A 138,045-nucleotide genomic window follows, 5' to 3' on the forward strand; every position below is an offset into this window, starting at 1 on the left:
GCAGAACATATTAATGTAGACGTTCTGTGAATATGAACGTCCTATCTCTAGTTGTTCAAGGTATTCTGTTTTCTTTTTATTTTTTTTCTGAACATGATTGTAGATGAATGCCAGTCGAGCACTTATTATCATTTGTCGCGTCAAAGGCCCATTCACCATTTACAATGTTTTAACAAAATAAATTAACTCGTGTTTTTAGCTTTTGCACCAGGTAACGTTAAGTATGAGAGAGCCTTAGAAACAGAACTACTCACCTGATTCTAACAGAATTGGTACCCACTGCGTTCTGCACGACCCTGTTAGCGCTACCGTTCTGTTGATAAGCAAATTTCTCGGAATATTATCTCACACCTCTTCGCTGCCAGCATACGAAGCAGAAGTCTGTATGTTCGTTATAATGTCCAGACTACTATCCGTCACTGTTACTAACAGCTAAGAAAAGAACTGGTTGGTTTGGCCGTTAATAGGTACAGTAGATGATATACTGATGTATGAACGTGAAGGAAACGCATTGGATGTAGTGAAAACAGCTAGAATGCAGGGAGTTTGCATTTTTCTGGCAAAAACTTTGCAGCAAGTATTAAATTCATGCTCTGCTATCCTATTTTGAATTGATTTTATCTATAAAGGGTGGTCCGTTGATAGTGACCGGGCCAAATTTCTCACGAAACAAGCATCAAACGAAAAAACTACAAAGAACGAAACTCGTCTAGCTTGAAGGGGCAAACCAGATGGCGCTATGGTTGGCTCGCTAATGGCGCTGCCATAGGTCGAACGGATATAAACAGCTTTTTTAAAAATAGGAACCCCCATTTTTATTACATATTCGTGTAGTACGTAAAGAAATCGGAATGTTTTAGTAGGACCACTTTTTTCGCTTTGTTATAGATGGCGCTGTAATAGTCACAAACGTATAAGTACGTGGTGTCACGTAACATTCCGCCAGTGCGGGCGGTATTTGCTTCGTGATGCATTACTCGTGTTAAAATGGACCGTTTACCAATGGCGGAGAAGGTCGATATCGATGTATGGCTATTGTGATCAAAATGCCCAACGGGTGTGTGCTATGTATGCTGCTCGGTATCCTGGACGACATCATCCAAGTGTCCGGACCGTTCGCCGGATATTTACGTTATTTAAGGAAAAGGGAAGTGTTCAGCCACATGTGAAACGTCAACCACGACCTGCAACAAACGATGATGCCCAAGTAGGTGTTTTAGCTGCTGTCGTGGCTAATCCGCACATCAGTAGCAGATAAATTGCGCAAGAATCGGTAATCTCCAAAACGTCGGTGTTGAGAATGCTACATCAACATCGATTGCACCCGTACCGTATCTCTGGGCGCCAGGAATTGCATGGCGAAGACTATGAACGTCGCGTACAGTTCTGCCACTGGGGACAAGAGAAATTACGGGACGATGTCAGATTTTTTGCACGCGTTCTGTTTAGCGACGAAGCGTCATTCACCAACAGCGGTAACATAAACCCGCATCATATGCACTATTGGGCAACGGAAAATCCACGATGGCTGCGACAAGTGGAACGTCAACGACCTTAGCGGGTTAATGTATGGTGTGGTATTATGGGAGGAAGGATAATTGGTCCCCATTTTATCGATGGCAATCTAAATGGTGCAATGTATGCTGATTTCCTACGTAATGTTATACCGATGTTACTACAAGATGTTTCACTGCATGACAGATGGCGATGTACTTCCAACATGATGGACGTCCGGCACATAGCTCGCGTGCGGTTGAAGCGGTATTGAAAAGCATATTTCATGACAGGTGGATTGGTCGTCGAAGCACCATACGATGGCCCGCACGTTCACCGGACCGAATCTGACGTCCCCGGATTTCTTTCTGTGGCGAAATTTGAAGGATATTTGCTAGCGTGATCCACCGACAACGCCTGACAACATGCGTCAGCGCATTGTCAATGCATGTGATAACGGAAGGCAAACTACTCACTGTTGACAGGAATGTCGTTACACGTATTGCCAAATGTATTGAGGTTGACGGACATCATTTTGAGCATTTATTGCATTAATGTGGTATTTACAGGTAATCACGCTGTAACAGCATGCGTTCTCAGTAATGATAAGTTCACAAAGGTACATGTATCACATTGGAACAACCGAAATAAAATGTTCAAACGTACCTACGTTCTGTATTTTAATTTAAAATACCTACCTGTTACCAACTGTTCGGCTAACGTTGTGAGCCATATGTTGGTAACTATTACAGCACCATCTATCACAAAGCGAAAAAAGTGGTCCAACTAAAACATTCGTATTTCTTTACGTAATACAGGAATATGTAATAAAAAGTGGGGATTCCTATTTAAAAAAACCGCAGTCGATATCTGTTTGACCTATGGCAGCGCCATCTAGCGGACCAACCAGACGCTTCAAGCTAGACAAGTTTCGTTCTTTGTAGTTTTTTTGGTTTGACGCTTATTTCGTGAAATATTTGGCTTGGCCACGATCAATGGACCACCCTGTATAGACTAATGCGGTGAGTACCAAGGCCGGAAATCGAACCCGGGTCTCCTGCTTGGTAGGCAGGTGCGTTAGCCACTAATCCTCCCTGGCACAGCGGTTCACATCGCTGCACGGACTACCCTGGCCCGCCTCCGTCCTTGATCCAAATCCTGGCTCTCACCCCAGTCTACTTTAAATTCACCCTTACACGCCAACAAAATTACCGGGGCTCTCCATATTCTGGAATAGCACCTCAGCATCGAATCTAACTGGGGGATCCAGAACGAAACCCAAGTGCAGGTGTTTATGCAAATGAAATGACACAGTTTCAGAGACTTTACTGACAGCGAGAATTTGGATCGAGTAGGGAGGCGTGCCAGGGTAATCCATGCAGTTGTCTGAACAGTTCTACCAAGGTGGTTCAATGGCTAAGGCACCTGCATAGTAAGCAGGAGAACCGGATTCGATTCCAGAACTTGGTAAAAATTTTCACTCGGCGCCTCAGTCTACATACAAAACATCATAACTTTATGAGAGCGGTAAAGTCTCTGAAATTGTGTCGTTCTATTTCGAGTTGTAGAAGAGTAAATCAATACAACACGAACGTTAACGGACATAAAGTAAGTAGAACCCTTATTCAGTGACGTTGGCTAATTACTCGATTTATTGCTTCAACTTGCTAAATGCCTATACAGGGATGATATGGTTTGAATCTTGGTTGATGACCCAGTTATTATAGAAGGAACATAAGCTTCGACCGAGATAGAATGGGTTTCGTCTTTCCAAAAATGCCATTTCAGCACTTGCGCTGAGCGGTTTGGAGAAACCACGGAAAACCCAAATCTTGAGGAACATGTGGTCAGATCTGAACCCCCTCCCTCCCGAAGATGTGACCACTGTCCACCGCGCCAGCTCGTCCTGTTACTTTCGGTACAGTCATCCAATGTCGTCTTCAGTCCATGTTACTTAGGGACCTTTCGCGGAACATTCCTGTGGGCGGTAGAATACAAGCAAATTATAGCTTCTATTCCCCACAAACTAGCTAGAAAATGCCAACGCCTAAGTAAGCACTCTTGATGTACTCACAAACAAATGGGTTACTCCCAGCTTCATTTGACATTTTTATTTTTTTCTGTATTGAATTACAAATTGGGAACTCAAGATTTTAAGTAAATAATATACTATCATTTTTTGTAGGTTACTCCAAAAAACGTGGAGTAACAAGCTTCGAGAATTCTGGACTGCCGCCAAAGAAAGCTAAACTGTACATTCAAAGACAAAATACGCCTAGTAGTAATGTCTCGTTTCGAATATACATCTTACAGGATATCGGCTAGAAAGAAAGCACCATACAAACGTAGAATAACGGTAGAGACATCTATCATTAAAACGGACAGAAAGCTCTTATTCGGGAATGATGGGGAAAGATATCGGCCGTTCCATTTCAAAGGAACCATCCCGGCGTTCGCTGTAGGTGATTCAGGTAAGACATGGAAAACCTAAATCTGTATGACAGGAACGGCATTTGAACAGCCATCCTCCAGAATAGCATTGCGCCCTTAGCTCGGCAGCTACCTACCATTTTCGCTTTGATAAAGGCTGAATATGGCTGGTTCAAATGGCTCTGAGCACTATGCGACTTAACTTCTGAGGTCATCAGTCGCCTAGAACTAATTAAACCTAACTAACCTAAGGACATCACACACATCCATGCCCGAGGCAGGATTCGAACCTGCGACCGTAGCGGTCGCTCGGTTCCAGACTGAAGCGCCTAGAACCGCACGGCCATTCCGGCCGGCGGCTGAGTATGGCACTGGACGATGTGTGATGGTCTAAATGGTAGAGCGGAAGTAGTAGAAACAAAAATAAGGAAAATGGTATTATAGGCACCGAAAACTTAGTTGAGTATTTAGAATACAACGTAATTTTATATATATCTGTTTCAAAACAAAATTATAATAAATAAGGGCATGGATGTGTGTGATGTCCTTAGGTTAGTTAGGTTTAACTAGTTCTAAGTTCTAGGGGACTAATGACCTCAGAAGTTGAGTCCCATAGTGCTCAGAGCCATTTGAACCATTTTTTATAAAAAATAATGTATGGAGCAGATGTAAACATAAAAATATCCGAAGGAAAAGTATGGTATGTTTTATACGAAGCTCTAGCTAATAGAAATATATGCATAATACTTTGACTATTTACGAAAATTAAATGTGAAAACGAATGTGAGGACCATTTTAAAAGGAATTCGATTGATTTTATGAGTTTTGTTACTTTGTGTGGTCGACAAACCACATCAGAAAGAAACACTAATAAAGACGAGGAGTAGAGTCTAAAGGCTCTGCAGTAAAGGAAAGGCGAAATCATGTTCACCTCTCAGAAGGTTTATGACCAGTACGTCCTGGGATGCAAAGGGATTCTTTTTATTTGTAACGCAGCAAAAGATAAAAGGACAACTGGTGAATGCTACATAAGTCTTCTAGACCCACTGAATGAAAAAAGATCCAGAGAATACTCCTGCATTCCAAAGGGAAAAAGTAATATTTAGTTTTTTATGGTCATCAGCCTTCTGGCTGGTTTGATGTGGCCCGCCACCGAATTCCTCTTCTGTGCCAACCTTTTCGTTTCATAGTAGAAAATGCTCCTACGGTCTCATTTATTTGCTGGATGTATTCAAATCTCGGTCGTCCTCTATAGGTTTTACGCCCTACAGCACCTGCTAGTGTCGTGGAAGATATCTCATGATGCTTTAACAGATGTTCTATCATTCTCTCCCTTATTCTTGTCAGTGTTTTCCTTTCCTAGCCGATTCTGCGGAGAAACTCCTCGTTCCTTGTTCTGTAGCACCACATCTCAAAGGCTTACATTCTTTATTGTTCTGGTTTTCCCAAAGTTTATGTCTCATTACCGCATAATGATGTGCTTCTTCCTCAAGTTAAGACGTATGATACTGGCAGACTTCTCTTGGTCAGGAATGTCTTTTTCCTAAGTACTAGTCTGCTTTTTATGTCCTCCTTGCTCCGTCCGTAATATCTTATTCTGCTACCTAGGTAGCAGAATTCCTTAACCTCGTCTAGTTAGTGATCATCAGCTGTTCACATTATAATTACTTCTCATCACTTTCGTCTCTCTTCGATTTACTGTCAATTCATATTATGTACTCATTAGACTGTTCCTTCCACTTGACACATTCTGCAAATCTTCTTCACTTTTACTGCGAATAACAATGTCATCAGCGAATCTTATCATTGATAACCTTATATCCTGAATTTTAATCAATCTCACTCTTGTACCTTTATTTCCCTCATTGCTTCTTCGATGTATAGATTGAACGTTAGGGGCGAAAGACTACATCCCTGTCTTACATCCCTTTTAATGGTTCAAATGGTTCAAAGGGCTCTGAGCACTATGCGACTTAACTTCTGAGGTCATCAGTCGCCTAGAACTTAGAACTAATTAAACCTAACTAACCTAAGGACATCACACATATCCATGTCCGAGGCAGGATTCGAACCTGCGACCGTAGCGGTCGCTCGGTTCCAGACTGTAGCGCCTAGAACCGCACGGCCACTCCGGCCGGCTCCCTTTTAATCTGAACACTTCGTTCCAAGTCTTCCCGTCTTATTCTTCCCTCTTGGTTATTGGTCATATTGTATATTACTCTACTTTCCCTATAGCTTACTCATATTTTTCTCAGAATTTCGACCATCTTTCACCATTTTACGTTGTCCAACGCTTTCTTCAGGTCGACATATGCTATGAACGCTTCTCGATTTTTCTTAAGTCTTGCTTTCACTATGAACCGCAACGTCAGAACTGCCTCTCTCGTCCCTTCATCTTTCCTAAAGCCAAACTGATCGTCAAGTAACAAAAAAATGGTGCAAATGTCTCTGAACACTATGGGACTTAACATCTGAGGTGATCAGTCCCCTAGAACTTAGAACTACTTAGACATAACTAACCTAAGGACATCACACACATCCATGCTTGAGGCAGGATTCGAACCTGTGACCGTAGCGGTCGCGCGGTCCCAACTAACAGATCCTCAATTTTCTTTTCCGTTCTTAATATTTCGTTATGACTGTGGAAGTACAAATTGTTAGAATTTAAGCACCCACCACTTCCGGCATTATCTGACATTTTGAAACGAGAAAATTGAAAGTAACATATCATTGCTGCAGGACAAGAAGCGTCATATCTCAGAAGCTAATGTATTCTTATGTTAACGTACACATCCACAAATTCTGGTGTCATCAATTACAGCAAAGTCTCCCTTCCTTTGAATAGGTTATGCGTAATATTTTGCCACAAATCAAATGGAACTGTTACCATTGTCATGGGACTATTTTTCATAACATATTAGTGAATTAACTGAGAGGCATGACCAGGAATTGTTAGCTATATAAGCGTCCTGGCACTCCGCCAAAGGTGAGAGGGGGAGGGGGGGAGGCGGGGAGTAAGGGGTGGGTTAATGTGCGGAGTATCTACACAGCTTCACGAGAAAAATCATGCAGAAAATTTTTGGTGATCTGGATGTCATTCAATGCAGCATGCAATCTCGGTACTCTATTAGGACGTTACTCTGTCAGCAACCGTTGTATGAGTGACATATATGATCAAGATAATGCACAGCAACATGAAGTGACGAATGTACCAGCGTTTTTCAAGGAACATTCGCTGACGTGTTTCTCGTCGATGATGGCGCAAAGTGGGCAGTTTGCCCACACTGTCCTCCAGTAATCAGCACTGTCGTTGTATGGTTGGACTTCGCGTAGTTAATGTCATCTTTGAACCATGCAATAATTTGATTGCAGCACATGCCGCCTTTCCTCAACACTGAATTCTCAAAGTAAGTGATCACATGGAATTTTATTAGCGTGATCAATTGTGTATACCAGGAGCGGCCAAGAACTCAGCTCGTGAGCTGTGCCCTGGCACGAGTGACATGGCGTTGAGTCTCGCTGCAACCCTCCTCCCCCCCCCCCCCGTCCCTCTCCCCCCATTGCCGCGGCGTCGCGACGCCACACTGTCTCGGCGCGAGGAGGGAGAAGAGGGGGAGAAACTGTGAATGAGCCACATTTAAACGGCAGTGCAGTCACAATGCATACAACCTGGTATTACATTTCATATTTCTCAACAACATAGATCACAAACAAACCAAATTTTCATTGGTATTTAATTACACTCATATTCAGAAAAAAATAGAACACCTAGGACGATTAAAGATAGCTCGTTCGTATTCACGGGACACGTACATTAGTACGTTCTGCAGAAATGAAAAGTATTTCAGTCACCTCGGTTCAGCATGTGTCCTGTTGCCTAGTGGACACAAGGTCCGCCATGGGCCCTGATAACTTGTTCCATGCGAGATGGCAGCGACGCGTATAAGGCGCGAATGGCGTCCTGATATATAGCCATCCATGCTACATTCACTTGGTTCGAATGTTCATCTGTGGTCGTCGACACTGGGTCACAACAATCCACCCACTGTTTTATCTTATCCCACACATCATCGATGGGCGACAAGTCTGGTGATCTGTGACACCAAGAAGCCACGTGTTCATGCAGAAACATATGGTCTTGCATTGCCTTGCTGAAAAATTGCGTCTGGGGCTTTCAGCAGAAAGGGTATGGCTACGAGTTGCAGGATGTCATTCGCATAGGTCACACTGGTTATATTGTCCTGGACACACACGAACTGTACCCAATAGAAGCCTACACCATAAGGTCTTGACTTGGCGTTGTATGTCTTGTGTGAATGCAGTCATTGTGATGCCGCTCCCCCTGTCTGCGGAGAACGAAATTCCAGCCATCATTTTCAAACAAATGGAACCTGGATTCGTCCTAAAACACTATCTGATGATATTCCTGTCCCCAGTGACGTCGTTCGATGCACCACTGCCGTCTAGCACGTTTCTGCACATTCGTCAAAGGTATGCGGAGATGTGGGCGATGCGCAGGTAATCCATGCCGAATCAAACGGCGACGGACTGTCACACCAGCCCGTGTACGATGTGTAACATTGTTCCACTGTGGCGTCAGAGCCGAGGAGGACGCAGATCTGTCCTGCAAAGCCATTCGGATAAGGTGTCGATCTTCTGGTGGGAGGGGGGGGGGGGGGTACGTCCTGGCTCTGGCCTATCTGGTCGTGTTCTACGGCTTTCCGTGAACTTCTGTGCTCACACGCATCGCACTGCCGAAACACTTCGTCCCACACGGAAAGCAATTTCCTACATGGATACATGACATTCTCTCACGACAATAATGCGCCCTCTTTCAAACTCATTGATTCGACTGTACGGTTCGTGCATACCTCTGCCAGGCATCCTGCACGTGTCCTCAAGTCACACTGATTTATTACCTTCGATTTATAGCGACAACGAGAGCCGCAGTTATGCCGTGATATCGTCGTTGACCTTGCACCCATGAGCCTTCATGGTTCAAATGCTAATCATTTCTGCAGAACATAAGAATGTAGATATTCTGTGAAAATGAACATCGTATCTCTAGCCGTTCGGGGTGTTCTGTTTCTTCCTGAACGTGAGTGTATCTTTGTTGCACTGGAGAGACAATATAATTTTTTGCTTCGGGCAAACTATCACATACAGGCGGATGCAGAGTGTTTCACTGACGTTGCCACATAATCATGACTAATTTAATTTCATAGCGAAAAAAGATCTTCCACGCAAATAAGTCGATCGAAATATTTTAGCACCTTTGCAACCTCGTTATGGTGAAATAGAAACGAGGAAAGCACTGTAGGCGTCCTGCACAGTTTTAACATAAAACGATTTGTCATTAAAACTGGAATTATCTTGCAGGTCAATGTTATATCTACAAATGCAAAGGTTTACTTTCAACTGGAACGAAACGGTCTCGGAAACACTCTAAAAGAGATGTGGCATTTGCACTATCCTTAAACAGTTTTACAAACGATCCTCTTAATTCTTTCAAGGCCACTATGAATTCTTCAAACCTTTCATTTTCTTTAAGAGCATTGAGTTTAGAGAACTGATCTGTGTTTGTCAGAATGTGTCTCTTCTATAACGTGACTTTCTTTTTATATGCATCCAAATCAAACCTCAAATAAATTGTTTCTCACCTTGCAATGTCTTACTATGGGCAGTGTGCAATCAAGTCTAGTTAAAATGCGATATCTGCGGACCACTCCGGATGTTATAATTTTCGATCCTGCATTCCTGTTTCCTTCATAAATCAATAACAGCAAGTTTTAAATTGAAGAATCGTTCCAGATATGTCCCTTCATTTAAACAACCTGCAGTGGAATAATTTATAAATTCTCCATACCCTTTGTTCAGTTCCAAGGATCTGACACTGGAATAACGCGTGCGACTTTAGAAGTTTTACTCTTCACACCACCAATTTCTTCGTGTGCTCCATGTTGCAAATTTGGCACAAAGTGCTTCTTGATGTGTAGAGCAATGAATCCCCTCTGTCGATTGTAGTAATTTTTTGCTTTTCCATTGTCAACTAAATCCTTAAATTCTTTGTGCATGGTGGTTTAACATCGTTTTCTACGGAATTTACACTACGCGCTTCTGTGGCTGCGTAATATATACTGAGAATTCTCATCCTTCTGTTCTTTCATACCCAATCATTTTTAAAGGCTTGTGATCATTGATTGTTAGACTTGAGAGTTGGCAATACTCTCTTAGGATTTAAAGGTTGGCTACAGCGAGCATACACAAACTCTCGAATCTAAGACATTGTTGTCGCACTTCGCAGCGCACGGATTAATTAGTGGCAGTTTGGAAGCCAGTGTAGGAGCCCGCCTGCTGTGGTGCGCACGTGTGTTGGGCGAGGGATCGTCGCCGAGCTGCCGTACTGCCGTGTCCGCCAACAGCGACACAGGATTTGGTATTGAGTTGATATGTTTTATAATTTGCAGCGCGCTTATTAATTTAAAGAAAAGGGTTTGTGTATGTGCGTAGCAGCAGACGGTAATTTTGATAATGACAGGAGTTGAATTCTTAAGGGAAACCATTGTTAGGCGAATAGATTAAATATTGATTTTTGTCATTGATTTCTTTTGTAATTGTCAGGGAATTGTTTCACTATGTATTTAATTGAGAAGTATTTCAGTCTGTCTCAAGAGTTTGATTAATTTGTAATATTGCTTTAATGCCACTGGAGGCAGATTTACATAAGAAGCGATTGTTCAAAGAGCTTCTAGCGTTCTGTTAATTGAATGAGAAAGAATCGCTTTCAGAATATAGTTTTTGAAAAGGGAATCTCTTGTTTGGGTTATCATTTATCGAGTTTAGATTTGACCAAACCCTTTCTCTTGAATTATATGTAGTTGTAGTAAGCAGCAGCAACTGCAGCAACAGCAGGAGCCGCCATACAGAACATGCATTGCACTCAGCATGAATAATAGTTTTTTTATGTTTTTGTTAAATAATGGAATGCAGCAGATCAAGCAGTGGCAGCAGAAAGACCAAGTTAGTTATTTGTTGCGCACAGGACCAATTAAAAAAAATAAAAAGTTTAGGCGATCTCTGTAATAGTAAAGTTAACAAGAGTACAAGCAGGAGATTTTCAGTAGAAAACTCGAGATAAGAAGAAAGAGCTCGCAACTTTCAGACTACCTCTTTTTTTTCCAAAAAGCCACTGGGCCTTGAACGTCCTTCATACCAGGACCAGATGCTGAAGCGTAAACAGTGCTGACAGCGAGATTCTGTCGAACTGAAGAGTGTTCTGCCGACTGAAAGATGCCACAGCGCAATACTAAACGAAATGTCGCCCTGTACCTAATACTTCCGGGAAGGAGCGAATAAAGACGTGACAAGCCGAGCCTTGGTCCGCACGCGGTCTGCACACCGTGAAATGTGGCACGCCGTTGCCGGCGCTTGTGTATAATTACTTACCTGATCTCTAGAACAGGGTGGGGCAAACGAAAGTAGCCCGAACGAGTGGACACGGTTGGACGTGAATGTGTGCATATAACCACTCCCCGTCACGATGACACCACGTGTATGTCCTCCACCTGATCCACACTGATTCAGAACTTAGTGGCGGCTGCGTCAATCTATGGGGGAGCAGTGCAAAAGGAACGTTGGTATTCAATAGTGGAGCAGCTGGTGTTCGTTTTGAAAAGTTACGTGACAACAAAGTCGTGGAAACGGTGTGGTCAGCTGTCTGCTGAGAAGTTTAATGGTGTCAAAGTGCCATGCAACGCTTAGTCTAAAAATGGCGACAGATGGGATCTGTTTCGAACAAGTCAAAAAACATTCTGAAACGTGTCCGCAAACCAGAAAAAGGGGCTGAAGTTCACCAGAAAATGCTTCGAGTCCTACTAAATCAATCTGACACCTGTTGCAAGAGCCCGGAATTTCAAGTCGATCATGTATCATGGAAGTATTTCTGCTGTGCCATTTTTATTTGCCCCACCGTGTATAAACCTCTTTGAAGACAGTTTTATCCATCTTGGTGTCACATTTTCTACAAAAGTTAGTGCAGTGTGGTGAATTTACCCTGTGTGGGCGCATTCTCAAGGGAAATATTTGTCATTCATTCATTATTGTATCCTTCTCGCACATAATGTAACTTATTATTGACTAGTTTTCTTTCTAAATCATCCGTACATGTATGGGAGGAGACATCTTGCAAAATCGATGTTATTTGGGTCTAAAAAAAAAAGATTATGACACTTTTAATTCATACGTACTTTCGAACTGTTTTTAACTAATGAAGAAATTATTTACGATGTTATTATAGAGCAACAGACATTCGCCATCTTCTCCTATCTCTTGTTACTAAATGATAAGTGTAGGTGACCAATTTCCTTGTAGCAGGCAGATTATCAGCATTTATTAAGTAAATTGTACTCTATTTGCTAATTGTACTCTATTTGCGCCAGCTTGAGAAACAGGAAGATAGGGGAGTTTCGGTTCCATAGGATGTTTGAATACAGTTGGTCAGATACTCTGGTCGGTGCATACGTGATTTTCAGTGGCTTTCTGTCATCAGTTTACGCTAATACCATGTTCTTCCCACTCTTACATCTCAGAAATACAACAGGAAAACCACTGTACTGTGTGGACAAGCTCGAAACAGAATTTACACATTCGCAGACCGTTACACATCATATTGTACGGTGGTGTTGTTGCATCAGGGAGGGTATTAGGCAGCATAAGGTGCAGTCAAATGAAACGGGACAAATGGAAAAATGTAAGTGAACTGTTTACTATTTCAAAAGTAATCGCCTAACTGGTAATACATTTATCTCCCACTGTGAGACATGGCAGTCAATGCATTCATGGGGGAAAAAAAAGTTGGCAGTTGCCTAAGGATCCAAGATCGTAGCCAGACCAACAGGATAGCGATTTCTGTATTTTTGGAGCCCTGAAGAAAGACATTCGTGGCTGTCAATTTGCTTTGCACGCAGAAATGCACGCCTGGATACAATCATGGTTCCGTAGGCGACCCCAAACATTTTCCTGTGAATACACTAATCACCTTGTCTCACAGTGGGATAAATTTGTTAACTGTTATGCCAATTACGTTGGAAATAATAAACAGAATCAAAAGCCAGAAACACCATGAGCAGTTGCAGACCCACGAAAGAAAGGGGGCTAACTGAAGGAAAAACAAAATGTGGTACTTCTTCGTTGGTAACCTGTTGTCTGTGACTCCTTACAGCAAATGTGTAATGTGAAGCTTAAAAATATTGATAATTCGTGCAGATTAAAACTGTATACTGAAACGTTTTCGAGTCCCTCTGCAGCACACAGTTTTAATCTGTCAGGAAGTTTCAAAACTGTACGCAGTCCACTGCAGAGTGAAAAATCCATTTTGGAGATTAAGAACAATAAATTTCCATGCAGTTTTCCTTTATTCAGGACAAATATCTCTCAAAGAAACGTAATCAGTGTACGTCTCCATCTACATAAGGGAATCTTCATCCAAAGTTTTCACTGACGTACTGGCCAAAGACCCGTATTGCTTCGAAGAATGGCGTCACGATGCCGATGATTTCAGACGCTGGAGGGTCGAAACCTTGGCTGCCACCGCCGGGCAGTTCGATGGTGTAGGCGAGGTCCACTCCGCCGACGGCTTTCGTCCAATCGTCGCTGCTGCCGGCTGACGCATCTGTTCAAACAGCACGTCGGCCTCTTAGTTAGATCAGACATTTTCTAGCCATCGAATCATGGAAACAATTGTATGCCAATAGAGAGAAAAAGGTAAATTAAGTTAAATAAAATGGATGACTAGCCATCTATCTGTAGTGATTTGCTCCAACGACGAAGCAATCATTTCAAACTGTATGAGTTTGGTTTGGTTTGTGGGGCGCTCAACTGCGCGGTCATCAGAGTCAAATTGTATGAGTTGTTTATTCAAGTCCGTATTTTATTAGTTTATATTTTTTCAACCGGACTTCGTATAGCCGGCCGAAGTGGCCGTGCGGTTAAAGGCGCTGCAGTCTGGAACCGCAAGACCGCTACGGTCGCAGGTTCGAATCCTGCCTCGGGCATGGATGTTTGTGATGTCCTTAGGTTAGTTAGGTTTAACTAGTTCTAAGTTCTAGGGGACTAATGACCTCAGCAGTTGAGTCCCATAGTGCTCAGAGCCATTTGAACCATTTTTTTTGGACTTCGTATGAAACTTTCTCATATAACACATCGTTAAATATCCTGAACATTTTTTAATAAATAAAATCAGAAATACCAAAATGTCGAGCTTCAAATTACCGAAATGAAAGTAGTAGCAATAAAAAGTAGATGATCAATCCATTAATTTAGAGCATTTTAAAATGCGAGATGAAGTAAAGAATAGGGGGGGGGGGGGGGCTTCAGTTATAGTCTCTCACTAGCTGTAAAATGGAGTGATTTCAGGAGAGCATGAAAAATCCAAATCAGGATTACTGGGAGATGTACACCAGGCAAACAGCTGTCGTAATTACTGTCTGACAAACCGGCACAGTTCTCTTAAACTGACTAAAAATGGACGTAATGGCTCTGAGCAGTATGGGACTCAACTTCTGAGGTCATTAGTCCCCTAGAACTTAGAACTGGTTAAACCTAACTAACCTAAGGACATCACACACATCCATGCCCGAGACAGGATTCGAACCTGCGACCATAGCAGCCGCGCGGTTCCGGACTGAGCGCCTAGAACCGCTAGACCACCGCGGCCGGCGAAAAATGAACGTAATTTGCGTAGCAGAAACCGGGACACTTCTTCAAGCTAGAGATAAAGTGAATTAATTAATGGAAATATTTTCTAGGTGGTGTGATTACTAGAGGCTATAGCTACACCAAAATAACGGACCTCTGAAAAATCTTTGGGTATTTGTTTGACAGTATCGCGTGCTAACAATGATCTCACAATTGCTGTTGATTTTGTTCTGTCCAGCGTCGCATTTTTGAGGCTCCAGAATCATTAAAAAGTGCGGAGCTTAGCGTACAAGTACAGTCCACTAATTTCAAAGACATATGATATTTAACTGTATGATAACACTTTGATAATTCTGCTTCACAAATTACACGTTCTACCTCATCCCCAGTTCTCTTTCGTTTTATGAAGAACCATTTTTCAGATTTTTTTAAATATTTTTTTTAATTAATACTACTCCGTTGGCATCTGAGGTTTGGTTATTTAGATTGAGAGCGGGAGCTGATATATAGATCCACGCAAGACTTTGGACAAAAATTTGTAGTATAAGAATACTACTCTGAAATTAAAAAATCCGGGCCACCTGCCGTCCCTAAAGGAATGCTGCCGAACAATGCACCAGGAAAAAATTTAAAAAATGAAAAAATAAAAAACGAGGGTGGTTTGATAAGTCTGGTAAATTTCCCTGAAAAAATGGAACACTTTCGTTGCGCCTTCATAATTGGCTATAGTTTCGTATAAAGAATTTCAACAATATGTAGCGTACAGTTTATTGTTGTCAGCCTTCTGCATCTGTGTGTCGGCTACGATTGAAAATGGAAAGAACCGCATTTCGTGCTGTTATTAAACATTTTCATTTGAAGGGTTCGACAGCTGAACAAAACAAAACAGATTTGGACGAAGTTCAGGAGGGCTCTGCACCATCATTAAAGACTATTTATTTTAGATTAATTAATTTAAGCACCCAAGACGACACGCGTTTCTGCCGTTCAATTGAGGTCACTACAAAGGAAGCCAATGACAAAAATCAATCATATTGTAATGCAAGGCCGCCAAAAAAAAAAATTCGTGAGATTGCTGAGACCGTAGGCATCTCAACTGAGGCAGTGCATAATATCGTGCACGTAGAATTGGCTGTGAAGCAACTACGTGTGACGTGGAATTAAAAGACCATTTTTGTCACCTGGTAAGATGATGGCCACAGGTTTTTGGGATTCCCTAAGAATAATCGTCGTCGTATACTTGGAGAAAGGTAGAACCATAACTGGATCCTATTATGTTTCATTGTTAGATCGTATGAAACTTGCATTGGCTCAAACTGGTGCGCCATTCCACACATCAGCGATAACAGTAGCGAAAGTGCATGAATTGGTCTTTGGATTGGTCCCTGAACCACTCTATTCAACAGACTTAGCGCCAAGTGACTTTATTCTGTTCCCTAACTCGAAACTTTGGATTACTGGGAAGAAATTTTCAAGAAATGAGCATATGTTAGTTGCAGTCAAGAGTATTTTGCAGAGTTTGAAAGAAACTATTTTTCCGATAGGATGAAAAAGTTGGAGGATTGGTGGACGAAGTGTATATCCCTCAAAGGAGACTATGTCGAGAAATAATGTGAGTTAAAAAAGGAAAATTTGCAGTCTTATAACATCCACATACTTGAAAAATTCTATGTCGTATTGCGGCACTGAAACGGGTTATTTCAACCTGCTTATGATTAACACAAGCTTACGCAGAGTGTTATTCGAGTCAGTAATAACATGTGTTGACTTTGTTATTATCAACGGCGGACACAATCCAAGAAGTGCGTTGTTATTTTTTACATTTATATTTAATAACAAAGTTGTACGCCTAAAGGTATACCAACGAATGGTGTCCAATAAGAATGACAATCAGCGCATGCGAAAAAAAATTGTAGTTGGGAGGCTACTGAAATACTGCTCAAAGGATAAGGAGCAAGCATGCAACGAGATGTTGTGGCAGGTGTTGCTCATAATCCACATGTTAGCTCCAGAGAAATTACGTGTGCTTTTGGAATAGGTCAGCCTGAGTGCTTCACATTTTACGTGGAAACAGTTTCAATCCGTAACAGGTTTTATTTCACCAGCGCGTCAAGCAGCGTAGTTGCAGAATGGAATTTTATCCCTGGATTCTGTTGCGACATATAGACAACGGACTATCCTCAGAGAACTCTCTTTTCCGAATCACAGAGAGCCGAATGTAAGAAGTATGCATTACTGGCCCGCTGAGAACCAGTACTTGCTGAGGCAGTGGAATGCGAACGTTTAGTGCGGGACTATTGGAGATTATGTGGTGGTTGGTCTTTGGTTCATTCAAGAAACCTTATCAGGTAAAAGATACACAAAATTTCTTTCCGAAGTGTTACCGGCGTACCTGGAGGAAGTACCATTCGAAATACGTAGCTGTATGTGAAACCCGTACGATAGGAAAACGGCTCGCTACACGTGTGTGCCTAGGAAAGCGCTCAACTATCCTTTCCCGGTCGAAGACAGGGCTTCTCTGGGGTAAACTACGTTCTTTCGTGATATCATTTTGTTGCTATTGCTGATGTAATTTTGCAATGAACATGTGTATCTTGACATTAAACTCAGTGCACAAATGTTATTACAAGAAGCAATGAAAAAGTTTCCGTTTGAGGGCGTTGCTGCGGCGTGTATGCAATATAGTGTGAATATTGTCAACATTTCGCGGCCCTGTCATCAACTGCAAAAATATTAATATTAATTTTAATAACAAAGAGCCTCAGTTGCAATGTTTACCTAGATTTAGCTAGGTATCAGTCGGGATAACCCAACCGTCTTGAGAATAAAAGTAACTACCGTTTGTCCATAGTGGACATCGTCAAGCTAAAACTACAAATCCATAAATTATCGTCAGTCTGTAAAAACTTATCTGAAACTACGTCGGCCCCACTTCGCGACCGCGATGCGGCAGCCACGAGTGCTGTACTGGAACTGACCGTAGCGCCGTGAGGCCCGCCTAGGCGGACACAATACCTTGCGCCTGCGCATGAACTGTGTGATAAGTTACTTGTTGGGACAAGACGCGAACCTAACTTCTAACCTTGAATTTACTAGTAAAGTGAAACAAAAGGGCGTATATGTTATCCTGTGCAGAACGTGCTTAGATCGACTGTCTTAACTTTTATGAAGTATTCGTTGGTCATGATATGAGGAAGATATCACGTGCTTACAACGTATGGCCTGTCTAGGAAACTTTTGTGCTTAAGCACGAAGTTTAATCACCTAAAAAGAACTTAGGAGTGGGAAGGATAATATAAAGCCAACCTCGTCATTATTATGACTAGGTCTAAAAATTTTTTTTGAGACGTAAATGTTTAGCACTTGCTTAGCTATGGTTACAACGTATGGACATCCTATTGACTTAGCGCACAAATGGTCATGATTGAACTTATGACGCTACGGTCAGTTCCAGTACAGCACTCGTGGCTGCCGCATCGCAGTCGCAAAGTGGGGCCGAGGCAGTTTCAGATAAGTTTTTACAGTCTGATGATAATTTATGGATTTGTAGTTTTAGCTTGACGATCTCCACTATGGACAAACGGTAGTTACTTTTATTCTGAAGAAGGTTGGGTTATCCCGACTAAAACCTAGCTAAATCTAGGTAAACATTGCAACTGAGACTGTTGGTAATTAAAATTAATATAGTGTGACTTCGACACGGGTATATAGAAGGGCAAGGGATCATTGCGGCATTTGTGTCTCTCCGACGTGCGTGCGTCAAATATGGAAACGTGAACTATGGCGCCATGATTATCAAGTGGATCCAAACAGGACCAACGTGGTGTTACTCTTTTCTCGGCTACCGAAATACCGGTAGACATCCATTGGAGAATGAAGAAAGTGTATGGAGCAGCTTATCTGTCTAAAACTAACGTTGTGGAATGGTTCGCAAATTCATGATAACGCTCGTCCCCATATCGCAATTGTAAGGCAGAAGTCATACCAATTCAAGTGGGAGACACGCGAGACCTCGCCCTATAGTCTTGATCCCGTCCCATGGGATTATCACGCCTTCGGGATGCCAAAAAAGGGCAATGAAGGGTCGGCGATTCCTGTCGGACGAGGACGCGTAGCAGGCAGTTACGGACTTCTTCACGCAGCGTGAAACCATGTTGTAATGTTGTACCAAATGGATATCTCCTACCTGGTTGCCTCAATCCTCGCGTAGATTTTGCTCATTGGCATATCGACTCCGGTCTGTACAGCCTTCGAACAAAAGCTTTTTGATCGCCTCTTATATTTAACTCTTTATACCTGCTACATTTCTTAAAAATACATTCCATTTTTGACGCGCAGTTTATTTCTAGTCTCTGGTAGAAGCAAGAACAATTACCGTCGTTAACTTGTGAAACGCTGCAACTGTGCAATGGACAACCGGTGCTTTATCTTCTGAAGAAAACTAACCAATTACAGTGGATCAGTTGATTTATAGCAACATAGTGAAATGAAATTAATTATCAAGTGGATTACTTTGCTGCTACCTAACAACCGGTGGGCAAGCACTCAATCATTTAATAAATTTATTTTCCCTTCTGCCAAAATATGGGTCTGGTTGTGCGCTGCTGCATTGTGCTCTTAAAAAATTCTTTAAAAAAGTAGTGTGCCAGCCTAAGGAACAGTTAATGAATATAAAACCCAGACATTAAATAAATGAGAGGATAGTAATCTGTTAGGACAAAGTTGTTCAAATTATATTGAATGTTGCATTTATTCAGGTCAAAGAAAGAAGTTACAGAAATGATGGTCTACTGATCCTGAAAATAAGCACAATAATTAAATATGATTTGAAATAGCATTGCAGTGAGCAGAGCGTACACGGGCAAAGTTTACTTTGTGCCGTCGACATTATCCAGTGCACTCATTTGCTAATCTTAGCAAATTTGGTCATTTAACCACTTCACTGGAGTCTGATAAATAATACTGATTCTGAACTCAAAGTTCAATATAACAGTTGATTTTAAAGCAATGTGGGATACATTTCCATAATCGTTAAGTGTTGCACTGAAATAACTGAGTCCAACATTCTACACTTCAAACGAAATTTCCTGGCAGATCAAAACTGTGTGCCGGACGGAGACTCGAACTCGGGACCTTTGCCTTTCGCGGGCAAGTGGTCTACCAACTGAGCTACCCAAGCACCACTCACGGCCCCTCCTCACAGCTTTACTTCTGCCAGTACCTCGCCCCCTACCTTCCACACTTTACAGAAGCTCTCCATTCTACACTCCATCTTATAGTAAGCGGTTCGTAGAGACTGCACAAAATTTTACCCACCACTCTAAGGACAGCAAACGAAAGGCCCCTAAACGTGCTCTCCCTCAACTGTGCTACGTGTCTGTTACTGTAGACACGTCATTGTGGCTATTTACAAGATTTAAACATACCGTATTTCATATTAAACATACAACATACAATATGGTAATTTGTATACATTAATGCACAGATTAAATTTATAAATAGTTACAGTTACGTCTTTTAGATAACTCTTTTACGCTACAAATCTGAACTACAAGAACCTAGCCAAATACATGACTTTCTCCTCTATCACGCTGCCCTGCTGTTCTAGTCAACTACTGCTCCTACAAACTTATCGTAATAAATTATCATGTTAATACACACAAACAGTAAAGCGCAATGGTATCAATAGTTGACGCTTAGGGTACCCTTGCTTTGCAACTGTGGGGATTATCTGTTCTGGTATTCGTTAACAGTAATATGGGATTTTATTTACAACCGATTCCTCTTTTGCATTCTCTTTTATATGAGAAATTTTCAGTAATCGTGAATACTTTTGCTATAATCAGTTTTTACGTATAATTATTAATTACATTGCTAATATCGGTCCTAGAAAAGAAGTGACAATTGTACTGGAACCGCTCTTTTATGACGAGTTCAATGATGTATTCAGAATTGCTGTAGCTAGTCTGGAACTAACGTCACGCTTTTTGGCGAATATTTCAAGTATTCGCATTTTTATATTGCAGATAACATTGTAAAAACACAGCCACTGCAATACAGTATTTCACACCAAGACAAGACCGTGACAGTTATCACAAGTCTCTTCCTGTGCGGCAATCACAGCAAGTGGGCGAGAACCGGACACTGGCTGGCGGTGACACGTGGAAGTTCTCGACGGTCCGGGAGGCGTGCTAGGATGGCCGAGGCGCCGGCACGGTAGCTAAACGTGTTCAGTCAGCGGGTTTAGCTTCCCTCTGTAATAATAAAACTGAGTGAACGGATCAATGAACAACATGAACGAGTGTCACCGGATGTCCGCCACGAAGACATTAAAAAAAAAGTTGGGTCCGAGTCCCTGTTAGATACAAATTTTCATTGTCACCAACAGAGTGTGTAGCTTGAGTCTGATCGTATTCGCAATTGTTAATACATTTCTCGCTTTCACATATCAGCGCTGACATTCTCTCTCCATGCTGGTGTCCCTTGCGAGAAGGCATGCAGACCCCATACTTATTCGTATTTGCCTTCCAGTTCACGTGTCTGTCTCTCTCTGTTTCACTTGCGTCTAGCTGGAGCGCCCATCAGCCTGGCGTGACAGCTATGTGTAACAGCACGAGGTTCATCATTAGACAGCAATCGGTTTCACGTTCAAAGCAGATAAACCTGAAGTCCTAAATGTTGGAGTTATGCCGTTGAACGCGTCTCTCTTAGAACTACGAGAGCTCTACCTGAAAAAGCGGAGCTAATATCAATATCTCTGTAATTACTACAGCTATGAAAAGAGGCTTTACGTCATTTAGTGGGCACTTTTTCACATTTCATTCGAGGGTGAAAGAGAATTATTTTGCTTTAAACGTTCCGTAAATATTTGAGAACAACTTAGCTGAAGCATCCTGTTTATCAATACGATGTAGAAATGGTAGAAATGTATTTATGCTTTAAAAGAAAATGAAGAAGACCTGGTCATTATCGCTTCTTTAAGAGTATGTGGAAGCCCACATTATCGTAGGCTCCGACAGTATCAATAAAAATGGATCCTACGTACTTTTTCCTAATAAAGGCCTCTCTGATTTCAATAGAACCATGCTATTTTGTGCTGTCACTTTTCCTAAACCCGTATTGAAGTTTAGATACTTTATTATTAAATTCGGACTCAAACGTATAACTGATTTTCGCTATTCTGAGGTACTGCTTATACATGAAGTTAAAGGAGCTGGACGCAACGCAGAGACCAACTATAAGTCTTATCCTGGCCTCAGAAGATGTATTACAATTTGGATGGTGCAACTCGGAGGCAAAACTTAGCACTATAGTAGGTGAGTCAGGAGAAAAGGAACATGCGTTGAGGGGTGATAGAGTTGGTGATCCTCAAACAAAAACGTCTTATGGACATATGCCCTATGCCGAATGGTTTCCGAGATAGAATACCTTTAATGTCAGTTTTGTACGTTTTCCTTGAATACTTCGAAAACCACGGCCTGTAGCGTAAACGTGTCCCAGTACAAAATTAAATACGTTAATTCCTACAAATAAGGCCCTATTCATTTTTTTCTCTAGGGCTAATAATTTGTGCGAAGGGAGCAGAGAATATTGAAAATATCGTGCGACGCGCATGCCCTGTAACTTCGTTAGTTTTTGTAGGACAGTTTGCGGTAATTTCTTGACTTGACGGACAAAAAATGTCCCGTATCCATTGTTCGTCTCTAGTCCCTCAACACTACTGCGGCACGTTGTAAACAATGAAAATGTACTGAATAATACAAAAAAATTAACAATGTACATAAAATGTGTTTTGTCTCGGAAACCATTCGGAATAGGGCATATGCCCCAGTCAAGTGTTTTGTTCAGGATCACCGATACTATCTCCTCCCAAAGTGTGTACCTTTCCTCCGGACTAACCTTGTGAACTTTTCAGCACCAGCGTTTTAGCTGGGTTAGGGAGCTTGTGAAAAATACGTAGAATAATTCGTAAGGACTCTCCGTGTAAATATACTGGAGTTTATACCTAAGGTATCTGCTAAGAACAACACACACACACATGCCCGAGGGAGGACTCGAACCTACGACGGGGGGAGCCGCGCGGACCGTGACAAGGCGCACGAGACCGCGCGGCTACCCCGCGCAGCTTTCTGCAACGGAACTCGACCCTACAGTCATTCATTTTCTTTTTGAAGAAATCAGTCTCTTCATCTGTTCTTTTGGATTCTAAATAAGGAGGTTCTGATTGAGAGTTGCGTCAAGACATTTCCTGTTCTGAAGCATTCACTGTCCCGCCGTACAGTCTCTCTCCTTCCAAAGAAATTCATCGGCTCTTTCTCTGGGATACATTTTCCATTTCCTTCCTTCATGGGTGTCGTCAGACAAATCGATACCTTTGCTTATTTACCAAGCCGTTTGACTCTGTGGACACTAATTCGCTGAATAAATTCCGTCGAGGCTTCTAAAAGTTCTCTTCGCCAAACTAATGTCACGTCTGTAGGTGTATGCGAGAACCCGGCGAAATTTCAATGCAAAAGTGATCTGATCCGGTGGGTCGCGATGAAAATTCCAAGTGGATATCAGCGAAAAATCAGGAGCGGACAGCTTTAAGCCCGAAATCTAGAGCCGGCGGAACGGAGTGGGGACTAATGTTGGTATTTAGTACAACTAAACCCAACCAAGAAGGACTTCACTTTAGATCACTTGCTCAAAATCAAGTGCGCAAATGGATGCGAACGTGTCATCCTCGCAAGTATACGACATGTATGGCTTATGATATTTATTATGCACTTATGAGTTGATGAGTCCACATCCATTTGAGCACACATGGAACTAGCTAGCTGTCCTTAATAAATTATTCTGTTAAACGAACAGCCTGATGCAAATAATGTTGCTCATTAAAATATCTAGCAAGATGAGAATTACTCGACAATTCTTCAAAGAGTACGCTTGTTTGATTACTCACTGATCGCATACGCGTTCCGTTTCTTGAAGGAAACTAAAAGCAAGATGAGTACTCACACAGGACGACCGTCGACTCTCCAACCGTGTAGGTGGGACCACCCGCTGCTTCTTGGGCAGCATTGGCCGCGTCACCCAACGCTTGCTGCGAGGATAAAAAAAAAGGAGTGTTGTTTGGTAATAAAATACAAAGATGAATGACGTTGCTGTGAATTTATTTATTTTTATTTACATCTGACATATGATTTAAAATGAATTATGAACGTAGGAAAAATTGCTCACCAGTGTTTCCCAGTTATCAGGCATGTCAGCAGTGTAGCTCCACGGGTAGAGTATATACTGCAAAGAGAACAAAAAATTATTCATCATTTGGGGAAGTGCACGCAGAATGTGATAATATTGAAAATGCTACATCTATGCTTACTCCCACAGGATGTTTGTTTTAACTTCAGTCAACTAAATATCTCGAAAAGGACGCATCGCACAAAAAAAAAAAAAGTTCTAGATGAAAAATTAATGTCAGTAAAGGGAACATCTGTGTGGGCTCCACCTGGCCGCCACCTAATCACCCCTCCTGCGTGCGTTGGGTCAATTTTACATCTTCATATGTGAGTTCCCCGTTTTTACTGCATATTTTAATCTTACGCCAAAAAATACGTACAGTGCACTCAATACCATCGTTTTCCATTCGTGGTAGATGGCGCTATAGTGCGCATATACAAAGTGTGCCAGGTTTTGCTATTAGGAATCGATGTATTTGGTTCTACGCATCATTTATAATGTAAATGTGAACCTTTGGGCTCTAACGGTTGATACTCATATTTGTATTCGATATGTACTTTAATGTTGCAAATTTGGTTGTACAGTATGATATAGTTAGCCGTATCAATGTCTGGTTAAAAACTGCGTTTTGTGTGATCTAGGAACAACGTGGATGTAACAGTTTTCTGTTTCCATCGGGATGCTTGATGTCTGAGAGTCCCCTAGCGTCTCGCCATCTGGATGCTTGATTGCAGTGAGTATCTAGGGCAGGTGCGCCTGTCATTATCACTTCAAGGACATTTCACGTAATTACAATGGTTATGGTTTGTATTCAGCCGGTAGCCGCGTAGCGGTCACCTCCATGGCGGTGTTCGAGGGCATCCACATAAATCAAGCATACCGATGGTTAGGGAACTCGCCACAATCAACCCAGTAAAATCATGAAACTACATTACCATACAAGCAGCTTATTTGCAAGAAATTTCAATGTCAAGCCATATTATTTGTACTGTACAATAACATTTGCAACACTCAAGTAACGTTTGAACAGCAATGTAAATCGTTAGAATACAAAGGTGTACATTTACATCGTAAATAAAATGTGGAATGAAATGCCTATGATCTTAATTGTAAAAACAAGCACATTTGATATTTGTTGATTATAGAGCCGTCTACCACGATTGGGAAACAATGGTATGAGTAGACAGTAGGATAATTTCTACTGCTTGTCTGCATCTCGCCTGATCTCTCCCCATTTGAGAACGTTCGGAGCATTATGAGAAGGGTTCTTCAACCATCTCGGGATTTTAACGATCTAACGGGCCAGTTGGTTGAATTTTGTCCTACGTCCCTCAGAAGGACATCCAACAATCCTGTGCCAAGCCGAGTAACTGCTTGCATAAGGGCCAGAACGTAACCAACGCGTTATTGTTTTGCTGAATTTGTGAAGCTCTTTATCTTGAATAAATCATCTACTTTACCTGAAAATTTAATCGTTTGTCACTACATGTACGTTATATCTACCGATTTACGTCTTATTCGGATAACACCTCCGTGGTGCGTCGTTTGTTTTGTCTTAGAGTGTACGAGGGTTATTCATTAATTAACCTTCGATTGGCTATTAAGAATAAAATGCTCGTTTTCTGATGGCGCTTGCGTGGTTGGAAAGGGAGACTTTCATGGTTAACTAACGTCTGTCAACCATCTGCGTTCGTCAGTGTGTAAGCCTCAAGCGATTGTAATGGGCCGTGTTATTGGGTCTCTCGCCATTTGCGACGTGCGTTCTGTTATTCGCTTCCTGCTCGGAGAAGGAGTCAACGACGCCAAGGTTTATCGTCTATTGTGGCGTGTGTATGGGGATGGTACTGTATATGACAGTGTTGTGAAGGAACGGTTCAAAAAATTCAAGGCTGGTCGCACAGAGTACATGCTGAAAGTGGTCGAGGACGACATTCAGAATTGAATCATGAACTTGTACAAGATGTTCACGAAATGATGCGTGCGTTTATTGTTTCCGATCTTTCTGATGATGAACCTTAGACTTCAAGGAAAACCCTCTTTAAAATTGTCTCAGGGAGATTAGGTAACCATATGTTTTGTGTGCTGTGAGTACAAAAATGTCTTAATTGATGTTCCATAAAGCTAAAAGAACGTGTTCGGCCTTGACGCTCCTTCAGCGCTACTACGAAGGAAAAGAGGAATTTCGCAACAGAATCGTGTGGGAGAAAGCGGAGGGTGCAGTATTTCAATTCTGACACTAAGCAATAGTCCAAAAAGTGGGTGCACAATCATTGTCCAATTAGCCCTAAAAATTCGAACAGATTGCAAAATGATGGTTACAGTTTTCCTTGTGATCGCCAAGGACTTTTGACTACAGTTTTCATGAGAGTAACGCGTGAGAATATTGTGATATCACAGATTCATTGTGAGATTCTTACGAAACTCGGTAGGTCAATTCAAAACAATCGGTTCTGGATGATTACCGAAGGAATCGTTCTCCTTCACGGTAGTCCCCAACACTATGTTGCGAATCGAACAAAGGAAAAACTCGAGCTTTTTGGCAGGGAGATTTTTCAACACCGCTCTTATACGAGTAGCTCGGACTTCGCACCAAACGACCTTTATCTTTTCTTCAATAGGAAAGACTGGCTGACTTCACAGCACGACCAACAGTGATCTCAAGGACGCTGTCAACAATTGGCTGAAGCACCAGGAGGAACCATTCTTTAATCAAAGCATAAGCTGGTGTCACGGTACGGCAAATGTTTGAATAAACAAGTCAAACGAAGTCGAAATTAGTGTAAGCAGGGCTAAGCGCGAAGCGTCCGACGAATACGAAAGTAAAACTCTAGCTACTAACTTGATGGAAAATCATAAGAAGTTCTGTCTTCTGTTAAATTAGTAAACCAATCGAAGGTTATGTCCAGTCACTCAACAATGACATTGAAACAAAGAATAACACAGCAAAAGCGTCTTTTTTTCAAAATTGTTTCAGCGACAAGATCACACTGTGTTCCCTCTTTAATTCGTCACACAAACGACAAAAATGACAGATATCGAAATAAGTGAGAGAAAAGTAACTGAAATCGCTCATCAGAGGAAAGGCCACTGGACCTGACGGGATACCAATACGATTTTACGCAGAGTATGTGAAAGAACTTTTCCCTTTTCTAGTAGCAATGTATCGGAGATCTCTTGAGGAGCGAAGCGTTCTTAATGATTAGTAAACAGCGCAGTTCACTCGCGTTTTCAAGAAACTTCGTCGAAGAGGCACAAAAAACTATACGCCTACACCTCTGACGTCCGACTGTTGTAGGATTTTGGAACATGACTTATACTAGCGTGTCATGCCATTTCTGGAGACCGTGAAGCTCCTCGAAGACAACGAGGCCCTATTCATCCACGAGACACAGAAAGCATCAGACACAGGCGCGTAGGTTCCTTGATTTCCGCGGTCGATACAGTTCTCCACTGTCACCTAACGAACAGAACACGAATGTACGGAATATCAGACCAATTTTGTGATTGAACTGAATAATTAGTAGCAAACACAACACAGCACCTCATTCTGAATGGAGAAAAATCTTGAGACGTAAAAGTAACTTCGAGCGTGCACCACGTGAATGTTATATGACCGTTACTTTTCAGAATATATCTAAATGATTTAGTAGATAATGTCGGAAGTTCCATTAGTATTTTCGCGGATGATGCGGTTATGTACAGAGAACTTGAAACACTGGAAAATTGAAGCGAAATTCAGACTGGACTGCACAGAGGTTCGACACTTGATGCAGCATGAACAGATGTAACGTACTGTGAATATGTAGACAAAAGGCCCCTTTTTGTATGATTACAAAATTGCGAAACACTCACTGCAAGCACTTACTTCCATTAAATATCTAGGAATATGCGTATGGACCAATCTGAAGTGGAACAACCACATAAAATTAATTGTGAGCGGAAGAATCTTCAGAAATTGTAGTCCATCAACAAAGGAAATAGCTCACAAAACACTCGTTCAGCCAGTACTTCAATATTAAACTTCCCGGCAGATTAAAACTGTGTGCGAGACTCGAACTCGGGACCCTGCCTTTCGCGGGCAAGTGCTCTGCCAACTGAGCTACCCAAGCACGACTCACGCCCCGTCCTCACAGATTTAATTCCGCCAGTAGCACTTGCCCGCGAAAGGCAAAGGTCCCGAGTTCGAGTCTCGGTCCGGCACACAGTTTCATATCACCGCACACTCCGCTGTAGAGTGAAAATTTCATTCTAGTACTTCAATATTGTTCATCATTATGGGATCCGTACCAAATGGGGCCGATAGGGGAAATAGAGGATATTCAGAGAAGAGGAGCATGTTTTGTTACAGATTCATTTAGCAAGCGCGAAAGTGCACAGAACGCTCAGCAAACTCCGGTGGCAGACGCTGCAACAGTCATTCTGCATCACGTTACGGTCCACTGTTAAAGTTCTGCGAGTGTACATTCCTCGAAAACTCAACCAATATATTGCTCCTTACTACGTCTATCTCGCGAAAAGATCATTAAGGCAAAATTAGAGAGACGCGAGCCCACAGGAGGCTTACCAGTGTTCATGGTAACGGCTAGCAATAATAAAAATTTTTGTTGTGTTCTGCTTCCATCATTTTGCCTTAGTCTCAGGCAGTGGCATGAGCAGTTACGTAAACTACTCCACAGTATGAGATTGTCACTTTGCAGCGGAGTGTGCGCTGATATGATACTTCCTGGCAGATTAAAACTGTGTGCCGGACCGAGAATCGAACTCGGGACCATTGCCTTTCGCGGGCAAGTGCTCTACCAACTGAGCTACCCAAGCACGACTCATGCCCCGTCCTCTCAGCTCTACTTCTGCCAGTACCTCGTCTCCTACCTTCCAAACTTAACAGGTTCGCGGGAGAGCTTCTGTAAAGTTTGGAAGGTAGGAGACGAGGTACTGGCAGAAGTGCCGGCCGCGGTGGTCTCGCGGTTCTAGGCGCGCAGTCCGGAACCGCGCGACTGCTACGGTCGCAGGTTCGACTCCTGCCTCGGGCATGGATGTGTGTGATGTCCTTAGGTTAGTTAGGTTTAAGTAGTTCTAAGTTCTAGGGGACTGATGACCACAGCTGTTAAGTCCCATAGTGCTCAGAGCCATTTGAACTGGCAGAAGTAGAGCTGTGAGGACGGGGCGTGAGTCGTGCTTGGGTAGCTCAGTTGGTAGAGCACTTGCCCGCGAAAGGCAATGGTCCCGAGTTCGAGTCTCGGTCCGACACACAGTTTTAATGTACCAGGAAGTATCTTACTCCACAGTACTTGTTGGCGGCTCGCACCCGCTATTACGCTGACGTAGGGACGCCACCACGGTGTTGCTGAGTGAGGGACGCCAAATTCCTGCCACAAACACGTCAATGGGAGGACTTGATGCCGTCACGTGAGGTACGCAAGAGTGTCGGCGAGGTAGCAGCCACAACAGCGGATCGCTCTCTTGCCTGCCAGCTTCCTTGCCCACCAGTCCTTCCTACTGAGGGTGAAATACTCTTCCCGAACCATGTGCGATTCACTCAGCAGCCGTAGCCAGTTTCCGTAAATACTGTACCCCTTAGCTGCAGTTCTTTGGAATAAAACTCATTTTTCTTTGAATCCCGGCATTTTCTTTGAATCCTAGCATTTTTTACGTGTAAGAAAACCCTCCCGGATACCCACATGAGCTCCTGATACTATCTTGACCATGTACAACAACAGCCTTCCTACCCGCGAACCTTAAGCGACGGAATGGAAAAAGGAGGAAATGACACTGATTCAAAAAGTACACTCCGCCACCCATCGTAAGGTTGCTTGCGAAGTGTAGACGTAGACGTGAATGTGGAGAAGTAATGTTAACATCTAAGTACATCTACATCTACATACATACTCCGCAATCCACCATACGGTGCGTGGCGGAGGGTACCTCGTACCACAACTAGCATCTTCTCTCCCTGTTACACTCCCAAACAGAACGAGGGAAAAATGACTGCCTATATGCCTCTGTACGAGCCCTAATCTCTCTTATCTTATCTTTGTGGTCTTTCCGCGAAATGTAAGTTGGCGGCAGTAAAACTGTACTGCAGTCAGCCTCAAATGCTAGCTCTCTAAATTTCCTCAGTAGCGATTCACGAAAAGAATGCCTCCTTTCCTCCAGAGACTCCCACCCGGGTTCCTGAAGCATTTCCGTAACACTCGCGTGATGATCAAACCTACCAGTAACAAATCTAGCAGCCCGCCTCTGAATTGCTTCTATGTCCTCCCTCAATCCGACCTGATAGGGATCCCAAACGCTCGAGCAGTACTCAAGAATAGGTCGTATTAGTGTTTTATAAGCGGTCTCCTTTACAGACGAACCACATCTTCCCAAAATTCTACCAATGAACCGAAGACGACTATCCGCCTTCCCCTCAACTGCCATTACATGCTTGTCCCACTTCATATCGCTCTGCAATGTTACGCCCAAATATTTAATCGACGTGACTGTGTCAAGCGCTACACTACTAATGGAGTATTCATACATTACAGGATTCTTTTTCCTATTCATCTGCATTAATTTACATTTGTCTATATTTAGAGTTAGCTGCCATTCCTTACACCAATCACAAATCCTGTCCAAGTCATCTTGTATCCTCCTACAGTCACTCAACGACGACACCTTCCCGTACACCACAGCATCATCAGCAAACAGCCGCACATTGGTATCCACCCTGTCCAAAAGATCATTTATGTAGATGGAAAACAACATCGGACCTACCACACTTCCCTGGGGCACTCCAGATGATACCCTCACCTCCGATGAACATTCACCATCGAGGACAACGTACTGGGTTCTATTACTTAAGTTTAGATATAAAAATTTGTCAACTTCTTCCTTTTTTACGAGTAATATCGGAGGTTAATTTACTAATAGCCCTTGTACAGTATTGTTAGATAAGGGTCTTTTGGTCACTTACGGGGCCGTAGCTGTGGAATGAAAGGTAAAGCTGGATGCGGCTGCTGTCTGCCAGGACATGATCCCTCAGAGCCCTGGTTTCAGACTCGGAAAACGCTTCAGGGCCAGCGTACGTCTCACTGCAGGGAAACGAACTGGCTCCAACCTCTGAAACACATGTGGCGGATGTCATGTGAAATTTCGCAACGTCGTTTATGTCTTGAAAAGGTTATTGTGTGCATCCACAACAATTTCATGTAAACGTAGATCATAAACTGTCTGCAGATCTCGAAAAATAATCTAATGAAGCTATATGCGATGAAATAGCAGGAACGGAACGTCTAAAGTTAAACTGTAGGATAACAATGAGGCGAGTAACCGCTCATCTACAATCTGTCTCCTCAGTGAAGCACTGGAAACTCGATTATAGGACCCCTGATTTTTCAGCAGCAATGAAAGAAATTTAAGTGAGAACTATATAAAATCTAAAACAAGCCTAAAATTTTAAACATAATTCTCTTCTTACCCATCCAATGGAAATCGTAATTTCTGTTGCCATCGACACCTACACATAGACTCGACTCTGTAGATCGCGTCTTCCTCCACATCCGTTCCTGTAACATTCAGAGCAGTTACGGAGATATATTACAATGACGTATAAATGGCTCTGAGCACTATGGGACTTAACTTCTGAGGTCATCAGTCCCCTAGAACTTAGAACTACTTAAATCTAACTAACCTAAGGACATCACAAACATCCATGCCCGTGGCAAGATTCGAATCTGCGACCGTAGCGGTCGCGCGGTTCCAGACTGTAGCGCCTAGAACCGCTCGGCCACTCCGGCCGGCACAATGACGTATACCTTGAGAACCAAAATGATAAAAATATACAGAGACGCTTTTTTTTCACAATGTGCTCTGTTCTGTTGTCCAGTTTCTGAAACGTTTGGATGTGTCAACTAAATTCTTCATATAATATAATCATTTAAAAAGAGATTTACCTTAGGTATTTGCGGAATTCCACTATGGAGGTTTCAACCTTTCTAACATGTTTACCGCAAACGGGGATAAAATGTGTTTTAGGTATGTAAACTGCATCGTTTGCAGGACTGCAATCAGATTTCAACCAAAATGGGTACCGAGTCACTAGTGCAACGCTTTCAACTGACATAGCTTGTGTCAAAATGTGCAAGCGTTGAAACTATGGAATATGGTTACAGTTCTGAATTAAATACAACATTAATTGAAGAATTTGCTGGACGCTATGAGGAATGAAATGAACTTAAAAAGAATGTTAAACTGTTGTTTGAGCTATGTTCCTTTACGTGAAGTATTTTCAGTGACTAAATAAAATTATTTTATATGTTATCAAAGCGTCTTCACCTTCATTTTCAAAGCATTCTAACTGTGCAATTTATTATCTGCTACCATTATGGAACATATTTTCCGTGTTAGTTAATTATCTGATTGAGATTTTAATTTGGAGAGGCGTAGTAAAGGAGTGAGAGACTGCTGCAGCAGAAGATAAACAGTAGAGACATGAAAAAGTGGTTTTTAAACAATTGTTTCACTTAGTTTTTGCGTCACGGTATGTTCAGATGTTTAAGAACTTAGGGCGCTGACGTTCTCCGCTTTGTCAAATATTGTCAGTTTCTCTTAAGACTTTCGCTATCAGTTATTACAACCGTGTTATGTCAGACCCTGAGATGTAGCAGTCTATGGCACCTCCTCGCGCGTAAACTCTTCATACGTTCATGTGACGCCTGTCCGTGTTTGAGAATTTTCTGTCTCTCTGTAGGCCGATAGTATTGCAGGTGTGTTTCAGTGCCACAATTTGGCATTCGTCTGTGATACGGCTGTTTTAGGCAAAAGAAGATATTGGATGGAGGGGGGTGTAATTGGAAGTAAACATGCAGAGGAGGAAAAAGGAGAGGAATTTATTTTTTTCGTGTTCTTCTGTATCTATTTGTAAGCTCGAAGATTATTAAGGGAAGGAAGGAGTTGTTGCAAGAGGAGTCTCATAAATGACATAGACCGTGAAGTTAGGATCAGGATGTTGCAATTTATTTCCATCTCTGTGTGTTGTTAATTTCTCACGTTGTTCTTATCCTTGCTTTGAGCGCTGATTGTTGATTCCCATTAATTTCGTCTTTTCTGATAAATGATGCTTGATACCATGCTAACACTTTTTTCGAATGCTACCTGTTTAATGATAGTGTTGTAATGAGTACTCATTGAAATTAAACGTAATTTTACACAGATTACCAATCTTCAGCAGCAGACAAGGGTCCTTACTAAGCTGCAATGGTTACAGAATGAACATTCACTCTAGAATAATCACTTCCTTAACAGAGTTTTCGTTGTTTCTATTAGCAGTTAGTTAATTACTAGTTGAGAAACCCGTCATTGCCCCGGTATTTATTTATTCCAGTCTTCTATTAGTTCATCTCCTCCATCCCCTTCACTCTGTATGTCTCCTTCCTCCTCTCTTCGTACATTTTCTCCTTTCCCCTTTCTCTGTACACTTGCTCCTTTGCCCCCTCTCTCCTTCTCCTCTTGCCACTTTCTTTGTCCATGTCCCCTTGCCCCCCCCCTCTCTGTCCTTCTCCTCCTGCCCCCTCTCTCTATCCATCTTCATCTTCCCCTCTCTTTTTATCCACCTTACCTTTCTCCTCTCTCTATCCTCCCCTCCCAGTTCCCTGTTCATCACCACTACCATTCCCTCTCTCTGTCCGTCTTCACCAACCCCTCTCTCCAACCACGTCCTTCCCTACACCCTATCTCCTCTTGTCCCCATCCCCCTCTCGTCCATTTCCTCTTGCCCCTTCTCGATACAATGCGTTGTAGTTCTTCTCCTCTTCGTTGCACAATTGTCACGGCTTGTTTCATTGCCCGTAATTACGATGTCGACGTCTTCTATCTTCTTCTATCTGAGTAGAATTAAATCGACGTTCGTGTTCTCCAGGTGGCCTTTTGTCAGCTCGAATTGTAGCTTTATAGTCATCAGAAACCATTCGGTCTAGTGCTGTTTTGAGTATGTGCATCAGTAGACTGTATTAGTGTAAGCTCTTCTGTCCATCTTGAATTACTTCTCCTCTCAGTACATTGATATTTGTGCATCGTTGACCAATTTGTGTATCTTCATTTCCGATTAAATATACTTGCAGAAATTTATTGTCTTCGTTGCGTAGTGGTAGTAATGATCCCTTAACTGTCACATATTTGTCCTTGGATGGAAAAAACGTAAGCGATTTCACTCTGTTAGTGTTAACCGAAGTGACAGAAATAAGTCGTTTGGAAAGAGGCGTAGTGCGCTTTTGTATTTAGAAGAAAGTGCTTTGATTCTGGAGGTTCCCCTCTGATGTAATGTGAAAATTCCGGTGGAGGTGCTTCCAGTGGCAGTAGTCGAATTTTTCCAGTCATGCAACGGAATCCTGGTGTTTCTCTACTGAAGTTTTTCGCGTTGCAAAATTTGCTGACGCTATCCATTTTTACAATTACGACGTGTTTGTGTTAGTTACCTTCTTTCGTCGGATCGTAGTGAAATGCTTCATTTATTAGGTTGTCCTGTTTACTTGTCCTCTTTTGCGCTTCTCGTAGGGTATTATTTTCATGGCTGGCTTGAGTTCGCAGTCTTCCATTATAAGATGGCCTCGCAATTCTTGATTCTTCAATCCGTCCATATCGTTGTTCTTCGGTTTCTCTGCTTCACAAGGTGCTCATTGTCGTTCATTGGGAACTTAAAAGTGCTTAGTGCTCTTCGTCTGTTTCGATAGCGATAACAAAGCAACAAAAGGTGTTTTACGATCTCTGTTTCAACTGGTAGAGTTAAATTACAATGGTACGCCACGATTTTCGACGGATCGTACGTAAGGAGGGCCGTGTTGCCCTCCAACGTCGCCAAGGGTTTCGTTAAAGACTCTGCTTAAGCGTCTACTGGTGCAACGACTTTGGGAGAATCGCGACTCAGCGTAGCGTGCGCACTGTATGCTCCCGACATGCTCGCAAGGTTATGCCACGAGGATAACTATCTAGAACGAATTTTTCACTCTGCAGTGGATTGGGCACTGATATTAAACTTCCTGCCAGATTAAAATTCTGTGCGGAACCGATACTCTAACTCGCGACCTTTGCTTTTCGCAGCCAAGTACTTTATCGACGGGTTACCCAAGCACGTCACAGGATCCTCCTCACAGCTTTACTTCCACCAGCACCTCATCTTCTACCTTCCGAATTCACCCTTCTCCTGCGAAGCTAGCAGTACTAGCACTCTTGGAATAAAAGATATTTCGGAGCCATGGCTTAGCCACAACGTGGAGAATGTTTCCAGAATGAATTTTCACTCTGCAGCGGAGTATGTGCTGATGTGAAACTTCCTGACAAATTAAAATTGTGGCAAGGCAAAGATCCCGAGTGCGAGTCTCGGACCGCACACAGTTTTAATTTGCCAGGAAGTTTCATATCGTTGGGAAGTTTGGCACGCAGCCGGCGGAGGGCACATTGAACATTTCTTAAAGGGCAATAAAAACTTTGACCTAAAGCGTAATTGTTAAAAGTTCCTCAAGATGGTGTGTGCATGCATGTAAAAGATATACTTCTTTAAAACTGGGTGGTTCTTCTGATAATAAAAACTCTGTAAGCCTAACTTAAACATAACTTAAAATTTACTAAAATGGTTCAAATGGCTCTGAGCACTATAGGACTTAACTTCTGAGGTCATCCGTCCCCTAGAACTTAGAACTACTCAAACCTAACTAACCTAAGCACATGACACACAGCCAAGCCCGAGGCAGGAATCGAACCTGCGACCGTAGCGGTCGCGCGGTTCCAGACTGTAGCGCCTAGAACCGGCCGGCACTAAAATTTACTCCAAGTTTCTTTTATTCATGTTGAAGACATAGTCTTGTGAAATCGGATGAATCTTTTTGAAACAGCGTTTATTTATATGGCCTCTGATTACTGGTGTGCCGGGTTTCTTACGCCCTATACACGTTGGCAGGTAGAAAGTCCACTGCCTGCACAACCACGGAGGGGGCTGCCCCTTGCATCGCGGATCCACGATCTGGTCGATGCGAAATTTACTGTTAATAAGAAGCTTGCCTACCCAACACTCACTTTCAAGGCGGAGCAGGCCTAACGACATCCCAGTCACGTGACACGGCAACAGTGCCATTCGTTGTGGCGACATCTCTCTGTCCTATGCAACAGCTATCTCAAACAGGGTGTGCAGCAATGGCATCTGTGCCTTAGTTAGGAGGAGGGGGGCATCAAAAATGGTTCAAATGGCTCTGAGCACTATGGGACAACATCTGAGGTCATCAGTCCCCTAGAACTTAGAACTACTTAAACCTAACTAAACTAAGGACATCACACACATCCATGCCCGAGGCAGGATTCGAACCTGCGACCGTAGCAGTCGTGCGGTTCCAAACTGAAGTGCCTAGAACAGCACGGCCACCGCGGCCGGCTAGGGGGGGGGGGGAGAAGCTACACTTCTACATTTGGAAGGGTGGATATGCAGTATTTTAATGTTTTGGGAGATGAATGGCGACTTGCAAGTAGCCATGAAAAGCTCCATTTTCGCAGCTGTTAAAAACCCGTGATATATCTACTTTTAAATCATTTTCTTGAAAGAAAAACATGTGAATACACTATATTTTTTCTTTCCCTGAGATCTAGGGGAGAGGTGCCGGCCACCCTTGCCCCCGGGTATAGGTGCCCTTGGTGTCCACCGATGGAGTCCCTGATTTAAACTTAAGCGTCTCGAAAAATAAGATCGATAGACGAGTGCAACAAAACATATTTTACAATGAAATGAAAACCCTTAGCTGCTTACATGCGTTGACATACGTCAACCGGGACAGATGAAGATGTGTGCCACGACCGGGACTCGAACCTGGGATCTCCTGCTTACATGGCAGACGCTCTATCCATCTGAGCCACCGAGGACACAGAAGACAGCGCGCCTGCAGGGATTTATTTGTGGCACGCCTCCCGCGAAACCCACATTCTCAACGTATTGTCCCGCACTACATTCGTAGTGCCCCTGCCCATTATACTCATTACAGATACCATCTTAGTATATCACCGGCCACTTGACCATCTTCTTCTTCTTCTGTACGAATGCACAAACAGTGCCCGAACTCTTACGGGAATCGGCAACGTGCCGCGAGTAATGAGTATAATGGGCAGAGGCACTACGAATGTAGTGCGGGACAATACGTTGAGAATGTGGGTTTCGCGGGAGGTGTACCAGAGATAAATCCCTGCAGTCGCGCTATCCTCTGTGTCCTCGGTGGCTCAGATGGATAAAGCGTCTGCCATGTAAGCAGCAGATCCAAGGTTCGAGTCTCGGTCGGGGCACACATTTTCATCTGTCCCGGTTGACGTATGTCAACGCCTGTAAGCAGCTAAGGGTTTTCATTTCATTGTAAAATATGTTTTGTTGTACTCGTCTATCGATCTTATTTTTCGAGACGCTTAAGTTTAAATCAGGGACTCCATCGGTGGACACCAAGGGCACCTATACCCGGGGGCAAGGGTGGCCGGCACCTCTCCCCTAGATCTCAGGGAAAGAAAAAATATAGTGTATTCACATGTTTTTCTTTCAAGAAAATGATTTAAAAGGTAGTCATAAGAATGCTGATAGGGCGAATATGGAGCTCAATCATCCCTCGCGCCAGTAAATTTTCAATAATTCAACGCTGTAACTCTATTCACAAAGTACCCATGAAGAAATCGAAACATCTGTTGAGTGCGATATGGTATGCATATATCACTAAGTGCCTGGTCTATCCTCCAAGGATAGTCGTGTGGCGAGGAACTGATTCAAAATTCTATCGTTCCGTTCACTCGTGATTGCTTCTCGGTTGAAAAAGGGCCAATAATGCCTGCTGCATACCGCAGCCAAAACAGTAACTTTGGAAGAATGCAGTGGTATCGCTACACACAAATGAGAATTTTCGGAACCCCAAAGCCGTCAAAATTTTGTTTATTCACGACTCCATTGATGTGGAAATGCAGTTGATCTGTGAACCAGTTGCAGCCAACATCATATCCTTCATTATCAAATCATTGTGAGAATGTGGTCGTAAAGTCATTCACCTGTCACATAGCTCGTACGGGTACGGACTGGTGGCTTTGGATTTTGAATGGAAACATAAGTAAGCTCTGTCTGAATATATAATCCATGCGGGAATGCTTCATGCCAGTCTATGCGGAAATTTTGTTGGATTTTGCTGAATAATTCAATAAACCACGGCGACATTTTCGGGAGTAACTGCAGTTTGTCTGGGGCCAATGTTACCCACTAGATCATCAGCCACGTTGCGTGTCCGTTGGAATATAGCGAAGAGACTACGAATGTTTTCCTTTTAGAACATTAAATCGTGTTTGAAAACTGCGTCTTGTAGTCATAGGACTGTGATCCAACCTGTAGTATTCCATTACCAGAAAAAGACGTTGTTGGATGGAATACATAATTTCAATCTCTTCCTTCGGTACGCTAATCTCCTTCCGCAGTTCAATGATGGATCTGATCCCTCTGAGCTGCGGGGCGATATTTGTAGGCACTGCGTATTGTGAGTACAGCGCCATCTGTTGGCAATGTACAACATTTTTACAGCCTTCACAATAAACATACCGTTTGTTGCACTCATATGTCGATCTTAGTCTTCGAGGTATTTCATTTTGAAATCAGGGACTCCTTCGCTGGACACCCTGCGCAACATTAATACTAAATGCTACAGTCAAAAGTAACAAGTGTTAACATTACCGATGTGAAGGTGTACTCGTAGCCATCGGGGTTGAGCACGGGGATGATGTGCCAGTCGACGCTGGCTGTGAGCGCGCTCTCGGCTGCATTCTCAACCAGCTGGTTGATGACGTAGAGGGCGGCAGCTGGAGCGATCCACTCCCTGGCGTGAATGCCTGCGTCGATTACGATTGCTGGACGGGTACCGTCGCCACCCGATGAAATCTTGATCATGTCTATGGGCCGACCCTCGAAGCTCTGCCCAATGGTCTCCACGGATACCAGGCTGGGGTAGCTTGAAGCCAGGTCTGACAGGTACTGCCGAATCTGTAAACCAGAGGTACAGCGTAGACATAATACATTGCTGTAGGCAATTTATTAATTTAATGAAGACACCTTGTAAGTTCCATAGCAGTATCTACCCCTAAGGTTCATCCAAATTTAAACATACGACTGTTTGAGTAGCAGGATGACCCACATCTATAGATTGCATCTCTTCTTAAGAATGTCTGTACGGCCCAACAAATGCAATCACATTTAGGTTTCCAATCAACATTATACAATATTAGCAAGAGCAAAATTTGACATAAGGACAGTTCCAAACTTAACTTGAATATTTATCTTCTTTTGAAAATACAAGGGCGTGTACCCGCCGTTCACCTAAAGGGATCGGCAATCAGACACTGAAGTATCACAGGGTTGCCTATGCGTTGATCACACCAAGGACGACAGTCGGCAGCACAAGCATCACCAGAGATCTTCCGCGCCAGGGACCTACCGGGTGATCAAAACTCAGTATAAATTTGAAAACTTAATACGCCACGGAATAATGTAGATAGAGAGGTAAAAATTGACACACATGCTTCGAATGACATAGGGTTTTATTAGAAAAAAAAAACAACAAAGTTCACAAAATGTCCGACAGATGGCGTTGGACAGCAAAACGTGAGTGACTGCGCAATACAATCGTGTATAAAAGGAGCTGTAATGAGAGAGAGAATGGTGGCTTCCACCAGCTCCCCCTCCCTGATGATGTCCTCCTCCCCTCCATCTACCCCTCCTATCAACTTTGACCCTGCCCCCCCACTTTCGGTGACTTTTCCTTTAGGCACCCTCCCTCCCTTCTCTTTCCTTTTCCCCCATCCCTCCCTCCACCCCTCTTCCCCCAGGCTTCCCCTCCCCCTTCCCCCTATCTCCCATGCTCCTGGCATCTCTGCTCTCCCCTCTCCCTCTCCCACTCCCCTTCCTCCTCCTCCCCTCTTGGCAGGTCCCCGGACTCGCACACGCTCAGTGAACATTCGCGCGCCGGAGATCATCGCCATCAGTGTCTCGTGTGTGTGCCTTTGTCTGCGTTTAGTGTTCTTTCGTCGTCACGCATCCACTGTTCACGTGTGCCGTCGCCGTCGTCCGTCTTCTGTGCACCGTGTCAACAAGTGTTAGTGTTTTTTTCGTCCAGCGTGAACGGCTTCATGTTTATTGTTTTTGTATCTACTTTTTTTGCCCGCCATTTTTTGTATTGTCTGTGTCACCTATATATCGTATTATTGTACCCCTTAAGGCTGAAGAGCAGCGTATTATGCTGCTGCCAGCCCACCTTGTATGAGGTGCTTAAAATTACAATAAAGAAAAAAAAAGGAGAGAGAATCAGATGCGCCAGCAGTCACAGCATGTTGACGTGACCTGAAAAGGCGCTTTTAGTGAAGCTGTATTATCAGAATGGGGAATGTGCTAGTTCAGCATTACGATCCTATCGCCATAAGAAGGGGATTCGAACGCGTAAAGGTCCGTTGACAAATGCAGCTGTGGCGAGAATGATTTCTTAGTTCGAAGCTACGGTTTGTTTAGAAAATAGACCCCGTAGTGGCGGACCGAGCACAAGGCGTAATGCTGCTGAGACAGTTCAGGAAGAAATAGAGAATGTAGCGGGTTCGTCTACGCACGGGGAAGTCAGCGCTCATGCAGTTGCACATCGCACCGGCATTCCATACACTACCGATGCAATCCGTACAAAATCCATCGGCATCATGAACTGTTACCTGGCGATTTAGTGAAGCGGAGGGCATTTGCGGTGTGGGCGTTTCAAAAGATGGCGGAAGATGACGATTGGTTGAGTAACGTTTTGTGGAACGACGAAGCTCATATCACGCTCCGAGGGTATGCCAACGCCCACAACTGCAGAATTTGGGCTACCGAAAATCCTAGAACTGTCGTGGAAACTCCATTGCACGACGAGAAAGTCACGGTATGGGATGGATTTACCATATCTACCGCTATCGGGCCTTTTTTCTTGGAGGAAATGTGTGATTCTGGTTTTGTAACTGCTACCGTGACAGGTGAGAGGTACGCCGATATGTTACAGAATCGCAGCCTGGCTGATAAACACCTGCTGGAACGTAGTATGTTTATGCAGGATGGCGCTCCACACCATATTGCTAGGCGCGTGAAAGATCTCTTGCGCGCGTCGTTAGGTGACGATCGTGTGCCCAGCCGCCACTTTCGTCATGCTTGGCCTCCCAGGTCCCCAGACCTCAGTCCGTGCGATTATTGGCTTTGGGGTTACCTGAAGTCGCAAGTGTATCGTGATCGACCGACATCTCTAGGGATGCTGAAAGACAACATCCGACGCCAATGCCTCACCATAACTCCGGACATGTTTTACAGTGCTGCTCACAACATTATTCCCCGACTACAGCTATAGTTGAGGAATGATGGTGGACATATTGAGCATATCTGTAAAGAACATCATCTTTGCTTTGTCTTACTTTGTTATGCTAATTATTGCTATTCTGATCAGATGATGCGCCATCTGTCTGACATTTTTTGAACTTTTGTATTTTTTTGGTTCTAATAAAACCCCTCGTCATTCCAAGCATGTGTGTCAATTTGTACCTCTCTATCTACATTATTCCGTGATTTATTAAGTTTTCAAATTTATACTGACTTTTTGATCACCCGGTACTTCCTCCGCCGTGTCACGTGTGCGGAGCTGAATCGCCACGAATTCTTCCTTGCCCCGGCTGTGTAGGGTGGCGCAGGCCAATTTGACGACAGTTCGCTCCACCGGAGCCCTGGACCAATCAATGCGCCCGTCCTTGGCAGCCCATTAGTCAGAGCGCGGTCGGAAGCCACCTCAGTGGGACTTAACGATCTTTCAGCGATATCCTGAGATGTATCTGTCGACCAACTACGCCGAACGCTCAGTCTCTGTCGTTAGGGATTATCAATGGCATAGTCTTACAACCATGAACCTTCAGCACAGATTATGGTCATGGCACAAGAAACACCAACACCACTGCACCTCCTGGCGCTGGATCCGGACCCCGATCTAACATTAGCTCCCCACTGACTATAATGAATTATCCTCATCCACACTAACTTGTATAATACACCAACCCTACAACATCCAACAAACATTTTGAATTCTGGTCTCCATAAGGTTCCCCTTCTGTGCGTAGTGTTCACCTATGATGTGTCACTGCATGATAGTAATCTGCCAATGAGAATACTTCTACTTATGGCATGTATCAGTTAGAAAATGCACCGATGATGACTGATGTCAGTCGAAATAGATTTGCAACAAGATAAATAAATTATGTTTCCGCGACTGGTTGCTACATTCTTTACAATTTTAAATTCAACAAACAGTTCCCAGTCTCCAAGATATTATATGCCAGAGTCTCAAAAGTCCAAGAAATTATTTAGGTTTAGGTTACGACTAACACAATTCATATCATCGACCTTTTTATAGTTTTTTTATACATTTTATATGATTTCAACTCGTACTTTCAGTACAAATTTTATCATTTACTTTCACTCTGCAAAGTATTAATATATTTATTCTGTAAACAAAGCCAAATACTTTCGTAAGCAAGATTGACCTATGTTCTTATATTTTTATTGTACTGTATATACCTTTACATTCACAAAAGTCATAATCACTGCACAACTATATATACCTATGTACATATATTTTAATTGTACTATATCAAACACTAAAACCTGAAAACAATGTCCTAAAATGCATATCAAGAATTGTAAAATATAAAGTAGATGTAAGTTGTAGTTGTAATGAAATTATCAATAAAGAAAATTAAAACCAATAAAATGTGTTATGTAAGGCCCAATAGAGGTAGACGCTCCCAAGTGCCTCTCCTATCACCTTTCAGGTGCGGGAATGAAAAGTTTATAAGTGTATATTAAGAAAAGTCCTCTTACATTTATTCACTGTGTTTTCCAGGCATATGCCTGTTAGTGTCTGAGAAGTTACATTATTTTTTATTGACAAGAGTTTTCCTTTATTATTAACTCTCTTTACAATGGTCGTAATAAACCCTAGTTCTTGTTTCCTTTGTCTTATTCTTTCTTGTCAAGCATATATATATATATATATATATATATATATATATATATATATATATATATATATAGCAAGAAGTTAATTGTTTTTGTATTGGTCAAAGTCACAGAGATTCACTTTAGAGATGACACTCCTCCCTCTTTTTGTCGGTAAGTCCGTTATCAGAAAAGTAAATTAATTAGATGTCTTGAACTAATTAGCAAGGGTTCGATACCCTGAAATAAATCACTCACAGTGACAAAATTTTGTAGGAATCTTTATTTATTGTCGTTATGGGAGCGGTCCTCGGCTAAAATCTTCATAAAATCCAACAAAATTTGATCTGACCATGGTAATTCACGGCACTACACACTTCTCAGACTTTCACCGTAGCCAGCCCTATAAAAGAAGATGTGTAGTAAAATCCTCGCTCCAGACGTTAAGATTTCGCAGTAGGGACCCGTTACATGAAAACACCACAACACACGTTCAGATTCCGACACTTGTGGCGCCACTGACTGGGGCGTTACGTACGTCATTCACCGATTACGTAATGTACCATGACCGCTACAGGTTAGTTTACATGTCATTCATTTTTCACGTGCAGCAGGATATCATCCGGACCAACGATTTGGGCAACAGTGGGTAGATCTCTGTGGTCCGAATGTTTGACCTGGGCGTTCTTCCGATTTGAGCCCGACAGATTACTACCTGCGGGGTTATTTACGGGGACCCTGTGGCACCCCAGAAGACCTGCCGGCGCCTGCTATGGCTTCGGTGGACGCTGGAGGACCAAGGATTGGTGACTGTGTGCACTGGAACACTGTACGGGCTACCGTATCTGTGTTGACCACGGTTGTCGTCGCATCGAGCCCTACTTGTAAGTGGACCGAGGCGACAAGCAACAGGTGCCCGAGAGCAACGTGTGTTTGTGATAATTTGTGCGTAACGGGAAAACGGTACGTTTCTGGCCACGAGTTCCCACGTTAAACTTAACTGTCTTGGTCCCCGTGAATGGAACCCCGTATTTTCTTAATCCATTTTTAAATGTAGGCATTCAGTTTTTATATGCTCCAGCCTTTTCCTAATATTGCAAAAAAGTTATTCCGGAAAATTAAGGTTTTTTTCAAATGTGAAAACGTGCTCCAAGATACGGTATGGTCATGTACTTCATCACGGCAATCAGTAAGTGAAATAAAATAAAGGGGAATTATTATCAAAAAACAGTTACAATAAAATACAGTTTCAAATTGAAGCTTTTGAAAACAAACACATATTTCCATATTCAAGACAGGTAAAATTATCAAGACGTTACCGAAGTTTGTTTCTTTCTCTCTCTCTCTCTCTCTCTCTTCCGTGCTATCTTTTTCTGACAGCTCTTTATTGCAAGCGGTTTCTTCACAATATATGTCCCAGCCGAAATGTTTTATCGTTTTTTATATTACTTTCAGACGCTCTCGCACGTAGCATCAATGTTTCACACAGACAGTATTTCGTTATGTCACAATTACTTAAGAAATTACAATAATTTTTATTATGATGAGTAGTTATTAAAAGGTATTAGCAAAACTAAAACTGATCTGAATGTATGTAAAGACAATATGGATAACAGTGCTGTCTATGAACTAACAAAGTTAATGTAGCGACGCTACTACCATTATAGTAAAACCACAACTCTAACTAAGCAAACACTAACAAACACCCTTACTAAAGTCAGTATTAGAGGTGAAATTCCTGGAAGTTTTGAGATCAAAACTTATCATACAGGAAGATGGTCTCTCACCGCCGTTTTTTGTGTTCTGTAAAAAGTCATAAGAGAATGTAGACTGCCAATGGGAGAAAGCCTAATCAGTGAGGGCGTCAGATTAGGTTACAAAAAGCACAACCTACAAATAGATTGTTTAGCGTTTGCAGACGACATAGCTATTTTTTCAGACTCATAGGACATAGCCACTAGACAAATAGAATTGCCGAAAAAACAAGCTGAAAAATCTGGCTTACAAATATCCTTTGAGAAAATCAAATTTATGACAAACATTAAGGCAGCCTCCGAGATAATGAAACTAAATACGAAAAATTTGAGAGGACTGACAAGTTCAAGTATCTAGGAGATGTAATTTTGATAAGACGTTTCGAAGAAAGAAGCCTTTAAAGCAACAGTTACGGAGATGAGAACAGCATAATGCCAAAGAACGTTTATAATAAGAAATCAATACCCTTGAATGCTAAATTTGAAAACAGCTCTACAGTAATTTGCTCACAAGCATAGTTTTTATCTGTAAACAAAATGGATGAAGAGAGCACTGGAAATCACAGAAATGAAAACTTTGGGAACAGTTAAAGAGCAATCACAATACAGAAGACGTTATGATTGCGAACGTTATAGAGAGTGAAAACATTGCAGACATTGTAGGAAAAGTAGAATAGCTTCTTATAACCACGTCAAAATGCAAAATTCCGACAGACTATCAGGAAAACTGTTCACTTATTTCCCTGAGTTAAAAATCGATAACACATGGTGGAAAGAAGTTTGAAGGAACGTGGACGAATTCCAAAGTACTTCATAATATTTTGAGGAGCGACTGTCACTCAGAAAGTACTACAAGATTCTTAAAGTTGGTATGAAAAACCCAAGAAGAAGACTGGAGGCACATTGACAGAATAAAAAAGAGAGAAACATCAGAAAGCCATGAGAGAAACGTGGAAAAAAAGAAAATAGAATCAGCTGAAATAACTGTAGTCCACAGTAGCTCATACGTAAAAGAATAACAACAATAGTAGTGACAGATATAAAATGTATTCCAAGAAGTACAAAATTGATATTTTCTTACACAGCGACTACTGAGGGAAAGAAATTTAGGGAGAATAGCACCAGTTAAGAACTTTGAGAATTAAGGAATATCCGAAGTTTCGGTTATCCGAAGCTTTGGTTAAGTGACAACCAACAGCGTAAGTACTTGAAAGAATGCGTTATTAACTATCAGCTGTTTATTATAAACCTATATGTCTAGGAGTTTCTGTCACAGAAACAGTGTCGCCCCTGGTGTTTTAAATGAGCCTAAGACGAACATGAAATGTGCTTTCATCTGATATGTTTTCACCTTAAATCATCAAATGATGTAAGGTGAAAACATACCAGATGAAAGAACATTTCATGTTCGTCTTATGCTCATTTAAAACACCAGGGGCGACACTGTTAAAGTCCACAATCATATGTCAAATGCAGCATCTATAGGAGCAACACATTATCAAGTAGGTCCGTTAGTATTAATCTCTGTGTTACTACTATAAGTGCTGCATTTGACTAATGACTGTGGACTTACACTATGGCAGCTTTGGTATTATGTGATCGTAAAAAGAACATGGAATATGTTGTCACTTGATCTGTTTTCAAATTACGTCGTGTGACGATAGTCTATGACCGAAACCTGTAGACACATAGGTTTCATAATAAACAGCTGATGGTTAATAATGCATTTTTTCGAATGATGAATATCTGGTTGGAAGGAAGGATACATAGTTAATAAGCTGTAATTGAGTGAAGAGTATGTACAGGAACAAAAGCAGACGATATTGTTGCTTTAATGCATACGCTGTTAAATGTCTTTTGAAGCTAAAGCAGTCGTTCAGTTCTCTAATATAATGAGGGAGCTCACTCCAGACTCAAATTCCTGCTACTGAAAAGGACTTCGAGAAAGCGGCTGAGTGATGGAGTTGAAATCTGAACAAGTTATAACCGTCAATTGGAAGTATACAGGTTTGTACAACTTTCTTTTCCAGGCCAAAAGAGAGGAACTATGTGTACTTTTGTACGGCATGGAGAGAGGCTGATATCTTCTTGCACAGCTTAGCTTTTCATCTATTATTGCTCCTAGAGGTGGTGGAGAGAACTGATATTTGTTTCACGTGAGAATAAAGATGGTCGAGATTCCCGATTTTTTAGGTTAATTAGCCTAGAATGACCAACCAGAACCGCTTGGGTCACGTCATCAGCATTGATGTGATATACACTTGTGATCAAAAGTATCCGGACACCTGGCTGGAAATGACTTACAAGTTCGCGGCGGCCTCCATCGGTAATGCTGGAATTCAATATGGTGTTGGCCCACCCTTGGCCTTGATGACAGCTTCCACTCTCACAGGCATACGTTCAATCAGGTGCTGGAAGATGTCTTGGGGAATGACAGCCCATTCTTCACGGAGTGCTACACTGAGGAGAGTATCGTTGTCGATCGGTGAGGCCTGGCAAGAAGTCGGCGTTCCAAAACATCCCAAAGGTGTTTTATAGGATTCAGGTCAGGACTCTGTGCAGGCCAGTCCATTACAGGGATGTTATTGTCGTGTAACCACTCCGCCACAGGCAGCGCTTTATGAACAGGTGCTCGATCGTGTTGAAAGATGCAATCGCCATCTCCGAATTGCTCTTCAACAGTGGGAAGCAAGAACGTGCTTAAAACATCAATGTGGGCCTGTGCTGTGATAGTGCCACGCACAACAACAAGAGGTGGAAGCCCCCTCCATGAAAAACACGACCATACCATGACACCACTGGTTCCGAATTTTACTGTTGGCACTACACACGCTGGCAGATGACGTTCACCGGGCATTTGCCATACCCACACCCTGCCATCGAATCACCACATTGTGTACCGTGATTCGTCACTCCACACCAAGTTTTTCACTGTTAATCGTCCAATGTTTACGCTCCTTACTCCAAGCGAGACGTAGTTTGGCATTTATCGGCGTGATGTGTGGCTTATGAGCAGCCGTCGACCATGAAATCCAAGTTCTCTCACCTCCCGCCTAACTGTCGTAGTACTTGCAGTGCATCCTGATGCAGTTTGGAATTCCTGTGTGATGGTCTGGATAGATGTCTGCCTATTACACATTACGACCCTCTTCAACTCTTCGCGGTCACTGTCAGTCAACAGACGCTTTTGTGCTATACGTGTCCCTTCACGTTTCCCCTTCAGTATCACATTGGATACAGTGGACCTAGGGATGTTTAGGAGTGTAGAAATCTATGGTACAGACGTATGACACAAGTGACATCCAATCACCTGACATCGTTCGAAGTCCGTGAGTTCCGCGGAGCGCCCCATTCCACCCTCTCACGATGTCTAATGACTACTGAGGTCGCTGATATAGGGTACCTGGCAGTAGGTGGCAGCACAACGCACCAAATATGAAACACGAATGTTTTTGGGGCTGTCCGGATACTTTGGATACATACTGTATACAGTAAGACAGAACTGATGACACGTCATTGACATACAATGGAAAGAATGTAGGAGCCAATACTGAACCCTGGTTATACCTGGTGCTGTCTGTCTTCATTTCTACTTTATAGTGCCGGACATGATACATTGTTGGCGAGGTGTGAGGTACTAGCGAAACTAATGCACTGCTCTTGGAGATAAAATTTGTCTGCCAAGTTTGGCAAGTAAAATCTCGTAGTCGACAGTTTCAAATGTTTTGTTAGAGTCTAAGAAGCACATAATAGTCGTATTTTGTCTACTTACTGCAAACTTCAGGTCGTCTGCTACTTTTATCAAAGCAGAAGTCGTGCTGCGATGTTTAGGAAAGCCTGATTGGTAGTTGTATAGTGGGTTGTCTGTAGACCTTTCCATTATGATCACAGTAAGCAACAAACAGAACAAGGAACTGGCAAAACGTAAACACTAAGTTTTTTTAAGGAGGTTGTTTCAATTTGGAACCGCTAGGACATAGAGTTTGCAACCACCTATTATTTCATTTAATATATTTGCAAGCAAATTCGAATTTTTCCTAGACGCAGTCCTACATCTTAAAATTCCCATTAACTCATTATGCCTAAATTTGGTCCTAAAATTTAATACATTTTTTATCTGAACCATGTACTGCCCCCACTGGTTTCATTTAGAAATTATTGAGAAAAGAAATGGTGCAAACTCAACTATACTTTGCAACAGCTTACGATATCCTTACTTCCACTACCAATGGTCTTCTCAGTATGGCCACTGGGAAAAAACACGCATGCCACAATCTCCTACAGTCATCTACCGCAATCTTTGTGCCGAATGTTGCTTTGAAAGCAGTAAATGACTGCTACAATGTACTACATTCGTAGACGTACCTCAGTGTACCATCAGATGTCCCTATCATCGGTGGTTTCATGCTAAACACGCTGGTACTTTAAAAAATTTGATAGAGTTGTGGTTCCAGGCAGAATCCACCGGTACGCAAAGGGTTAAATGGCAAGCTGGTCGTAGACTATGTATTGTAAGGCCTTGGAGAGCTGCAAGAAAGGGAATTGGTCGGTAATCAAATGGTACTGTGGCAATGTCATTCTTGGGTAGTGGCCCGACAAGTCCCTGTCTCCGTGCCTCAGGGAAGACACTTGTGGTTAAGGGGTGGTTGAAGACATGCGTTGCAATGGGCAGTATTGGGCCAACAGCAAGCTTCATCATTTGAACTGTGATGCCATCTTGTCCAGATGCTGGTCTAATAAACATAGTCCGCAGCTCGTGGTCGTGCGGTAGCGTTCTCGCTTCCCGCGCCCGGGTTCCCGGGTTCGATTCCCGGCGGGGTCAGGGATTTTCTCCGCCTCGTGATGACTGGGTGTTGTGTGATGTCCTTAGGTTAGTTAGGTTTAAGTAGTTCTAAGTTCCAGGGGACTGTTGACCATAGATGTTAAGTCCCATAGTGCTCAGAGCCATTTGAACCATTTTTTGATAAACATAATGTTTTTTGACGGTATTGCCTGTAAAATGCTTAAAACAGAACATTTTGAAGCTGCTGTTATTTATCGCTATGAAATATTCAGTGAGCCTCCGCTTCGTTTGTGATTCATTTGTGGTTCTAGGTAATGTGAAGTACCAGTTCAGCTCCTCGGCTGGAACAATGGGATTAGGTGTAGCTTTTACTTTGCCTACACTAAGATGCCAAAGGCTTTTCCATAGGACAGCTGGTCTGTGTGTGTTGTCAATTAATGTGTGGACCTGCCTGAGTATGGCAATTCTCACAGGTTGACTGATTCTGTTTCGCTTCTGCTTGTAAGCAGTATGATTTTCAGGAGTAGTTCGTAATTTGTACACCCGATATGCAGCGTCTCTACATCTATAGCTACATCTGAATGGTTTCGCTGCACATCATAATTAAATACCTGACAGAGGGCTCATCAAATCACCTTCAAGCTATTTCTCTACCGTTCCACAATCGAACAGGTCGCCGGAAAAGCGAACACCTAGATCGTTCTGTGGGAGCTCTGGTTTCTCTTATTTTATGATGACGACAGTTTCTCCCTTTGTAGGTGGACGCCATAAAAGTATTTTCACACTCTGAGAAGAAAGCTGTTGATTGAAATTTTACGAGAAGATCCTGCTCCAAGGAAAAATGGCTTTGTTTTAACGATTGACACCCCAGTTCGTGTATCATATCCGTGGCACTCTCTACCCTATTTTGCGATATTACAATTAGAACTGCCATTCTTTGAAGTTTTTCGATGTCCTCCGTCAATCCTGTGTGATACGAATCCCACATCTCATAGCAATACTCCAGAAGAGGGAGGACAAGCATAGTGGCAGCAGTTTCTTCAGTAGATCCGTTGCATTTTCTAAGTGTACTGCCAGTTAATTATAGTCTTTGACTTGCTTTTCCCACGACATTATCTATGTGATATTTCCAATTTAAGTCATTCGTAACAGTAATCCCTAAGTATTTAGTTGAATTTACAGCCTTTAGGTTTGTGTGATTTATCGTGTAACCGAAATTTAGCGGATTCCTTTCGTTATTCATGTAGATGACTTCACATTATTCATTATTTAGAGTGAAATATTAGAGAATGGTAGCAACTTCCGAGTAATTCTTACATGGCCCTTATCAGAAAGTGTGTTGGAAATATCTGCATGGTATTCCATTCAAAAAACACTTAACTTGGTTCCAGAGATAGCCAATGCATACACAATTCCCGCTGTTCCTATACAATAAAACAAAAAATAAAGTATCTTGATTAATTACCACTTTTTAATAGAGAGGGTGTACGCACGTAGAGTTCGAGGAATATGAAAACATACCGTATGTATCATCCGTTAAGGCTGATTGTACTCAATTGTGACTTGTCTAGTGTTTAAAAGAAATTAAAAACGGGCTATACAACACAGATATAGTGAAATTTAGAAGATAATTTGACAAAACGTGACGTAGAGATTTCGAAATTTTATCCGAGAAGCTAAAGGTTTATTCAGGATATCTTTGTTGTACCTATTCATAGTTCATAGACAACGGAAAAAGTGGCTTCGAAATCGTAAACGTGAAGCCATAAGTAACGATGTTTTGTGATCCCGTGCAAACGGAACAATCTGATCTGTCATTCTATTTTTAATAATTGGGCTAGGTTTGAACTGCAAATTTTGGATTTACATTACTTTTACTGCTGTCCCTCCCGTCTAGGCTCTATTCTGGTCAACGAAGGTGGAGTCGCCTTGGTATATCCATATCAGAAGTCTTCATCCAGAATGCTCGTGAAAGTTGTATGTTTCCTTTAAGTCATTGATCACATATGGTTTTTCCTTCCACACTATTTAAATAGCATTATCTGCAAATTGTTGAAGACACTCTTAGCAGTCTATAACAGCACGAGTTTTATATGTGAGGCGTTTGAACAGACTCAATTTTTGCTGTCGGATACGTCCCTATGTGAACGACGTAATCAAAGTCCACTTCATTACCAATGTGTTTTAAATATGGGAACCCTTCCACCGCCTGTTAAAAACATATATTTCGCAGCTGAATGTTATTGAGATTTTTTATTCATTAATAAATACAAGGTTTTTTATCTTATTCCACTGTAAAAGGACATTAACAAATTATTTCGGTTTTTAGCTTTACATTTTTCTCCCAAAGTCCTTCAGATAGGGGTATCTTAAACTAAATGGATGATTCGTTCTCCATAGAGTCAGTAACGTTATCCGCGCTATCAGATCGCTTAGCAACATATTGTGGACTTTTTGGAACTTTCTATGTGTACGCTAAACCCTCTGAGAATCGCATCAATTGCAATTGTCAATTTCGGGTCACGGCATTTGTGTAGTTATTTAAATCATGGGAGATACACACCTCGTCGTAAGTTTGGTACTCCGTGAACGATATGCGGGACTCGGGGCGCCGAGGCAGTGCCTTGTGTTGCGTCAAATTCCGCTCCTTCTGGACCACCCTGAAAACCAACCACATCATCATTACAGCACACACACTTGACATGGACGAAACTTTCCACTGCTCACACCACTATCATCATCAGTCATTTGACATTCACTGATGGATAAAGGCTTTGGAAAGAGTTTTCCATCCATTACGGGCATCCAAATAATATAGGTTGAACACCGTCTTTTGCGACTCTAATGCAATGTCTTATTTAAACCACGTGCGTTTCACTTTATGTCGATGAATTTCCAGTAGCCGGATGTTTGTTTCCTTCTGCACATTTAGAATGAAGCAGGAAACAAAATATCCAACCACTGAAGACGTTTTAAATAAAGTGAAATGCATACAGTAGCAAAGGATCGCCTGTGACCTACACTGAAGCGCAAAAAAAAAAAAAAAAAAAACAGGTATGGGCATGCGTATTCAAATACAGAGATACGTAAACAGGCAGAATACAGTCCTGCGGTCGGCAACGCCTGTATAAAACGACAAGTGTCTGCCGCAGTTGTTACATCAGGTACTGCTACTACAGTGGCGGGTTATCAAGATTTAAGTGAGTTTCACGGTGGCGTTATAGTCGGCGCACGATCTATGCGACACAGCATCTCCGAGGTAGCGATGAAGTAGAGATTTCTCGTACGACCATTTCACGAGTGTACCGTGAATATAAGGAATCCGGTAAAACATCAAACGTCCGACATCGCTGCGGCCGGAAAGAGAATCGTTCAACGTGACAGAAGTACAAACCTGCCGACTCAGATTGCTGCAGATTTCAATGCTGGGCCATCAACAAGTGTCAGCGCACGAAACATTCAACGAAACATAATCGATATGGGCTTTCGGAGCCGAAGGCCCGCCCGTGTAACCTTGATGACTTCACAACACTAAGCTTCACGCCTCTCGTGGGCCCGTCAACAAATACATTGGACTGTTGATGACTTGAAACATTTTGCCCGGTCGAACGAGTCTCGTTTCAAATTGTATCCAGTGGATGGACGTGTTCGGGTGTGGAGACAACCTCATGAATCCATGGACCCTGCATGTCAGCAGGCGGCTGTTCAGTATGGTGGAGGCTCTGTAATGGTGTGGAACGTGTGCAGTTGCAGTGATATTGGACCGCTGATATGCCTACATACGGCTCTGACCGGTGACACGTACGTAAGCATCCTGCCTGATCACCTGCATTCATTCATGTCCATTGTGCATTCCGACGGACTTAGTGAATTCCAGCGGGACAATGTGACACCTCACACGTTCATAATTGCTACAGAGTGGCTCCAGGAACACTCTTCTGAGTTGAAACAATTCCGCTGGCCACTAGACTCCACAGACATGAACATTATTGAGCATATCTGGAATGCCTTGCAACGTGCTCTTCAGAAGAGATATCCTCCCCCTAGTACTCTTGCGAATTTATGGACAGCCCTGCAGGATTCATGGTGTCAGTTCCCTCCAGCACTACTTCAGACGTTAATAGAGTCCACGGCATGTTGTGTTGCGGCACTTCTGCGTGACCGCAGGGGCCCTACACAATATTAGGCAGGTGTACCAATTTCTTTGGCTCTTAGTGTATATTACTTGTATAACTGCGACTGAGGAAAACAGGCCTAAAAACAAAAACAACATACACGCGCATCAATGTTCTCAGTGCATGTTTTATGAAGTAAACTACTCATCCGTCATCTCCGTCGTTTAAGACCTTCTCTCCAGCAAAGTACATCTTTCGTCCACCTACCGTCCATACGCTTGATTCGCTCACTTCCATTTTATTTTAGTTAATCATCCAGTCTTTTAGCATGACACATTTGTTTAAGAATTTAAATAATTTCCACGTTACATCGCTCAACTACTCGCTGAGGAACGTTTTGTTTATGAATAGTTTTTATGTTGAGATTCCATTTCTTACTTCCAAAGCCATTTTATGCTTTCCTTCACAGTCACACAGAAACCTTAGTTTGGAAAACCATTAATAATTTTATATATCTGTAAGATGGTATCTGTTCTTTCGGACATGTCCGAAAGAACAGATACCATCGGTGACCATGCAGCTCGTTAGAATGAAATTGCAATGAAATGAACACCCTTAGCTGCTTACAGGCGTTGACATACGACAACGGGGACAAATGAAAATGGGTGCCCCGACCGGGACTCCAACCCGGGATCTCCTGCTTACATGGCGGACGCTCTATCCATCTAGGCCACCAAGGACAGAGGATAGCGCGACTGCGGGGATTTATCTCTGGCACGCCTGCCGCGAAACTCACATACTCAACGTATTGTCCCGCACTACATTCGTAGTGCCCCCGCCACTTATACTCTTTGCTCGCGTCGCGTTGCCGATTCCCGTAAGAGTTCGGGCACTGTTTGTGTATTCGCGCAGAAGAAGAAGATGGTCAAGTGGCCGGTGAGCCTCTTAAAATTTTTTTTGTTTTTCCCCACTTGCAGACGAAAATACGAGGGCATGCTGAAAATTCTTATGGCCTTTTAAGTATAACAAACGTTATTAGCAATCTACATCTTTCTTGTTCACGTCTGAATATTTATTCCTCAACATAGTCACCCTGTCAACGAACACATTTCTGCCAATAAGAGAACAGTTTGTTGATACCATTGCTGTAGAATGTCTGACTTCGTTCCCGGAGCCACAACCTCACCTTTCCTTGCACCGCTTAATCACTGTCAAAGTGAAGTGGCCGAAGGCGTTCTTTAAGTTTTGAAAAACATGAACGTTGGATGGGGCCAAGTCGGGACTGTGTGGAGGATGATCGACGACAGTGGACCCAAGGCGTCGTATTGTTGCAGATGTCGCGACGCACGTCTGTGGCCTGACACTGTCACGCTGAAGGAGAGGGTGCTCCATGTGTGGCCGAACTCTTCGAATCCGAAACTCGATTACAGCACGCTCTCTCTCACTCACCGGCATAGTTGCTTTGCACATTGCCGTATTACACGCAACAGTTGGGAGCCCTCTAGCGACAAAGAACTGCAAATACGTAGACACGAAGAATAAAGACGTAGAATATTAATGTTGTTTGTTTTATTTAAAAAGTTGCAAGAGTTCTCACATAAAAAATAAGGGGCATTAATTTTCAGCACGCCGTCGTATATACTAGTACAAATACTTTTGCATATTGTTCCATGTAGCCTATCTATTGTAGTTTGCTAAAACCCCTAATCTTATATTTAATAGATACCTCGTTGCATTTGAGATTTTCTTTTATTTTGATTTTACCGTAACTGCAAAATTTTTGGCTGTTTTACATGAGTACCTTAGTTTAAGAATACAGGGTGCTTTTCTTACTCAATATTATGTAAAAACCAATACCTATTTCTTTCAGGCACTGTTTATAATGTATAGGTTTTGCAGATTTTTTGTTGATATCAGGTAATGCAGCACACTTTCTAAACAAATTAAAAGTATTTTGAATATTTTTGAAACTGCTTAGAGTTATTAAAAAATTACAAAGAAATTTACGCAATTTTTTTTAAAATGCTTCCTCAAATTGAGGTACCATTTAATCCAATGTTGTACTTTTGAAGGAGACCAAACATTTACCAGATATGCATGACATGATGGCTGAGATACTAGACCTATTTAATTCCACCTATCATGCATATAAAAATATCACATCTTACATTTTAATTTTTATAATTTTTTCCTAATAAAAATGTTATTTTTTCTATAATTTAGTTGATTCTGCAATAAAGCTTAGGTCTACTACATATACATACATGGACTATATACATACATGGACTATTGCAAGTTACAGAAAAAGATTACAGCTATGATTTATAAACTTTAGGAGATATTTGCACCTCGTTTCTGAAAAGTACAACTTGCGGGAAATTGCAAATGAAGATATGAGTCCAATTAAACTGTGCCTCAGCTGAAGCAAGTCTTCATACTGCAGCATTTCTTCACCTTCAGGCTTCCTCTTGGCACTTCTTTTGGCACTAATTGCTTCTATGGTAACCTGAAGAGCGAATCTTTCAGCTTCATCCACCCTTTGTCTGTCACACGCAAGCAATTGATCTTCTGTATTAGAGCCACATTTTATGCCTAAATTTCTCAGGACTTCCAACCTTCCTATCACACCAGCACTGAAACATATGATTCCATCTATCACATCATCTTTTAATGTATTTAGTCCTACAAAAACGTTCTTGGGTAATCTTTTCCATATGCAATGGTTGAAACTTTCAGGTGTATTCTGAGTGCCTTCATGAAGACATTTACGAAGCAAAACAGGGTCACTCAGGTGCCTAAGAATTGGTTTTATTTCATTCATAACAGGCTCAGGAAGAGAATTCTTATGATGGTGTATTTGATTACTTTCTTTGGTTTTTGGTAACCACACCAAGAATCTGCTCCTTTAGGGCAAAGACCGTGAACTGGGTGGTCATCTGTGGACAACTTATGAAAGTAGGTGTCCCACAGAGCTTTTCCCATTGCTGTGACATCATTCAGAGGTGCAGTACGTCTAATGGCCAGTCCATAATAACTCTGAAGAAGGTCTGTTTCAGTTTCTGTCAATCTGCCTCGGCCAGACAGAAATTTTTCATCACATAGCACCTTTCCTTTCTCTTCGTAGGTTCCTCGATCTAGCACCCACCCTCTTTTGCACATGTCCTCAATACTCCAGTTGTGTTACCAAGGTATCACCATAAACATTGAACTCATTAATTTTATTGAAAGCTTTAGAGTCCCCATCGCCTAGGTACTTCGTATATCTAACGACCTCTTAAATTTTTCTTAGAGGTCCCTCACTCTCCATAACTCCACTGTACCCATCATAATTCTTAGAACACTGCTGTTCAATATGTCCTTCAGTGTTACCATGTCAGGTGTGGCAGTACTTAGATAAGCACTCAACACCAACAACTTTTCCATTCTCCAGAGAAGTAGCACTTGCAACACCATTGAAGGGACGATCTCCTCGACGTGGCAATGTCCCATGAAGTGCAACAGGAATGTCCCTGGTTCCACTAATATTTACAGTTTATTCTACTGCACGTTTCATAGATGCTTTAGACTCAACCGTCAAGGCACCTAAAAGTATTTTTATCTACTTGCTGAACCTGTTGGGAGGAGGAGGAAGGTCCATCAAACCACAAAACGTTTGAGCAGCCTTTTTTTCCTTTTCCATTGCACGCTTTGCATACACTAACTTCAAATGAATTATGCACAATGTTCGAAGTCATTTTCTTATTGCAGTATCTATACAGAACAACTAATTTTGACGCTAAACCCTTCCTGCTACTTTGTTCAGTTACTTCCAGACAGCCTACACCATAACATTGTTTACATATCGCCACTTCCTTTATCAAAGAAGATAAGATGCCCACATCAACAACAACAAATCCACTACAAACAGCGTCATTGTTAACACAAAAATTTGAATCACTATGAGGGGAGTCATGTGGGAGTTTCTTCCCAGAAGAACTGATACATAGGTTACTTTCAACAGTGTGGCTTGCTTCGTTTGTGAACTGGTTACCACGGAATTTCCTTTTTTTTTAAATTTCTTGATGCGTGGCATAGTTCGCATTTATCGCACACTAAAAGATATGTACTTCGACAAATATATGTAGCATCTGGGCAACAAACATTCAGTAACACATGAAGAAACTGCTTCAGCAAAACAAAAGTATTAGTAGCAAAGATAATCATTTACAGACACTAGAAACCTGCACTGTTACCAACATACACAATGAATCATATGTAAAGTCACTGGAAACAGGAAGTTCACCGTGCTTTTCGAAATAATACTGGTTTCTGTAACAGAAATGAAGGGAGCGTGGCAGCATACATGGCCGTAACTTTAAAATCTGGTATATGTAGCTCATCTTTCATTTGAAACCCTATAATGTATATATCAATGTAATCAAGAAAGACTATAGAATTTAATAAAGTCATAAAAAATTTCCATTTTTCCACCATTTATAAGTTCTCTGTATCCTTACTAAGTTTTCATTTTGTCTATGTTTGTACGTTTATCTTCCAAGATTTCGTTACCTCTCTGTCTTTGGATAATTTTGGATTCTTTTGATTTATTTCCTGAAGAACCTGTTTCATTCTAGCTTTATACTTTTTTTAAAATGTGCATCTTACAAATTTATGATTACCTACAATCAGAAAGTAGTTTAGGTGTATCATAGCATATATATCATCGTTATTTAATAAAATGTGGTGAACTTAATTTGTTGTTCCATTTGGTCTTCACCAAGTTCATTTTCTATTTCTTTCTTTCTGAAAGAAAGCGTAAAGGACAAATTGTTTCAGCAAATTCTTCTAACTTAGATATCGTGCCCAAGGTTTTCCATTGAAGAATCGTCCTTTACATCCTCCTTTCCCAATTAAATTTACAATCAATATCCTGTACTTAGATTTTCTGTTTCTCCTCCGTTTCTGTAATTCTTCGTAGAGATTCAAATAACTGTGTAGCTGAAGCTTGCATCCCTGTTCAAATCCTTAATCTGATCGATCCTTATCTTTCACAAATAATACCTAACACTATAACGCATATGCCTTGCCTTTCCTTTCACATCCGATTACATTTCACACGCAAATCATTAAATATGCCATCGAATACATACAAACTATAAGAAAGCGAATTGTTTCGTTGTTTGTTCTGTACCAGCACATTCCTTCATCTCTTCGGCTCCACTCGCTCTTAAGCCTTTGCTAGTGCAACTTCTGAATAATGAAGTTCGTTACATCATATGTTGTTTCCTTTCAATGCTTTCCCCGACTTTCTGACAATGTTTTCTCCACGTAACACGGAGCTCCAAGCTCCATCCCTCCCGCTCTGTAACGCTCGTTTACCTTCGGACAACTATTCAAACTTCCTTCTCCAAACTACTTTTCTACGGAACGCGTCCTTGATCTGAGTGCAGTGTATCGTCATCGTCTTCATCGTACGTTAGCACTATGTAAGAGTGATATAATCAACATCGATGGTCACAGGCGTTTTTCAGTCTCTTCAACATCAATACTCAGTAACTGAAAATATAAATAATTTATTCTTTATAAACTGAATGGTAAACAGTGTTATTATCAAATGTGTCCAAGCGGATAAAGGAATTTATACTTGCGGCACACGCTCTTCCACAATGGTGAAGGAAATGAATGAAAATGGAGAAAATAAGTAGAAGCATATCTAGTGTGAGAAACGCACGAAAAAACGGTTTATTTGCCAGAAAAACCACGATTTAGCTACATCACAGGTGTATAAAGCGATAGTTAACTTCCTGAGAAATGAAATTAGTGTTACAAAGACAGCCATTTATGTAATTCACGTCTTCACAACCCTGACCGAGTTAGGTATGTATAAGTTTTCTGCTGTAGAGGCTATATATGGGGACTGTGAATGTCTTGAATTTGAAAATTAGAATGTATGTTGACATACAAGATGACTAAACCACCATTGTTATTGTTATCTTTGTATCAAGATGTAAAATTGTGCTAAATATACAAGCTTTCCTGGTGAGACCAAATTCTGTTACCTTGGATGCAGAGATAAACTAAAAGAAAATTTCCATATTTTTCAGATGATTGAAATTACATTGTTGAACTGTCTGTGTCGCCACTTAATGTTGTTTTCCGTTATCAGAATGACTTTCATCGGGAAAGATACGTCGCTATACATATACAACCAAACATTATACTGAGGAGACTGTTGAAGTTTCTGCTTCCATCCTTTGGAGACAGTCGAATGGATGCAGTTTCTCAGAGTTCAAAGGGTTACTAGAGCATTTTCCACAATGTTATTCGTGCATGCTACCTAAAACAATGTAAATAAAAAAACGACTAGTATACATGGAAAGCAAACAAATGAGGGTATTTATAATCTAGAAATTTATCCTTTATTTCCCACTTTTATTCTGTACCACCAAAAAACACTTACTATCTGTAGCACACTGAACTACGATAACAATAAGTCAATATTGCCAGAAGTGCAAGTATCTGTATCCTCTTGTGTTGCTCAGGAACGTGTGATAGGACTGTTAAGAGTCCACGATATTTATAAATGACATGGCAGGTAAGGACTACAGCTTTCTGTTCAAAATGGTTCAAATGGCTCTGAGCACTATGGAACTTAACTGCTGAGGTCATCAGTCCCCTAGAACTACTTAAACGTAACTAACCTAAGGACAACACACACATCCATGCCCGAGTCAGGATTCGAACCTGCGACCGTAGCGGTCGCGCAACTCCAGACTGTAGCGCCTAGAACCGCTCGGCCACTCCGGCCGGCGTACAGCTCTCTGTGTTTATTCGCAGACGACGATGTTCTGTAGGAAAGAGCCTACCACTGAAAAATTATTTGGTACTACAGGTGATCAGAACTTGGTGCGCAGCCAACGTTCAAAGAAAAAACAGGAATTATTGTTTTTAAGGAAGAATTTTATTTATTCGTCTACATCAATGTTGCCACCTTAAAAATAGTCCACTTTAGATATTCTACACATTTATAAGCGAAACACTTATGGATCTCGATCTGTAAGGTAACTTTTAACTCTCTCAGTGATGCATTTTTACCCTCATCTATGTTTTTAAAATGATGCCCCTTTAAGATTTTTTTTTTTATTTTTGCGTACAGACCAATGTGAAATGGTACCAAACTGGGCGACCAGGTGACTGGGGCGTCATTACGGTATTGTTTTTGGTGGTGCCAAAATCGCAAATTGCTTCAACACAAATCTCCTTGTTTCTTTCTAGTTGTTTCACGGCGTTGAACATGTAAGTAGAACTCCACACTGATGATTGGTACTTGTAACAACAACTCGTGGAACACTATGCTCTTAAAATCTAAGTGCACAGTGATCATAACCTTCAAGCTTGACCAAATTTATCGAGCTTTTTACGGTCTTGGCGATCCAAAATACTTAAATAGGGATGACTGAACGTTAGTTTCAAAGTTATATGTGTAAAACTATGTTTTGTCATGTGTTGCGACACATTTTAATTGTACCGGATCATCGCTGACTTCAACTAGAAGCTGAGCAGCTTACATTTTCCGCTGTTTTTGTTCGAAATTCAACAATTTTGAAACAAATTTTGCTCTCACACATTTAATGCCGAAAACAGCGAAAAACGAGAAGAGACAGTTGATACTCCAACATGATCAGCGATTTCTCTGATAGTGGTTCGCCGTCATTTCAAAACCATTTCTTCCATTTTTTCCGCGATTTCATCGGTTAATGATGTGCTTGGTCCTCCAGAGCGCTTATCAGCTTCTCCGAAACTCTTAGACTATTCGTAAGTCCTTGCTTTGCCCATGATAGACTCACCAAACGCAATATTTAATGTTTCTAAAACTCTGCTCACTTCACTCCCTTCTAATGGCAAAAGTTAATACAAATTCTCTCATCCACTTTTGCACAAAACACAAATAATCGTGATATTACCAAAAGCATATGATCATTTTGACAGCTGATGATAGACGTAATATCCAATATGGTGAACACTGTACACACACGTTTCAGACATGTTTACCAAAACACCTACGAAAATTCGCGCGTATTGGACTAATGCAAAACGCAAAATTACAAAATTTTCGCTCCGTTCTCAGGACATTACGTAATTGTAATTCATTGAGCGTAAATATGCGAAAGTATATGCTATCAGTTAGCTACAGATCGGCGAAATTATGGGAATTAGTTACGGAAGAGAAGCCAGGAGCAGTATACAGTGGCATGGCCACATATTTAGCTGTGTGGAAGGCGTTTGCCGTACCGGAGATTTAGTGGAAAAGATCCTTTCCAGCAACGTCGTTCGACCCGTTCGGGAGAGTTGTTTCCGTTTTGGGACTCTTACCAAATGCTATTAACGAAAGAGAATATGAGGGTCCAAAGCATAGCTGTCTCAGGTTTGTGTTGTCTGTGTGTCATAGCAGAAGGTTTTCTCAAAAAATTCAAATGGGCAAGATAAGAAGAAAGGCATTACTGCAGACAACATGCAACTCATGCACTAATAACGTTCGCAAAAAACTTAAAAATACAGATCAAATGTTTTGTGAAATGATTCGTATAAAAATAAGAAATTAAACAGATGAGAGAAACATTTTACCCTCCTTGGAATGGTACTGGATAACGTCTACACAAGCTTAGATGCTCAGGCGTTCGACTTAAGGAGACCACGGACAAGGAAACACTGAAAACTTGGTCGCATATTTTAAGGGGAAAAAGTTCACATGCAAGATCTCAGCCCCAGCAATCGGTCCCGCGCGAAAACTTGTGCCATAATTTTTATAGAACACAGTTTATGACCTTCTGAATGTATAGCTTTAAAACTTCCTTTGATTTGGCGAGTACAAATGTAAATACAAATCTTATAAAATAAGTTATATTTATGTTGTTCTCAAATTGACTGTGCTTTACTTAATAGCCTCATTACCCACGTTACTGCTTACAGCTCCTCCTCAGACAATAACTGACTAAACACGGTCATCCTATTTTCCAGGGTTTCTAAGCCGCTGTTTCTACATAACAGAATGCCAAATTGGTCGATACGAAATGGTAGCAAGAAATCTCACAACAAAAATGTATTTCGCCAGCAGTTGTAATGGCACAGCATAATGAGTAATAGATAGTTACTACTTTCGAGCACAGTCAGATTATTTGTACAAGCAGACACATGGTTGCTCCTTTGGTTTATCAGGGCATCAGTTATAATAATCATATAACAAAGGGGCGTTTGACCCATTTAGGTACGACAAAAGCTTGCGCTTGTTTATAGTAAACTTCTTCCCTCTCAAATGCTTCAACTGACCTGGAGAAACTGTGACCTCTGCTGTACAGTCGTGGGCAAAACGAGCGAGACGCCTCGCCTTTTCGTTATGCTGATCCGCATAGCTTTAAAGTCTCCTACACAGCATAACAGGCAAGGCGACGAAGTGCTACCAACATACTATGCACGTTCGCTCAGCTGATGTGCTGAGATAGCTAGCACTGGAGAAACTAGCGCTTCGAAGATGCCACAGCATCGGCTGCCACCACTTCGTGGGAAACGAAATACCTCAAGTATAAGCCAATGTGTTGTATTCGCATATCTGTTACCTCAAGTATAAGCCAATGTGTTGTATTCGCATATCTGTGACTATGACTTGGATCTAAAGTGTGGTTATGGATAGCATGTATGCTCAGATTGCGAATCTAACATCATGAATAAAGACAAGGGGAAATGAATTAGGCGTCCTTCCTCTTCCGTAACATCAAATATATTTTAGTTATTCTTTCTTAAATGGACTGCGGAGAAAATCATTCACCAGAAGTGAATAACTTTTTAGTAACACCAGATGATATTAACAGCTTGCTGGCGCGGGTTAGCCGTGCGCTCAACGGCGTCATGGATGTGTGTTAGGTTTGGTAGGTTGAAGTAGTTATAGATCTAGGGGACTGATGACCTAAGCAATTTGGTGGCATAGTACTTACAGTCATTTTTTGAACTTTCGCGTAAATTTTCTTTACATAAACGGTCGTATCTTTAGATTGCGTTGACATAGCTCACTTTTTTACTCCACCAAGGGACCGTATACCGCAAGAAGTGCGATAGATTTCCGCTTATTATGTCCACCCGTACTCGAGGTAAGCGGCTTTTAAGGGTTGAGTAGGCAGATAGACAGTCAAGAAAGTAAGACTAGTAGGGTTCCATTTTTACCGATTTACGTGACGAAATCCTAATAAAGAAAGTAGCTACCACTGTTACTGAAGATGAGGGCCGCATAATCATTTCCCCTACTCTTTATTCGAAATGTTCCAGTTGCAGTCGATACATCAGTATATTAATCATAGCTACGTTTTCGATCTAAATCACGTTTACAGGAATGCAAATAAAATCCATTTGCCTATACACTTGGTAATTCAGATGCCACTATTAATGCTACCGCGTTTTAGACGTGCGAGCATTTCCATTGCTAGCTACCTTAAGGAACACTTCGGCTAATGAACGTTTTCTGGCTGTGGCACGTCTAATGGAGAATTCAAAACATTGTAGAATACGTTTGGCACCTACTTCGCCATTTATTTCCTGGGGTGGTTCAGAATTATCCTTCTAAATTTGCTAGCTAATAACAGATTTTTGTTATTTCGATAAACATCGCGAATGATTGTCACATAAGCGGTGACATAAAGGTAGACAATTCATGTTTTTGAGTCCAGAAAGCTCTATGCAACAGAAACTGCAGATAATTTTGCCATTTTCATTGCGAATTTGCCGGATTATTCATGTCTGGGGTAATAATAGAGTGAAAGGTGTTTGCTAGTGCAAGGGAGGTCTGGTTTGTTTTCGGTTCTAATCTCGATGGAGGCAGATAGACAATCAGTAAAGGAATTTCAGGAAATTCTCGCTCCCCCAATACGTTTTATTGCTACCTTTATTCTGTACCGGCGCCCTGTGGATGTCGATATGAAACTCTTGTAGAATTTCATACTTGTTACTGCCTACTTTTTCCGCTTCTCTCAATAACTGAATTGACTTAAGTGTGGCACTGAATGACTTTTAACTGAATTTCGTTATGAATCTTCACGCATTGCTAAATTTGCACACTTTCATGGTAGGTCAGCAACGGTAATCCAGTATGACTGGTCTGAACTTTGACACAGACCATTTCGAGGCCGAATGCCCATAGTATTTTGCTAATTCGTAACGATCTGGGGTACTTTGTCTCACTAAAAAAGTTATGTTATCTCGATAAGCTGAAATTCGTTTTTATTAGTACAGTTAATAGTAATTAGCGTTTCTTCTTTCATTTATATCTTATATTTAGGTGTTGTGGTTAACGCACTAATCAGCATTAATATAGTCTTACACATGACCGAAAACACTCTGACAAATTTCGGAAAGTTTTTCAATTTCACGCCTGTGCATAGTATGTTGGTAGCACTTCGTCGCCTTGCCTGTTACGCTGTGTAGCAGACTTTAAATCTATGCGGATCAGCATAACGAAAAGGCGAGGGGTCTCGCTCGTTTTGTCCACGACTGTACATGTGTTGACTGAAGCGACGAATGAAAACTTGTACCAAAGGCGGAATTCGAACCCAAATCTCCTGCTCACTACGCATATTCCCCATCCACTGCGCCACCCTGGCGCACTGGCTTTGGACAGCTCAAGGATTACCCTAGACATCTCCCTGCTCAACCCCAACTGACATTCACGGCTCAGCCCACTTGGTAGCCCGCCTAAACTCGAACAGCATTGCTGAGACTCTCCAGGGGTTTTGGCACAGCACCTCAGCATCAAACGAAACGGGAGACCCCGCCTGAAACACAGGAATAGTGTCTCTGGTAGGGTTTCAGTCAGGATCCGCAATTTCGTTTGATGCTGAGGTGCTGTTCCAATACTCCTGGAGAGTCTCAGCAATGCTGTTCGATTTTAGGGGAATACCAAGTGGGCTGAGGCGTGATGTGCCAGGGTGACGTAGTGAATAGCGCATCAGCCTAATCAGCAGGGGAGCTGGGTTCGAATACTAATCTTGATACAAATTTTCATTTGTCGCTTCATTCTGCATATATACATAATAGATGTCTGAGGCTCTAAAAGGTGTCTGAAACCATATAGTTCAATGTGACATCTGATACCAGGTTCCATACTACTCAAAGTGCCGAAACGAGAAACAGCGGGAAGATTGGGTTCAGCCACCCTTCTAAGATGAAGAGACCACTGGAGCACAATCTAGGATTGGGGAAGAATGGGAAAGAAAATCAACCATGGGAATTTAAAGGAACCACCTTGGATTTTGCGTTAGCGATTTAGCAAATCAAGAAGAACCTATGCTGAAGTGTCGAAGCAATAAGATCACTACCTACCGAGAGATAGATTGTCACCTGGTGACATTTTGAGGAAGGTATATAATCGGAGCAGAGACGAATGGGAAATCATTCTGGCGACGATAAGGGCCACAATTGAGAAAACCACTGACATAAGCGACTTTGAGAACGGGCAGGTTGTTATTGCCTGGCGCATAGAGCGAACATCTCGCAAGAGGTGAAGCTGATCGGCTGTTCACGTGAGTATTGAGCAACTACCGGAAAAACCCCGAAGGGTGATGAAACCACGAGTAGGCAACGGAGTATTGGACATCGACGCCTCATCACAGAAGTGAAGGTCGGAAGCTTGCCCGCTCTGTAAACCAGGACAGCTGCAATCTGAAACAGATCAGAAGACAGAGTACGCGCTGAGGCAGGCACAAGTGTTCAGTATATTTTGTTGACCTCTGAGCACCGCAGCAGATGACTATCTGGACTTCCATGCGACTTGAGGCACTTTTTATTTATTCGTATGGCTAGGGCCCCCCGTCGGGCACGCCGTTCGCTGGGTGTCGGTCTTTCAATTTGACGCCACTTCGGCGACCTGAAGTCGATGAGGATGAAAGAATGATGATAAGGACAGCACAACACCCAGTCCCTGGACGAAGAAAATTCCCCGACCCAGCCGGTAATCGAACCCGGGCCCACAGGATTGACAATCCGTCATGTTGACCATTCGGCTACCGGGGGCGGACACTTGAGGCAGTAATCGGAAGAAACACTATAGGCGGGGGTACATTATTGCGGACCACCTTCATACTGGACGTCTTCCCCGAAGGTATTAGCATCATGCAGGCAGGATGACTTTCCATGTCATAAGGCCAGAACAGTGCTACAGTGAGTGGAGGAACACGATACTGAACTCACGTTGATATCCCGGCCACCAAATTTGCCTGACCTGAACCTGACGGAACACATCTGGGCTGCTACAGGGCATAATTTGCTGGAATTGCGTGACCTGTGCGTACTCATATGGTTGCACATACCCCTGTAAATCTGCAAATGACTTCGAATCCATGCTACGCATAATAACTGCTGTATTACGTTCCAAGTTGGTTCAATGGGCTATTAAGCAGGTGGTCAGAATGTTTTGGCTAACTGGTGTAAATCAGAATACGAGTACAGCGTCCACAGGGCCTGCTTGTTCCGTGCGAAACTGGAAATCTGAAGCACAGAATTTTCAGAAAATATGGACGACGTGACTTCTTAACTCACACAGTATGTCCATGTGCAGTTACACGCGTCGTCCTCTAGTAGCAAACGGGCTACCGAAAGTCATGTTCCCACTTTGTTCCAAATACACTACTGGCCATTAAAACTGCTACACCACGAAGATGTCGTGCTACAGACGTGAAATTTAACCGACAGAGAGAAGATGCTGTGGTATGCAAATGAATAGCTTTTCAGAGCATTCACACGAGGTTGGCGCCGGTGGCGACACCTACAACGTGCTGACATGAGGAAAGTTTCCAACCGATTTCTCATACACAAACAGCAGTTGACCGGCGTTGCCTAGTGAAACGTTGTTGTGACGCCTCGTGTAAGGAGGATAAATGCGTACCATCACGTTTCCGGCTTTGATAAAGGTCGGATTGTAGCCTATCGCGATTGCGGTTTATCGTATTGCGACATTGGTGCTCGCATTGGTCGAGATCCAATGACTGTTAGCAGAATATGGAATCGGTGGGTTCAGGAGGGTAATACGGAACGCCGTGCTGGATCCCAACGGCCTCGTATCACTAGCAGTCGAGATGACGGGCATCTTATCCGCATGGCTGTAACGGATCCTGCAGCCACGTCTCGATCCTTGAGTCAACAGATGGGGACGTTTGCAAGACAACAACCATCTGCACGAACAGTTCGACGACGTTTGCAGCAGAATGGACTATCAGCTCGGAGACCATGGCTGCGGTTACCCTTGACGCTGCATCACAGACAGGAGCGCCTGCGATGGTGTTGTCAATGACGGACCTAGGTGCACGCATGGCAAAACGTCATTTTTTCGGATGAATCCAGGTTCCGTTTACATCATCAGGATGGTCGCATCCGTGTTTGGTGACATCGCGGGGAACGCACATTGGAAGCGTGTATTCGTCATCGCCATACTGGCGTATCACCCGGCGTGAAGGTATGGAGTGCCACTGGTTACACGTCTCGGTCACCTCTTGTTCGCATTGACGGCACTTTGAACAGTGGTCGATCCGTGGCTCTACCATTCATTCGATCCCTGCGAAACCCCACATTTCAGCAGGATAATGCACGACGGCATGTTAGACTGCTGTCCTCGCCAGCACATTCTCCAATTGAAAACGTCTGGTCAATGGTGGCCGAGCAACTGGTTCGTCACAATACGCCAGTCACTACTCTTGATGAACTGCGGTACTTGGTTCAAATGGCTCTGAGCAGTATGGGACTTAACATCTGAGGTCATCAGTCCCCTAGAACTTGGAACTACTTAAACCTAACTAACCTAAGGACATCGCACACATCCATGCCCTAGGCAGGATTCGAACCTGCGACCGTAGTATTCGCGCGGTTCCAGACTGAAGCGCCTAGAACTGCTCGGCCACATCGGAAGGCCCAGTCACTACTCTTGATGAACTGTGGTATCGTGTTGAAGCTCCATGGCCAGATGTACCTGTACACGCCATACAAGCTCGGTTTGAACCAATGTCCAGGCGTATCAAGGCCGTTATTACGGCCAGAGGTGGTTGTTCTGCGTGCTGATTTCTCAGCCTCTATGCACCCATATTGCGTGAAAATGTAATCACATGTCAGTTCTACTATAATATATTTGTCCAATGAATACCCGTTCATCATCGGCATTTCTCCTTGGTGTAGCAATTTAATGGCCAGTAGTGTGGTTCATGGTGTGGGTTCCTGTAGTCATGTCCTAGTTCATGAACCACGGGCAACGTATGAGTGGCCAAGCAAGTGGTCCCGACAGTCGGGATACCAGTTACTTTGGAATAAGGCTGGGCATCTCGGAGATATTCTGAGGCGTGGTCACCTTTGTGCTCATACGGTAAAGACTACTAAATCCACCGGTTAGTCCCTCAACCGTTAGGGGTAAAACTCAATGGGACTCGGGGCAAGTAAGGGTAGCAACCTGCTTCTCTGGTACTTTAAATATGATGCTGGCAACAATCAGAGCAAAATGCCTCGGACCTTTGGAGGTGACGGAGTCCCACCTCTAACTGACAAACCAGGGACTCCTAAGATACGACTTGGCAAATAAATGGAAATGAGATGGGGAGCTATTAATATCAATGGGGGCTACTCTGGGAAGAAGGTAGAGTTGGCAGAGGCTGCAAGTAAGATAGGGCTGGACGTTTTAGCTGTTAGTGACATTCGGGTAAGGGGTGAGAAAGAAGAGGAAGTGGGAGAATACAAGGTCTGCCTGTCAGGAGTCAAAGCAGGAATAGCACAATGGGGTGTAGGGCTTTACATCAGGAAAGAAATGGAACCCAGCGTAGTTGCAATAAGGTATGTAAACGAACGACTGATGTGGATAGATTTGACAGTGTCTAACAAGAAAATTAGGATTGTGTCAGCATATTCGCACTGTGAAGGGACAGATCAAGATAAGATGGATAGTTTTTATGATGCACTCAGTGATGTAGTTGTTAGAATAAAGGACAAGGACAGTGTTCTGCTCATGGGTGATTTTAATGCCAGGATTGGAAATCGAACAGAAGGCAATGAAAAGGTTATGGGTAAATTTGGAGAGGATATGGAGGCCAACAGGAACGGGAAACAACTCTTGGATTTCTGTGCCAGTATGGGCTTAGTAATCACAAACTCCTTTTTTAAACATAAGAACATTCACCGGTATACTTGGGAAGGCAGGGGAACCAGATCTGTCATTGACTATATAATAACAGATCAGGAAGGCTGTGAGGGACACACGTGTATTCAGGGGATGCTTTGATGACACTGATCATTATTTAATCTGCAGTGAAATAGGGATTGTGAGGCCGAAAGTGCAGGAGGTCAGGTCCATATGTAGGAGGATAAGAGTGGAGAAACTTCAGGATAAGGAAATCAGGCACAAGTACATAACAATGATCTCAGAAAGGTACCAGTTAGTTGAATGTAGTCAATTACAGTCATTGGAAAAGGAATGGACAAGGTACAGGGACACAGTACTAGAAGTGGCTAAAGAATGTCTAGGAACAGTAGTGTGTAAAGGTAGGATGAAGCAAACAGCTTGGTGGAATGACATAGTCAAGGCAGCCTGTAAAAGGAAAAAGAAGGCGTATCAAAAATGGCTACATAATAGAACTCAGGTAGACAGAGAAAGTTATGTTGAAGAAAGAAACAAAGCCAAACAGATAATTGCAGCATCCAAGAAGAAATCTTGGGAAGACTTTGGAAACAGGTTGGAGACTTTGGGTCAAGCTGCTGGAAAACCATTCTGGAGTGTAATTAGCTGCTGGAAAACCATTCTGGAGTGTAATTAGCTTCCCCCATGAACCATGGACCTTGCCGTTGGTGGGGAGGCTTGCGTGCCTCAGCGATACAGATGGCCGTACCGTAGGTGCAACCACAACGGAGGGGTATCTGTTGAGAGGCCAGACAAACATGTGGTTCCTGAAGAGGGGCAGCAGCCTTTTCAGTAGTTGCAGGGGCAACAGTCTGGATGATTGACTGATCTGGCCTTGTAACATTAACCAAAACGGCCTTGCTGTGCTGGTACTGCGAACGGCTGAAAGCAAGGGGAAACTACAGCCGTAATTTTTCCCGAGGTCATGCAGCTTTACTGTATGATTAAATGATGATGGCGTCCTCTTGGGTAAAATATTCCGGAGGTAAAATAGTCCCCCATTCGGATCTCCGGGCGGGGACTACTCAAGAGGACGTCGTTATCAGGAGAAAGAAAACTGGCATTCTACGGATCGGAGCGTGGAATGTCAGATCCCTTAATCGGGCAGGTAGGTTAGAAAATTTAAAAAGGAAATGGATAGGTTAAAGTTAGATATAGTGGGAATTAGTGACGTTCGGTGGCAGGAGGAACAAGACTTTTGGTCAGGTGATTACAGGGTTATAAATACAAAATCAACTAGGGGTAATGCAGGAGTAGGTTTAATAATGAATAAAAAAAATAGGAGTGCGGGTTAGCTACTACAAACAGCATAGTGAACGCATTATTGTGGCCAAGATAGACACAAAGCCCATGCCTACTACAGTAGTACAAGTTTATATGCCAACTAGCTCTGCAGATGATGAAGAAATTGATGAAATGTATGACGAGATAAAAGAAATTATTCAGGTAGTGAAGGGAGACGAAAATTTAATAGTCATGGGTGACTGGAATTCGTCAGTAGGAAAAGGGAGAGAAGGAAACATAGTATGTGAATATGGATTGGGGGGAAGAAATGGAAGAGGAAGTCGCCTTGTAGAATTTTGCACAGAGCATAACTTAATCATACACTCCTGGAAATTGAAATAAGAACACCGTGAATTCATTGTCCCAGGAAGGGGAAACTTTATTGACACATTCCTGGGGTCAGATACATCACATGATCACACTGACAGAACCACAGGCACATAGACACAGGCAACAGAGCATGCACAATGTCGGCACTAGTACAGTGTATATCCACCTTTCGCAGCAATGCAGGCTGCTATTCTACCATGGAGACGATCGTAGAGATGCTGGATGTAGTCCTGTGGAACGGCTTGCCATGCCATTTCCACCTGGCGCCTCAGTTGGACCAGCGTTCGTGCTGGACGTGCAGACCGCGTGAGACGACGCTTCATCCAGTCCCAAACATGCTCAATGGGGGACAGATCCGGATGATCTTGCTGGCCAGGGTAGTTGACTTACACCTTCTAGAGCACGTTGGGTGGCACGGGATACATGCGGACGTGCATTGTCCTGTTGGAACAGCAAGTTCCCTTGCCGGTCTAGGAATGGTAGAACGATGGGTTCGATGACGGTTTGGATGTACCGTGCACTATTCAGTGTCCCCTCGACGATCACCAGTGGTGTACGGCCAGTGTAGGAGATCGCTCCCCACACCATGATGCCGGGTGTTGGCCCTGTGTGCCTCGGTCGTATACAGTCCTGATTGTGGCGCTCACCTGCGCGGCGCCAAACACGCATACGACCATCATTGGCACCAAGGCAGAAGCGACTCTCATCGCTGAAGTCGACACGTCTCCATTCGTCCCTCCATTCACGCCTGTCGCGACACCACTGGAGGCGGGCTGCACGATGTTGGGGCGTGAGCGGAAGACGGCCTAACGGTGTGCGGGACCGTAGCCCAGCTTCATGGGGACGGTTGCGAATGGTCCTCGCCGATACCCCAGGAGCAACAGTGTCCCTAATTTGCTGGGAAGTGGCGGTGCGGTCCCCTACGGCACTGCGTAGGATCCTACGGTCTTGGCGTGCATCCGTGCGTCGCTGCGGTCCGGTCCTAGGTCGACGGGCACGTGCACCTTCCGCCGACCACTGGCGACAACATCGATGTACTGTGGAGACCTCACGCCCCACGTGTTGAGCAATTCGGCGGTACGTCCACCCGGCCTCCCGCATGCCCACTATACGCCCTCGCTCAAAGTCCGTCAACTGCACATACGGTTCACGTCCACGCTGTCGCGGCATGCTACCAGTGTTAAAGACTGCGATGGAGCTCCGTATGCCACGGCAAACTGGCTGACACTGACGGCGGCGGTGCACAAATGCTGCGCAGCTAGCGCCATTCGACGGCCAACACCGCGGTTCCTGGTGTGTCCGCTGTGCCGTGCGTGTGATCATTGCTTGTACAGCCCTCTCGCAGTGTCCGGAGCAAGTATGGTCGGTCTGACACACCAGTGTCAATGTGTTCTTTTTTCCATTTCCAGGAGTGTAGCTAACACTTGGTTCAAGAATCATAAAAGAAGGTTGTATACCTGGAAGAATCCTGGAGATACTAAAAGGTATCAGATAGATTATATAATGGTAAGACAGAGATTTAGGAACCAGGTTTTAAATTGTAAGACATTTCCTGGGGCAGATGTGGATTCTGACCACAATCTATTGGTTATGAACTGCAGATTGAAACTGAAGAAACTGCAAAAAGGTGGGAATTTAAGGAGATGGGACCTGCATAAACTGAAAGAACCAGAGGTTGTACAGAGTTTCAGGGAGAGCATAAGGGAACAATTGACAGGAATGGGGGAAAGAAATACAGTAGAAGAAGAATGGGTAGCTCTGTGGGATGAAGTAGTGAAGGCAGCAGAGGATCAAGTAGGTAAAAAGAAGAGGGCTAATAGAAATCCTTGGGTAACAGAAGAAATATTGAATTTAATTGATGAAAGGAGAAAATATAGAAATGCAGTAAATGAAGCAGGCAAAAAGGAATACAAACGTCTCAAAAATGAGATCAACAGAAAGTGCTAAATGGCTAAGCAGGGATGGCTAGAGGACAAATGTAAGGATGTAGAGGCTTGTCTCACTAGGGGTAAGATAGATACTGCCTACAGGAAAATTAAAGAGACCTTTGGAGAGAAGAGAACCACTTGTATGAATATCAAGAGCTCAGATGGCAACCCAGTTCTAAGCAACGAAGGGAAAGCAGAAAGGTGGAAGGAGTATATAGAGGGTTTATACAAGGGCGATGTACTTGAGGACAATATTATGGAAATGGAAGAGGATGTAGATGAAGATGAAATGGGAGATAAGATACTGCGTGAAGAGTTTGACAGAGTACTGAAAGACCTGAGTCGAAACAAGGCCCCGGGAGTAGACAACATTCCATTAGAACTACTGATGGCCTTGGGAGAGCCAGTCATGACAAAACTCTACCATCTGGTGAGCAAGATGTATGATACAGGCGAAATACCCACAGACTTCAAGAAGAATATAATAATTCCAATACCAAAGAAAGCAGGTGTTGACAGATGTGAAAATTACCGAGCTATCAGTTTAATAAGGCACAGCTGCAAAATACTAACGCGAATTCTTTACAGACGAATGGAAAAACTGGTAGAAGCGGACCTCGGGGAAGATCAGTTTGGGTTCCGTAGAAATGTTGGAACACGTGAGGCAATACTAACCTTACGACTTATCTTAGAAGAAAGATTAAGAAAAGGCAAACCTACGTTTCTAGCATTTGTAGACTTAGAGAAAGCTTTTGACAACGTTAACTGGAATAATCTCTTTCAAATTCTGAAGGTGGCAGGGGTAAAATACAGGGAGCGAAAGGCTATTTACAATTTGTACAGAAACCAGATGGCAGTTATAAGAGTCGAGGGGCATGAAAGGGAAGCAGTGGTTGGGAAGGGAGTGAGACAGGGTTGTAGCCTCTCCCCGATGTTATTCAATCTGTTTATTGAGCAAGCAGTAAAGGAAACAAAAGAAAAATTCGGAGTAGGTATTAAAATTCATGGAGAAGAAGTAAAAACTTTGAGGTTCGCCGATGACATTGTAATTCTGTCAGAGACAGCAAAGGACTTGGAAGAGCAGTTGAACGGAATGGACAGTGTCTTGAAAGGAAGATATAAGATGAACATCAACAAAAGCAAAACGAGGATAATGGAATGTAGTCAAATTAAATCGGGTGATGCTGAGGGGATTAGATTAGGAAATGAGACACTTAAAGTAGTAAAGGAGTTTTGCTATTTAGGGAGTAAAATAACTGATGATGGTCGAAGTAGAGAGGATATAAAATGTAGACTGGCATTGGCAAGGAAATCGTTTCTGAAGAAGAGAAATTTGTTAACATCGAGTATAGATTTAAGTGTCAGTAAGTCGTTTCTGAAAGTATTTGTATAGAGTGTAGCCATGTATGGAAGTGAAACATGGACGATAACCAGTTTGGACAAGAAGAGAATAGAAGCTTTCGAAATGTGGTGCTACAGAAGAATGCTGAAGATAAGGTTGGGTAGATCACGTAACTAATGAGGAGGTATTCAAATGGTTCAAATGGCTCTGAGCACTATGGGACTCAACTGCTGAGGTCATTAGTTCCCTAGAACTTAGAACTAGTTAAACCTAACTAACCTAAGGATATCACAAACATCCATGCCCGAGGCAGGATTCGAACCTGCGACCGTAGCGGTCTTGCGGTTCCAGACTGCAGCGCCTTTAACCGCACGGCCACTTCGTCCGGCTGAGGAGGTATTGAATAGGATTGGGGAGAAGAGAAGTTTGTGGCACAACTTGACTAGAAGAAGGGATCGGTTGGTAGGACATGTTTTGAGGCATCAAGGGATCACAAATTTAGCATTGGAGGGCAGCGTGGAGGGTAAAAATCGTAGAGGGAGACCAAGAGATGAATACACTAAGCAGATTCAGAAGGATGTAGGTTGCAGTAGGTACTGGGAGATGAAGAACCTTGCACAGGATAGAGTAGCATGGAGAGCTGCATCAAACCAGTCTCAGGACTGAAGACCACCACAACAACAACAACAGTGTAATTAGCAGTCTTCGAAAGGGAGGTAAGAAGGCAATGACAAGTATTTTGGACAGGTCAGGAAAACTGCTGGTGGATCCTGTTGATGCCTTGGGCAGATGGAGGGAATATTTTGAAGTGTTGCTCAATGCAGGTGAAAATACGATCAGTAATGTTTCAGATTTCGAGGTACAATGGGATAGGAATGATGATGGAAATAGGATCACATTTGAGGAAGTGGAGAAAATGGTCAATATATTGCAGTGCAATAAAGCAGCTGGGGTGGATGAAATTAAGTCGGAACTCATCAAATACAGTGGAATGTCAGGTCTTAAATGGCTACACAGGATAATTGAAATGGCCTGGGAGTCGGGACAGGTTCCTTCAGACTGGACAAAAGCAGTAATCACACCAACCTTTAAACATGGAAACAGAAAAGATTGTAACAACTACAGAGGTATTTCTTTAATCAGCGTTGTGGGTAAAATCTTCTCAGGTATTGTTGAAAGGAAAGTGCGAGTATTAGTTGAGGACCAATTGGATGAAAATCAGTGTGGGTTTAGGCCTCTTAGAGGTTGTCAGGACCAGATCTTTAGCTTACGGCAAATAATGGAGAAGTGTTATGAGTGGAACAGGGAACTGTATCTATGGTTTATAGATCTAGAAAAGGCATATGACCGGGTTCCTAGGAGGAAATTATTGTCTGTTCTACGAAATTATGGAATAGGAGGCAAACTTTTGCAAGCAATTAAAGGTCTTTACATGGATAGTCAAGCAGCAGTTAGAGTTGACGGTAAATTGAGTTCATGGTTCAGAGTAGTTTCAGGGGTAAGACAAGGCTGCAACCTGTATCCACTGTTGTTCATATTATTTATGGATCATATGTTGAAAACAATTGACTGGCTGGGTGAGATTAAGATATGTGAACTCAAAATAAGCAGTCTTGCATATGCCGATGACTTAGTTGTGATGGCAGATTCGATTGGAAGTTTGCAAAGTAATATTTCAGAACTAGATCAGAAATGTATGGACTATGGTATGAAGATTAGCATCTCCAAAACGAAAGTAATGTCAGTGGGAAAGAGATATAAACGGACTGAGTGCCAAATAGGAGGAACAAAGCTAGAATAGAACAGGTGGATGGTTTCAAATACTTAGGATGCATATTCTCACAGGATGGCAACATAGTGAAAGAACTGGAAGCGAGGTGTAGCAAAGCTAATGCAGTGAGCGCTCAGCTACGATCTACTCTCTTCTGCAAGAAAGAAGTCAGTACCAAGACTAAGTTATCTGTGCACCGTTCAATCTTTCGACCAACTTTGTTGTATGGGAGCGAAAGCTGGGTGGATTCAGGTTACCTTATCAACAAGGTTGATGTTACGGATATGAAAGTAGCTAGGATGATTGCAGGTACTACTAGATGGGAACAATGGCAGGAGGGTGTCCACAATGAAGAAATCAAAGAAAAACTGGGAATGAACTCTATAGATGCAGCAGTCAGGGCGAACAGGCTTAGATGGTGGGGTTATGTTACAAGCATGGGAGAAGCAAGGTTACCCAAGAGACTCATGGGTTCAACAGTAGAGGGTAGGAGGAGTCGGGGCAGACCAAGGAAGAGGTACCTGGATTCGGTTAAGAATGATTTTGAAGTAATAGGCTTAACATCAGAAGGGGCACCAATGTTAGCACTGAATAGGGGATCATGGAGGAATTTTACAAGGGGGACTATGCTCCAGACTGAACGCTGAAAGGCGTAATCAGTCTTAAATGATGATGATGATGAGTAGTGTAAGTTCGTATTACTTGGCGTCAGTTACTGTAACTGTGACACTGACGACTTGGCCCCAATCAGATGCACTGAAATGCATCGTCCCGTCCATTCTGCGCACCGCATCATACAGAGGGCCAGTATAAGGTCTGACGGTATCCCCGACATGTGACGCAACCTACTGTTCTGTTCAGAATGGGCAACGGAGCGCTCTCTCTCTAATTGAGTTGCTCAACGAAGGCGCCGAGCAGCTTGCCAAAAAATGAACAATATCTCGCATTCACTTTAACTCTTGTTTCACAGAGACTATTACCGACTGATTGCAAATATGATATCACAACTCCTGGATGACGCTAGACAATAATCCTAGTTTCAGGTAGGAACATCTTTGTACTTTTTGTTTTCAAACAAGTAAATTTATCTTTGTTCCCGATTCATTTTTGTGAACATAAAATAGCTTCTATCTTAAAATATTAAAGAAACGAGAAAAGAGTTCCTCCTGCTCTGGCTGTGTTGCTGCATGGACACAAAAAGAATAGAAAGCGTGATATTTCTGTCTTTGGAGGAATAAATAATTCGGGTGAGTTATATAAATATTGTCGCTGAAGTTGGCATTCATACATACTACCTGATCAAAAGGATCCAGACACCCATCAGTGGAGATTAATACCGGATATGTCCACCCTTCACCTTTATTATGGTTTCAACTCGGGCGGGGACATTTTCAATATGTCTGAGTCTTTGTGGAGGAATGGTAGTCCATTTTTCCTCAAGAGCCAAACCAGAGAAAGTTGTGATTTTCGACGCTGGGTCTGGAGCAGAGTCAACGATCTGACTGATGCCATAGGTCTTCCATTGGGTTCAGGCTGTGACTTTTGGCTGTGTAGCCCATCACATAAATGTGGCTGTCCACAAAGAAGTACATCACGGAAGCTGGTTTATGAGATGGCGCGTTGTCATGCTGATACAAATACATGCTGTCCTCTTATTGCTTCTCTGTTGCACGCAGTACACGATGCTGCAAAACGTGTCCTTACCCTTCCGCATTTAGCGTTTTCTTACATGCAATAAGGGGACCGCACGCGAACCACACGAAATAAAATCACTTCCTCCTTATTGACAGCTGGCACTACACACGATGGCAGGTAATGTTCTCCACGCATTTGCCAAACCCAAGCCCTACCATTGGATTGCCACACGATATAGCATGATGCATCACTTCAGATCACTCGTTTCCAGCATCCAGCGCACAGTTGCGTCGCTGTTTACATCACCTCAACCGTCGCTTAGTGTGTTGGCTACAGAGATATGTGGCTTACGACGAGTCACTCGACCACTGTACCTCGCTCTTTTTACCTCCATAACCATAGTCGTTATGCTAGCTGCACTGCTGGTAGCACTTTTGAACTTACGAGCGGTTCCTTCCACTGATTTCATGCGATATTTTACAACCCTACATCGGACACTGTATAACGTAGGTCTGACAGTACATGAGATCTCCCTGCTCTTGATTTAGCTGTGGTTGTTTTTTCGCATTTCGTCTTCACAGTCATCACCAACAGTCGACTTTGGCACCTTTACATGGGTCGAAATGTCGATGATGGATTGTTACTCAGGTGACATCCAGTTACTACTGCACCATCCAGTCCCTGAGATCTCGTGTCGGGCTTTTTTTGCCGTACTCCTTCTCTTCTGATGACAAAGCCCTCACCGCCTCCTTTCATACTGATGTGTCTACCTTTCGTGAAATCTAGCGGTCAATTCCACATTACATAAGGGAGCCCGCGTGCTTTTGTTCGGATAGTGTACTTAAATACCACTCTGAGACGTTTCAGTTGTGGTCGATGCTAGAAGAAAATTTAAATTCCGCCGTGGCCGGCCGGTGTGTCCGAGCGGTTCTAGGCGCTTAAGTCGGGAACCGCGCGACCGCTACGGTCGCGGGTTCGAATCCTGCCTCGAGCATGGATGTGTGTGATATCCTTAGGTTAGTTAGGTTTAAGTAGTTCTAAGTTCTAGGGGACTGATGACCTCAGATGTTAAGTCCGATAGTGCTCAGAGCAATTTGAACCATTTGAAATCCCGCCGTTATTATCGGACTGATATTGTTTTTATATTGGTTTGGTGCGGCGAGATTTGATAGTAACTATCACGGCAAAATCAGAATGGTTAGTACTCTTTACCGAGGTCATTGAGCTCAGTGGAGCTCAGTTCTGTACTATCCAACTGTGCTTACTACCTACTATCCAACAGCGCACAACATCTGGCCAAGGAATGCTTATTTTTGGCTTCAAGCGGAAGGACATTGATACCATTATTAGGTGAAGAGCAGTTCACATTGGTATCAATAACACGAAGTACCTGTTAAGATTAATACCTTCTCGGAGCTGTGATTATTATGCAGTTAAAGAGGACTACTTAGGTGTTAGTGGAGGTAAAACAAATGAAGAGCAAAATACTACACAAAGTTCTCAAAATTCTTAATTACTTCTCACACTGGTTATTTATAACGTGTAAATCTATCTGAAAATTCATTAGATTCAGTAAAGCCAATCATTGATGCTAATTTATGGCTTCAATTTCATTTGATTAGTTAATGGTATAAAATTTAAATGACGCAGTGTACGAAGCGTACAGAAATTAAATTTCAATATTTTCATTGTACTCTGTGTCATACCTACGAAATAAACTTAATTCTATCTTGTTACACGTGTTTTATATTTTATATTTGGTTGAAAGTGCCCTTGTCTGAAGTAATTTAACACAATAATAGTAATTTAACAAAGATAGTATTTCGTTACTGTTTCACTGACGTGTCATGAAGAACATAAATCTTGTCAGTGTGTCTGCAGCACATTTCAAGACAATGAACAACATATCAGAAAACTGTCGAATTTTTTTGGACCACATTTACGAATGTATGGTTTCACCACGCATTTAACTGTGAAGTGTAAGTGTGGCAATAGTGGAGCGATATACTCCGACTGTAATAAAAACTGTGTTGAAACTGATGTGGACCGATAAGATTACTGCCCGTTATCGGCTATCAAATACTGTTGTGAAGTGCCAGCATTACAGATATTGTGCAAATACGTATCCTCTAGCCCTTTTCCACGAAAGTTTCAAACTTTTGTTACACTTTTGGAGAGCTACTGGCTGTTACACAATCAGGCGCAATGCTGCTGCCGTAATTATGGTCGGTAACATGTGGCTGCAAAATAAAGACTATAAAGGCCGCAGACTATTAGATTGCCAGGATTCGTGTGACAAGGGAAGAGGACGTGGTGGGCTGCAGTTCCTGATGATCTACCTGAGGGAACAAAGTTAGGTTCTAAATATTGCGCAGCGTCTCGTGGACTGAGCGCATATGACGCTGTTGATGAATGGGGGCGCTATTCTGGGCAGCACCGGTGGTGCTATTCGAGAGGACAATAGCTGGTACAGAACGACAAAGAGACAGACTACTTGTTGTTTACAGGGCAGTTTCCATGGTAATAACCGACTAGAAAATTGGCGTGATCACTCCGTCATGCAGCCGTCAACGTAACTGTAGTGATTTCTTTCCGTTTTGTGAGACGTATGTATTTTATACGGGAGGATGGCTGCAAATGGCTGCGAAAACGTGCACAACAGTGACAAAACTATTGTGACTGTAAACCGAACTCAGTGCAGCATCTTAACTGGGAGGCTGTGAATGATTTTTAGTAGGGAACTATACCGCTGTAGCCTGTATTAAATGTCAAATATTTCCGCAATATCTCATGAACTGAAGGCGTGTGATACCGTTGACTGTGATCCGTTCTTAGGATGAGGACGTTTAGCCGGGCTGCCGCCTTGATGCTGTTAGAGAGGAGTGGGCTATGTGCCACTCTACCAGCGTTATCGGCTAAACAAATAAGGGACTACAATCTCGACGTATTCAGCACAGTCACACTTAAAGACGTGACGCTAACGCTCTGAAAAGCAAAGGTGGCCTATGAGTGTGTAAAAAGCAAACTCGAATTAGAGAGATGAAGCGCTAGGGCATATTCCTGCCGTGCATGCCAAACAACATTTACAATTAGCTTCCTCCTTGCAGTTTGTAATATGGAATATATTACGTAATCTAAATGAAAAGTAGTAAAATGAACGACCTGTTATAAAATGTAAGGAAACAAGTCTCTAAATGACCAAGAAATCAAATTCGAAAAATTCAGTTCTCCTTGACGTATCCCATGAATAGAATCAAATGTGGTAAGGCCACTGACAATGATCATTGCATTGCTTCCCTACTAGGTAAATCCCGCTTGTTTAGGTTGGAGAAATAAAAGTGGCCCAGACGAGTGAATACGATTGGACGTGAATGTATGCATATAACCATATCCCGTGAGGAGGAAAAGAGCTACAATTACTTCCTACAGGGTGGATCAACTGCCCATAGAGACAGCCGAACCTTGGGACATATGTACACAATCTTCACGCCTGATAAAGTTGTTAGCAATCTGACCGCAGCCCTAGTTGGCTACCCAGGTCACCCGATCTGTCAGTGTGGGACTACTTTGTGTGAGGAGCCCTCAAGTCTAAGGTGTATGGCAACAACCCTCATAGTCTTCAACAACTGCAGCAGAACATTTTGGATGAGACAGCAGCAATCCCAACAGTCCCGCTTCGATCTGCCTTCAGCAACTTGCTGACCAGAACCCAAAAGTGCCAAGAGATGTTTGGCGGTCACTTTTAGCATCTGCTACAGTCACATAGTTCCTTTCCTCTGCTGTGTTTCTTTATACCCTGGAGCTCTGTTCTGCGGGCCACCTTTATCTGCCCCACCCCGTAACAGTGGTTGTGTTTTGATTTTGCCTGACTCCTAGACAGTAATGAGGTAAAAATAACAAAACAAACATTGCAACACAGTTATTTGAGTAAGCAGGAATGTAACTAATTTTATCTCTCATTAATAAAATAGCTGGTAGCCAAAATTGGCTGTAGAAAGAATCAAAATTCATATTTTTTGTTATACAGCATATATTGCACATAACTCATTTTTCTTTGTTGAAAATCATTCTTATTGACCAATTCAGACAGTATGATTGCTCCCTATTTCTTTTTACACGATCGAGTTCTCTGTCCTGATAGTTAGTTCGTTTCTGAAAACTGCAGCACAATTTTGATGCCGTTTGTTACGGTCTCCATGAAACAATTTACGCTCTCTGATCAGGAGTATCCAGACACACCTCTGCAACGCGGAGCTGACCTTTCGATGCTGCGAGATGCGAATCCACCAATATAAATGGAGGCGGAGAATATTGTGTTGCCAGCTGAAGTAACAGGAGAATGGATCGGCCTGGAGAACTTAGAGACTAAGAGTTTGGTCTAGTCAACAAATCATTCATGGATGTTTTAACCCTTCTAAAACTGCCCAAAAGTAATGTGAGTGTAAAATGAAAACGCGAAGGAACGATCACGGCTAAACCAAGACCACGCAGACTTCATTACTCATGCACAGGGACCGTCGAAGGGTGGTTTTAAAAATCACATGACATCAACGGAAGTTGGTTGGTTGGTTGTTTTGGGGAAGGAGACCAGACAGCGAGGTCATCGGTCTCATCGGGTTAGGGAAGGAAGTCGGCCGTGCCCTTTGAAAGGAACCATCCCGGCATTTGCCTGGAGCGATTTAGGGAAATCACTCAACGGAAGTAATCACTCATGAGTTACAAGTGCTACCAGTAGTCCAGCTAGCACAATGACTATGCATAGGGAGTTAAAAAGTTGTTGATGTTGTTGTTGCGGTCTTCAGTCCGAAGTCTGATTTGGTGCAGGTCTCCATGCTACTCTATCCTGTGTGAGTCTCTTCATCACCAAAAAACTGTTGCAACCTACATCCTTCTGAATCTGCTTGCTGTATTCATCACTTCGATTTTTTACCCTCGGCACCTCCCTCCAATACTAAATTGGTGATCCCTTGATGTCTAAGACTGTGTCCTCCCTTCTTTTGGTCAAATTGTGTCAAAATTTCTTATCTCCCCAAAACTCTTCAGTACTTCCTAATTAGTTATGTGATCTAATCATTTAATATTCAACATTCTTCTTAGCACCACATTTCGAGAGCTTCTATTCTCTTTTTGTCTTAATTGTTTATCTTCCATGTTTCACTTCCACACATGGCTACACTCCAGACAAATACTTTCAGAAAAAACTTCCTCACAATTAAGTCTACAATCCATGTTAACAAATTTCTGTTCTTCAGATATGCTCTTCTTGCCATTGCCAGTCTACGTTTTATAGCCTCTCCACTTCGGCAACCAGCATTTATTTTTCTGCCCAAATAGCAAAACAGATCTATTACTTTAAGCATCTCTTTCCTAATCTAATTCCCTCAGCATGACCTGATTTAATTCGACTACATTACTTTATCCTTGTTTTCCGTTTGTTGGTGTTCATTTTACATCCTCCTTTCAAGACAAAGTCCATTCCATTCAGCTGCTCGTCCAAGTCCTTTTCTGTCTCAGACAAAATTACAATGTCATCGACAAACTCAAAGTTTATATTTCTTTCTCCTGAACTTAAATTCCTACTCCAAATTTTTCCATCTACGTCCACTTCCCTTTCTGTAATATTGCCATCATGTTCATCTCCCTTGTATACACCTCCTATATACTCCTTCCAACATTCAGCTTTCCCTTCTTTTGTTGGTACTGGTCCCACATCTGAGCTCTTGTTATTCATATAGCTGCTCCTCTTTTCCCCAACGGCCTCTTTAATTTTCGTGTAGGCGGTGTCTGTCTTTCCCTTAATAAAATGTACTTCTTACATTTTTCCTCTAGCGATTCCTGCTTAACCATTTAGCACTTCCTGTCAATCTGATCATTTAAACATGTACATTTCATTTTTCCTGCTTCATTTGCTGCATTTTTATGTTTTCTCCTTTCGTCAGTTAAATTCAACATGTCTTGTGTTATCCAAGGATTCCTACTAGGCCGTGTCTTTTTACTTATTTGATCCTCTGCTGACCTCACTATTTCATCTCTTAAAGCTACCCAATCGTTTTTCACTGGATTCCTTTCCCTGTTCTAACCAAACGTTGCTTAATGCTCCCTCCTAAACTCTCAGCAAACTCTGGTTCTTTCAAATTATCCAGGTTCCATCTTCTTAATTTCCTAACTTTTTCCAAATTCTTCAGTTTTAATCTCTATTAAAGATTATGGGGTATAATAGTCGCGCTGCTGCTGATATGCCACACATTTCTTTAGGCAGTGCTAAGAGACCATCTAGGGTGTGTAAAGAGGGAAGCCTCTGGCGAGTGGATAGCTAGAAACGAGTGATTTGGAGTGATGAATCACGCTACAACCTGTGGCAATCCAATGGAAGGGTATAGGTGTGGCTAATGCCTAAATAACCTTAGCTGCCATCACGTATAGTGCCAACAGTGAAGTATGGAGGATGTAGCGTTATTACATTGTGTCGTGTTTTTCGTGCTTAGGATGTGACCCCCTTATTGCACATGATTTGACGGCTAATGCAGGACAGTATCAACACATTTTACAGCATAGTGTACTGAGTACCATAGAGGAACAGTTCTGAAACGATGATCGTATCAGTGTGACAATGCGCACGCTGTCGTAAAGCAACATCAGAGAGGCAATGGTTTGTGGACAACAACCGACCCGAAATGGGCTTCCCTGCTCAGAATATCGACTGAACTCAATGAAAAATCTTTCGAATGAGCTACAACGTCGACGTGATTCAAGACTTCAGCGTACAAACTTCTGTGATTACGGCCCTTGAGGAATAAATGGCTGCCATTCCCCGACAGACATTTAGCCGTCTCACTGGAAATGACCGCAGCAGATTTCTGGCCGTCATAAAGGCAAAAGGTAGATAAGTTAATGTGCACTAGTGGGAGTCCGGCTACTTCTGATCAGGTAGTCCTTACACTCACTGTTGATATATACACCATTTTATTATATTGGAAAATACGGTTTCATGGTTTGGGGAACAGTAAATTTGGGGGCTTCGAGAGTACGTCTACTATATCTATGGTACTCAGCCTCTACATCTACATTTAACCACCCCACTCCCCCGCCCATCCATCCCAAAGCCAAGATACTGTGTGCTGCAAAAAATTCCCTGCGAACGAATAGATTGCTATCACATTTCCCTCCTCATCCTTAATTAGGTCGCGGACGACTAAAACGAAGAAAAGCTGTCGGCAGCCCTCTGTATGATTCTACGAGGGTAATTCCGAAGATAAGGTCTCCTATTTTTTTTATAAGTACGTAGACCTGTTTATTTCTACAATGGTTTACATCAGTTTACAGTTTGAACATTTAGCTATTTTTCGACATAATCACCATTTCTATCGATGCATTTTTGTAAACGATGGGGCAGTTTTTGTATGCCCATGTCATATCAGCTCGCCGCCATACTGTTCAGAAAGTTTCGAATCTCTTCTTTCACCTCGTCGTCGGAGCTGAATCGCTTTCCGGCCAAACGTTCTTTTAACTTAGGGAACAGGTGATAGTCACTGGGCGCCAAGTCAGGACTATAGGGTGGGTGGGTGATTATGTTCCACTGAAACTGTTGCAGGAGGGCAACGGTTTGCCGAGCGATGTGTAGGCGAGCGTTGTCATAGAGAATGTGTACGCCCTTGCTCAACATTCTTCTTCTCCGGTTCTGAATTGCCCGTTTGAGTTCTTTCAGAGTCTCACAGTACCTGTCAGCGTGAATTGTGGTCCCAATGGGCATAAAGTCGATCAACAATACCCCTTTCCGATCCCAGAAAACGGTTGTCATGACTTTACCGACAGACTGTGTTTGTTTCAATCTCCGCGGCTTTGGCGAAGAAGGATGCCACCACTGGCTTGACTGTTGCTTGGTCTCAGGTCTAAAATGGTATGCCCAGGTTTCGTCACCAGTGACAATTGAGTCCAGAAAGTTTTCCTGTCCGGCTAGAAGGCGGTGAAGAAATGCGCGGGAAGCATCAACTCGTTGCCGCATGTGGTCCTCAGTCAGCATGTGCGGCACCCATCTTGCGCACACCTTCCGGTAGTTCAATGTTTCCGTTAAAATTCTGTGAGCGGTGCTTCGGGAAACCTCAGTAGCCAACATGCAGAGATCATCCAGGGTGATCCGCCGATCTTCACGCATGCTTTGCTCAACCTTCAACACTGTCTACTCATAAATTGACGGTCTCCCGCTCCTTCGTTCGTCGTGAATTTCGGTCCGACCAGATGCAAACTCTCTAAACCACTTACTAACATTTTTGACAGCCATGCACAACTCACCATACACTTCCGTCAATTGGCGATGGACTTCAATCGGCACAGTGCCCTTTGAATTCAAAAACCGAATAACTGCGCGCAATTCGCACTTGGCGGTAATATCCAACAGGAGCTCCATTCTCAACGGCTGCCAAGCCGAGACTGAGCGACTCAGTACGGCGTTAGCACGTTCATACACAGCGCGTGAGGCACTCTTCATAACAGTGTGACCAACTGCCACGCAAACAGAGTTATGTACTTATAAAAAAACAGGAGACCTTACTTTTGGGATTACCCTCGTAATTCTACCTCCATGGTTAAGACGCGAGACTGGTAGAAGTAAAATTTTCTAGGTCCGCAATTTGGTGATTAAGGTTCTGTGCGATGCCCCCGCCATTGTTGTAGCTTTTCCAGTAGCAGTTTGTTGACTGTGACTCCCACTGTATATAAAAAAAAAAACCTCTGACATACCGGGATGCTTTTCACCGAGTTCTTTCTACGCTGATGAGCCAGAACATTATGACCACCTACTTAATAGCTTGTTTGTCCGTCTTTGGAACGAAATACCGGGTGATCAAAAAGTAAGTATAAATTTGAAAACTTAATAAACCACGGTATAATGTAGATAGAGAGGTAAAAATTGACACACATGCTTGGAATGACATGGGGTTTTATTAGAACAAAAAAAAGACAGCAAAAAAACAGTTCACAAAATGTCCGACAGATGGCGCTGGACAGCTAAACGTCAGTGACTGCGGATGACAATTGTGTATAAAAGGAGCTGTAATGAGAGAGAGAATCAGATGCGCCAGCAGTCACAGCATGTTGACGTTACCTGAAAAGGCACTTTTAGGGAAGCTGTATTATGAGAATGGGGAATGTGCTAGTTAAGCGTTACGATCCTATCGCCATAGGAAGGGGATTCGAATGGGTAAAGGTACGTTGACAAATGCAGCTGTGGCGAGAATGATTTCGAAGTTCGAAGCCACAGGTTGTTTAGACGATAGACCCCGTAGTGGCCGACCGAGCACAAGGTGAAATGCTGCTGAGACAGTTCAGGAAGAAATGGAGACTGTAGCATGTTTGTCTATGCACGGGGAAGTCAGCGCTCGTGCAGTCGGACGTCGCACTGGCATTCCATACACTACTGTTAGGTTGGCAGTTAGGCGTATCCTCCGATGCTATCCGTACAAAATCCATTGGCATCATGAACTGTTACCTGGCTATTTAGTGAAGCGGAGGGCATTTGTGGTGTGGGCATTTCAAAAGATGGCGGAAGATGACTATTGGTTGAGTAACGTTGTGGACCGACGAAGATCATTTCACGCTCCGAGGGTCTGTCAACGCCCACAACTGCAGAATTTGGGCTACCGAAAACCATAGAACTGCCGTGGAAACTCCATTGCATGACGAGAAAGTCATGGCATGGGTTGGATTTACCACATCTACCATTATCGGGCCTTTTTTCTTCAAGGAAATGTGTGTTCTGGTTTTGTAACTGCTACAGTGACGAGTGAGAGGTACGCCGATATGTTACAGAATCGCATCATCCCCAGCCTGGCTGATAAACACCTGCTGGAACGTACAATGTTTATGCAGGATGGCGCTCCACCCCATATTGTTAGACGCATGAAAGATCTCTTGCGCACGTCGTTTGGTGATGATCGTGTGCTCAGCCGCCACATTCGTAATGCTTGGCCTCCCAGGTCCCCAGACCTCAGTCCGTGCGATTATTGGCTTTGGGGTTATCTGAAGTCGCAAGTGTATTATGATCGACCGACATCCCTAGGGATGCTGAAAGACAACATCAGACGCCAATGCCTCACCATAACTCCGGACATGCTTTACGGTGCTGTTCACAACATTATTCCTCGACTACAGCTATTGTTGAGGAATGATGTTGGACATATTGAGCATTTACTGTAAATAACATCATCTTTGCTTTGTTATGCTAATTATTGCTATTCTGATCAGATGAAGCGCCATATGTCGGACATTTTTTGAACTTTTGTATTTTTTTTTTTTTGTTCTAATAAAACCCCATGTCATTCCAAGCATGTGTGTCAATTTGTACCTCTCTATCTACATTATTCTGTGATTTATTCAGTTTTCAAATTTATACTGACTTTTTGATCACCCGGTAAATCACTGATTCCGAGAGTTTGTTGGTAAGATTGTGAAGGTATATGGGATAAGACGTCATAATCCGCATAAATAACGGGCCGCTGATTTGCGTACGCGGTGATGGCGCCCGATGGCGATGGTGTTGGGTTCCATACGATTTACGTCAGGTGAACTTGGCCACCAAGACATCAACGTGAGTCAAACCACTGTAGCATGGTTCTGGAACCGAGACACGGACAGTTATACTGCTGAAAGATGACGTCGCCTCGGGTAAGACATCAAGCATGAAGGGATGCAGGTGGTTCACAGCTGTCAACGTGTCTTCGGTTACTACGGCGTTTGTGGAGACGACCATCGACCTAGACTAGCAAAAGTGTGATTCACCCGAAGAGCCGACGGTCGAATCCCGATGGTCTCATGCCCACTGAAATCGTAACTGACAATATCGTTGGGTCAACATGTTGGGTCAACATGCGGCCACGTAAGGGTGGTCTGCTGTGAAACTCCATGTTCAACAATGTACGATGAACGGTGTGCTCCGAAACACTTGTGCGTGCACCAGCTTTGCGCCCTTTTGGCAGAGATGCCACAGAACACCATATATCCTACTCTACAGAGCAGACAAGCCTCTGAAAACTCGTGAACGTCAAAGCATTTAATGCCTAGTGGTAGTTTCACTTTCCTGTCTCTTTTGTAGTTGCTCACGAGAGTAGCACTTGAAGATTTGACCAGGTTCGCCGTTTTCGAGATACTCTTTCACATGGTATGAGCAATAATAATCTGCTCTTTGTCAAAATCGCTTATCTCAATGGATTTCCCCATTTGCTGTCCATGTCTTTGTTATCGCGTCACGTACCCGCAAAATTACCAGACGCATCCAATATCGCAGTGGGCAGTGTTAATAATGTTTTGGCTTATCAGTGTTCATCTTCTGATAATCAACCTGATGATGGTCCCGTAACAACGAAGGAAGGCAGATTAGAGTTCAGTATTCCATCGGCAGCAAGGTATTTAGAGACGAAGCACAAGCTCGCTTTACGAAAGGGTGGGAAAGGAAATCGACTGTGCCCTTTCTCACAGTGGGCCACCTCGCTCGGGTATCCCAACGAATAATTCTCAAAAATCCATCGAACAAAGGTTTCTCCTTCTTGCATGAATAACCCACCCCTATGATTCTTCTAATGAATATGAGTGCCACTTGCCTTCCCCTGGCTAGATTTAAATGATCCTTCCACTTTAAATCACCCTGCATTTGAATGTTCCTTTTCCTCTACTTACGTTCTCTGATTTACAATTATGTTGGCACTTGGTTGCCTGACTTTAAGTTAGTGTGCGTTTCGTAAAAATTTCCTAATGATTTTACTCACCTGTCTGTATTTGCGTAAGCCGGCCGGTGTGACCGAGCGGTTCTAGGCGCTTCAGTCTGGAACCGCGCGAATGCTACGGTCGCAGGTTCGAATCCTGCCTCGGGCATGGATGTTTGTGATGTCCTTAGGTTAGTTAGGTTTAACTAGTTCTAACAAGGGGAGGCCGCCAATTGTGAAATTCAGATTCGACTCATACTGCGCATAATAAAAGCTCATGGCCAGAGGTGTAATGTGGCAAAGCACCAAGATGCACTTCTCTGCTGTTGTCGAGAAAATCGACAGTTAAAAGAAACCGTTGTGGTGAAATACTCTCTACGATGAATAATTTTCTGCAGCCCCGTGGCGCAGCGGTAAGCGCTCGGGTTCGTAATCCGAAGGTCGTCGGATCGAATCTCGCGCCATGCAACCTTTTTTTTTAGTATTTGTTTTTTTGTAATTCATATATATATATATATACAACAATTATGCATATAATAAGTTGTTGAAAGTCGTTTGTCGTGGAAAAACTGGCGACTTCGAACATCATTATGTTTTCCGCAAACAAATTGTATTTCACAAATGTTATTAATTGTCTTCATAATGTTAACCACGTATAGTTAACGGAAGACGTAGAAACGATATTCCGAAACGAATACGTATAGCGTAAGTCAAACGTTCGAATTAGAATAGAGACCCCACGAACACAAATTTGCTGTGGCAGGTATGAAATATAAACTCCGTTACTCGCTCGTTACACTTGAAGGACAGATGTTGAATCGGTTGAAACGAGCCGCCGCATAACAGCGTAGTTGCCTGCTAACTTCGAAAGAAGGTAGATGCGGTCCCTAGCGCAACATATAACATCGTCGAAAATCAGTGCGGACGGGATAGCTTTGGTACACCCTGTTAAAAAAACGGAAAAATGGAGGCGGTACAATTTGAGAGCGATCCGCCTTCACCAACAAGCATAAGCAATTCATTAACAGTTTATATATATATATATATATATATATATATATATATATATATATATATATATATATATATATATGTGTGTGTGTGTGTGTGTGTGTGTGTGAATTACAAAAAACTAATAATTAAAAAAATTTGCATGGCGCGACATTCGACCCGGCGACCTTCGGATTACGAACCCGAGCGCTTACCGCTGCGCCACGACGCTGAAGACAATTATTAATCGTAGAGAGTATTTCACCGCAACGGTTTCTTTTAACTGTCGATTTTCTCGACAAAGGCTGAGAAGTGCATCTTGGTGCTTTGCCACATTACACCTCTGGCTATGAGCTTTTATTAAGCGCAGTATGAATCGAATCTGAATTTCACAATTGGCGGCCTCCCCTTGTAAGTTCTAGGGGACTAATGACCTCAGCAGTTGAGTCCCATAGTGCTCAGAGCCATTTGAACCATTTTTTTGACACTGCATTATAAGGGTTCATTAAACAGAAGGTGGCTGCCACACGTTACAAGAAAGGCAGATAAAAATAAAGTTTTAATGCTAACTTTTGTAGATGGTATGAATTTTTAAACACTCTGGTCAAGGGCACAAGAGTAATAAATGAAGCTATAACGAGGGGGGAGGAAACCCATTTTTTTCATTTTAGTGTTAATCTGTGTAGAAGAAACAAAGGCATTAAGTTTAGATCGCTGGTATTTCAATACAAAGACCTTATGGAAAAACAAACTCCTTTCCAGGTCATGTTGACCGAAAGGTAACAGCAGGCTTTATGGAATAAATTCGATTATTGTACGTTGATAAGAGGCTGGAATACTTACTCTTCGAGATCGGCGATGAGCAGCTCGTGAGGCACACTGTGGCGGTCGAGATGTTGGCGGAAGGAGTGGAGCAGCTGCGGCGGCACCCTCACGTCCACAGGGTGGCCGGCGAGGTGGGCCCGCGACCAGAAGTCGAGGCCCATTCTGCCTCTCAGAGCCGCCACCGCCGCCAGGTGCTCCTCCGCGGGCTTCAGCCGGTAAACTTGGTGCCTGTCAACAACGCGCCACCTGTTGGACCATCCCCCTTTCTGCTTCCTCGAGGCATCATTGGGCAGCTCGTAACAGGTCCAGAATAAAAATAAGTGCACCAGACTTTCGTGTATACATACTGCCCGAGAAAAAAAGTGAAGCATTCAGAAGACCCAGTCAGCTGTCAACAGAAAGTCGGACGCGCACATGCCATCAGTCGGTAGATACGAGGGGTGTTCGATCAGTAGAACAGAATATTTTTCTGAAAGCAGGTTGGTTTTATTCGGGATTCCAGTACACCACATTATTCTCCACTCGTTTGGCTACAAAACCCTATTTTTCAACATAATCTCCGTTCACTGCAAAGGCCTTATGCCACGTTACTAGGCGGGCCTGTATGTACTCATGGTAGTACTCAACTGGTCGACGTCGGACCAACGGCTTGGTGCGTCAATAACTAACCAATCGTCCACGTACTGCTTCCCGCGGAGTGCATCCTCCATTGGACCAGACGGATGAAAGTCGAAGGCGCGAGATCCGGGCTACAGGGTGGATAAGAAAGAACGGTCCAATGAACTTTTGTAAGCTCCTCTCGGGTACGCAGACTTCTTTGAGATCTTGCCTTGACATGGAGATTGAGAATTTTGTTTGCATTTTGGTGGTGAAGAACAGACACCCTGAAGCTTAGCTTGCATTTATCGCGAATCTCTTGCCCAACGTAAAGTCCCGAGCGACTGGAAAAAAGCGCAGGTGACCCCTGTATATAAGAAGGGTAGAAGGATGGATCCTCAAAATTACAGACCAATGTCTTTAACATCGATTTGTTGCAGGGTTCTCGAACATATTCTCAGTTCGAATATAATGAATTTCCTTGAGACAGAGACGTTGCTGTCCATGCATCAGCACGGCTTTAGAAAGCTTCGCTCCTGCGAAACGCAAATCGCCCTTTTTTCACATGATATCTTGCGAACCATGGATGAAGGGTATCAGACGGATGCCATATTCCTTGAAAGCGATTGACTCGGTGACCCACTGCAGACTCCGAAGGTAAGAGCATATGGTATTAGTTCCCAAATATGTGAGTGGCTCTAAGACCTCTTAAGTAATAGAACCCAGTACGTTGTCCTCGATGGTGAGTGTTCATCGGAGGTGAGGGTATCATCTGGAGTGCCCCAGGGAAGCGTGGTAGGTCCGCTGTTGTTTTCTATCTACATAAATGATCTTTTGGATAGGGTGGATACCAATGTGCGGCTGTTTGCTGATGATGCTGTGGTGTATGGGAAGGTGTCGTCCTTGAGTGACTGTAGGGGGATACAAGATGACTTGGACAGGACATGTGACTGGTGTAAAGAATGGCAGCTAAGAATCCCGTAATGTTTGAATATTCCATTAGTAGTGTAGCGCTTGACACAGTCACGTCGATTAAATATTTGGGCGTAACATTGCAGAGCGATATGAAGTGGGACAAGCATGTAATGGCAGTTGTGGGGAAGGCGGATAGTCGTCTTCGGTTCTTTGGTAGAATTTTGGGAAGATATGGTTCATCTGTAAAGGAGACCGCTTATAAAGCACTAATACGACCTATTCTCGAGTACTGCTCGAGCGTTTGGGATCCCTATCAGATCGGATTGGGGTAGGACATAGAAGCAATTCAGAGGCGGGCTGCTAGATTTGTTACTGGTAGGTTTGATCATCACGCGAATGTTACGGAAATGTTTCAGGAACTCGGTGGGAGTCTCTAGAGGAAAGGAGGCGTTCTTTTCGTGAATCACTACTGAGGAAATTTAAAGAACTAGCATTTGAGGCTGACTGCTGTACAATTTTACTGCCTCCAACTTATATTTCGCGGAAAGACCACAAAGGTAAGATAAGAGAGATTAGGGCTCGTACAGAGGCATATAGGCAGTCATTTTTCCCTCGTTCTATTTGGGAGTGGAACAGGGAGAGAAGATGCTAGTTGTGGTACGAGGTACCCTCCGCCACGCACCGTATGGTGGATTGCGGAGTATGTATGTAGATGTAGATGTAGAAGTCGTTTCTTCAGTTTCCTGAGGGTAGCACACTACACTTTAATACCGATCGTTGCAAAATTAGGGACGACAACAAACAGAATAACCCGCTCAGAACCACAAAAGACCGTCGTCACGACTTTACCAGCTTAGGGTGTGGCTTCCTACTTTTTCTTCGAAGGAGAGGTAGTGTGGCAACACTACATGGATGACCGTTTCGTTTCCGGCTCGAAGTGACGAACCCATGTTTCATCGCCTGCGACGAAGTTCGACAAATAATTGTCACGATCAGCTTCGTAACGCGCGAGCAACTCCGCAAGATGGTCCTTTGTTGCTCTTTATTGTCTTCTGTTCCGTGGCGAGGAACACAGCGAGCTCACACCCTTGAGTACCCCAATTGGTGGACGAGTGTGTCAACACTATCAACAGAGACGTCCAGTTGGGCAGCGAGGTGTTTGACTATGATCCGTCGATCATCTTGAATGAGTGTCCTCACGTTCCAACATTGCACGTGTGACAGCTGTGTGTGGCCGGCCGGCACGCAGGAGATGGGACAGGTTTGCGCGACCTCGATAACAGGCGCTTTGCCCAAAGACTCACCTTGCTTTTATTCACTGCGAGGACTTTGTAGACATTCTGAATGCACCTATAAATATCTGCGATGCTCTGCTTTTCCGCCAAAATAAGCTTAATGAGAGCTTTGTGTTTGGAATGCACCTCTGTTACAAACGTGATTTTGATGGCAACGTATAGCGCTGTTCTATTCTATCGCTTGAGCCTTGTCCCGCAATTACGCCGGGTGAACCATCGTTAATCGGATATGGCATGTTAAGTTTAAGGGGTGGCCGGATGCCCTTCCTGCCGCCACCCCGTACCCCCTGGGACGGAATTAGTGCACCCCAGCTGTCTGCGTCGAGTGTGATCCATGGAATAGTGCGGAAGTGTTCAGATGTCGGCGAGCCGTGGAACTGAGGCGGAACATGGGGACCAGCCGCGTATTCACCTAGCGTGGTGTGGAAAACCGCCTAAAAACCACATCCAGGATGGCCGGCACATCGGCACTCGTCGTTAATCCGCCAGGGGGATTCGATCCGGGGCCGGCGCGCCTACCAGAGTCCAGGAAACAGTGCGTTAGCGCTCTCGGCTACCCTAGCGGGTCACAACGTATAGCGCTGTAACCAATTGGAAATTCATGAATGTAAAGGGGCTGAAGCAGGAATATTCCACAATGTCCTACAGCAAATTCCGCAATTCTTAAACCGAAATTGACCGAGAGAACAATGTGTTGCATTATTTGAACGCCCCTCGTAAAAGATGAGAGCTGCAAACCTGTGTGACAGGTAGAATGGCCCACAGCGTTGATTACAGTTGTTCGTGTTTAGTTTTGTTATCAGGCCAGGTAGGGTACGTATGTTGTGTGAATAGCGTCAGACATCGATTGATCATTGTAAGGAACACTGAGATGCTACATACTCGTTTGAGACAGTTCTATCAGCATCTGGCACAGTTTGAAAGGGACCTCAGTGTGGGTTTCCACCGATCGAGTCATGCAATTTCCAGAATTGTTTGATATTTGTATGTGACAGTGGCCCGGAAATGGACTATATGGGATTGTGAAGGCAAGCATACTCGTCTTCAAGGTTTCGCTCGATTACGTATGATCATCACAAGGGATATTCGCTGTATTGTGTACAAGCAAAATGCAGCTGTCTCACATCTGCACCAGGCATCGGACAATAAGTAATGGACTCTCTCCAACATTCTATGTGCTCCCGCTTCATTGATCGGAGACTAACAGCCTAGTGTGCCGTTAACACCACAACACAAATAGTTGTGTTTGGGGTGGTGCCATAATCGGGAATCATGAAGTGCTGAAAATGGCGCCGCATTGTGTCCAGCAATGAGTCACGGTTCTGCAGTACTTCGGATAACAATCGTCGGCTAATACGACGACAACCTGGGGAAAGATCCAATTCGTCCAATATTTTGGAGAGATTCACCAGTGTTACTCTTGGCATCATGGGATGGGAAGCAATAAAGCATGACTTCGAGTCAGGGATAGTAGTAGTTAAGAGAGCTGTAAATCGCGAACATCCTGCGTCCTCATATGTGACGTCTCATATGACAGAATCGTGGCGACATTTTTGAACGGGACAGTGCACACCCATAAATGCCAAACAATGAAATTAAGACAAAGGAATACAAAAAAGGAAAAGTAAGAAGCGATAGGTAACAAAGGGATAATACTTATGGGTCTACAAGAGTGATGCAACAAAATTAGGATTTAAATTTTATTGACTAAGGAAACTGCAGTGGCTCCTTACTTACACTTGGAGCAGAATTTGACGCTGGATGACACTCGGGTAAAAAATAAAAATAAAAAATGAAACTGAGGAGTTGACTGTTTTAGTGGAAGTGCTAAAGCTATGGGCTAAAAAACAACAGAGGTGTCACGAAGAACTCAAAGAATACTGTATGTGAAAGACAGAAAGCCATCACGCAACGCATGGTATTGGATATTAAACTGATTTATACGTTTTTGAGACAAACACTTCTACTCTAGGAAGAGAAATTTTTCTTTCAATATTTGAACTAATTGAGAAAGCAGTTGCACCTCCGTTGAGAGATTACCTTTAAATGGACCAATGATATTTTTGACTCACCCCCGGTAGGAGACGGCTGCCAGCGCGGAAGCCAGCAGTGCTGCCAACAGCAGCAGACTCAGTCCCGAGGAGCGCATCTTAACGTTTGTCATCCGTGATGGATGCCCGCCTATATATACGCGACCTTATCAGTTCAAGTGAGTGTTTCCGTGATGCCTGCTTTCTTAACAGTCTCCCACGAATGTGCGGTGAAAAAAGTTTTGTTTCACTTTGGTTTCGATAACTTCCAATGTCGGCTGCAGTTATTGAATTACTATTCTCTAGAGTGATTCGGTATATTTACTTTCCGTGTAAAATTCGGTAGACCGAAATGCCACCAACAAACGTAGATATTGTTGTCCCAAATGCAATCGATCCAACTAATCAAAGAAAAATAAAATAAAACCAACATGATAAATCAGAAACATTACGCACGTAGAACACATTCGACGTAAGGATATTTCAGAACGATTCACTCTTTTTAATCAGACTAAGTCTTCTGCACGAATAAGTAGTTGCACGTAGCCTGTTAAAACTTTACGTGTGTCCTAATTGCAAGTTGCCGATTCATACGGGTGCCATTGTGTGTCTCCCTTGTAATCTACTTCCCTTGAAGATTCACTGTTCATATAACGGTTTACAACGTGCGTCGAGTTAGCGATAGCGCAACAACAAAAGGAGTTTTGCATCTGCCATTTCACCAGACGCAATTCATTTACACCTGTGCGGCGTCATTTTCGTCGAGACCCTCCCGCAGCTCTAAACTTGGTTTATGTAAGACATGTCTGGTCTCGGTACCATGATCCATTGCGATGGCAGCGATATTGAGTCTTTAACGCGAATGTAACAGACTGTCCTCGTGTAGTGTTCATCGCCAGAAAGTGTCTGTGATTAGAAAATTTCGAACTGTGGTCTTGTGCTGCACCTAATTGTAGCAGCAATTCGTGTAAAGGAATTGGGCTATCGGAGAGTAAAATGGAAATCAACTACACTTTCAAAACTTGTGAGGTGAGGTACTTAAATTAACTAGTTAAAGTAATTACAACTAAAATATCATGTTTTCTACACTATATATATATATATATATATATATATATATATATATATATATATATATATATATATATATATATATATATATATATATATATATATATATATATATATCTCGCAATATCACGAAGTTGTGCGACATAAACGAAAGTTGGCAGACACGTTTCTGCATCTGAAAGACGATGTCTATTGAAAGAGGGTACTACGCTGTAATGGTCGTGAGCATTAGTTACCTTTCAGATTGGACGTGATGAATTGATGTTAGTCAAGAATGCCTTTAAGACAACAAACACGCTACTATCAACACCTCACGAAATTTGAATGAGACAGTGTAATAGGGCTACGCGATGTTGTATGTTCCTTCTGCGATATTGCTGAAAGACTTGGCAGGGATGTAGCCACTGTACGGGAATGCTGGTAGTGCGGGTCACGGGTATGTACAGTTGCAAGAAGACCGGGCCCCGGATGGCCACGTGGCACTACCAAGAGGAAAGACCATCGTGTTCGGCGTATTGTTCTGGCGCATCGCACTGTACCTGCACCAGCAATTTGAGCAGCAGTTGGCACAACACTGACACAACGAACTGTTACAAATCGGTCACTTCAAGGACAACTCCGAGCTAGATGCCCTGTAGCGTGCGTTCCACTGGCCCCAAAACACCACCATTTGCGGTTTCAGTGGTGCCAAGTGAGAGCGTATTGGAGGGCGGGGTGAAGACCTGTTGTTTTTTCTGATGAAGCTGGTTCTGCTGCGGTGCCAGTGATGGGCGTGTGTTGGTTAGGAGGAGGCCAAGTGGACGCCTGCAGCCAGCTTAGTGGCCTAGACACACTTGACTTACACCTGGAATTATGATTTGTGGTGCAATTTTGAGTGTTTCAGCAGGAGCACTCTCGTGGCTATTTCACGAACTCCGTCTCACAAGTGACATCCAGCACCTGTTCGACAACACACCGAATTCACGTCTCCGTGCTTCCATTCGACGTTCTGGCGGCTACACCGATTATTAACGTACCAGCATTTCACATTTGCAGTGGCTTACCTAATGCTTACATTAACCTATGGTCTTGCAATGTTAATCACTCAAGTAAGTTAGCTAAACAACTGTCTTGCTGAAATTTCATTCCTCCACGTTAATTATTTGTTTTTGTTGAGATTTTCCCCCGTTAGTGTACGTTTACGATTGAGAATTCACAATTCGAGTTGAAGAGAGCTCATGGAATGGCATTCCGACGAACTCTAACGTCCCAAATCCAATGAAACCGTTCTCTCCTAAACGAAAATATCCAAAAGCAATGATAGTGACCAAAGCGCACAGTAATGAAGGTGAGATATTCATCAATGTTTTAGTTTTCATGTATTCATTTTTTCGACAGAACGCAGCTGTTACCTTTATTTTAGGTTGTTGAATATAAGCTAGTAATATTTGATCTATTAGCACCACTCGCGTAGCCAGAAATATTAATTTTTGAGGGTACCAAATTAATGGCAAGCAAATTGCTCTTTGAATTAAATTGTGGACTATCAGAAATTCCCGTTGAATACTCTGTTTTACATTTTTATAATTTCTGTTTCTGTTGGTTATCAGAACTACACTGCCATACATTCTATCGACTACATGGATTTGTACAGTTTGTTATTTTGTAAGGTAATGAGTGAAATCTTTCATGTAAAGAAGAAACTTGAAGCTACCAATTTTCACACCTGACACACAAATTAATTGTGTTAGCAGGTGTTGTAGCTGCAAGTGCAATTTTGTGATCGTGAGTACAGTAAAACAAACTTGGTTTCATAGCTGAAGGCATGCCAGCAGTTAAACTGTCATTGATAAAATGGAATAAATGCACCTGTAACTCTAGAGATCAACTGTTATGCAAATATGTTCAAAAGAAGACAGTGTTGATAAAATGGCTACTTAAAACGCTAACAGTACTTCAACTTTGGTGTTTATGTGAACATTTTCACTTGTGAAAAAAGAGAATTTCCTATCTTTATTTTCAAACAGCGAAGTGTCTAAGGAAAGAACGTGTGAACTGCAACAGGAAATGTGCAGTATAACTGAAGATTCCACTGCAAATTTGTAGTTACCGAAAAAAAGACTGAAATCAGAGGAGAATTCTTTCATGTCACTTTCATCATTAAGAAAATCCAGTAATGATAAATGTTTTATAGTAATGATCATTTACGAATGTTTGTAAGATAGGGCAGCGTCTCTCTTCAAAGATGAAGAAGATGAAAGACATGATAGCTGTCATCATATTCATGTCCCATCATTTATCAAAAACCTAAGTAATCTAAACTCCAAATTGTTAAGGCTTTCGTGGCCACTTGTTGACAAACTGCCTATTGGCTTCTGTCTCGGGTCCTTCGGCCGACGTTCATCTAGTGATTTTTCTGACGTTTCGCCAGCACGAGTGGCTGGCATTGTCAAAGCTTCACCCTCCATTGCCGGTGGTGAACTGGAGGCGAGCTCGCGGCCGCAGACTATATGTACCTGGCGCGCCAACGTCCGAGGGCTTCTCCGCGGTCATTTCCGGTGCGGTTCTCCTCTTGCTACCTGCGACGGCCGTTCGCTGCAGTACGGGAAGCCAGGATCCGTTTACCTTAAGGCTTTCCTCTTTCTTGTTGAAACTGTTCGCGTGTTTTTGGATTTCTACAGCTTCTCTGAACAAGCGCGTGTGATAGTGCTTCTCTACAGCCAGAACTTCCGTGTCGGCGAATTTTATTACGTGGTCGGTCTCATTCAGTGCGTGCTCTGCCACGGCCGATTTCTCCACCTGCCCTAACCTGCAATGTCGCTTATGCTCTTTGATCCTGGTGTTAATGGATCGTCCAGTCATTCCAACATAAACTTTTCCGCATGTGCAAGGTATACGGTATATTCCCGACATTGCAAGTGGGTCTCTTTTCTCCTTCGCCGATCTAAGACACTCTTTGATCTTCCCTGTCGGTTTGAAAATCGTCTTTACGCCGTGTTTGCGCAATATACGGCCGATTCTGTCCGTCACTCTGGGAATGTATGGCAGAAAGGCCGTACCCGACATTTCTTTTTCTGGTTCCTTACTTCGCCGAGTGTTTAGCTCTGTTACACTTCTAATGTAATTTGTGGAGTACCCATTGCTCCTCAGAACAGTTTCCAGGTGTTGCATTTCTCGTTTGAGGTGTTGAGGCTCACATATTCGTCCTGCTCTCGTTACGAGCGTACTAATCATGCCTCTTTTCTGGCTCGGGTGGTGGTTTGACAGTTTGTGCAGGTATCGGTCCGTGTGTGTCGGTTTTCGATACACGCTGTGTCCCAGGTTTTCGCCGTCCCTTGTGACCAGCACATCTAGAAATGGCAGTTTCCTGTCCTTTTCTACCTCCATGGTAAATGTTATGTTGGCATGGAGGCTGTTCAAGTGTCTCAGGAATTCACCGAGCTGTTCTTCACCATGGCTCCACACCACGAAAGTATCATCGACGTACCTGTACCACACCTTAGGTTTGCAAGTCGCCGAGTCCAGTGCCTGTGCTTCGAATTGTTCCATGAAGAAGTTGGCCACCACTGGACTGAGAGGACTACCCATGGCGACGCCTTCCAGCTGTTCGTAGAAATCGCCATTCCACGTGAAATAGCTCGTGGTGAGACATGCATGGAAGAGCTTTTTGATGTCTTGCGGGAACATGGAACCGATGTGCTCCAGAGCGTCGCTGAGTGGCACTTTCGTAAATAACGAAACAACATCAAAACTGACCAGGATGTCGTTTGGCGCAAGTTTCAGTTTCTTCAGCTTCTCAATGAAATGTCCTGAGTCCTTAATGTATGTGTCGGTCTTTCCCACGTGTGGCTGGAGCAGAGAGGCCAAGTGTTTCGCCAGTTTATACGTTGGTGAGCCAGGAGCGCTAACGATCGGTCTCAGTGGAACGTTGTTCTTATGGATCTTGGGTAATCCATACAGCCGAGGTGGTAGGGCTTCTGTGTTGCGCAGGTTTCTCTGTATGTCCGCCGGCAGAGAAGACGCCTTGATTAATCGATTCGTATTCCGAGTGATACGCTGCGTCGGATCTGCGCTTAGTTTTCGGTACGTCGTCGGATCTAATAGGTCTCGGATCTTTTGCTCATAATCTTCGGTCTTCATTACGACGGTCGCATTCCCCTTATCGGCAGGCAGTACCAATATACTCTTGTCGGCGTTGAGATTCTTAATGGCTTGTACCTCTTCTTTCTTCAGGTTGCAAGCTGGTGGTTTTGCTCGGCGCAGTATCCTGGCTGTTTCAGTGCGTATTTCCTCTGCCCTTTCACAAGGAAGGGTCCGAATGGCTGCTTCGGTGTTGGCAATGATGTCCTCCATAGGTATAGTTCTCGGGATGATAGCGAAATTCCCTCCTTTTTGAAGGACTGACACTTCCTCTTCGGTCAATTGTCGTTCAGTGAGGTTGACCACTGTGTGTGACATGTCAGGAATCGCCTTGTCGGTCTGCTTCCGGCATCTTTCAAACTTTTTCTTTTGCCGCTCGGTGCAGCGCTCGAGTTCGTTCTGCATGCTCCTGTGAGTGATGCTGTCGATCTTGTCCCAGTCGTCTCGATGCATTCTGCTACTTAGTTGATAGAAAATGTCCAGAAGTTCCTGATCCGTTCTTGCCAAGTCTCTCCGTGTTGTATGTATTCGCTCACGAAGAAAAGCTCGTTCCATTCTGTCGTAGATACGATGTGCTTGGGCGGTGGTGAATAGGCGCTTGCATCTCAAGAACTTCGGTGTAGCACATTCATCTCGGCACCGTGACAGAGAGAGAGGACATCAGTCGCGCTTTCTTCTTCCGTCGTTGGTCAAGGCGTCGGTACAATCTGCAAATCTCCTCCCCGTAGAGGCGTAATACAAAATTGTTAAGGCTTTCGTGGCCACTTGTTGACAAACTGCCTATTGGCTTCTGTCTCGGGTTCTTCGGCCGACGTTCATCTAATGATTTTTCTGACGTTTCGCCAGCACGAGTGGCTGGCATTGTCAAAGCTTCACCCTCCATTGCCGGTGGTGAACTGGAGGCAAGCTCGCGGCCGCAGACTATATGTACCTGGCGCGCCAACGTCCGAGGGCTTCTCCGCGGTCATTTCCGGTGCGGTTCTCCTCTTGCTACCTGCGACGGTCGTTCGCTGCAGTACGGGAAGCCAGGATCCGTTTACCTTAAGGCTTTCCTCTTTCTTGTTGAAACTGTTCGCGTGTTTTTGGATTTCTACAGCTTCTCTGAACAAGCGCGTGTGATAGTGCTTCTCTACAGCCAGAACTTCCGTGTCGGCGAATTTTATTACGTGGTCGGTCTCATTCAGTGCGTGCTCTGCCACGGCCGATTTCTCCACCTGCCCCAACCTGCAATGTCGCTTATGCTCTTTGATCCTGGTGTTAATGGATCGTCCAGTCATTCCGACATAAACTTTTCCGCATGTGCAAGGTATACGGTATATTCCCGACATTGCAAGTGGGTCTCTTTTCTCCTTCGCCGATCTAAGACAATCTTTGATCTTCCCCGTCGGTTTGAAAATCGTCTTTACGCCGTGTTTGCGCAATATACGGCCGATTCTGTCCGTCACTCTGGGAATGTATGGCAGAAAGGCCGTACCCGACATTTCTTTTTCTGGTTCCTTACTTCGCCGAGTGTTTAGCTCTGTTACACTTCTAATGTAATTTGTGGAGTACCCATTGCTCCTCAGAACAGTTTCCAGGTGTTGCATTTCTCGTTTGAGGTGTTGAGGCTCACATATTCGTCCTGCTCTCGTTACGAGCGTACTAATCATGCCTCTTTTCTGGCTCGGGTGGTGGTTTGACAGTTTGTGCAGGTATCGGTCCGTGTGTGTCGGTTTTCGGTACACGCTGTGTCCCAGGTTTTCGCCGTCCCTTGTGACCAGCACATCTAGAAATGGCAGTTTCCTGTCCTTTTCTACCTCCGTGGTAAATGTTATGTTGGCATGGAGGCTGTTCAAGTGTCTCAGGAATTCACCGAGCTGTTCTTCACCATGGCTCCACACCACGAAAGTATCATCGACGTACCTGTACCACACCTTAGGTTTGCAAGTCGCCGAGTCCAGTGCCTGTGCTTCGAATTGTTCCATGAAGAAGTTGGCCACCACTGGACTGAGAGGACTACCCATGGCGACGCCTTCCAGCTGTTCGTAGAAATCGCCATTCCACGTGAAATAGCTCGTGGTGAGACATGCATGGAAGAGTTTTTTGATGTCTTACGGGAACATGGAACCGATGTGCTCCAGAGCGTCGCTGAGTGGCACTTTCGTAAATAACGAAACAACATCAAAACTGACCAGGATGTCGTTTGGCGCAAGTTTCAGTTTCTTCAGCTTCTCAATGAAATGTCCTGAGTCCTTAATGTATGTGTCGGTCATTCCCACGTGTGGCTGGAGCAGAGAGGCCAAGTGTTTCGCCAGTTTATACGTTGGTGAGCCAGGAGCACATCGGTTCCATGTTCCCGCAAGACATCAAAAAGCTCTTCCATGCATGTCTCACCACGAGCTATTTCACGTGGAATGGCGATTTCTACGAACAGCTGGAAGGCGTCGCCATGGGTAGTCCTCTCAGTCCAGTGGTGGCCAACTTCTTCATGGAACAATTCGAAGCACAGGCACTGGACTCGGCGACTTGCAAACCTAAGGTGTGGTACAGGTACGTCGATGATACTTTCGTGGTGTGGAGCCATGGTGAAGAACAGCTCGGTGAATTCCTGAGACACTTGAACAGCCTCCATGCCAACATAACATTTACCACGGAGGTAGAAAAGGACAGGAAACTGCCATTTCTAGATGTGCTGGTCACAAGGGACGGCGAAAACCTGGGACACAGCGTGTATCGAAAACCGACACACACGGACCGATACCTGCACAAACTGTCAAACCACCACCCGAGCCAGAAAAGAGGCATGATTAGTACGCTCGTAACGAGAGCAGGACGAATATGTGAGCCTCAACACCTCAAACGAGAAATGCAACACCTGGAAACTGTTCTGAGGAGTAATGGGTACTCCACAAATTACATTAGAAGTGTAACAGAGCTAAACACTCGGCGAAGTAAGGAACCAGAAAAAGAAATGTCGGGTACGGCCTTTCTGCCATACATTCCCAGAGTGACGGACAGAATCGGCCGTATATTGCGCAAACACGGCGTAAAGACGATTTTCAAACCGACAGGGAAGATCAAAGAGTGTCTTAGATCGGCGAAGGAGAAAAGAGACCCACTTGCAATGTCGGGAATATACCGTATACCTTGCACATGCGGAAAAGTTTATGTTGGAATGACTGGACGATCCATTAACACCAGGATCAAAGAGCATAAGCGACATTGCAGGTTGGGGCAGGTGGAGAAATCGGCCGTGGCAGAGCACGCACTGAATGAGACCGACCACGTAATAAAATTCGCCGACACGGAAGTTCTGGCTGTAGAGAAGCACTATCACACGCGCTTGTTCAGAGAAGCTGTAGAAATCCAAAAACACGCGAACAGTTTCAACAAGAAAGAGGAAAGCCTTAAGGTAAACGGATCCTGGCTTCCCGTACTGCAGCGAACGGCCGTCGCAGGTAGCAAGAGGAGAACCGCACCGGAAATGACCGCGGAGAAGCCCTCGGACGTTGGCGCGCCAGGTACATATAGTCTGCGGCCGCGAGCTCGCCTCCAGTTCACCACCGGCAATGGAGGGTGAAGCTTTGACAATGCCAGCCACTCGTGCTGGCGAAACGTCAGAAAAATCATTAGATGAACGTTGGCCGAAGAACCCGAGACAGAAGCCAATAGGCAGTTTGTCAATCTAAACTCCGTCCGTACAGAGCTTGAAGGCTGTAATTTCCCCCCTCCTTTCACCTATTTTATTTCGGCTACTACTCCTCTGAAACACTGGAGTATATATTAGTCAAAATTTGGTAATCCTGACTCACTAAAGTGAGGATTCCAGATTATTGAGAAATAAAGTTTTTGGATAGATGCAAAAATAAATAAATAACTGAAAATAGAAGTGAAGATGAGACATCCCAGGGTTGTAAACACGATACGAGGAGGGAAAGGTTGGGAACCACTGGACTACGCGATCTCGTGACGAAATGCGCCGCTCTTCGTTGGATCTTATGTCTCTTCTATTAATCCAGCCTGATAGAGGTTCCAGACTGACGAGCAGTATTCAACAATAGGTAGAACAAGTGTTTTGTAAGACAGTCTTTCGTGGATGAATTACAGTTCCTTAAGCTTCCTCCAACGAATCTCATCCCGGCACTTACTTTCTGTACATTCTGTTTTGAGTGGTCATTCCATTTTATATCCCTCCGAATGGTTACTTCTTGGTGTTTTTCCATTGTTATTGTTTCTACTGATTTGTCGTCAATAGTGTAATCGTACAGTAGTGGATTTGTTCGCATGTTTACGCACAATACGTTACATTTATTCACGTTTATGGTAAAGTGCCAGTGACCAACAATCATTGACACCTCTGGACGTCTTTCTGCAGTTCTTTATAGTCTTCTGGAGTTTCTACCTTATTACAGACAGTCGCATCATCTGCGAATAGCCTTATGGAGCTTCCGATGTTGTCTACTAACATATTTACGATGCTCTCACTATTTCTAGGAGTATTACTGCAAATACCTTTACATCTGTCGAGCTCGTTTCGTTAAGAGCACACAAATTTCCACTTCAACATACAGAACTCCAACAAGAAATAGAAACCATAACATATACTGCAATAACCAATGGATATGACCCTTGTCTAATTAATACCATGTCACAACAGATAAAAAATAAACTGAACAAACAACATCAAAGTACACTCACAACTGACAGTGCCCCATCAGTCAAATATGTAAAAATGCAATATCTTGGAATAGTATCTGACAAATTAGCAAGACACAGAAGTAAAAATCAGCTTCAGCACCAACAACAACCCAAATAGGAAGCTCCTTCACAATATAAAACCACCAGATACAAGTCTTGATGCATCTGGCATTTACAAAATTACCTGCAGCCAATGTAATCAATATTATATCGGCCAAACAGGCAGAAATTTCAGAACCCCATTCAAAGAACATTTAGACTGCTACAGGCTCGAAAAATGTAACAAATCAGCAGTAGCAACTAACATTAAAGACACAGGCCACCCTTTGAAAATCGAAGCCAACCTCGAAATTTTACACAAAATAGGAAAAAGTAAAAATTGTATATCATGGAAGAAATGGAAATTTTCATACATAACACAAAGCATGGAGATAACATTCTTAATGAAATAACCGAATTCAAAAACTCAAAATTCTTCAACAGTCTTAAGCCAGTCCTAACTCAATAGATTCAAGATATGTCAATGTAAATAAGTGACTACAAATCTGTCAGTACCAAGAATATCGGTAGGCAACCTCGATAATCGATACAGAGTCACATGTTACAGGCTGTCATCTTTTGTTGTGTCTATAACATCGAAGCAATTTGTGCAGTGGATTACGTTGGTAATCAGTGACATAAGTATAATATGCAATAGTGCAATGTCCATCAACAGATCCACCATTACACCAGTGATGCGAGGGAAGCAGCAAGATTATGAAATCGTAAGTGATCAACTGTCATATAAAAGCCTTTCACACTATTTTCGTAACACATAACTGATGCAAATCTTTCTGCATCCTATACAGGCTGTGATATACATAGTCAACCACAAAGAAGAAAACCAGCGGAAGACATAACTGATTTCGATTTTTAGCCATACACTGCCCCCCTCAAAAATGGTTCAAATGGCTCTGAGCACTATGGGACTCAACATCTTAGGTCATAAGTCCCCTAGAACTTAGAACTACTTAAACCTAACTAACCTAAGGACATCACACACACCCATGCCCGAGGCAGGATTCGAACCTGCAGCCGTAGCAGTCCCGCGGTTCCGGACTGCAGCGCCAGAACCGCTAGACCACCGCGGCCGGCACACTGCCCCCCTCCTTCCACCCAAATGCCACACCAGCAGCTACAGTAAAATACAATGGACAAAGTGTTGTAGATTAATCTAGTTTAAGACTGTATATTTTAAGTAACATTTCTAAATGTATGTATGTATAAATGCCTGAAGATGAACAAAACATGTTCGGAACGCTTTACATTATGTTAGATTAAGCATAAAATACAAAGTGACTGGTAGCAGAAACTTGAAACAAATAATTATCCAACACAGTCACGGTTCACAAACATAGCCATTATGGCTGGAAATAATAAAGCTGGATATACTGGACATCTTATTAAAGCAATAAAATCATTATACAAGAACACAAAAATAATAATAAACGTTGGTAATAGTAAAACTGAAGGAATCACTACACATAAGGGCAACCAGTCACTAACTCTATTTAATGTGCATGTAAATGATCTGATTATAATTTTGGAAATTTGTGGTAAGGACTTATGGGACCGAACTGCTGAGGTCATCAGTCCCTAAGCTTACACCCTACTTAATGTAACTTACGCTAAGGGCGACACACACACACCCACCCATGTCCGAGAGAGGACTCGAACCTCCGACAGGGGAAGCCGCGTGGACCGTGACAAAACACCCAAGACCGCTCGGCTACCCCGCGCGGCGATTTGGTTATAAACTTCGGTATACAGATTAATAGAAATTAATAGAAATAAATATTTTAATATCGGTATGTAAGCAGATCTTCCTCCTCCCCCCCCCCCCCCCCCCCCTTCCGAACCATGGACATTGCCGTTGGCGTGGAGGTTTGAGTGCCTCAGCGGTACAGGTAGGCGTACTATAGGTGCCACCACAACGGAGGGGTATCTCTTGAGAGGCCAGACAAACGTGCGGTTCCTGAAAAGGGACAGCAGCTTTTTCAGTAGGGGCAACAGTCTGGATGATTGACTGTATTGGGTTTGTAACGTCAACGAAACGACTTTGCTGTGCTGGTACTGCGCTGGAAGCAAGGGGAAACTGCAGTCGTAATTTTTGCCGAGAAAATGCAGCTCTACTGTATGGTTAAATGATGATGCCATCCTCTTGGGTAAAATATTCCGGAGGTAAAATAGTCCCTTATTCGGATCTGCGAGCGGGGACTACTCAGGAGGACGTCATTATTAGGAGAAACAAAACTGGTGTTCTATGGGTCGGTGCGCGGAATGTCTGATCCCTTAATCGGGCATGTAGGTTAGAAAATTTAAAAAAGGGAAATGGATAGGTTAAAGTTAGATATAGTGGGAATTAGTGAAGTTCGGTGGCAGGAGGAACAGGACTTCTGACCCTTTGACGGGACGGGGGTGGGATAGCGGGGGGGAAGGTGGGGTGGGGGGTTGGAGGGAGGTGGCGGATGTCGAGAAATTCGCATCTGATATCGTTGCAGAATCGCCTGGCCTTCACGAACTCAGCCAATCGCCAAAAGAAACTGAGGCTGGCGCCATGTATCATTCGTGGCACATGAGTTATGATTTTCAGCCTCTGAAAGGTACGTTTTCCTCGGTCTTGGATGAGATAATGACGAAGATGAACTAAACTGAATAAGGCAAGATGAAAGCAATTGTGTTTGCAGATGTCTTGGGAAACGGGGAGGAGGAGGTTCAGGAGCAAATGGAGATCTGGGAAGAAATTGTGAGAGTATGGAACGAAATTTAACCCAAACAAACGTGAGGTCTTGGTAACAACAAGAAAGAAAGCAAACTAACAGAGTAGGGATTGGAGGTAATCAATTGAAGAAGGTGAAAGTGTTGAGTATTTTCGACGTGCGATACAGGAAGGTGGAAGAAATGAGAAAAGGATCAGTGAACGTTCTAGAAAGGCAGAAGCATTCCTGCAAAGTGTTAGGAACCTGATTTGAAGTAAAGACATCCCACAAAAAGGAAAGAAGTGATACCTAGAAGAACTATTGAAACTTGGGTAATAAAGAAAAGAGATGCAAACAGGTTACAAGCAGGTGGAATTTAGTTTCTCAGAAGTAGGCTAGGATTAACAAGAAGAAATAGACGAGGACTGAAAGGGTAGAGGAAATAGTGAAAGAGAAACCATTGCAGAACAGGATAGAAACATCAAACATAAAATGATGTGGACATTTAAAGATAATGGTATACAAGAAGATTCCAAAAATGGCACATGAAATGGAAATGCGATGGGAACGACCAAGAGGGAGACAGAGATAGATGGCTGAAAGGTATGGCAACGTCTGTTGAAAAAAGTGGCGACGAATGGACCAGAATGATCACAAATGGCGTGACTTATATTCCAGACCATTGTTCGAAATGATGATGATGATTACCGCGACGATTGTCCAAGATAACTGTGAACGATTAAACATTGAACGATACGTTGGTTACCAGTTAGCTTGGAACGTCTGCGATTTGTTGATTTTTACTAATCTCTATTCTCAGTCACATCGTTCTAGCGAAGGTTCACACGATGACTTTAAAGTTCAGTAAGCATAAAAGAATGTTACTTAAATGTCTTCCGATTGATGAGATGGAAAACGACGAAATACTTTTCCAGATGTATACCTCGAAAAGAGCCAAAATACAGCACATGTTTGAGCTCAAAAACGAAGAGTGACAGTATAGAACATTTATCATCACCCATACAGCTGAGGACAATAAAAAGTTCTCCGAATTTTTCCGTCTTTCTGTTGGCCAATTTCATTCGTTCTAGGATTAATCAAAGGCTGTATCTACAAAGAATCATACAACAGAGATTTGTATCGTGTAACACCGGAAGAAAAACTTGCTACAACCTTGAGGTAAGTGCTAGTATTATTTACACTCTGAAATTATATTGTGTTGTAGTTTCAAAATTTACACATGTGCACTAAAAATAAGGATAATAAAAATCAGCGTATAGTGAACAAATTTATTGAAAGATAAAGTTCCAAATATTCAAACTGTAGGAAGCAAAATATTCTACATCGATTAATTTATGTAAGAGATTCATCTCCGACGGCAAAACTTTCCGGAAGTTCAGAAGGAATGTGAGGTTGAGAGAAACAAAGTATCTCTGTTAGCGTATAGCTTTGACTTGAATAATTTGCTTCATAATTTGGCGGTAACGACGGAGGTGAAACTGTAGCTCCGTAATTACTGCAAAAGCTCTATTATGGGAAATACAGTAGGAACCATAGTGTATTGATTCCCTCATTTCAGTTTCCGCCTTGGTATTACGTGTAACGTTTCAGTTTTTAGTCTATCCGGAAGAGCAGGTGTTAATTTTATTACGGATTGGACAAACTTTTGTAAATAGGTCAGCATCATTCTCATTTTCTTCTACAAGCAATGCCCTCATAATTTCATGTCGCCCAGATTGCCTCTTTTCTACGAGGGTAAGTCAATTATTATCCGCAAAGTAGTTATAAAATTTTATTGTAACCAGATGGGAAACTTACAAGAACATCATTTTTCGATATAGTCCCCTTGCGTTTCAACGCACTTGGTCCATCGTTGTACAAGCTTCCTGATGCCCTCATAAAAGAAGGTCTTCGATTGAGCTACGAGCCAGGAATGCACTGCTTCGTCCGAGGCAAATCGACGGCCCCTTAATGCCTGTTTGAGTGAACCAAACATGTGATAGTCAGAAAAGGCGAGATCGGGACTATATGGAGGATGATCCAGTACTTCAAATTTGAGTTTCTGGAGCGTTTCAGCAGTGTGGGCAGCAGTATGCGGACGGGCATTGTCGTGCAACAACACAAAACCTTTTGACAGCAATCCTCGGCCTTTGCTTCGAATTGCAGGCTTTAGCCTGACACTAAGCATCTCACTGTAACGTACACTGTTTACTGTTGTGCCCTTTCCCAATAATGTTCGAATACTGGACCTTGTGCTTCCCAAAAATCGTAAGTATCAGTTTTCCTGCGGACGTTTGGGACTTTAACTTTTTGTTGCAAGGCGAATTTGGATGCTTCCGTTCCATACTCTGCCGTTTACTCTCCGGCTCGTAATGATGGTTCCATGTTTCCTCACCAGTAATGGTCGTGTCTAAGAAGTTGTTCCCTTCGTTACCACAACGATGCAAATGTTTTTGCAGATGTCCAAGCGCCTTTGTTTATGCAGCTGTGTGAGTGGTTTTGGGACCCATCTTGCACAAACTTTATGAAACCTAAGTCTGTTGTGGATTATCTAGTAGGCAGAACCATGAATAATTTGCAGACGATGTGCCACTTCGTCAATAGTTAATCGTCTGTCTAAGAGAATCATTTCACGTGAAGGCTCAATGGTTTCTTCATTGTGACGTAAACGGTCGTCCGGCTCCTTCATCGTGCGTAACACTTGTGCGACCATTTCGGAATTTTTCAATCCATTTGTAGACACTCTGTTTTGGCAAAACACTGTTTCCGTATTGCACCGAAAGTCTTCGATGAATTTCGGCTCCTGATACGCCTTCCGACCACAAAAAACGCATCACTGAACGTTGCTCTTCTTTGGTACAAATAGACATCGGAGCAGCCATGATTAACAGCACGGCAGCCATAACGCAACTACCCTAGCAGCTTGAAAATTGCAAAGATATAACATCAAATAAACAAAGCGTGCGTCATCAACGTAAAACGACAGTACTACCAAAATAAAGTAAAATATAACTGAATTGCAGAATAATGATTGACTTACCCTCATAGATTGTCTGCAATTCTTTCTCTGTTGTGTGATATTTTTCCTCTGTGTTGTGGTATTACAAGAGTACGTAATCGGTATGGTTGTTGCTGTCGTTGTTGAAGTTTGCGCAAGTCTACCGTTGCTGTTTGGTTTGTATCAATGAAATTTACACTTCACCTGGCGAAGGTGAGTGTAATTCATTTTCTTGTGACAGACTGAGACTGGAAAAGCTCCTGAAAGGAAATAGTATACAGTAAATGACATATGTAATTGTTTTAGGATTCATTTATTTATTTTAAAAATTGGTTAAAAACCCAAGATGTACTTAGAACTGAAAATTTTTCCTCCAGAGGTCATTTTTTTCCTTTTTTCCTTGGAGCAGCTGCTGTGCCGGTGTTCTTTTCTTTTATAGCTGTCTTTTATGTTCCTCCAGCGTTTTTTGCATTGATCAACTGCAAACAAATATATAATAAGTAAACCAACATACATTGCTAATTTAGAATGTAGTAACCGATGACAAATTGATAAGTGACAATGATTTTCTCGTTCTTATTTCCAGGTATTTGGCAACTGGTAAATTATTTCAGTCGCTGCAATTTCAGTTTCGATTAAGTGTAAGTGAAATTCGTAAAATAATAAAAGACATGTCGGGCAGTACTCAAAGACTTTAGTGTCATTAATGTTCCAGCCCCTGGATCAAGAAGACTTGAAAAGAAAAGCAAAACAATTTGAGTTGAAATGGGATTACCCCGACTGTTCAGGTGCCATTGATAGAAAACATGTTCGTATTGTATCCCCGAAAAATTCCTCTTCTCATTTTCGTATCTAGAAAAGGTTTTTCTCAAAAGTGTTTTGGCCTATGGCCGACGCAAATTGTAAATTCATGTATATTGGCGTGGGATCCTGTGGAAAAGAAAGTGATCCAGGAATTTTCGAACGGTCTTCTCTGGAAGAATGTTCTATAAGCGAGCGCTGCTTCCACTCCCAAGAAGCTATCCAACTCCGATCTGGTATTATCTCACGAGCTCGTCACGATAAAGCTTTTCGCTTGCACCAAAACATGCTGAAGCCACAATCGCGAGACAACTCGAAAGCTGTGTTCACTTACAGCCTGTGCCGCGCTTGCCGAACTTCTGATAATGCGTTTAGCTTATTAGCACAAGTTTTTTCATTTTCTGTGCCCCAATAAATTTGCTCCCCGAAACTGTCGGCGGAGCTGCAATAATTTCCTGCTGCTTACACAACAAACTGTTAAATGGCAGTGCAGAAAAAGTGAACATTTTATTATGAACCAGACCCTTCTCAAAATTTACGCAGTGACAATGTGTATAAAATGCATATTTAAGGCATCAGCTGTTTTTATTTTAAACCCAAATTCTACCGGTTTCGGTCTTGGACGACCTTCACAGATGAAGAGTTAAAATGGTTAAAACCAAGACCGAAGACCGAAATCGGTAGAATTTGGGTTTAAAATAAAAACAGCTGATGGTTCAAATATGCATTTTACATATTATTTAACAGCTGTTGGCAGTCATCTTCCAAAAATGTTTAAGAGACAATTTGATTAGTTAGGCAGGAACTCAGGCGTAAGCAAATGTTGAAGGATTTGAAGTAAGAGATTTATTTGCTACAAATTTCACCATTATATGACGTGGTTACTGAGTATATTAAAATTTTCTGTGAAACGAAAAACCATCCAAAGTTGCAAATTTCTGTTATTTCGTTCGTTCAATGACTAGTTTCGGGCCGGGAGCCATTTACAAATCACCGTAACATAGTCAAATATGGTATTTCTGAAAACGCAACCATGTCAAGAATGTGCAAACGAACAGCTACAGCACTCTTTGCACGTTTTTGACACGATTGCATCTTTGGAAACCACATTTTTGACTATGTTAAGATGATGTGAAAATGGCTCCCGGCCATCATGGAGTGAACAAAAGAAGAGAAGTTTGCAACTTCGGCTGGTTTTTTGTTTTACTGATTAACAGAAGTTGCTAACCTACAATTATTCCAGCATGATGGAAGTTCGTATTAAAACTTTGTTCATTATGTACTGCCTTTTCGTCTATAAATTTTACATTGAAAATTATTAAGGGTAAATGCCGGTACTTAAATAACAAAGAACAAGTTACTTGGTTTCCCAACTTCGTTGGCAGTATGAGCCTATACAGGGTGAGTCACCTAACATTACCGCTGGATATATGTCGTAAACCACATCAAATACTGACGAATCGATTCCACAGACCGAACGTGAGGAGAGGGGCTACTGTAATTGGTTAATACAAACCATAAAAAAATGCACGGAGGTATGTTTTTTAACACGAACCTACGTTTTTTTAAATGGAATCCCGTTAATTTTGTTAGCACATCTGAACATATCAACAAATACGTAATCAGTGCCGTTTGTTGCATTGTAAAATGTTAATTACATCCGGAGATATTGTAACCTAAATTTGACGCTTGAGTACTACTCCTCCGCTGTTCGATCGTGTGTATCGGAGAGCACCGAATTACGTAGGGATCCAAAGGGAACGGTGATGGACCTTAGGTACAGAAGAGACTGGAACAGCACATTACGTCCACATGCTAACACCTTTTTATTGGTCTTTTTCACTGACGCACATGTACGTTACCATGAGGGGTGAGGTACACGTACACACGTGGTTTCCGTTTTCAATTACGGAGTGGAATAGAGTGTGTCCCGACATGTCAGGCCAATAGATGTTCAATGTGGTGGCCATCATTTGCTGCACACAATTGCAATCTCTGGCGCAATGAATGTCGTACACGCCGCAGTACATCTGGTGTAATGTCGCCGCAGGCTGCCACAATACGTTGTTTCATATCCTCTGGGGTTGTAGGCACATCACATTACACATTCTCCTTTAACGTACCCCACAGAAAGAAGTCCAGAGGTGTAAGATCAGGAGAACGGGCTGGCCAATTTATGCGTCCTCCACGTCCTATGAAACGCCCGTCGAACATCCTATCAAGGGTCAGCCTAGTGTTAATTGCGGAATGTGCAGGTGCACCATCATGCTGATACCACATATGTCGACGCGTTTCCAGTGGGACATTTTCGAGCAACGTTGGCAGATCATTCTGTAAAAACGCGATGTATGTTGCAGCTGTTTGGGCCCCTGCAATGAAGTGAGGACAAATGAGGTGGTCGCCAATGATTCCGCACCATACATTTACAGTCCACGGTCGCTGTCGCTCTACCTGTCTGAGCCAGCGAGGATTGTCCACGGACAGTAATGCATGTTCCGTAGATTCACTGCCCCGTGGTTTGTGAAACCCGCTTCATCGGTAAACAGGTAGAACTGCAACGCATTCTCTGTTAATGCCCATTGACAGAATTGCACTCGATGATTAAAGTCATCACCATGTAATTGCTGATGTAGCGACACATGAAACGGGTGAAAGCGGTGACGATGCAGTATGCGCATGACACTACTTTGACTCAGTCCACCGCCGGCCGAAGTGGCCGCGCGGTTCTGGCGCTGCAGTCTGGAACCGCGAGACCGCTACGGTCGCAGGTTCGAATCCTGCCTCGGGCATTAATGTGTGTGATGTCCTTAGGTTAGTTAGGTTTAACTAGTTCTAAGTTCTAGGGGACTAATGACCTCAGCAGTTGAGTCCCATAGTGCTCAGAGCCATTTGAACCATTTGAACTCAGTCCACCGGCTCTCGCAATGTCCCGTGTACTCATGTGTGGGTTCATGGCAACAGCAGTTAACACACCAACTGCACCCGCTTCTCCTGTGACGGGCGTGTTAGGGACCCGTTTGCGTGCTACGACCATACCTGTTGCATACAGTTGGCGGTAGATGTTTTGCAATGTGCGGCACGTTGGATGCCCTCTGTCCGGGTACCGTTCTGCATACACCCTGCAGGCTTCAGCTGCATTTCGTCGACACTCGCCATAGATGAGTATCGTCTCCGCCTTTTCAGAGTTCGAATACACCATGGTCACAGTTCCTACAACACTACACTATCACAGACGTCAGGTAACACGGTGTACTACAGTTGGTCTGCGTGCGGAGACGAATGCAGAATAACAATAGCAGCAAGCGCTACATGCGGACACTGCGACAGCTAGACCAAACCACAACAGTGCACTACAGCCACACTCGTAAACACGGTCGTCATCGTAAACATGACCCTGCAGATGCTGCTCGCCGACGGTGGCCCGTGTTTGTTACAAAAAGCAACTGAACGTCGGGGGTTTCAAGCGTCAACTTTAGGTTACAATGTCTCCGGATGTAATTAACATTTTACAATGCAACAAACGGCACTGATTACGTATTTGTTTATATGTTCAGATGTGCTAACAAAACTAACGTGGTTCCATTTAAAAAAAAAAAACGTAGGTTTGTGTTAAAAAACATACTTCCGTGCATTTTTGTATGGTTTGTATTAAACAATTACACTAGCCCCTCTCCTCACGTTCGGTCTGTGGAATCGGTTCGTCAGTATTTGATGTGGTTTATGAAATATATCCAGTGGTAACGTTAGGTGACTCACCCTGTATATTGTTCTTGACCCTTTGATCCTTGCAGAACACATTTGACAGCTGCCACAGTGACGGACTCTCCCGCTTTTTGACTTTTTGTTCTTGAAGATCTTTTTAGCCTCTAATCGGATTTAACTGTGTTTAATAAGATTTTCCTGTGTAACTTGCTGTTCGTATTGTTTATGAGAATTTCTTCTTTCGGTGACGATTTTATTGCGGTTTTTGTCCCATCACGAAGTAGATATCCTCTGATGCAAATGTATTGTTTATGTTAAGGAACAGATGTCTACGCTGCCTGTCCAATACATACTACGTAACTAGTGTAGTTCCTTGTGGGGTCCCCGGTTACGGTCGAACTCTCAATTTTGTGCGCCACTTTCTCCCTATAATCCACTCCAGTTTCCTCTCTGTATACTCCACTTGAACGTTGACTGGACTGGAGTTGCTGTCGCTATCGTTGTTTCACATGAACGTATTAGAAGAAGCAGATGGTCCGAAGCAAGAGGCACCTGAACCGGTTTGTTTTGGTCAGTGATCCGTCATTAGGTATTGTTTTCTTCCTTTATTACTTCAGTTATTGCTTTTTCTAGCCTGTTCTCACTTAGGTTATCCCAGTTTGGACAGCGAGCGCTGACGTTCTCCACAATCAACTTGCACTTAACAATTGATCTTGACATCTGATATGAGGGGGCTCTGTATGCAGACAGTATAATCATCGTGAGGTTTTTCCAGCGTATTGTGGTCCCACTGCTTAGTGACCAGGTACATTAAAATATGTTTGTGGCCGCAGACAACGTTCAGCAATCGCACAGAGTTATATACAGTGCACACCCAAAAATACGAAGCTTTTTTTTGTTTTTTACAGAGAGAGAATCCAAAACACTATTTCGCTCTGCATAACCGTCATATGATTATGTTTGCACTGTGGAGTGGTTGCCTACTTATTAGTTACCCACATAGAAATAGATGTTACGTATAATAAAGTTTAAATTAAAGGTGAACCTAATAATTTCATTATTATGTTTTCTGTTAGTTGTCTGAGAGAACTTGTTTCTTTGTACTCACATCGTCAGTTTGGGTTGTCATATTCGTCGGTAAGACCGCTCACATTTGCTTTACTGCGTCTTTGATATTGTCAGGTAGTTCCCAGGCGCTGTTCTAAGTAGAGGAGGAAACAATCTCCATAATTTTAGCCCAGATCACATAGTTCACAAAAACAAAGCCCTCAAAATTCCTTCCCACGAAGCAAATACATCCTCGTGCTTAAGCAAAGCCACATCTCAAAGACAGAAAACACTTCAAGCCAGAATTGTTGGAAATTTTTAAGGAAAATGAACGTAATCATGTGCACATCGTTGACAGGATTTATTTCAAAAAAGAATTTGTCTTTTCTACGATTATGTCTCTATGGTGGAGGCCTAAATTTAATCCAACAGCTTTAGAATGTAATTTAAGAAACGTTACGAGCAAGAAGTCGTTGCTTTCATTGAAAGCAATGCAGGGACTGGCAGAAAGCTGCATAAAACAAGTAACTGTAAAAGAATGGGTAAACCTTATCCACACGTTAAAATCATTGAAAGGTGATGATTCAGTATGGCAGGACCTGGAAACGGTTTTAACACGGGTTTTATCTGAAAGTAATGAAGACAGGAATGACCAGTCCAAATATTCCAAGACTGATTTTATTAGTGACGTCTGAGTGATGTCACCGCAGTAACTAAGATGACAGTTTGAACTAACAATTCTAAACAACAGTCAGTTGTGAGCAGACAGTGTTAAATAGCGGACATGCGGCCGTACCGTGTCGACATTGTTGCTTAACAAATCATAGTGAAGTATAATCTCCAAATCGAGTGTTCAAGACATTCTCCAGAATATTATGAAGAAGATGAAGTGTGTGCAAAGTTAGCCCCGCACGGGTTGACTCCGAAAAAAAAAAAAAAGAAAAACGTCTTGTGGATGCCTGCCGCGACTTCATTGAAGAACGAATACAATTCTTTCAGCAAAAAAACACAGGTGTTGAGACTTGATGTTACGACTACGAGTCTACCACAAAACAATAAAGTGCAGAAATTCACATTAAGGGTTAACAATTTGACGACGTAACCGCCATTCAAGGCACAGTGACGCACAAGTTGAACAACATACCAGAGAAAGACTTTTCCGACAGTGTCACAAGGTTTTATGAACGTTGTGTGCTTTGTAGCCCATTTGGCGGAGATTGCTGTAGAAAACCTCAAGGATTAAAGCCACGATCTGAAATTTGTTGTTTTTTTTTATTAATCCACTCTAGAAACTTTTTGAATGTTGCCTCAGCCAGATAATCGGAAGGAAGTTGTATCATTTGGCCACGGACTCTGATAAATCTGATGAAATCACGCTTTAAAGCCACTGTATTACTGTATGTACAGATTTTACGATTGGGTATAGTACTCAATAAGAAGCTTTGTGCGTAAGCAATACGTTTCTGTATAGGACTTACTAGCGTGTTATATATACAGCTGGTAAATTTCCATGAGAGAATTGAACATTTTTGTTACGCCTTCGTCGTTGGTGAGGATCTCAACGATGTAAAGCGTACAGTTCACTGTTGACAACCGACTGAATTGGCCGGTGTGTCGACTACAATTGAAAATGAGAAATCTGACTTTCGTGCTGTTTTTACTTTCATTTGAATGATTAGACTGCAATTGTATGAAGTTCAGGGGGGACTCTGCACCATCAATGAAGAAGAATTGCTTTTGGATTAATTAATTTAAACGCGGTCGGATTAGTACCGAAGACGAATCGCACTCCGGCCATCCAACCGAGAACATCATAAAGGAACCACTGACAAAATCCATGATATGGTAACGCATGACCACCGGATAAAAATTAGTGACATTGCTGAGACCCTAGGCATCTCACCCGAGCGTGGTGCATAGTATTCTGCAGTGAAGAAGCCACGTGCGAGATGGGTGCTGCGACTGCATACAGACGACCAAAAACGCATGCGGCACATTTCAACACAATGGCTGGCGACGTTTAATCGTAGAATTTTTTGCACCTATTTTTGACTGTTAATGGAACCTCGGTCGATCATTACACAGTAAAGTCAAAATGGCAATCAAAACAATGGACAAAGTCTGGTGAAAGTGCACCGAATAAGGCAAGGAACATTTTGTCTACTAATAGGGTGACGGCCACTGTTTTTTGGGATTCCCAAGCGATAACCCTCACAGATTACTTTGAAAAGGCATAGCTGTAACTGGAATCTATTATACTTCATTGTTAGGACGTTTAAAACCTGCCTTGGCTGAAGAAAATTGTCTCGCAAAAAAGTACTCTTCCACCAGGATAATGCACCATCCCACGCATCAGCCATAACAAGGGCAAAAGTGCATTAATTGTGCTTTGAATCGATTCCTCATCCACCATATTCATCTTTCTCCTGTCCCCAGCTTGAATCTTTAGCTTGTTGGGAAGAAATTTTCATCATATGAGGAAGTGATAATTGCAGACAACGAGCATTTTACAAATTTTGACAGAATCTGTTTTTCCGACGGGATAGAAAGCTGGAGGATCGCAGGACCTCAGAGGAGGCTACTTAAAGAAGTAAGGTGAGTTGTTTAGGAAAAAAATTCTTGCATTTTTAACAACTTGTAAAACCACCCTCGTACTTACATTTAGGAAAAGTCGACAACTGCAGTGACCCACCCTCTCCTCCCACTCGTCCCACTCGTCACCCAATTGCCTCAGCGGTGGTGCCGTGTCAGCGAACACCAGCGACCTCGCTACGCATGATTTACATCAGCCAAGAAATAAAAAGCTTTTTTGTTTCGCAACACGTGAAATATGCTCCAAGTCGTTTCCGCAGACAAACTTAAGGGACATAAGTAAGCTGACACGTCCGGGCAGGAACATGATTATCACTGCCCGATAATCATGGATAATAAGTATGTCATGATGAACAATGTCCAAAGCGAAGCACAATGGACGACAGCAGCTTTGAAGCGTTTGATGATGAATTCAGAGAATTAACTAACAGTATTTGAACTAACATTTGCCATGAGGATGAGTTCGAAAGTTTCATTGCTTCACTGTGTATCTAGTGTTACGGAGATTCTGCTTTCAGAGCTCTTTAATTTCATAAGGAATCTGAAAGTTCATTTTTGTTTTTTGGTGGAGTTATACAATTTGTTATTTGATTTATTCGATAGGCGGATATCGTCGTGGAGTGCCACTCGTAACCACTTGAGCTCCACCACTGAAATGCGAGATCCAGCCTGACCAAAAGTCACTCTGATAATATCAGTGCACGATGTCCGTTATTCAAACTACTTTTTAAAATCTAGACTGCTGTGTTTTCTGGCCTTAGTATTAGTAGCTTTCCTCCGTGATTTTCAATTATACTGGGTGTTTCAATATGAATGTCGTATTTTTAAGGTTTTGTAGCATTTATTTCATTTAACTTACAATTCTAAATAGTACATCAAAAGAAAGAGCAGCTCAAAAAGTTTTTCTTAGATGTGTTTAGTCTGAGCACCATTCCTCACAGTGACCGAAGAAGGTGTTGAACAAGTGAGAGGGTCTTCGACGCGCAGCACCAAGAAAACAGTTCGGAAGGCTAGTGTAACATGCACTGGGGCCATAGAATAAGAAAGGGTGGAAAGGACTGATTGAGTCATAGCTACATTAACAAAATCCAAACAATTAACAAATTATTAAAGCTGAACTGTGATAATTATTCACTACAAAACCCAGAAGTAAGCAAATATTCAACATTGCTCAAAGAAATAAACTCAGCACCTACTCTGGAACCTAGCAGATCTAAAGAAATTAAAAATTACTTTATGGGGATAAGAATGGAAGGCATATTCTACCACTACGAGGGTAACAGCTGTACAGAACTCTTTAGACTTTTCTTAACTCACAGATAAACTTCCGAAATGACTTGGTATAGCATCCGCTAGTGAACACATAACAGAAGTAATATTTGGAACGGTTCTTTTCTTCGTGCGTAGCTTTCTTAAAAAAATGGCTCTGAGCACTATGGGACTCAACATCTTAGGTCATAAGTCCCCTAGAACTTAGAACTACTTAAACCTAACTAACCTAAGGACATCACACACACCCATGCCCGAGGCAGGATTCGAACCTGCGACCGCAGCAGTCCCGCGGTTCCGGACTGCAGCGCCAGAACCGCACGGCCACCGCGGCCGGCGTAGCTTTCTTACGTTAGAGGTGCAGCGCCGTTATCTGCAGTACTTATATCATGAACCTTCGAGTTCCTTCATATGACTGATAGAATTCAATATCTCACAGCGTATTTGAAACAGGCCAGTGTTAGAAACAATCACTACAGTGTTTCACTGACGCATGCGCCCTGCACAAGAGTGTTATGAACTAAACAAGCATACACTATACACATTTTAATGAAATATGTATAATACTACACACAGAAGCGGGTGCTACTGAGTAGTTTAAATCAGGCGAATACCTCTGTAATGATGTGTTGTACCCGAAAGTGTTGACTCTCTACAGCTCACGTAGCACGTGAAATATACACGAAAGGTTTCGTGAGCAAATAAAATATATCATAAGAATGGAAAATCATGAAGTGGCGAGATAATCAACAGTACACAGTACCCGAAGGAACTGAATGTTCGACACACTGGAGACACAACGTATCTATGCGTCCGGCTTATTCACACTCAGTAAGCGCACAGCGCGTTCGTCCCCAGCATACACAATGACTCCGCGCGACAGACAACGTTTTCTTCCGGTTAGGCACAGCCAAGTAAACAAACCGTTTATCCGCGTCGGGTGTTCCTCCACGCTCAGCGACACTTCCCCGTCTACTCGCAGTATTGATACCAATTCGCCGTCGCTGTCAGCCCCTTTGCATGCTGCCCGGAAGCGTCGATAGGGAGTGTGGTCAATCTAGAACAACAGTTCGGGTGTGGTCAACCTAGGTCATAGTGTCAAACGCGACACCCTAGTCATGAATTACCAGTTCCAGTGACGTCTGTGTGGAGACCTTTAAGGAGATGCTTACAACTGCGTCGTTATCAAAAATGGTTCAAATGGCTCTGAGCACTATGGGACTTAACATCTATGGTCATCAGTCCCCTAGAACTTAGAACTACTTAAACCTAACTAACCTAAGGACATCAAACAACACCCAGCCATCACGAGGCAGAGAAAATCCCTGACCCCGCCGGGAATCGAACCCGGGAACCCGGGCGCGGGAAGCGAGAACGCTACCGCACAACCACGAGATGCGGGCTGCGTCGTTATCGCTTGCAGTTTTTGCAAGCTTTACAACCTACAGACTACGGTTGACGTGCCAACTTTGCAAACAAAATATTGTTGCATGACGATTCAGATTTTCTGGATCGTGTCGTGTTCGGTAAGGAATCGATATTTCACCTAAGTGGAAATGTGAACACACGTAGTGTGCGCATCTGGGGGTCAGCAAATCCCCACGAGATCGTGGAGTTGCAACTAGATTCCTCTAAGATGGATGTTTCTTGTGTCATATATCGGCGGAACGTTTGTGGGTATTTCTTATTCGGTGAAGCAACGGTAATTGGTGTTCCTTATCTCGATGCGCGAGAACTATGGCTCTTTCCCCAGTTGGAAGAAGCTGTACCACAGAACTTTACTTGGCAGCAAGATTGTGGACCACCTCACTGGCATAACTCGGTATGCAACTGGTTAATCTACATTATACTCAGAATGAAATTTTCACACTTCAGCGGAGTGTGCGCTGTTATGAAATTCACTGGAAAATTAAAACTGGTGCCGGTCCCAGACTCTGCCTTTCGCGGGCAACTGCTCTACAAAAATTTTTTTAAATTGCCGTGATCAGGATTCGGACGTAGGTTATTGTGACCACAAAGCAATGTCCTAACCTCTTTTTCTTACATTGCTTACCTCTTTTGCTTTCTCCTTCAGTTTCCTGATTATTAAGAAACCTATAAAAAAAGGGGTCTATTTGCCACCGCCACTTTGACCCTAAAAACAAAAATGTCTTCACCACTCCAGGCGCTGGCCTCTAACTACGCCTGTCCCAACATCACATCTACCTAAACTAAGAAAGAAGGGGACGAAAGGAGGGAGAAGTTAACAAATGTATTTCACAGGGAAAAAGTGTTTTTTTTTCTCTGACCTATTGCGTGAAGTACGTGAAAGCCTCCCACAGCTGTGGAGAAATCGATGGACTCCTTCTCGAAATACGGATATACCGTTGGGGATCGTAATAGCAAAAATTAAAAATTGTGCACCAGATCAACTGCTCATTGTGGGGACATTCCAGCTGCAAGGCGGGTCGTAGAAGGCACTGTAAAAGTATTGCCTGTATTTCGGATTATGGAGAATGGCGCAATGCCGTTCTTTCGCGTAAGTCCAAAAATCGAGAATAATCTTCTCGAACTGACAAAAAATAACGAATTGCAAGTTCGCGGAACCAATTCACACAGTGAATCTTCGTCTGCGGATAGTAGACGTCATCCGGCAACAAAATCGATTGCGTTGTTGTCCGGTCAGGAGCGGCACGTATGAGGAGTGTCAGAATTCGCTGGACCAAGGGCGAGACGTCTACTGCTGGGCCACAAAAGAATCGATGACCGTCAGTATCCGGCACCCCGCACGCGTGGCAAAGTGGGGAGTCGATGAGGCTAATTTGGTGGAGTCGAGAACCATTCGTTTATTTACCGTTTGCGGTGACATAACACGCGGAGCGTGCAGCAGTGTCAAGAAAAAGGGCGCTCACAGCCGCTATATGTTGTACTACCTGTGGGTACTTCTGTTCTGCCACATTGGGAGCATGGGGTAGCTGGACCTCAAGTGTCTGCTGGCTTCGTTGACAAGAAGCGCACAGGCGGCAAAGGGCAGAAAGGCAGCTGTGCTCGAGAAAAAACAATTTGGGATTTCCGACAACGTCACTGGAGAAGCCAACGAGGCTGGCACACAGGCATCAAGCAGTAAGCAGGTAAAGCACGTCGGGCAACGCCGCCACACCGTTGTCTGTGAACTGACAGAAAGAGCCCAAGCTCCACCCGGAACATGGTAAAGACCCACACCCCCTCGAGCCTGGGGAAGGTGAAGGACTCAGTGGGCGTTGGAGATCTTCCCCTGGCTAACAAAGAAACCCATCGCATCCAATAAGCGGCGAGCCAGTGTGTATGGGCCAGAAGAGTTTATACCATGTGAGGGATCTGCAACACTATGTAGTTGTTGACATAGCGCCTACGTTGCAGGGGGTCATGGGAGCGGAGGCGATGTTCAGCGAGTTCAAACCTGATCCGTTGCAATAGGCGACTTCAGTTGAGGGCCATAGAGCGTCGCGGGTCAGCCATAAAATCGATACCAAGGCAGGCCTGTACCGATATACATAAGTGGCGCAACAAAATTGATGTCTACCTAGTGACATCCCGATCAAACGACTGGCTGAAGTCTAAGGGCCGGCCGCAGTGGCCGAGCGGTTCTAGGCCCTTCAGTCCGGAACCGCGCGACTGCGACGGTCGCAGGTTCGAATCCTGCCTCGGGCATGGATGGGTGTGATGTCCACATGACAATGATTCTAGGGCAAAGACGTAAAGCAGCGCCAACAGGGGCCATCCCTGTCATACCAAACACGTGATCAGGATCGGTTTTGTGAGCCTGTCGTTATATGGCACCCAGGATAACACGCCTCGCAGGGGACGTATGATCACCTCGCCAGTAGTTTCTGGGTATCACATACGACAGAGGCCAGATGTAAGAAAAGTGTGATCGACCCGATCAAACGACTGGCTGAAGTCTAAGGGCCGGCAGCGGTGGCCAAGCGGTTCTAGGCCCTTCAGTCCGGAACCGCGCGACTGCGACGGTCGCAGGTTCGAATTCTGCCTCGGGTATGGATGGGTGTGATGTCCTTAGGTTAATTACTTTTAAGTTGTTCTAAGTTCAAGGGGACTGATGACCTCTGACGTTTAGTCCCATAGTGCTCAGAGCCATTTGAACCATTTGAAGTCTAAGGATGCCATTGCTGCGGGGAAATGTTGAGCTCGGCGAGTGCAATCGGATCCCTGTAGCGGCAGAACACTATCCGTATTTATATGCTCCCCTAGCGACGACTGATCATAGGACACGACATGATGGGCCGTCCTCTTAAGTCGCGCTGCCAAAACGCGTGTGAAGACCATGTCGCTGTTTAACAGGACAGGGTCAACAGGCGTTAGCCTCTGATGTGTGGACCTCCATGCGGTTTGTGAGTATGAACAACGAGTCCCTCTTGAAAGTCATCAGGAGCCCTCACCGCGAGGGACATCATTTCTCCACAGATAACAGCGACTTGTTAACAGTTCCCACTCGTATAGTAATGAGGACTTCGTCTTCTGTTACTGGTGTCTTCAACGGTAATGCCACGTCTTCTAGTAATGAGCCGAACGTGAGCGTAGAGTCTTATTCAATGAATGATGGTGAATGGGAATGGTTAGCACAGAAGGTGGTACATCAACAGATTTTCCAAAGCCATATGGTCACAAGTACGAGCTCGCACCGCAGTCCCTTCAAGGCAGTTTTAATCTGCCAGGAAGTTTCATATCAGCGTACACTCTGCTGCAGAGCGAAAATTTCATTCTGGAAACACCCCCGAGGCTGTGGCTTTCTTCCAGAAATGCTAGTCCTTCAAATTTCGCAGGAGAACTTCTGTGAAGTTTGAAAGGTAGGAGACGAGTTACTGGCGGTAGTACAGCTGTAAGGACGGGTCGTGAATCGTGCTTGGGTAGCTTAGTTGGCCACAATCGGTTCAGGCCGTGATATGAGTCAGACGTGCTCTGTGCTCTGAGCAGCGCTCCGCAGGCGCGTTTCTGTTCGCATGTTAGCGCGCGGTCTTCCTTCAACTTCTGACCTGCAATGGCGTTATCTCACTGCCGTGTGACTATAAGAATCACCTTTAAAGTGGAATATGTACAATCTCGAGTGCAAGAAATGGAACAGTTCATATTACAAACTTCATTTTGCACGTCAAGATATCGTAAAATTCAGTTTTTCACCGTCACGAGCAGCGTCATTTATATCAAACTGTGGACGGAAGAGGTTTGCCCTGATGTTTTCTGACGCTGCACCCCGGGACTGAGATTGAAACACCCTGATGGTCGTGTCGGAGCTGTTTCAGTTTACCATGGAGCGTTCAGCCTCCGCACAGTGTGTGTTTTCGAACTTCATTTTGATGTACTGCAAGACGTGGTCGTATCTGCCTTTCGATGTTACAGAAGAGTCATCAGTCACGTCGCGGAAAAATGGTAGACCTTCGAGGCCTACCACATCTTAAATGGACTGCATCATATCAAACTTGAACTGACAAAGCACATGTCTTGTTGTAAATAGTCTTCACGGGTTCGCCGCCGGATCACGCTGTGCAAATTCCACAATATTTTCTCGGAGCAACTGTCCGTCATCTTCAGTAGTTCAACCGTGCTGGTGGCTAGGTACGTACTTGTGTGTGATTTTAATTCTACCCTCCGTTCCAAAGATCAGCTGCCGCGTCGTTTGTCTGTGCAGAGCTTGCCACGATCGTCGACTGTCTCCAACTTGCGGCTCAAATGGTTCAAATGGCTCTAAGCACTATGGGACTTAACATTTGAGCTCATCAGTCCCCTAGACTTAGAGCTACTTAAACCTAACTAACTTAAGGACATCACACACATCCATGCCCGAAGCAGGATTCGAACCCGCGACCGAAGCAGCAGCGCTGTTCCGGACTGAAGCGTCTAGAGCCGCTCGGTCACAACGGCCGGCTCCAACTTGCGGACATGTCGAAACACTTTCATGGTGACTGCTTTGGTTTCACACACTACACTACACAGTCTTTCAGTCGCTACGATCACTTTTATCTCTCACGCTCGCTGGTGGGAGGAACCCGACTGGCTGAGATTTGGCCTGCCGCTTTTTCCGACCATGTATGTCTGCACCATCACACTCGACTGCCAGACGGTTTAACATCGTTGAGTGTTTAGAAGCTGCATGTGGCCCTTTTGGCGTCTCCTCACTGTCGGAAACTAACCAAGGTGACATGGTAATCACGTCACCGCTGCCGTGGCGCTTACACGTCTACGTCGTCGTGGTGACTGTCCTGTGAAGCCTGCCCTCCACCGGGCCATATTGGCGAATGACTGAGATTCGGCAATTTAGAGGAGGCAGTCCCTGAACTTATATTACCAAGTATTGAGGGACTTCTCTACGACACCCATTCCATCTGAAAGATGTACAACTGTGAACTGCGTCAAAGCGCAGATCACAGCACTCATGCGCTGTCACCTTGAAGGGAGGGTCGTGCGAGCCCGCACTTGTGACCATATGGCCTTACACGAACAAGTGCTCTAGCAATTGAGCTACCCAAGCACGACTCATGACCGCCCCTACAGCTTTACATTGTCCTCGTCCTCTGGATTGGTCATAAGGGGCTGGATGACAAGGCTTGTTTCGCGTGGCCTCCACGTTCACCCGATCTGACGTTATACGATTTTTACCTTTGGGGAGTTCCTAAAGGATCATTTGTATGTGCCTCCGCTACTAATTGATCTACCCGTCTTCGGAAACAGGATTGAAGCAGTTGTTGCAACTATTATTCCAGACACACTGTTCAAGGTTTGGGAACAACTCGTCATAGACTCGATGTGTTCCGTGTGGCAAACGGTGTTCACCGCGGACACTTGTAATAGCTATTTGAGTTGTTCTTTCGTTTGTTTTATTATTTATGATTGTAGGTTGAATGTGATAAATGCTACAAAGGCCATTTGAAGCATTTGAACACTGTCACGATTGTCAACACACGCTTGTGTCCCCATTGTGACTTTGCTATGATGTGTCTACGCTTTCTCTGATGCGGTATAAATCTTCTACACGGTACCTCTTGAAACACCAAACACTTTTGGTCCCTTGGTTACGGAAATACCCACCATACGAGCACCAACAATTTACCCACGTTAGAATTCACTTATTGCCCGCATAATACACTCATAGCAACGCCGAACTGTGCTCTGAGCGAAACCGACACTTGGAACTGTTGAGGATATTGCCCAAGTGGCGTTCGTGATCAAATAAGGCAGCGCATCGTGTAGGCTTGATAACTTTGGCATTCATGGCCAATAAAATTCTTCTGGCTATGTGCTGACTGATTCTACACAACACCCTCATGAAGGCCACTTGCAACAGTGGCCGAAACGTTAGAGAAACATACGCATTCACAATGCGGTCATGTACGTATGGTTCAAATGGCTCTGAGCACTATGGGACTTAACTTCTGAGGTCATCAGTCCCCTAGACTTAGAACTACTTAAACCTAACTAACCTAAGGACATCACACACCTTGCCCGAGGTAGGATTCGAACCTGCGACCGTAGAAGCAGCGCGGTTCCGGACTAACGCGCCTAGAACCGCTCGGCCACAGCGGCCGGCTCATGTACGTACAAGAATTTTATTGACAGTGAGAAAGGCTGTGGAAGCCCACGCTTACATCTGTATTTATGTTCAAGTATGCATTTCTCGCTTTTTCCAGCTTTTTGTCCAACCCCTATGGATGTTGCTGAAGTGTTCTCGGATATTAATATCGAGATGATGGGGTAAGTGCATCATTGTGTTGAAATCACACACTACGCGGGACATCAAGAGACACTGTGGACAATTGGCCTGTTGGCTTCTATCTTGGGGCCACGCGGGGTAGCCGTGTGGTCTTGGGTGCTTTGTCACGGTTCGCGCGACTCCCGCCGTCGGAGGTTCGAGTCCTCCCTCGGGCATGAGTGTTTGTTGTCCTTAGCGTAAGTTAGATTAAGTAGTATGTAACCTTAGGGACCGATGACCTCAGCAGTTTGGTCCCATTAGATCTTACCACAAATTTCCAAATTTCTGTCTTGGGTTCTTTGGCGGACGTTTGTCCGTTGATTTTTCTGACGTTTCGCCAACTGGCGTGAGTGAGGTTGTGAAAGGGTCATCCACCATTGCTAGTGGGTTTGACTATGCAAACCACTCGTGCTGATTAAACAACAGAAAAATCATTGATTGAACGTCAGCCGAAGAGCCAGAGACAGAAGCCAGCAGGCAAATTGTGAATAAGTGATCACGTAAGACTATACAATTTTGTAAGAATAACTGTCTCCAGGAATTGCGGCAACACTTCGGAAATTAACCCCGGGTAGTGTTACTATTCAAGCGGGGGAGCAACGTATTGGTTATGTTAGTTGATCTTGTAGGACTGCAGTCCACAAGTTGCCTGATACTCTGGGATGAGCATTGTGTATGGATTTTCGTCACTTCAGACATGACATGTCACGCCAATTGAAATGACAGTTACTGATAAAAGAGGCCCCATTTTCGAAAAATACATATTGCAGGAAGTTCCGTGCTTTGGCACTACTCTGGACAATAAATTTCACAGATTACACATTACTCGTAAATTACCGCCCGTTGGTGCTGGGCTGACGTTCGACAGAGGCCAAAATTTGCTACATCGGGTTCCAGTTAGACAAATTTGATGGCCAAGGGTCAACATGGGTTTACTATCACGCTCCTCAAATCACTGTCGCAGATTCTGACCTTATGACACTTACGGTTGGAAGATATCATCACCGTCGGGAAAGACATCAAGCACGGAGGTATGCTGGTGGTGCACAAGAATGTGCATGTAGTCCATAGCTTTCATGGTACCTGCGTCCGTGACGCGGTGCATGTCTCAAGCTGCCGTTTGGGTGGTTGACGACTTTTGACCAGGAGACACGTTCACTGGCCCTTCGTCCAGTCTGGATAGTCTCTTACCCACTGCAGTTGTAACTGACGTTGGTCGTCGGGTCAGCATGGAAACATGTTGGAGTCACCTGCTGTGGAACCTGACGTTCAGCATTGTGTGTTAAACTGTGGGCTCAGAAACACTTGTGACTGCACTACCATTATATTCTATCATCAGATTTGCGTAGATCGACTTCTGTCCTACATTACATAGCGGGCACGTCTGCGAACTCTTTGTTCTGTGATGAGGCATGTCCGCACGACACCTTTCCGCCTACTGGTGACTTCACCATCCTTCGACGTAGACAGCTGCACATAAATAGCTGAACAGCTACATCGTCTCGGAGATTCACAGGCGCCGGCCATAGCTGTCTGCTAGGGGACTGATGACCTCAGATGTTAAGTCCCATACTGCTCAGAGCCATATGTAGCTATCTACGCTATCCTCAAAGACGCTTGTATCAGTGGATCTGGGACCCGTACCACCATTAGAATGATTCCCCGTTCTTCTCTATCACCCCTACATCCTTTCCTTACCGTGCCCGCAACGACATCAGGTAACATTCAGTCTCGTGGTGCGATGTGGTGAGAATAATTTAGCTCATCATTGCGTGCTAACACTGTTTCGCACAATACACACATCAAAAAAAGTTTTGCATCACATCGGTCCCGAGAGATCCGGAACCTGTACAGAAAATTGGAATAGAGATCAACATAAACATCATTTTCGCCCTTCTTATTGCTCATGAAAACCACACATTGCATGTTGTACCGCCATACAGCGAGACTGTCAGAGGTGGTGGTCCAGATTGCTGTACACACCGGTACCTCTAATACCCAGTAGCACGTCCTCTTGCATTGATGTATACCTGTACTCGGCGTGGCATACCATCCACAAGTTCATCAAGGCACTGTTGGTCCAGATTGTCCCACTCCTCGACGGCGTAGATCCCACAGAGTGGTTGGTGGGTTACGTCGTCCATAAACATCCATTTTGAATCCATCCCTGGCATGTTCGTAGTATTCATGCTGGCCACTCTAGTCGAGCGATGTCGTTATCCTGAAGGAAGTAATTCACAAGATGTGCGAATTGTCGTCCATGAAGACGAATGCCTCGCCAATATGCAGCCGATATGGTTGCACTATCGGTCGGAGGATGGGATTCACGTATCGTACAGCCGTTACGGCGCCATCCATGGCCACCAGCGGCGTACGTCGGCTCACATAATGCCACTCCAAAACAGCAGGAACCTCCACCTTGCTACGCTCTCTGGACAGTGTGTCTAAGCCGTTGAGCCTGACTGGGTTGCACACTGATTGGTGAAGAGAACGTGATGCCAATCCTGAGCGGTCCATTAGTCGTGATGTTGGACCCATCTGTACATCTGTACCGCGCTGCATGGTGTCGTGGTTGCAAAGATGGACCTCGCCATGGACGTCGGGACTGAAGTTGCGCATCATGCAGCCTACTGCGCACAGTTTGAGTTGTAACACAACGTCCTGTGGCTGCACGAAAAGCATTATTCATTATGGTGGCGTTGCTGTCTGGTTTCCTCAGAGTCATAATCCGTAGGTAGCGCTCATCCACTGGAGTAGTAGCCCTTGGGCACTGTGAACGAGGCATGTCATCGACAGTTCCTATCTCTGTCTGTGTCTCCTCCATGTCCGAACAACATTGCTTCAGTTTATTCTGAGACGTCTGGACACCTCTCTTGTTGAGAGCCCTTCCTGGCACAAAGCAACAATGCGGACGCGATCTAACCGAGGTATTGACCGTCTGGGCATGGTTGAACTGCAGGCAACATGAGCGGTGTACCTCCTTACCGATGGAATGACTGGAACTGATCGGCTGTAGGACCCCCTCCCGTTCAATAGGCGCTGCTCGTGTATGGTTGTTTACATCTTTGGGCGGGTTTAATGACATCTCTGAACTGTCAAAGGAACTGTGTCTGTGATACAGTATACACAGTCAACGTCTATCTTCAGAACTTCTGTGAACCAGGGTGATGCAAAACTTTTTTTGATGTGTGTATTATAATGTTCATTTAACCACTACATATACCGTATGTTATTGTGGTGTTGCCCGGAGAGGAGGTGCCAAAGCATCAAAGCATGAGACGGTAGTCGCTGCAGGTCGCATCGACGATTGAGCGACACCGGCTTAGTCACACTTGGAAGAGTTTCGCTGCGCCGCTGCAACTGTTCTTCTACTTACGACCGACCACATGACACGATCATCAAGTAACACGACATCATCTTCTAGTAGGTCAGCTGTACGATCAATGTGTTTGGTAGAGCCGGCCGGTGTGGCCGTGCGGTTCTAGGCGCTACAGTCTGGAACCGCGCGACCGCTACGGTCGCAGGTTCGAATCCTGCCTCGGGCATGGATGTGTGTGATGTCCTTAGGTTAGTTAGGTTTAAGTAGTTCTAAGTTCTAGGGGACTGATGACCTCAGCAGTTAAGTCCCATAGTGCTCAGAGCCATTTTTTTGTTTGGTAGAACTCTACGTGAGTTATTTTTAAATGTATTCTGAGTGAGAGACTTGTAAAGTGTCTGTGATAGGTTAATCTTCAGAGTCAGTTGTAAATACTTGTGACATTCCTGTAGAAATTTTCAGAGTGATATGAGGTGGAACGAGAAAGTGAGAATTGTGGTAATGACGGCGAATGGTCGACTTCGGTTTAATGGGAGAATTGTAGGAAAGAGTGGTTCAGCTGTAAAACAGATCGCATAAAGGGCGCTGGTGCGACCTATTCTTGAGTACTGCTTGAGTGTTTGGGACCCATACCTGTAAGATGTCGGATTGAAGGAACACATCGAAGCAACTCAGAGGCGGGCTGCTAGATTTGTTACCGGTTGGTTCGAACAACACGCAAGTGTTACGGAGATACTACGCGAACTAAAATGGGAATCGCTGGACGGAAGGCAACGATCTTTTCGAGAAACACTACTCAGAAAATTTAGAGAACCGGCATTTGAAGATGAAAGGCGAAGGGTTCTACTGCCGTCAACAAACACTGTGAGTAAGGATCACGAAGATTAGGTACGAGAAATTAGCAGTCATACGCAGGCGTATAGACAGTCGTTTTTCCCTCGATCTATATGCAAGTGGAACAGTAAGGGCCATGGCAAGTAGTGGTACGGGGTACCATCCGCAACGCACCATGCGATGGCTTGCAGAATACCTATGTAGATGTAGATATAGTTGTAGAAATGGATTATACAAAGCTATGTAGTTTGTCTTATTTATGTTATTATAAAGTGGACTAATATTTTATTTATTACAATGTCTAAGCAGTCTCCTCCTGGAACAAAGTAACCACTGAACTGAGCAGCGTATTTTTGTCCGGTACAACAGTTACCTTCCTAATGAAAGGTTCAAATAAATATTTTGGGTAACGTTTTCTCTAATTCACGCTTTCAATAATTCAGACTGAGACTAGCACCAGTTACTCCAAATTAGTTAGGTTTCACTGCATTTCTGCTACAGGAAGCACTTTGTATCTGACTGATCGGAGTGGCTCTACAACACCCCGTCAGAAAGCAGTTCAGCTACGATAAACTGGACTTGTGCAGGAAGCGGCTCACTGCATCTAGATGCACTACCTTGTGTGTGTACGGAGCCTAATAATCATCCACGTTGACACTTCAACACTGTCTGTACAAGAACAACAGTTAATTTGTATTTCAGTCCCAGTGAATGTTTTTTTTTAAAAATACATTTGCTTTGTAGCAGTAGTTTACTGTAATCTAGACTTTTTCCTACTACATACTCGTAGTTCCAAGGATAAGATCCTGTTCCTATATCCTTATTGTATTCAATTGCTGAACGAGGATACTGATGTAACTGAAGCATGAACTAAGCATCTTTTGCCTGCAATTTTCTTAAATCACTTAAAATGCTTCTACATCTATACTTCGCAAGCCACTTTATGGTGCGTGTCAGAGGCTTCACTGTGTACCACTGCCACTTCCCCTTTTCTGTTACAATCGCGAATGACCTATGGGAAGAACGATTGTTGCTAAATCTAAATTGCTAAATCCAAGTATAACTTCATTTTATTTTCACGATATATACGTAGGATGAAACAATGTGTTGCTTGACTCTTCTAGGAATTTATGCTCGTAGAATGTTAACCATAAATCACATGGTAATGCACCACTCATCACGTGTAACACTGGCCACTGGAGTTCGATGAGAATCAGTGAGATGCTTTCCTGCTTACTACATGAACCCGTGAAGAAATGCGCTGTTCTTCTTTGAATCTCCTGTATTTCTTCCATGACTCCTGTCTGGGACGGATCCCAGACTGACGAGCAAATTTATAATGTTGATGGAACGGGATTTTTGTTAACTAACTCCTTTGTGGGTGTACTCCACTCCCTTAAGGTTCGCCCACGACTGGTTTTATGGGTTGGTTCCACTTTAAATCGCTATGTACGCATGCTCTTAGATATTAAACGGTTGTGGCTTAGAGCTGTAAACCACTGTAGGCTACTGCAGACTTTTAAAACTGTACGTAGTCTGCTGCCGTTTTGCTAGTAGCTCTGGTCAGTTAAGGTGATACCTGCGTTACCTGTTCATTAGGCACGATCAGTAACTATCCTGCGTTTCCTCACAACGATCGCTTTCTTTACATACGCGATCAGTGTCTTTCTAGATTTCCCTAAGAACTGGAACCGGAGAACCGTCTAGAAACAGAGTGAGGATATATAATGGGCCGCGTAACCTATGGAACGTTGATGTCCTATATAGTTATTCTCCTGTCTGCTACATCAAAGTAAACAGGATTTACAGCAAAGTTAAAATTGTCAGTATTTAATTCAGGTTTTATTCGTAAATGTCTGATTTGTGACTTGAAACTGAGGGATGTTGTAGTAAAAATAATGGAAACAGTACAGATTTATCACATAGCGCTAGAAAACGCAATTTCCTCAACGAAAAGATAAACCAAAAGAAACCACAATACAAAAAATGTCAAACATCGCTTCAATACTTTGTCAACTTACATAAAACATGTTTCTGTTATTCGTAAACCTCTTTCCCATATTTTATGAATAATAACAGAATACTCTGGCCTTTGATCATGACGAAGAACATTCAATTGAGTAGAAAATAACAGCAATATGTATAGCTTTGTTACTTATAAAACGCAGTTTATATTTTGTACGTATATAAAATACAGAATGGACTAAGACCTAATGATGTGCGATTCTACTAGGGTTGACTGAAAAGTAATGCCTCCACCTTCGTAACTCTTCAATAGTTGGCAGCACTGGTACGTGGCAGGTACTGGCTTGTTTCGTAGCCTCTTCTCTACGGATCCAGTTGGCGGGAAGCCTTAACATTGAACGATTATGCTGTTACAGTGTAAAGTACGGAACCCTGCGCAGACGGTCGGTCAATGCGATTTAAGCAACGTGCAGTCATTGAATTCTTGACAGCAGAAGGTGTCACCCCAAAGGAGATTCATCAGAGAATGAAAGCAGTTATGGTGATTGTGTTCATGTGAGTACTATGCGTCGCTGGGCAATTAAGTTTAAAGACGTTGAGGTGGGAACGTCTTACGTGCGTGACAAACAAAGAGTTGGACGTCTTGTGACAGTAACCACCGAGTTTCACAAGCAACATGTTGACAGATTGATTCATGATGATCGTCATATCACTCAGAGAGAAATTGCAAGCGCAATCAGCATTTCACAAGAACGTATGGGTCACATTATTGCTTTGCTTGGCTATCGGAAGATCAGTGCACGTTGGGTACCCCGGATCCTGACTCCTGAAATGAAAGCGCACAGACCTGAAATTTGCCAGGAACTCCTCTCGCGTTACGAGAATGAAGGTGACGCCTTTTTGCATTTAATTGTGACAGGAGACGAAACGTGGGTACACGGTTACGACCCGAAGAAAGAAAGGGAAATATTTTCCTGCAAAATGACAATGCCAAACCACACATTTCACGTGCCACCACAGCTGATCTTCAGAAACTGAATCTCACCACCGTACGTCATCCTCCATACAGTCCAGATTTAGCACCGTCTGACTTCCATCTGTTCCCGATAATGAAGAATGATCTGCGAGGACAGTATTATGCTTCTGATGAAGACATCGAGAGAACTGTGAGACTGTGGTTGGGGAAACAGAGTGTCGACTTCTTCCGTGACGGCTTCAGAAAACTTGTTCATTGTTGGCAGGAATGTATCCAATTGGCAGGTGATTATGTTGAAAAGTGAATATTGGTAATTAAAGATCGCATTCTAAGGATTTTTTCTGCGTTTGATTTATTAAAATATTCCCATCCAAACCCAGTTAACGAAGGTGGAAGCATTACTTTTCATTCAACCCTCTTAATTCTGTGCAAACAAACAACGAACAAATAAGAAAAACGAAGAGAAGTGGTCGACTGCCAGTTTCTCACTTACACATTCATCTTCTTTTCTTTCACTACCAATGCTCTCTGTACTATCGGTCATCCTACCATTTACTACGTCATTTATGTGGTGTAACAAAAACTAACGAACCGTAGTTTTGGTAGAGCGCAACACTAGTGTGAGTGCTTCCAATACTCATTCTGCATTCGTATAATGATTTTATAATTGTTCTTTCTGCCTGTTTATGCGCAGTACATTAAATTTTATTGCGTTGAAGATCAACTGCCACTCCCTATATCGTTCCTCTACAGCCATAGTCACTGAAAGATTGTTCGAGTAACTGTCCCTCTTGATAAGTATCGAGGTGTGATTACACATGTCAATCACATCGCGATTACGGGCAGCATTGGGTTCACGCCTGAGCCTCAGGACGTGCGCTAGCAGCGCATGTCGGGTGTTTCAAGCGTCAACTTCGCGTCTCAATATCTCGGGATGTAATGGGAATATTTCGATGCAATCAACGCCATTGTGTATGTGTATTGGCATGCTATGGATTGCTGAAGAAAAAATATAGGAGGTCCATTTAAAAAAAAACATAAGTTTGTGTTAAAAAACACATATGCTTTCGTTTTAGAATGTTTCCAAATATGTACATTCATGGGCCCCAGCCCTACATTGATACCGGTGAAAGTCGTTTTCCAATAGCTGTTATTGTTCCAGAGATATTTTGGGTGGACAAGATAGCTGGGACACCCTGTATATACACTACTGGCCATTAAAATTGCTACACCACGAAGATGACGTGCTACAGACGCGAAATTTAACCGACAGGAAGAAGATACTGCGATATGCAAATGATTAGCTTTTCAGAGCATTCACACAAGGTTGGCGCCGGTGGCGACACCTACAACATGCTGATATGAGGAAAGTTTCCAACCGATTTTTCGTACACAAACAGCAGTTGACCGGCGTTGCCTAGTGAAACATTGTTGTGATGCCTCGTGTAAGGAGGAGAAATGCGTACCATCACGTTTCCGACTTGGATAAAGGTCGGATTGTTGCCTATCGCTATTGCGGTTTATCGTATCGCTACATTGCTGCTCGCGTTGGTCGAGATCCAATGATTGTTAGCAGAATATGGAGTTGGTGGGTTCAGGAGGGTAATACGGAACGCCGTGCTGGATCCCAACGGCCTCTTATCACTAGCAGTCGAGATGACAGGCATCTTATCCGCATGGCTGTAACGGATTGTGCAACTACGTCTCGATCCCTGAGTCGACAGATGGGGACGTTTGGAAGACAACAACCATCTGCACGAACAGTTCGACGACGTTTGCAGCAGAATGGACTATCAACTCGGAGACCGTGGCTGCGGTTACCCTTGATGCTGCTTCACAGACAGTAGCGCCTGCGATGGTGTACTCAACGACGAATCTGGGTGTACGAACGGCAAAACGTCATTTTTTC

General features: G+C 43.3%; 1 protein-coding gene across 1 annotated transcript; it reads right to left on the reverse strand.

Moving 5' to 3' along the window:
• Window positions 1–13,318: 13,318 nt before the first annotated feature.
• Window positions 13,319–96,437, reverse strand: LOC126260012 (carboxypeptidase B-like). Its single transcript, XM_049957172.1, has 9 exons — window positions 96,354–96,437; window positions 91,493–91,702; window positions 51,957–52,053; window positions 38,546–38,851; window positions 31,298–31,385; window positions 30,794–30,939; window positions 23,842–23,898; window positions 23,620–23,704; window positions 13,319–13,594 (listed from the first exon to the last, which is right to left on the reverse strand). The coding sequence occupies exons 1-9, from the start codon at window positions 96,428–96,430 to the stop codon at window positions 13,404–13,406; spliced, it is 1,257 nt and encodes a 418-aa protein (XP_049813129.1). The 5' UTR covers window positions 96,431–96,437; the 3' UTR covers window positions 13,319–13,403.
• Window positions 96,438–138,045: the final 41,608 nt, after the last annotated feature.

Source organism: Schistocerca nitens, chromosome 5, assembly GCF_023898315.1.
Source record: "Schistocerca nitens isolate TAMUIC-IGC-003100 chromosome 5, iqSchNite1.1, whole genome shotgun sequence".
In the NCBI taxonomy this organism is placed as follows: Eukaryota; Metazoa; Arthropoda; class Insecta; order Orthoptera; family Acrididae; genus Schistocerca; species Schistocerca nitens.

Coding starts and splice junctions, on each gene's coding strand:
- LOC126260012 (XM_049957172.1), bottom strand. CDS start 96,430: ATGCGCTCCTCGGGACTGAGTCTGCTGCTGTTGGCAGCACTGCTGGCT. Junction 38,852..51,956: donor AGTACCAAACTTACGACGAG/GTGTGTATCTCC, acceptor TCTGGTTTACAG/ATTCGGCAGTACCTGTCAGA. Junction 31,386..38,545: donor ACGAGTACACCTTCACATCG/GTAATGTTAACA, acceptor TGAATGTTACAG/GAACGGATGTGGAGGAAGAC.